We start from the raw sequence: 144,179 nt of genomic DNA, 5'->3' as shown, positions 1-144,179 counted from the left end.
GAAAAGACAAAACATCAGGCTCATTCGTTCATCGAAGATTATGTTGAAGCAGTTCAGATTCTTCTTCACATTTCAATTAAATATTCTATATATGTATTGAGCTTCCTATTTTAAAAGAGAGTTTAAACTTAAAAAAAAAGTGGTGCTTTCACAAAAAAAGGTCAATTATTACTCTTTACTACGCCTTGTATTTTCCGGTGTAGTAGTATAAGATTGATAAACTCAAGTTCTATTGTCAGTGCAACCTAAAACAAAAGACTCTTAATGATTAAAACATTATAAATTTAACTTAACTGTTTAACAACAATTTTCTTTCTAATAAAACATTTCAATTTAAAACCATTGTATATAAAATCTTATTAAAAAAAAACAAACTATGTGTGATGTGTCACTCAACACTTATTCTTCTCTTACCGATTTCTGATCTCCTCACTTATTACTCTCACTAAATAAGTGCTGCTTAACATCTAGAGAGGAGAAGAAAAATGGACGAGTTTCGAAAACTTTAAAAAGATAAACACAAATGAATAAAGAAAATAACTCTTAACTTTTTTAAAATATTAGTGAAATAATAACATCAAATCCTATGAAATAAAGGGTTTGAATCTGTTTAAGTTTGGGATAATGATTAAGAATAATTTTAAATGTCATCCTATATTGTATCTTCTTAAAATTAATATGATTCTTAAAATTATTATTAGATTAAAATTTAATAATAATAAATTATAAATCTAATGATAATTTTAAAAAGAACAAAAAAAAAAAAAAAAAAATTGGAACGACTTGAAATTGACTAATCCTTTCATAGAATTCTAGGGATAGTACTGTTTTTTCCTTACCACTGTCACCATTTTGTGGATTAAAATGGGCCAAGCTATGGCTCTACCTCCAACCTCTCTTTCAACTATCCTACAATAGATTCCTGCAACGTGTTCTGGCCGCCATTAAATTGGAATCATTAATTAGTGAATTGATTGATTGTATATCCTGTCAAATCAGAGAAAGAGAACGAGAGGAATCCAAATTGCAACAATCGTCCCCTATGCAGCCACATATATGGTGCACAATATGGATAAAGATTTTCTAACAATTCCATTCTCATCCACTCTTTTAATTATTAGATATTGCGTCCAAGCAAGTTGTCGAATTCTTTCATCGTCGTGCATTTAGTTAATTTTGTAGTGTTGCTATAGCAAGTCCAACTCCGGACCACAAGAAGATGGCGACACTTGTGAAGAATTTTTAGCTTGCTTGTGCAGGGGTACGTAGGCACTACCCTCACTAGAAAATGGCGATTATTTAGAATTAAATGAGATAGATATGTAATAATGTTCATTTAACTAAGATCACTAAATAGAAAAAAATATTTTGAGATATTTTAAAATACATTAAAACTTGTTTAACAATCTCTAATTAGAATTTTTCATGCATAATGGATTTGTTTCTTCTTAATTCAAAAACAACTAAAATTTTATTATTTTAAGAAAAAGGAGAAAATTAATAATCAATACAAGTACAACTTTTAGTTTGTCCCAAAAGAAGATAGTTATATGTGCTTAATCAATAAATCAATTTGAACTGTTTTTCTCAAAGAGCACATGAGTGATTCTATTCATTAATTTTGAGGTAATTTCATTTTCTTTTTATATTTTTAGATGCATTTGAATAGTTACACAAAATTTAGAAAGAGAAAAGAGAGATTGATTATAAGAGAGGAAGAGAGAGGCAAAGCCATAGGCAAAACTAGGTTTTGGGGGGTACAGTGTCAATTTAAGAGGTGAAGTGTAAACATAAAATACTTAAGGGATAAAGTGTACATCATGGAGTCAAGTGTTAATATTAATATTTTGGAGAAGTAAAGTGTTACTTTTTAAATATTGAGGTTAAAATTACAAATTCATAGATACTTCAAGGGATAAAAGGTATTTTCTCTTAATTTTAAATATTCATCTTCATCCCACTCTCATACCATTGAGCTAATGTTGCATTACCCATCAGTCCTTGACTTTTTTCTAAAAAAATAAAAATAAAAATTGATTCAATGGTTGATGAGCACTATCATATTATCTAGTGCTCATCAATTTTTTTTTTGCCTATTGACCCCTATGCTAATTTTTTTTTTTTTGGCCCCTTGGTCCCTACCCATTAGAATCTTAATGTCTCTCATAAACTTTAAAAAAAATTGTTAATATTTCTTAGGGTCAAATTCTTATTCACACATGTAGTTTAACTTCTTTATTTTTTGATCCTTAGGATTTACTTTTTATCACATGAGGTATTCTGGTTTGCTTAAAGACGAAGAGGGTCCCTCCGTCAAAATTTTGTCCAAAATGTGACGAAATACCATGTCAACATTAATCACGGTTTGACACGTGTCCATATAATTAATTAATTAAAAAATAATTTTAATTATCTACTACGTGCCACGTGCAATAGTTTGTATCATCCACTACTCTCTTTCAGACTTTGTCCCAAACTCCTTCGGCTAGAGACTTAACCACCACATATTGCACCGATCCTGTCATATTTCAGATTTTTTTTTTTTTTCACATGTTTCAAATTTTCCTGTCATCCATTACTTTATTGTCCTCAGGCCTCGGCCCAACTTAATGAGCTGTTAAGTGTTGTAGCATGGACCAAGTAATAATTCATTGTTCTAAGAAAAATAAATAATAATTGTAGAAAATGTTAATATAAAATATAAGAGAAGCGATAAAATGTAGAATTTTGGGGTTGTTCTACATTATTAAACACTTACTTTCACCATAAAATAAAAAAATAAAATAAATAAATAAATAAAAAAAAGTGCCCTTGGGGTGGTCCGGCCACCCTCCAGGGCCAAATCCGCACACAACCCCCCCCCCTCCCCCCCGGGGGAAAAAAAAAAAAAGATTTAGCCTTTGGGGTGGCGCCAAATCTTCTTTTTTTTTTTTTTTTTCTTTTTTTTTGATTTGGCCCTTGGGGCCCTTAATTTTTTATTATTTTTTAATATATATAATATTTTATTATTTTTTATTAAAGGGACAAATGTCCCATTTATAATCCGAGAATATTTTTAGAGAGATTTTAACTATTTTTTTTTTAACATGTCCACACAAGAAAAAATAAAAATAAAAAGACTTATAAAAAATAAAAAGAACCACTAAAGTCGTGTGGTTTCGACAATAACTTGTTAGAGCATTCCCAATGGAGGAGTCATATTTTTATGTAAAATGGCTTCTCAAAACTCACTTTTATCTAGTTTAGCTAAGCCATTTTTAAATGTCTCTACATCCGATTAGCTATATTTCTATCTATTCTATTAAAATATTTTTAAAAGTAAGAAAAGTTTTGAGAAAAAGAGAACATGTGAGAGGAAAAATGAGAAAAATTTTGGAAAGAAAAGAACATGCAGAGAAAAAGTAGGAAAAGATTTGGGAAAAAGAGAAAATAGGTGAGAAAGACAATGAAAAATAAAATAGCTCCCTTGAAAAGTACTGCTACATTTAGCTTATTTTTTAGCTCTTCCAATCAAATATCTATTTTACATTTTCTTTTAGCTAATCCAATGTATAGGGTTTTTTAAATATTTGAAGAGTCATTTTAGATAAAAGTAACCTTTGACTCTTCCATTGGGAATGCTCTTAGTTTTCACTTTCACAAATTAGACTTTCAGCGCAAATTTCGAAAAAAAAAAAAGAAAGTTGGGTCTCATTACTTTGTTAGCTAAACGATACGTTTTTGGAAAGAAAAAAAAAGTTGTGTCATTCATCTTCAATCTAAAAAAAAAAAAAAAATTGGCAAATGGTGGCAAGTTTGCCATGGTGAGTCGGTGAGGGTTAGGAGTGAAAAAGCGGTTACTATTAGTGATAATTAGCTAAAATTGATAACCGTAACCGCCTAGGCGGTTAGTAAAATTCATTAGGCAGTTAACCAATGAGTAGCGGTTAGTAACTTTAATTACCGCAAATAAACACACAAATAATAAAGAGAATTGTTAGAATATATAAAAAATATATTATATTTTCTATATATTTAATATTTTATTTATTTATGGGATGATTGTAATCAAATATTGGGATTGTAATCAAATTAAAGGGATTTGATTACTATACTTGTATTTATGCAATACCCTATAAATAGAGACATTTGTATTATAGACAAATTAAGTTAATGAGCACAATGTAATCCTTATAAGATATTCAACGTGGTGGACGTAGGTGTGTAACACCAAACTACCCGTAAATTCTTTATGTTCTTTCTCTATATTGTTTCCCCTATTATTTTCACTTCATCATTATTTTCACGAAAATAACTCTGAACTTATCTAAAATACTTGTGAAAACATCTTATCAAATCCTATGAAAAAAAGTTCTTGTACCTTTTTAAGTTTTGGATGATGTGATGCAACGAAAGTATAAAGTAATTAACCAAAAAGCAGTGTCTTTGATTCTGCAAGGAGAATCGTCTTCGTCTTCTACCCAAAGATAAGCTCTTCATCTCTGATTTGATAATAATTCAATTAAGTCTTATATCATAAGCTAGCCTATTTATGAAAGAGAAATACTTGTAGATAAAGTAAACATAATCTTAATAGTAATAGTAAACCTAATCCTAACAAAGAAATAAACATAATAAGAAAAAATAAAAATTCTATTTCAAACATGCATATGAATAATATTTAACATTGAAGATTTCATCTTGATGATGTAGGTCATTGAAAATTGTCTTAAAAAAATAAACAAAAGAAATAAATTGAAACTAACTATTCCACATTAATTTAAAAGATACTTTCAGAACTGACCTCACACCATAAGCTGGGAGATTGAGATTGGTTTGTGTTAGGTTTACAATTTAATTATGGGTGATAAAAAGGGATATTTTTTTATTTTTTATTTTTAATTATTATTGTCCTGAGCCTACATTAAAGAGTTTAGTTGGCATGCATATCCAAACAGGAAGGAAATGAGTTTGATCTGAAGCAGAACTCCAGAGAAAGGAAGCCAGCCTATACAATTAGAAAGTCACCTATAAAACCGATCTATCCAAAAACAGAATCAACTAGTTATAGTTGGGGAAGGGAAAAAAAGAAGAAAGAAATAACAAAGGTAAGAAACTTCGATTAATTTTGTGATTTAATTTCCGATTTCAAGAGTAAGGTGTTTTATTTTTTCAAATTTCAAATGGGTCGTATGTCACTTTACTTTTAAATTATGCGTTGTTATGTATATCTCATTTGACATGATGATGCAAGCAAAGTACCAGACAGCAGATTGAAATTGTTCAAATGGGCCTGGAGGCTTTTTGGGAAGTTTCATTAGGTTCACTTGTCACAAATTCTGCCATCCACGTGTTTACTGTTTAGAGCAAGAGGTATTTGGAATCCAGCTGAAAATTACTTGATTGTTCATAATCTTCTGTCCCCCCCAACCCCCCCACCACACCCCCCCCCCCCCCCCCCCATTTTCAATGGATTTAGACTCAAACTTCTACAGGGTGGCTTTATTTGCTGCAATTCAAAACAACCCATATGAAAAAAAAAAAATAAATAAAAAAATAAAAAAAAAAATAAAAAATTCTTATTAGCAAGAGTTGAAGTTAAACTTTACGAGACAAATTTGTGAATTCTTGTTTTCACAATCTTATGTACTCTGAAAATGTAAGCTTGTTGGAGATGTTCTTAGTCAATATCTCAACCAAACTTGAGAACTTGGTAGCCTCATAGGAAAAGTTATAAAGTGGCAAAAAACAAAAAAAAAACAAAAAACAAAAAAGTAATAGTAGTTTTACTTCTACCTGAACCGTGTTTGTAGCTTGTGCCTGTTCGGAAATGTCATTTTTATCCCACATCAATACTGGACATGTACATAACTTTATATTTAATTATCAGTGAAAAATCTCCCACAAAACAGGATAAATCTACCAATAAACACCTTAATCTAGAAAGGAATTGATTAATTAGGAGTGAAAAGACGGATGGTTATTAACCGCCTACTAATCGGTAACCACACTAATTGCTAACCGATGAAGAAAAACCGCTAACAATATATATAACTTTATTTTTTAATTTTTTTCTTAGGGTTATTAATTACGAATCGCCGATTAACTGCCTAGACGGTTAGCAAATTTTACTAACCGCCTTTTCACCCCTAGAATTGATGATAATATATACAAAGTAAACATGCACCACATTCGAAATGAAAATAAATGATATCAAATACCTTTTTATATTTGATTATAAACGGTTACCAAATCCCCGTCCTCCTTTCAACAAACTACTACTTTATATCATTTTACTCCCACAAACTTTAATGTTCCCTATATCTAGATCAGCCGTTGATTTGGATGGGAAAGTATGTGAACCGACTAAATTGCCCTTGCCAACCAATAGTTATTGTATTTGTTTAGATGCAAAATTGTTCTACTTTTTAAATTGAAAATCGACCTAACGGGTATTTGAGAATGGAATTGATGAGATTTTTTTTTCAATGTTATAAGACTATTTTTTTCAGCATGAAATGGGCAATTTAGTTATTTCATATATTTTTTTTCGGTGGATGACAACTGACATTGATACTTTAAAATAGGATCCGGATTTCATTGAGTTAAAATTCATTGGATTAAGTCATACAGCGATGATAGTATATTGTTAGGAGAAAGTTAAATTCTGCGAAGCAACCAAACGTCACGAAAGTAGGAGAAAAGTAAATAGTTTTGTTTGCATATCCAAAGATTAGGTAAAAGAGACTGATCTGAAACATGACTCCAAAGAAAAAGAAAGAATGATAAGGAATGCCCAAGCTAAGAAGCTTCAACCTGTAAACAATTTATCAACCATTAAAATTAAAACTTCAAAAGAGATTTGACATGCTCTGTTTACTTAAACAATGATTTAAAAGTTTCATACTCTCATTTCGAAAAGGTTTTTGGGCAAAGAAACTAATTCTATTAGATAACTAAATCCAAAAATTCTAGCCAGTAAAGTTTCACAACCCTTGAAACCACTCAACTTTAAACCAAAGAGACTAGGACCCAGAAGAAGAAGAAGAAGAAGAAGAAGAAGATAATCCAATAATCAATCTAGTGCATAAAAGAAATGTCATTTTGGGAATGAAAAGCAACCCGGTGGAGTGGAGCAAATTTTGATAAGAAGTAAACAAAATACAGCAAAGGGTTTAAGAAAAAGAACCTGGTTTTATCTTTGGAGAAACCCAGAAAGAGCTTTGGGGAAGATGCGGTAGTGGAATACAGAAACGAAGGGGAAGATTGAGGGTCCTCTTTCCCTGAGGAAACTGGGTGAGACAATGCAACACGCTGCGCAGTCTAGATATTCTCCGTTGTGGTATGATACAGTGCGCACCCTCGAATCTGTGTTTGGCAACTCGGTTAATCAAAACCTTATCTTGCAAAATTTAGTTATTCTGTTTTTTGGGGCAAATAAATGATGGATAATATTAACATTAATAAAAATAAATGTTAATATAATTGCTCCGTTTTGGTATCATTATCAAGCAACCAAAACAGTTTTCCACATTTTGTTTCAATAGGAACCCTTAGCTCCTCACATATATGTTAGAGCATTATTAGTAACTACATCAAATTTTATTAGCTAAAATAGTAAAAAGTACATTATTCTTTATATGTTAGAGCATTATTAGTAACTACATCAAATTTTATTAGCTAAAATAGTAAAAAGTACATTATTCTTTATTTTAACTATTAACCTTTTCTTTTTTTTTTCTTTTTTTTTTTTTTTTTTTTAAAGTGCTATAACTTTAAGGGCTCGTTTGGGAGTACGATTTCAATAAGTACGATTTCAATAAGTACGATTTTAAAAATTGCGTTTTTGAAATCGCTACTTTTTAAAATCGCATAGGCGTTTGGTAAAACATGTTAAAAAGTACTTTTTTCATCAATTGAGTGTTTGGATAACATTAGTATATAATTGCGATTTCATTGCCAAATAGGTAAATATTGCACCAAATATTGTTTTAAGAGAAATTGTGATTTTGGTTTAAATTCGCATTTTTTCAAATAAGCACCCCCTAGTTAACTTATAGAAATCGCAGATTTTTTCACGATTTTAAAATTTGCATTTTTAAAATCACAATCCCAAACACTCCAAAATTATGATTTGGTTTAAAAACGCAGATTATTTTTTAAAAAACGCACTCCCAAACGGACCCTAAATCCATCTTCCTTAATTTTCATAATGAATCGAATGAAAGACCGATGATGAACCATAAACCAAACCATATACTTCCTCAAAAGGAAATTATACTCATGATCTAAATTTTAACTAGTAAGTCCTTTTGTTTCTATAGGGTGGTTATGGAAGGCGATGCTTTCCAAGTGATGCAGGCTCTCAGGAAAGATGGGAGGAGCTGGAGTCGGTATGGTCATCTTATTGAGGAAGCTCGTGAGGTCTTAAATGACCTTCAAAGTTGGGAAGTTAACCATATTAGACGACATCTTAATGAAGTAGCCCATCGTCTTGCGAAATAAGCGCTTTCCCTTACCGTGGAGCAAGGTTCTATTGGAGAAATCCCACATTATATTTCAGATATTATCTCGGTGGAACGTTGTGCTTAATTTTGTTTTGCTATTTATCCCTTTCTAAATATGACAGACCCTGCGCTTACATTTTCAAAAGTGCAATCAAAATGGTGCATTTTAAAAAGATTATTGCTACACAATTAATTTTTTTTACATTAATTTTTTACATTAAGGTGATGTGGCTCTTGAGTATTTTAGACCGTTCAAATTTATGTAAAATTTGGGTAACCGAACAAAGAGGGTCGTAAAACTCATTTGTCCAAAACATTCTAAGACACAAGACTCACCTACCAGAAATAGATAAGCCATGCAACCCTGTCTCTTAAGCTGCCTAAATTTTGTAAATTTCTCTAATTTTGAAAAAACTTGAACTTAATCATCTTCATGGTTATGGTAATATAAAGATTAATTGTAAAATTAATTTTTTCACATTGATAGTGTAAGGTTTTAGAAAAATTATGTTACGACCTCCTAGCTTTGTGCTTTATCGCTTCTGATATTGAAACTTCAATTTTCAATTTGACGAATTTTAGACTTTCAGGTGTTTGTAAATAGAAACCTTTGTTAATTAAAGAAAAATAAAACAAAAAATAACAAAAGGGGCCATGAAGGCCACGACCATGGAGACCATGATCGAAGACCACAATCATCTTGGCCATGGAGGCCAAAGAGCTCCATGGTTGTGGAGGACCACGGCCAATCGTGGTCACGGAGGACTTAACCAACTAAGTCAATGGCTTAAGCCTTAAAGAGGATTCTCAAAAAAAATATGGTGCAATCATATTTTTTTTACATTAATTTTTTCAAATTTATTGGTCGCTTTTAAAATCACCATTAAATTTTGGATAAATTTTTATTAAATTTTAATCCAATTATAATTTTAAAAGCTACCTATGGATGTGAAGTAGTGGGTGTAAGGAAGTGAGAGTATGTAGCATTACTTTTACAACACACACTTTAAAAAGTCAATCCATGATTTTGACAAATGCTTAGTTACATTTTTAAAAATTGTATTTTTATTAACTGCATTTTATTTTATTATTATTATTTTCAAATTGTATGATTTGAAAACGCTACACTAAATAACACTTAATTTAGTAGAAAAGACAAACATGCTATTCAAGGAAGAAAAAATGATTATTTAGAATTAAATGAGATAGATAATGCAAAATACTTTGACATTTACTAATACTTATTTAATTAAGATTGCAAAATATAAGAATTATTTTTAGAGATTTTAAAATACATTAAAAAATTTTAACAATACTTTAATTTGCATGATTTGAAATTTTCAAGTGTATTATAATTCTATATCAACTTAATTATGGATTTGTTTTTTCTTAATAAATTCATAAGCAACTAAAGTTTAATTCGTGTAAGAAAAAGGAGAAAATTAATATTGAATATAAGTAAAAAAAAAATTTAGTTTTCCCCCAAAAGCAGATAGTTATATATGCTTAATAAATAAATAAATTTGAACTATATATGTTTCTCAGAGAGCATACAAATGAGTGATTTTATTCCATAATTTAGAGGTTAATTATTTCATATTCGTTTATAATTTTAGATGTAATTGAACAGTACTTATAGTAAATTTAGAAAAAGAAAAAGGAGGGTGATTATGAGAGAGGCAAAAAGTGATAGTTACCAGATGGATGGTCCTTAAACTTAAACTAAAACTAAAGAGATTTGGTTGGTGATAAATAGTAGAATTTTTATGGAGTCTTAAAATAGAATCAACGGCAACCACCATCTCCATGAAACGTTTTTTTCTTTCAAGTATGGAGAATACAAGCTAATTAAAGGATTTGGTACCGTTTATTAGTGATGGTGGTGTTGCCCTCTCTTGGGATGGGGGTTTGTTGTGACAAATTGAAATAGCGGGAGTTTTCAAAAATTGTTAGATGGCCCCACCTCAATAACCCAAAACACAGAAAAAAAAAAAAGCAATATGTAATTTTTTTTTTTTTTTTTTTTTTTTGCGATGCAAGATGAAATTATGTGTTACCTCATCAAGTGTACGTTTTACAGTTGAAGCCATCGCAATCTCCTTCGCGTTGAGGTGTTGTTTGTTGAAGGCCATCTTGTCGACTCAAGGGTGACCAATGAAATAGTTTGCTGATTGCAAAAAAGTGGAATTGGAATAGAAATAAAGAGGTGAATCCCCATCGGCATTCTTCTCATTCAAAAGGTTGCTGAAAGACCTATTTTCTATTATAATATCCATGATTTTCTCTTGGCACCACTTTCCTTCGATAGCAAAATGGAGTACATTTCAACCTCTGTTATCAACCAGTTCGCAACAATCTAGACACCTTTCTACAATCACCTTCACTGCATCAACACAACCACGATGAGCTGCAATATGAAGAGGTGTCCTACCCTTTGTGTCTTTCATGTATGCTACTTCTCTATCTTTATCGAACAACAGCTTTACTATTTTGCTTGAATAATAGTGGACACGTGCAGCCAAGAGAAGCGGAGTCCAACTGTTATTGTCCATTTTTCTACTTATACCATCAATTTTTTCAAGAATTCTTTTGACCATGCCTAAAATAATTTAAATATGTTAAATTTAATGATTTTCTAAATGACACAATTAAGCAAGACTTGGCAGGAGATTGAAAAAGGTACTCAATGTAATTTATTAAAGTTTAGTTTCTACTTTCTTCATAAAATTCAAATTAACAATAATCTCTTGTATATATATATCTTTTTCATGAGTTGAACTGTAACAGGCAAATGCAGAACATGGATTACATCAAGGTTCTATTTAATCTCCTAGGCCTTAATTAGTTAATTTTATTGATAAATAGTATAAATTATGTTCTCTACAGCTACCTAAGGTGGTTGCAACTATATATGATTATTAAGTGGAGAGGTAATTTCTTCTTTTAACAAAAGTATATATAATATTATAATCTGTTTTTCTTTTTTCATGTTGATTCATCAATCAATTAGCTAGCAATCACCAAAGATTTATGATTTGAAGCTAATCATAAGGCTGTTCCGTCATTTTTTAGAATATGATCTCAAAATTATTTACATATCAAAATTGTAATAAAATTTAAAGAATTAAAGCTGCATTACTCATTAATTACTAAATTAACCATGCAAGTAGAACATTGAGAAAATAAATAGGTAGTACCTGAGTTAAACTGTATTACGGCAGCATGCAAAGCTGCCCTACCAAGGGGGCCCCCATGCATTGGTGATTTGCATTTGTCTAAAATTTCGAACAACACACTTTTAAACCCTCTCTCGGCAGCTATGTAAAGTGGAGTCTCACCAGCATCATTAGCAGAATATGAAAAATTTGGGTCTTTACTAATCAACAATTTTACCACCTCAAGGTGATTATTACGTAAGCCTCGTGCAAAGCTGTGTATTTCTCTTTGTTCGTCATCGTAAGCATTTCCTTTACTGGTTCAATCCCCTCTTCAATGTCTTGATCATGGAGAGTTTGGGCACAATATTTGATTAGAATTTTCACTATGTCACTATGCCCATGCCTTGCTGCAATGTGCAATGGAGTTTCATCTTTGGCATTGGCTTGTTGTAACAATGAGGGGCACATGTCAAGAATTTCTTTCACAAAGTTTGTTGTTGATTCTGATCCTGCATTGAGGGTTGTTGTTGATTCCAATCCTACATTGAGGGTTGTTGATTTTGCTCTTGCATTGAGCGTTGTTGTTGATTCTGATCCTGGATTGAGAGTTGATTTCGATCCTGCATTAAGAGTTGTGATGTAAATATGAAGGATTGTGTTTTTATTTGGAGTTCGTAGGAGGTCAAGAGGCTGATCGGTGATAGCTTTGAAGAAGTCGATATTTCCTTTTGCTGCAGCATTGTAGAAATCACAACGCATGCAAGTGATGGTCTCTGTTTGGTCGGGTTGATTAGTATTAACAAATGCTTGAGATTCAAACGAATTGGAGGGATCCATTCTTTTTACCGAGTCTTATAAATATCTCTCCACACAAGTGATAGTCCTTGGACTAATATAGTTTCTATGCCTCGCCGTATAGTACTCTTTGTTCTGCATTTCACAAATATCATGAAATAAGCAATAAGGTCATGTGAAACGCAACTAGTAATTATCCAAGGAATTTTAAAAAGGAGAAGTGCACTGAAACCATAAGTTTTGTTCATATTACTTAATAATGTCGAATTTTTTCATCTAATTCCTATTCCTTGCCTTTTGGTCCAAATGTCGCAGATGTAGCACACACTCCAAATAGTACCATTCGTTTGCTCTCATGACAACTTGTGATGACACAAAGTATATATGCATGCATATTAGGGAGTCTTTGACATACTTAATTGAATGAAAAATATAACGGAAAAGAACACCATAATATAGAAAGCCTAACACTGCCACCAATCTGAATCAGGCATCATACTCCCATTATTTGCAAAATTTTCACACATAAACCCCGACAACCAAATGAGAGAAAAAGCTCAAATATCCTAAATAATTGAGTAAAAACCGTGAGATATGGCGAAATTACTGAGTTGAATTCATTGTGAAAGTGGCGGCAATGATAGAGTTGTAAGTCGCGGCTTCTGTCGATAAAGTAACTTCAGGTCGATATATCCAAATTGAGCAACTATGTGAGAGAGAGAGAAGAGTGAATTGGGAAGATGAAGATGAAAGGTAATGAGTGTGGAGTGAGGCAACATTCCCATATATATATATATATATATATAGGCAAATGCTTTGAACTTTGAAGATTAAGGCTCCATAATTAGGCAAAGAAGAATAAAGAGAAGTATCTTAATATTGCTGGCATGCATCAACATTAATTAATATGAATATTACTTTGCTATTGATCATGATAGTCTTCCAACAATGTCCGTGCGTGCGGATCCAGTCCCCATAAATGGAAAATGATTTTTTCCATTGTAAATTCCTTCTAATCTTCTATTTAGACTGGGTTGAAAGCAGTTCGTCAAACCAAGTTTAGAGAAAAACTCTTTCTAATTTAAAATATAGTGGATAGCCTGTTAAATGACATTTTTGTGAGTTTTTTCAAATTTTAAGAGAAAAGTCAAAGTTGAAGAGATGAATAAGAATGCTCTAATTTGCTTATTGTTGAGACAAAATAATTCTAGGGATTCCCAATTGAGTAGAAAATAGCATAATAAAAAATAATATAATAGTTTTTAGGGTCATTTCAAAAATAACATTCTTCTAAAAATTCTGTGAGACTTATTTGGCCGGGCCCGGCCATGAGGATTACGCGTGTGTCATCTTTTTCTTTCTTTTTTTCATTTTTGCACCAATCGATGAATCACATCAAGGTGGCTTTTTGCTTGGTGAAACATGTATATAAGAGAAGTGAAAATTGATTGTGGTACAAGTAAGGAATCAAAGCAACTCGAAAAAGAAAGTGTAGTAAAGTAAAGTAGTGTACATTGTTGTTGTGGTCTCAAAAGAGTGAAGCCCATATGGAACTCACCAAATGAGCCCACCATCTTTCTTCTTTTTTTCATTTTTGCACCAACCACAAATTTATTAGCTTGGTAAAACGTAATCTGGCAACAGGAATGCGTAGCAGAAGTAATGAATCAAAGCAAATGCGAATAAGATGTTATACAGCGAAAGACATTGTTATGGTCCTACAGTACACGGAGCTTTAATTCTTAAAATCTGGAACATTGTAGTTCAGACAGGATCTAAATTCCTTGCACATCTTAGGTATTCCGGGGCTACGCACTTTTGTCTCCTTAAAATGAATAGTTTTTTTTTTTTTTTTTTTACATATCCACACAAGAGAGAGGGGAAATTCGAACTAGTAACATCCACTTTATTAGGCGTGGTCCCAGTTGAGTTACCTCTTGAAGACTTAAAATGATAGTTTTAGACTTTCTTTCTACCACTTAAAAAAAAAAAAAAAAACACAAAATTGCTTCCAAAACTAAGGGTAAGGCTAATTTAACTTTCAAAAATTAGCATTACCCCTAGTAGAATTTTTTCGCATATCCTAGTTGCCCACCCTCAACTAATCATTATGGGCATCAACATTATTACTTGGGCAAGCGAAGAAAATATTTAATCGTTTCAAATTTCAAACTTTTGGTTGCATAAATGAATTTTAGAAACTTAGGTTAAGAGACATACTCAATGAAGAAGACGATTGAAATGGGGCATTTAAATTCACAAAGAAAATGATTGAAAGTCTATATATGACATTTCATTAAATCACCATTTAAACGTATTGTTTCATTAAAACTTGGAAAAAAAGGTAAAACCTTTTAAAGGCAATCTTCAGCTATTCAGCGTGAGTCATAACCTTTTTTTTTTTTTTTTTTTAATGGTTAAAAAGTGAATTGTGAGACTTTTGGAGTTAAGAGTAAGGTGAGGTGATTTTTGTCTTTTTTGAATTTTTTATTTCCTTCTCATTTTTATGCCGTACACAGAAATGGAAGGGGCAATTTTTTGAAAGTTAAATGTGCTTGTGTGACTTATAAAAAAAAGTACTTGTGTGACTAAAAAAACTAAAAATTGTACTTGAGTCAAATTAAAGCTAATATTCAAAAAAAAAAAAAAAAAAAACGGATTATATAGCCCACATATACAAAAAAAGTTAAAAGACTTAAACTATGTTTCCATTCCACAATTCACAGAGGTTGAACAAGAATATAGCAGTGCCAGAGCAAATTTTGGATCAGTTTTGATATTTTTTTTGGAGTTGTACACTAAAAGAAGAGTAATGCTACAAGTTTATTTTATGTTAATCTTGTATTCGTCAAAGAATAATGTAGCTCTTAAAATTATCATTGAACTTGTGATTAATCATTATTAAATTTTGATTAAATTATGATTTTAAAAGCTACCTTATTTTTTGAGAAATACAAGGACATCTAAAAGACTACATATAAAACAAAGAAAAAGTCAAGCTTCTCTTTTTTAAAACAATTTCTCTTTCTTGAAAAGTTTTTAAGAATATAATCAAAATTTTACATTGATTTACTTTTAGAGAACAACAATAATTCTATTGAATTCCAATAAAGTTTTAAAGGAGCTCATGTTAAGAGGAATTTAGAAAACTTATTAGTAAATTCTTGCTTAAGAACAAAAATTTATAATTATCATCCTAATGTTGGAGACCAAATCTTAAAAACAAACATATCCAAGGGTGGAACTAGCATTTGAAGTTAAAAGGGTAAAACAAACCAAAAAAAAAATTAAAAATTTGGGTAAAAATATTATTTTAAAGGATGACCCCAAGCCGCCATGTAGTTTCGCACTTGAGCATATCTACTAAAGTTAAACATAATTTAAATCATTTTGCCTTTGAAATCATCTACAAAGAAACATGCTCATGCTGTGTTTCTTATTTATTTACACGTCGAATTCATCGGCTCTAGACAATGAAATAGGTCCAAGGGAATCACCTTCTATACCGGCAAGCATCACAAATTCTTTTGTGAAGTCCCCCCTTTTCTCTATCCATCTCACACCAAGCACCATGAAACACACCACGACGTCATTATTCTCTATCTTTGCAAGCTCATTACTCAAAAAGACTGGATTTTTTTCCCCGGCAACATACTGGTAATTTGGCATTTTCCGGGCTGAGATAAAAGCATACTTAATAGGTCCACATCTAAAGAAGACCCCATGCCTAAATATGCGGTGAACAACTCCCTGTAAAATCTCTCCCTTGAAAGGTAAGAAGGTACGGCAAATTAAAGACTACGGGGAAGAAAACATCCCCTGACTCATCCGCAACCTCTCCTTTGCCTATGCACTTTAAGCTGGTTACTGCAAGAAAGTAACCATGATCCTTGCTGGCCTTTTCATTCAGCAAGTCCTCCACCAGGCGTGTGATGATGGACCTCTGGGAAACAAGTCCATTTCTATCCAAGTTTTCCGCGAGGACAGCCACATCCCTGAGCAGTTCTACTTCACAGAACATAGCCGAGATCTAGTCCACAATGAACAAAAGAAATAGGATTATAAAGATTGTTTCGCACAATTAAACAACCAGATTCTTTTAGATAACGCATCATAAAGAAAGGTTTCCAGCGATCAAACCAGAAAATCAATAAACCAAACCATTAAAACAAAACATGCCAGGATAATCCAAGTCAGTTAAAGGGATAACTTGCTTTACACAAGAAATTGAAGAATCTCTCCATAAACATATTGGGGAAGTATTAGGGGGTGGGCAATAGCAACAGGCCAACACAGAGATGGCCATCTATCTCATTGTCAATTGATGGAAAGATGTAATGTGACCAAAGTTCCAAACAATTAAGTCCCAGTTGATTACGAAATTATGGTGTCTAGTCTACTCATTTCACTTCTTCTCAAGCTTTGTTTATTTAATATTTATGATTAGCAATTACGATACACCTGAGACAACCGAACATGATATTTGCAACTAAAAATATATATATATAAAGAAATTTAGCGTGGATTATGCTTCAACTCTCTGTGCAATAATGACCTCTCCCATCCTTCCCTCGTCCTCCCTTCCCCTATTTCTTTTTCTATAGAACTACAAGATGACTTGTATCATTATGTATGAAACTACAGTAATAATATGCATACAACATATAAATATGATCAGAATTTCCGATGTGGACCCACCATGTTGGCCTCAAAAGGTAACACTAAATGTCATGTAGTCGCAACAAAGAAGTTTTCACCAAGTGAGGCTCATGGGAACTATGAAAGTTAAAAATAAATAAATAAATCCTTCCTGCACAGGAGTTTTTCAATCATTATCCATACTATATTTTCATAAGTCAATCAATTTCTTACTTCTTTCACATGCGAATAAAAGCATTGGCAAAGTTTATACATGAAAAAAAGCATTCAGATGCAGATGTTAAGGGATGCCACAATCATCTGTAGTTATAAAGATGCTAGAGTTGAGACCATAAAATTTACTAGGCCAAGCAAACTAAGCAGAGTTGTAGAGATTGTACAGGTACATATATTTAGTATAGTTTTAGTACTATTGTGAGGAAACAAACTCAAGAATATCCCATTACAACCCAGTTAATGATAAAAATATTAGCAGATTCAGAATGGTATTTTTTTTTTTTTATAAGTAAGCAGATTCAGAATTGTTGTGTGTAAATCCCAAAATGGAAACTCGAGGGTGACACAACTAAGCAGGGCATAAACTTCCTGCATGGTATGCAGTAATATGGTAGATCTACATGAGTATGCAAGTTGGTTTGTGCAACCAGGATCAATGGACCCAACCTGGCCTAGCCAATTTATCTGTTTGTTTCCTTTATGGTTAGAAAATCAGTACCAACTTATCACCAGTTTAGATTACAGATTTACACATTATTGGAACTATCCAAACCAACTACCAACAGGTTCAATGAATTATAAAATAAGAAAAAAAAAAAAGAAAAAAAAGAAGCACAAACTATGAATCGTATTTATCATTGAGAAATTGATATTTAATTATGTCATCTCGACCCTAGTTGTCTTTTTGTTATCTAGATGCTTTTAAGGACTAACCTCAAACCTTAATCTGAGAGGTTCTTTTTGTTTCAGTTTTTATAGTGCAATTCCGTGTCAAGAAAATGAGAAATGATTTTTGCCATTTTTCTCCCACACTAATATTAGACATATACATAATTGGAACATTAAATCTAGCTGGCTAGATTGTTGCCATCATTAGACTTGCAGAAGGAAAAATTTCAAAATCTAGGACTAAGAAGTCAATGACTAAACTAGGTAGCATGGCATGAATTGCCTTGTCCTGATGTCGCCATTTCCTCTAGTTTCACATTTTTTTTTTTCATACTTCTTCAAACATATCTTTTCTTAATCCAGAGTAGGGGACTTCATGGAATCAACGGAACCAACCAACTTGCACCAATTGCAGAAGGAAAAATTTCAAAATCTAGGACTAAGAAGTCAATGACTAAACTAGGTAGCATGGCATGAATTGCCTTGTCCTGATATCGCCATTTCCTCTAGTTTCACATATTTTATTTTCGTACTTCTTCAAACATATCTTTTCCTAATCCAGAGTAGGGGACTTCACGGAATCAAGGGAACCAACCAACTTGCACCAATTGATGATAATACAAAGTAAACATGCATCACATTCGAAATGAAAATGAAAGATATCAAATACCATATATTTTATATTTGATTAGAAATGGTTATCAAAGCATTTCTAATGTGGATGTCAGGAGAAAGTTAAATTCTGCAAACCAAACATCACGAAAGTAAGAGAAAACTAAGTAGTTTTGTTTGCACATCCAAACATGAGGTAAAAGAGATTGATATGAAGGAGGACTCCAAAGAAAGGGAGGCAGTTTGTAGCATTTTAGAAAGCTACCTATCAACCCAATCAATTCGATGAAAGAAAAACTAGTTCTATTTGGGTAAGGGAAAAAAGAAAAAGAAAGAATGAAAAGCAATACCCAAGCTAAGAAACTTCACCCTGGAATCAAATTATTAACCATGAAAAGTAAAACTTCAACAGAGATTTGACATGCTCTGTTTACTTGAACATGGATTTAAAGTTTCAAACTCCCATTTCGAAATGGTTTTTTGACAAAGAAACTGATTCTATCAGACAACCAAATCTAAAAATTCTAGTCAGTAAAGCTTCCTTGAACAAAGGCACCACTTGGTTGGCACAGACAAAATGTTGAATTTTTTCATTTCTATGCTTCAACTGACATTTGCGCGTTTTGCGGTTCCTATCTGATTTCAACTTACGTAATTAAATACATATGGAACTGTATGTCCTATCAGTTACTGCGCCGCCACTTAGAATTAGCAATTAAAACTTGTCAACTCAAATCTGGAGAAGTAACAAAGTTTCAAAGTCAATTTCAAAATATAAAAATACCCAATACACAGAAAGCTTCACAATTCTTGGAACCACCCAACTTTAAACCAAAGATACAAGGACCCAGAAGAAGAAGATAACCCAATAATCAATCTAGTGCATAAAAGAAATGTCATTCTGGGAATGAAAAGCAACCCACTGGAGCAAATTTTGATTAGAAGTAAAGAAAAAAGAGGGAAGGGTTTAAGAAAAAGAACCTGGTTTTAATTTTGGAGAAACCCTGAAAGAGCTTGGGGGAGATGTGGGGGTGGAATAAAGAAACGAAGGGGAAGGTTGAGGAGGGTCCTCTTTCCGTGACGAAACTGGGTGAGACAACGCAACACCCTACGCAGCCTGGATATTCTCCGTTATGGAATGATACAGTGCGCGCCTCGAACCTGTGTTTGGCAACTCGGTTATCATAACCTTATCTTGCAAAATTCGTAATTCCGTTTTTTGGGGCAAATAAATGATAATATTAACATTAATAAAAATAAAACATAGGATAGGAACCCAACACCATAAAACATGTTAAAAAAATCGCAAAGACGTTTTGTAAAACATGTTAAAAAAATACTTTTTTTATTAAATATTTATTATGAGAAATGGTAATTTTGGTTTAAATTCGCGCATTTTCAAATAAGTACTCCTAGCTTGCTTTTTAAATCATAATGCTTAGTGCTTAAAAAAACAATTCTTTGCTCTAAAAAGTTGACGAAAAAAATTTAAAAATTAGGTTTTTTTTTTTATTTTTTCTTTAATTTAATTTATTTTTTTATTTTTAACAAAAGCTTTATTTATCAATGGCAAACCACCACTAAGAATGGCTTCTTCTTTTCTTTCTTTTCATTTTTTTCTTTTTGGTATCATTAAAAAGTTAATTGTGCTTACATTTAGAAGGATGATGCGACTCACAAAAAAAAAAAAAAAAAAAGGAAAAGAAAGGATGATGCGTGAGGTACATGTATCAACTTATTTTTATGTGAAAAATGATGATTGGTGTCAAATTTTGATCATATTTCTTTCATATTATTTTATAAATCAACCATTAGATTTGTAAATTTATGGACTCTATATAAGTCAATGGTGAACCCCACAAATCTAATGATTGATTTATTGAATTTGTGGACTTATGTAAACATCATAAAAGTCAATTGTAGATCTCACAAATCTAATAGTTAATTTATTGAATTTGTGAAAGAATATGAAAAAAAATCAACAAATTATTAATACTAATAATTTATTTTTCTGTGTGCGCACATGCAAATTCCAGCTGCATTTGGGTGCAAAAGGTTTGGTCATTGCTTTATGTATTGGATCATACTATGCATTTGAAAACTCAATATGAACACCTTTGGAAACAAAATCATTCTCTTTTTCGATTGAGTAATTCTCAGCCATACGACATTTACATTATTTATAGAAATAAATAAAGTTTAATATGGAAATAAGGGTAACAAGCAACCAATTGTCCGTTGAATGAAGAGACATGCTATGCGTCCCACCTATGGATAGTATAGATTTAATAGTACTGATTTTGAAAAGTGTGAAGATGAGATAAGGACCAAAGGATACAAGAAGATTTGGAAATATTTTCGAGATCCTATCATCACATATTGAATGCTAATTCTAGTATGTTGCAAAATACAACTCGTTACAATTTTTTTTTTTTTTTTTTGGAAACACAACTTGTAGTGTAAATTTAAAGGCAATTAGTAGGAAACTGTCTCAAAAGTACATGAATTTTAATTTTGAGATAAATAGGGCTCAAGTTTTTAATTTTTAATGGATCTAAAATTTGACCAAGTGACTAGTTTTCCTCTAAAAAAGAAAAGAAAAGAGAGGAATAGCTATTTCTTGAGCAACTGAAAAAGTTTTCCAAAAAATCTCATTATTATTATTATTATTTTTGCAAACCTAAAAAAAAAAAAACAAAAACAAAAAACAAAAAACCTGGCAAAGAGCTTATTTTTAATTTCTAATACATGGTAAACAAAACAAATCATTCAAGACACAGTTGAACTAATATATTCAAATAAGAACCATTTTAATTTTTAAGTTAAAATTGGAATTAGAAGAACCCGAAACTACAATAAAACATATTTCTTTTTAATAGAGAAGAACACCGTTCCTTACGTCTATTTGCAAAGACTCCGCTAACTAGCCAAATTACATAAAGAACATTAAACAAGAACTATTTTAATTTATAGGCTAAAACTGGAACTAGAAGAGCCTTAATTTACACTAAAACGTATTGCTTTTTAACATAGATGAACATCATCCCTCATGTCTATTTACAAAGGCTCCGCTAATTAACCCAAAGAAAGAACACCGACAATAAAGATATAAAATCATGTTGAAAGCAATTTTTCCAATTTTTTTTATTTAAAAATTATGATTAATACTTTATTATATATATTTTGGGTATTTTAGTAATTTTGGTACAATTCTAATGAGAGAAAACGTATTGTCACTAAATTAAAGAATAGAATTAGATATTCCATTCTATCTTTTCTCATTCCCAATAATTGCTATTATTTTTTCTAATATAATAGTCATTTCACGTACCAAACGAAGTGTTAATAAGGCATTTTATATTTTTTTTTGTCCAATTTTTAAGAGCATAAATGCCAATTGACATTTCTTCATGCAAGTCCAGTATGAATTTGATAGGTTTATCATGCCACATATGCAAAGTTATGCCTAAGAGATTAAAATAGTAATAACAAAGAAATGAACAGAAACTAAACAGACTTCCAGTACCGCCCTTGTCTTAGTCCCTTAAAAATTAAAATGATTATTTACATATAACTTATTTTAATCAATTTCTTCCAATTCAAAAAAGTCGGATAATCGTTCGAAGGATGAGGTAAAACGTCTTCCAAACACAGTAAATAAGATGGCGAAGAAGGTTAAGCCAACGATACAGTTGGCAATGGCAAGATCATGGGAAGGCATTAACACAGCATATGTGCCTGTGACAAATGCGAGTCCCATTGCTACCATTGCCCCCAAAATGAGGATGAAGGCCAAAACGACAAGTTTCATGCGACGCTTTTCATCATTAATACCCTCGTCGAAAAGAAATGGCATCAACAGGTGAATGAAGACAGCAGAACTCGACAATACCATGGATATGGTATCCGTAATAACAAACGCTTTGAAAGCAACACTTCTCCTTAAAAGTGCAGAGCCTGAGTGTGAGCCTTCTCCTCCAACGAATCCACCAGGCATGGTAATACATGCTGCAAAGGTTACTGTTGCAATCAGTGCAACCACTACCAAATGGACTTCAGTTGCTTTCTGCAACATTGATAACATTGATTTCCGATCTTCTTTTTTTATGTCCTTTAACTTCTGTTTCCACGAAGACACCCTCGTGGCTTGGTCTTCGTAAGTTATTACCCGTCGACGTGATGGACCCAATGCCTCCCGAATTTCAACCATCTGTGTAATATTTATACTGGTATTATTAGGAATTTTTATATAGCTTGTAATAAAAATAACACGTATAATATTTTTTTTATTTTATAAAGAGATTTAATATGAATTTTTTATTAGGGTGAATTTTCTTTTGATGGTTTATTTTGGATTTTTATATGCCTCATGATCAATAATTTTTTTTGTTTTTTTGTTTTTTTTGTCAAAATATGAAATTTGTTGCTGAATTATGTGTCAGAGTTTAATTTATTTCTCGAAACTATTAGTTATCGTAATTCAATTTTTGGAGTTTTAAAACATTAATCGATGATGTGGTAGATATATGTTATATATATAAAGATTCTCTTATAATGTTGATGCAGCACATGAAGCTATACAGTATTAAATCCCCTACTCTAAATATAGAAAATGATAATATATATGTAGAAACAAATTATTTAATCAATAAAAAAAAAACAGTAAAACAAGTAGAAACTATTATAGTCCCTAATGTACATTATCAATTGTTTTTATAGATTTTTGTTTTTTTAAGACCAACAAATTAACATACAGTCATAGCCTAACTGCTAATATTAATCAGGCATATGAAATGATTCTCCATTGTGAAGATTCAACCCTACACCCTAATACATGCATTGATCACTTTAAAATTTTCTTAAACTATTGAACCATCACCCTATATCCTTTATACTCTTAAAGGTGAGAATGCTTAAGCCATTTGACTTGTGTTGGTCCATGACATGCGCCTTATGACAAAGTCAATTATACTTCTCAATGACACAATATAATCATCCCTTTCTAATTAAAATTATGAAATTAGCCCTTAACAATTCCACCCTTTATCCGGTATATAAATGGCAGGCTGAACTGGACTGCCAATTTGGAGTTAGAAAGGGTTGGAAATGGGGCCCATGACTCAAGCAATGGCCCAATCGGACGTCCATCATCGTGAGTAGCCCATGGGCCGAGCTAATTTAACTTTCTTTTAGGGCTCATTGGTAAAGGCCATGTCACATGGAAGCTGGAAAACAAATGTTTTACTGATATAAATTTTACGGTGCATTTGATCCAATAATTTCACTCGTTTCTAAATAATATTGTTGTCTTGTAGATGTCAAGTTTTGCAGTGCGTTAAAAAAAACAAAAAATTACAAAGGTGAAAAAGGAATGTTTGGTAAAGTTTTAAGAAGCGTTTTGACTTAAAAACAAGTGTATTGGGTTTTGAAAAAAAAAAGTAAAAATTGAGAATTAAATTGGTGGGTGTTATATTTGAGAAGAAAAAAAAGTTGAGAATTGGTTTGGTAAAGGTTTCAAAAGTGTTTTGTAAAAATTAAAAATTGAGAAATATTTTTTAAGGATAAAAGGTAAAATAATAATTAAAAAAAAAAAAGTGTTGTACCATGATAATAGTGTCATCACAATGGTGATAATTTGGCAGCCACTACGGAGCCGCAATAACTGTGTGGCCATTGCGGGGTTGCCAAAATCGTTGGTAGCCACTGCATGGCCACCAAACAATGGTCGTCGCCATCATGTAGTCACAACACCACCTCAATTTTTAAAATATTATTTTAACTACTTATTTTTTATAGGTATAATCAGCAGCCACTATGCCTTAAACAAAAAAAAAAAAAATTGTACATAGACAATTTGAACCCTTAAAAAATACAGTATTAAGTTTTTATTTTTTTTGAGAAAATTGTGTTTTTTTGTTGGGAAGAGTGTTTTAAAAAGTTTGCTAATGGTAGGGACCACATCTGAAAATCCATTTGTTATACCGTATTTGAGAAGAGTTTTTTGCATTTAAAAAGTAAAAAGTTCACCAAACACGCCCTCACATTTTCTCACCTTACACAAAAGGATACATTTTTGAATACACATGATTTAAAAAATCAAATCACAATTTTAAATTTAGATCTATGATTTTAATAAAAGCTTAACTGTATTTTTATTAACTGTATTTTGAAATTATTATTTTTTTAAATGGCAATTTTTGAAACCACTAAACTCAATTGGCACTTAATTTAGTAAAAAAAGACAAACACCCCATTCAAGGAAGAAAAATGATTATTTAGAGTATGTTTGGCAAACAACATTGCACCGTATTTGTTTGGTGAGGAAAAAAATAAGTATAATAATTAGTATAAAAAAGTAAACAAGTAGTATTGAAAAATAAAAAAATTTTGTTTTGTAGTAATTTTTTTATTTGAATAGTAGTAAAAAGTAAATGATATAATATAAATGTAAATGATGTGATATAAAAGTAAGAATATTTTTATGTTGATTTTTTTGAAGAATGAAATGAATTGTATTTGGGAATGTTAGTGTTGTTTAACAAACAAGGCCTTAAGAGTTAAATTAGATAGATTTGTAAAAATAGTTCGACATTTACTAATGTTTATTTAAATAAGATCGCTAAATAAAAAAATTATGTTTAGAGATTTTAAAACACATTAAATTTGTTTAACAATACTTTGATTTGAAATTTTCATGTATAATAATTCTATATTGACTTAATTATGGATTTGTTTTTTCTTAATTAATTCATAAGAAACTAAAACATTAATTTCTGATGTGGTAGATATATTATATATAGATAATAGAATCTCTTATAATGTTGATGCAGCACATGAGGCTACTGTTATTATAGAAAATGAGAATATGTAGAAACATGTTATTTAATACATTAAAAAAAAAAATAGTAAAACAAGTAGACACTATTATAGGCTATAGCCCCTAATGTACATTTTCATTTTTTGTCATAAATTTTAATTTTCTTAAGACTAATATAATAAGACATGTGTCCATATCAATTAAAAAAAATGTAAGAAGCACATGTTGTTAAAAAACATGTGCGGCTAAAGTACACATGTCACTTTATTATATTGATTTATATGAAATAGCTATAAACCAGTATGTAGCAAATTTTTGTTGGTAATATGTACTTATCACATGCTAAATGACACATATCACTTTATTATATTAGTTTGTAGCTAACTTTTGTTCTGAATTGAATTGCCAATTTGAAGTTGAAAAGGGTTTGAAATGGGGCCCACGACTCAAAGTCTTTTAAGCAATGACTCAATCGGAAGTCCATCATCGTGATTAGCCCATGGGCCGAGCTAACCCAACTTTATTTGAGGTAAAGCCCAGGTCACATGGAAGCTGGACAACAAATTTTTTACTGATATAAGTTTTACAGTGCATTTGATCCGGTAATTTCATAAATTAAACACTCGTTTCTAAATAAAATTGTAGAAAATGTCATGTTTTGCAGTGCGTTTAAGAAACAACGAAAAATTAAAAAGGTGAAAAATGAGGGAATACTTGGTAAAGTTTTATTAAGAAGTGTTTTGACTTGAAAACAAATAATAAATTAGGTGGGTGTTAAATCTGAGAACAGTTGAGAATTAGTTTGATAAAGTTTTGAAAAGTGTTTTGTAAAAATTAAAAATTGAGAATTATTTTTAAAAAATAAAAGTAACTTTTTTTTTTTTTTAGTTTTTCCCCAAAAGCAGATATATGCTTAATAAATAAATAAATTTGAAGTATGTTTCTGAGAGAGCATATAAATGAGTGATTTTAATCCATAATTTAGAGGTTATTTCATATTCATTTATAATTTTAGATGTAATTAAACAAAAACTAAAGAGATTTGCTTGGTTATAAATGGAAGAATTTTTATGGAGTCTTAAAAAGGAACCAACCACCATCTCCATGAAACCTTTTTTTCAAGTATGTTTTTTAGTGTGTATAGCTTACACTAAATAATATAAATGGAGAATACATTAATTAGGTAAAGGATTTGGTACCGTTTGTTAGTGAATAGTGATGGTGGTGTTGCCCTCTCTTGGGATGGGGGTGGGTACGTTGTGACAAATAATTGAAATAGTGGGGGTGGGGTTTTCAAAAATTGTTAGTGGGCCCCACCTCAATAACGAAAAACACAGGAAAATAAAGCAATATGTAAGATGAAAGATGAAATTATGTGTTACCTCTGTAAATGAACGTTTTACGGTTAAATAGATATTCCGCGCGTTGAGGTGCTGTTTGTTGAAGGCTATCTTGTCGAGTCGAGGGTGACTAACGAACTTCTTTAACGCTAATAATGATTCCGAAGAAGTAGTGGCACAAAAATGAAGAGGTGTATCCCCATCGGCATTCTTCTCATTCAAAAGGTTGTTGAAAGACGAATTTTTTATTATAATATCCACGACATACTCTTGGCGCGAGTTGCTGATCTCTCCTTTGATAGCAAAATGGAGTACATTCCAACCTCTGTTATCAACCAGTTCGCAACAATCTGGACACCTTTCTACAATCACCTTCATTGCCAAATAATTACCTTGTTGAGCTGCAATATGAAGAGGTGTCCTACCCTTTGTGTCTTTTATGTATGCTACTTCTCTATCTTTATCCAACAACAGCTCTACCATTTTGCTTGAATACAAGGGGACATGTGCAGCCAAGTGAAGCGGAGTCCAACCGTCATTGTCCCCTTCTCTACTTATACCTTCAATTTTTTCAAGAATTCTTCTGACCATATCTAAAATAATTTAAATATGTTAAATTTAATGATTTTCTAAATGACACAATTAAGCAAGACTTGTCAGGAGATTAATTGAAAAAGGTACTCAATGTAATTTATTAAAGTTTAGTTTCTACTTTCTTCATAAAATTCAAATTAACATTAATAATCTCTTGTATCAACTCCCTTCCATTATATCTTTCATGAGTTGAACTGTAACAGGCAAATGCAGAACATGGATTACATCAAGTTTCTATTTAATCTCCTAGGCCTTAATTTGTTAATTTTAATTCATAAATAGTATAAATTAATTATGTTCTCTACAGCTAGCTAACGTGGCTTTCGTTGCAACGTACTATATATGATTATTAATTATTATTAAGTGCAGAGGTAATTTCTTCTTTTAACAAAAAGTATATATAACCTGTTTTTCTTTTTTCATGTTGATTCATTAATCAATTAGCAATCACCAAAGATTTATGATTTGAAGCTAATAAGGCTGTTCCGTCATTGTTTAGAATGACTTTTTGTTAGATAGGTTTATATACTCAAATTACCAACATCTTAACTTATAATTAAAACGACGATATTTTAGATTGAACCTCTAACAGTGAAATTAATAAGGGAAACGACGATATCTCTCTCGGCATCTATGTAAAGTACAATAATCATATTGTTTATTAAAAAAATTGTTATGAAAATAATTCAATTTAGAAACTTAATTATATGATTGTTGAATTTCTATACCAGACATCAAGCGTCCTTATATATATTTCCTGAATTTATTATTTTTGGTCCACCACATAATTTTTATCAAAATTATAACAAACTTTAAGGAATTAAAGCTGCATTACTCATTACTAAATTAACAATGCAAATACAACATTGAGAAAATAAATAGGTAGTACCTGTGTCATACACAGACCGTCTGTAATGCGACATTACGGCAGCATGCAAAGCCGTCCTACCAAGGGGACCCCCATGCATTGGTGATTTGCATTTGTCTAAAATTTTGAACAACACATCGTTAAACCCTCTCTCGGCAGCTATGTAAAGTGGAGTCTCACCAGCATCATTAGCAGAATATGAAAAATCTGGGTCTTTACTAATCAACAATTTTACCACCTCAAGGTGATTATTACGTACAGCCTCATGCAAAGCCGTGTCTTTCTCTTTGTTCGTCATCCTCAGCAGTTCCTTTACTGGTTCAATCCCCTCTTCAAGGTCTTGATCATCGAGAGTTTGGGCACAATATTTGATTAGAACTTCCACTATGCCATCATGCCCGTACCTTGCCGCAATGTGCAATGGAGTTTCACATTTGGCATTCGCTTGCCATAACAGTGAGGGACACATTTTAAGAATTTCTTCCACAAAGTTGGTTGTTGATTCCGCTCCTGCATTGAGGGTTGTTGTTGATTCTGATCCTGCCGCACTGTGCAATGGAGTTTCACTTTTGGCATTGGCTTGCCGTAATAATGAGGGACAGATTTTGAGAATTTTTTTCACAAAGTTAGTTGTTGATCCTAATCGTCCAAAAAGGGTTGTTGATTCCGTTCCTGCATTAAGGGTTTTTGTTGATTCCGATCCTGCATTGGGGGTTGTTGAATTGGATCCAGAATTGAGGGCTGTGATGTAAATATGGAGGATTGTATTTTTATTTGGGGTTAGTAGAGACTCATGATTGATGATATCTTTGAAGAACTCGATTCTGCCTTCTGCTGCAGCATTGTAGGAACCATGATCCATGCAAGTGATGGTCTCTGTTTGCTCTGGCTGATTAGTATTAACAGATGCTTGAGATTCAAAGGAATTGGAGGGATCCATTCTTTGAATAGAGTACTATAAATATCTCTCCAGCAAGTGATGGTCCTCTACTAATAGCTTCTTTGCCTCCCCGTATACTCTCTGCTCTGCACTTCACAAATAGCATGAAGTAAGCACAAGGTCATGTGGAAAGCAAATAGTAATTCAAGGAATTTTAAAAAGGAGAAAGTGCACGGAAATTAACATGTCATCCCCTTGTAGACCTTGCATAAATCGATCATATGAAAAATAAAAATAAAAAAAATTCTTTGGGCGTCTATAGATAGGCTATAGAAACCAGAAGTTTTGTTCATATGACTTAATAACGTCTAATTTGTTCATCCAATTCAATTCCCCTTCGTCCAAATGTTGCAGGTGTAGCACATACTCCAAAAAGTATTGTTCATTTACTCTAAGGGTGAAAATGTGGTTATAATTAATGGTTTTTAGCTAAAACGGTTAATCACAACCGTATAGGCGGTTAGTAAAATCGGATAATCGCTTCTGCTAAGCGGTTAGCAGTGCGGTACCGTTAGCCGCTTTTTAAAATGAAAAAGAGAAAGAAAAAAAAAATAGAAAAAGTCAAAATGACGTGTTTCATATATATATGGGGTTAACAGTTTTTTATAACCCCCTTTAAAAGCGGTTAGACAGTTAATCGTTAGGGCGGTTGGCCTACCCGCTATTTCAGCCGTACTCTAATGACAATTCATGATGGCATAAAATATGCGTATTAGTAGGGGTGAGCGGTTGCAGTTAACAATTATTACCTTTAATCGCTTTTCTGTCTTAGGTGCATTTATAAATAACCACTGCATAAGCGCTTTTTTAAAAAAATGGGTATTTTCAGCCTATTTTGGTGTTTCGAGCCTTAGTTGAGCCTTATTTTAAGACCTATTTTAGATGATTTTTGGCATTTTCTAAATAATTAGACGGCTTCAAAATAATCAAGCTTAAGAATATTATTATTATTATTATTTTGAATAAAGATCAATATCATTAAACTTAAAACTGAAACATTACATCAAACGCACTAAAATGAAGTCGTTTTGTATATGATTTTTATTTATAATATATATAACATAAATAAGGGTACAAATAGCAATAATTAACAGTCCTGTCCTACGTGATTAATGATTTTTTACACCTAACACCGCCACCAATCTGAATCAAGCATCAAACTTGAAAAACGCTATGCCGACTCCAAAAACTTGCTTATCACAATTTATGCGGAATTAATACTATGAAACAATAAACAATTCAATCACCCAAAATATATAAAGCAATAAAGAGACAGACACAGATATATTTTGGTTACGAAGAGGAAACCTTTTAGAAACCGATCTAAAAGTAAAACCTCTCCGGGGCAGCTAAACCTAGGAAATCACTATCAAAAGATTATCCAGAGATTACAGACACTAGGAACACTTACAACCCTTTGCAAGACCCTGGCTTTGTAAGATCGACAAGCCTATAACTCGTCTCTTTACTTACAATCTTCTTCAACGTGATTCTCCTTTATCGGACCCTTCCAATTTTCAACCGTAGATTTATCAAATGAATAACTAAAATTCTAAGAGATTTAATTTAACGCTCACCACATATGATCTCTCTTAGCACAGCCTCCGATGAACTCTCTGGGGTAAAAAATTCGTGCCTCTTTTCTATAATGATGTATATATACCCCCGACAAAACCCTAGACTTAACCCACTTAAAATCATGTTTTTGGGCCTAAAACTTACGGGGTGTCCGGACAGGGCCTTGTGGAGCAAAAATAAGGTTTCTGGAAATGCGGTCCAGATCCGGGGAAGGCCTGTCCGGACGGGACATGCAATGGGTGAAACAGCATTCTGGAAATGCCGTCCAGTCTTAATCAACAGCTCCGATCGTTGGACGTTTGTGGTCCGATTGAGCTGAAATTTTGCAGGAACGTTCATAATACATGAATCTACATTATGAACGGTGGAGATTGGATCCTGCGTATTCTATATTACTGTTTGAGCTCGTAAACAGTAATCTTTACATTTTGAAACTGAATTAAGCCAACAAAACTTACATTACGAATTCTTATGCGAAATTTCATAGCTAAACGGCAACAACCAAATGAGAGAAAAAGCTCAAACATCTTAAGTAATTGAGTAAAAAAGGTGAGATATGGTGAAATTACCGTGGTGGCGATGACAATCGTAAGTGGTGGCTTCCAGCATGAAAGTGACTTCAGGTCGTTATGTCCACATTGAGCAACTATGTGAGACAGAGAAGAGTGATATGGGGAGACGAAGATGATTAAAGAAAAACAAAGAAATGATCACCGGAGAAAGAAAAAAACAAAAAAAGGCAGGTGAGATGGTTATGACTTATGAGTAGTGTGGAGTAAGGCAACGTTGTTCCCAAATATATAGGCAAAGTCTATAACAAGTTGAGGATAAAATTGAATTTCGCACTAGTTTCAGAGAGTTTTACCCCTGTAAATAATTTGAGCATGAGGTATGAACAAATTGAAGGAAAAGGGTAAGAGTAAAAGAAAGGAAAAGGTATAAAACCACATATTGCTTTTTCTTTCCACGTGTTTCATGTACATTTTCCTGTCATTCACTACTTTATTGGTGTGCTCTGTAAATAATTTGAGCAGGTATGAACAAACTCAAAGAATAGGGAAGACTGGAAAAGTAAAAGGAAGGAAAAGATGTAAGACAGGAGACAAAAGACAGTGGTGTACGAAAAGATGTCATCCACTACTTTCTTTCGGACTTTGTCCCAAACTCCTTCGGCTGGAAACCTAACCACCACATATTGCACCGATCCTATCATGTTTCAGAATTTTTTTTTTTTCTTTCCAATTCCAGTTGTTTCACATTTTCCTGTCATCCACTACTTTATTGTCCTCAGGCCTCAGCCCAGTGGCGGAGCCACGTTAGGGCGGGCAGTGGCCACGGCCCCTGCAAAAAAAAAAAAAATTGTTCTTTTATTCTCCCCAGGTTCCAGCACGGCCCCTACATTTTAAAAATTTCTTTCTTTTATTCTCCTCAAGTTCCAGCTCGGGCCCCTACATTTAAAAATTTTTCTTTCTTCTATTCTCCCCAAGTTCCAGCGAGGCCCCTACATTCTCCCTGTATAAGACTATTTTGCACTTATCTTTCTTCATCATAGTTATATAAGACAAAGGTTATTTTTGTCTTAAGGTATACACAATTATTATTTCGTACCTGACAATTCATCAGCTCCTCTCTCTCCTCATTTTTCTTTCTCCCTTTTCTTTTCTTCTCTTCTCAATGTTCTCATCTTTCCTTCGTTTCTCTTCTTCCTTTTCTTATCTCCTTTTCTTCCTCTCCTCATCCCCGATACAGAATGGCTCAAAATCTAATCTCCACAGTTCACAATGAAGAATCACGTATCATTAACATCCCTGCCAATTTTCTGCCCAATCGGACCACAAACGATCGTCAATCGGAGTTGTTGATCATGAGGTACCTCGTCCTTTATTATGATTTATTTACCTAAATGGAGCTTGGACTTTTACCGGAAACACTGAGGTATTCCAAGAATCTACTTAATTATTTTTATTCTGATTCCAGAAACTGAAAGTGTTATATTACTGCTGTGTTATGCCTCTTTGGCTCTTTAGGCTTTGATCAAATTAAGAGAATAAATTGAATAATACATGTTAGTGGTACCCATTATAAATGGACATCAATTTGATGTAGAACAATTAAACAATACGACGAAAATTGTAGCATAACTGATAACTGAAAGCTTGAAACTGAGTGTGAATTTCTGCAAAGTAAGCTGGAAACTAATTTTCGAATTTGAAGTGTTATATTGCATTATTGCTATTTGTGTTGTTGTGTTAATGCGTTATGATACTGTTTAGTCTTTTTAGGCTTTGATCAAATTAAGAGAATAATACATGTTAGTGGTACTACCCCTCAAAAAAAAATTTTAGGACAACACAATTTTTAGGATGCAAAAATTTTTTTTGGCCCCTACATTATGAAATGTCTGGCTTCGCCACTGCCTCAGCCCAACTTAATGAGCTGTTATTGTAGCATGGACCAAGTAAGAATTCATTGTGCTAAAGAAAAATAAATAATAATTGTAGAAAATGTTAAAATATAACATGTCCTAATTGTTGGGGTGTCCCTCTTTAGGTGGAGACCAACACCCACGTGAATAAGCACAAAGAGTTGAAATTTTTTGTATGCAATATATTCACGTGAGTCTAGGAGACTAAGAGACGAAAAAAAGAGAAAAAGGAGAAAAAAGAAAGAGTGCGGCGCAAGAAGAGAAAAAAAAAAAAGAAAAAGAAGAAAATTGTGACGCTTTTTTCACATTTGTTAAAGATTGAATGGTCGTTTGTGGTTTAATCTTAATACAATTTTGGAGTGTTGTTTTTGACGATAAGTGCTACGTATTGACCGGTGTCGATAGTTGAAATTCCTTTCCAGTCACTTAGTTGCTAATACTTAATTGTAGAGATCTTTCTCTATTACTGTAATATGAATTTATGTTTAACTTGACGTTGCTCTCTCTCTCTCTTGCTTTTAATTCTTTGTCTTTTGTCCTTGTCGCGACCAAGTCAAGAAAGGGTTGCTGCCATAGGAGGACCACTCAATAAGACCGACTTTGTCAAACTGTACAGTGTACAAGAAGGGGTTCTTATTATTGGACACAAATTTCTTCCAAGCTAGTGGGAGAAATTAAATTTCATGTCACCTACAAGAGTCTCTTTCCTTAGTTGTTCATATCTCTCCTCTCCCTCACACATGGTCTGAAAAATTGGGCACGTATCTTATTTGGTGGAAATGTTGCAAGTGGGTCTCAAGCTTAAGATTTGCTGAGGTACATCAGTTTGGGAAGCAAAAGCTTACACACCTGTAAAGATTTTGGTGGAAAAGTTGTGTTCAAGTGAAAAGGCTCTCCATAAACTATCGATTTCTAAAAAAGGTCTTGGTTTTTATTTTATTTTATTGATTTGATGTTTGTAAATGAAAATTTTGACTGGTTATATATAGTACAATCATAAAGAAGTTAACAAGGATTAATTGCAGCTGAATTTTCAAACATTACTGCATATAATTACAAATCCAGTCGTGATGAATTAATCACAAATGTGAAACGAAGACTCTTGATCTCGAGATATATGCGACAGGTCTTTATTGCCAAATTAATCACGAATTAGTTGGTCTTTGATTGGATAGCGTTATTAATTTCAACACCAATATTTCCATACACTCACTTCTGACGTAGTGCTCCTGGACTTCCCTAGCGTCCAACGAAGACTGAGTCATTAACAATATTGTTTTAAACTTAATATAATAATTCTTATATTTTGTCGGTGTGGTGTAATAGACCAAAAAAATAATACAAAACAATCATATATGAGAATACAAAATAAAGTATTGAAGTGTTTGATAACTCTTCTTTTTTAGAATGTAATTTTTTTTTTTTTTTTTTATTGAAAACTTATTTTGATATGACATAAATGTGAAATTCATTTGAGTTTGTAGTAAATGTTTTGTGGTTAAAATTTTTGTTAATTTTTTTTTTAAAAAAAAAAACTTTCTTGGTAGAAAAAAGAAAAAAACATGGAAGAGGTTAGCAAACGGCCTTAAAAATTTCCATGACTCATCCAACCTCAATAACATTATTATGTCATGTGAAAATTTGATAAACATCAACATATATAGATGGTCATGCCTTTTCTCGACAGAAGACTACCATTGTCAGCGATGCAATCCTATTTTCCTCGAAGAAAGCAAAACACGGCCAGTAAAAAAAGGAAATAAAGTCTTAATTAAAATAAAATCTTTAGTAAATAAGATCTTAGCTTAGCGGTGATTCTCGTCATTAACGTGCCAGTTGTGCCTTTTCATCTTGGGGTATATATGCATGTTAACCTTGGTATGAACTCTCGGATTGGAATGGCTCAGGTTACCTTTTGGCGATCATCCATCGGATTTGGATTCTCGGGAATAATCTCTCGAAAAAATCTCTAAGGATGAAGTCTCAAGAATGATTTCTCGGAAACTCTTCCTAGAATAATCTCTCGGAAATTCCTCCTCGGACTAATTTCTTGGGAGTGTCTTACATCATTATGTCATGTAAAAATTTGGTACAATGTGATAGTTATGTGGAATTCTTATAAATACGATCGAGAAATGCAAAGCCAATATTCCTCGTAGGAAATTGATTTTTTTTTTTTTAATCAAAGCAGGAGAGGGGAAAAGGGGAAAAAAGTAAAAAAGTAGCAAATTGATTGGCACACATATATACCTCTCGACACATTAACTTTTGCAACAAACTTTGCCTAAAACTGGTAGACATCTATGTGATTCATGAGCCTAATTATAAATCACTCTTCGTATTAAATTAGGATTCTTTAAAATTCTTAGGATGTTAAGAATTCAACATTTATTCCCTCAACAATAGCTATCATATTCATTCATACATTAATATCGACAAGCTGATCATATGATAAAATTTAAATCTTTTAATTTGAAAATAATATTTGAAATTTGAAGAAATATACTTCTTGTGTTAGATTCTAATTAAACATGCATGGATAACACGTTGTTCTTCCAAGTTGATGAACTTTGGCTGTCAAGAAGTTGGAGCAATTATCACAATACGTCAGACCTCGTCTTGACAGTTTATCATATCCTAAAGGCTAAACAGACACAAAAATCCATAATAAAGTACACTAATTTCATTGTTTATAAAAAAATTGTGATAAAAATAAGTAGTTAAAAACTTATAAGAGGGTTGAATTGTTATACCACACATATCAAGCGTCCTTATTGTCATGAATTTTTTATTTTTGGTCCACCACATAATTTTTATCAAAATTATAACAAACTTTAAAGAATTAAAGCTGCATTACTCATTAATTACTAAATTAACCATGCAAGTAGAACATTGAGAAAATAAATAGATAGTACCTATATATATCACGTTGTATCGTAGCAGCATGCAAAGCCGTTCTACCAAGGGGGCCTCTATGCATTGGTGATTTGCATTTGTCTAAAATTTCGAACAACACACTTTGAAACCCTCTCTCGGCAGCTATGTAAAGTGGAGTCTCACCAGCATCATTAGCAGAATATGAAAAATCAGGGTCTTCTTTGATCAACAATTCTACCACTGTTGAGAATAAGGTTGTATATTGAATCACACAATATAATGTACAGAAGAAGTCTATATATAGGCGAATAATACAGACCTAGTAGAATAAGGAAAGGTAAACCTAACAACCCTAGAATACCAAAGAAAGTAAATAATAATAACATAATATTATCTAACAGCCCCCCACAAGCTCAAGGTGGAGTGCGAGAGACCAACTTGAGGTTGGACACAAGATCACGAAAACGTCCTGGAGGATGTGACTTTGTAAAGATGTCTGCGAGCTGATCACGGGACGTGACAGAATGAAGTTGTAGTGAGCCCTGAAGAAGATGATGATGAACAAAATGACAATCAATCTCAATATGTTTTGTCCGTTCATGAAAAACATCATTATGAGCAATCTGAATAGCACTTTTATTATCACAGTATACAGGAGTAGCAGAAGAAAGAGAGACACCCATATCTTGTAACAAGAGAAATCATCAACAAAAATAACAAAATAACGTGAGCCACTCATACTAGCAACGGGAGAAGGTCCCCAAACATCAGAATGAATTAAATTAAAAGAAGCAGTAGCATGAGAGTCACTATTATTAAATGGCAAAGCCGGTTGTTTACCAAGTTGACATGAACTACAATCAAAAGAATTATTGGAAACTGAACCTAACAAACCCTTTGAAGCTAAAAATTGAACGCGAGAGGCAGATGCATGACCAAGAAGCGAATGCCAAAGTGCAAGAGATGGTGATGATGAAGAGGCTGCAGCAGAGATGCCTGTGGCGGGGAGATGTAAGGATGATAGTTCGAACATACGCCCAATTCTACGCCCGGTCCCAATGGTCTGACTCGTACGAGGATCCTGTACATGCACACCAGAAAAGTAAAAAACAAGTCTATATCCAAGTTCACACAGTTGGCCAACAGAAAGAAGATTGAAGGATAATCCAGGCACATGAAAAACTTCAGGAACAGAAAGGGAAGGTGTATTGATAGTGCCTATATTTTTAACAGTCATAATGGAGCCATCAGCTGTGCGAATGAATGAAGAATGATGGGAAGGTACAGATGTGGTAGAGGAAGTAGGGTGAGGTGTCATGTGATTGCAACAAGCAGAGTCAAAGAGCCAAGAGGAAGAGGTACCTGGCAAAACTGAGAGGACAAAGGAAGATGCATTACCAGAACGAGATAGGACGACCTGGTTGACTATTGTCTCGAAGTCAGCTGCAGATAAGGTGACACTAGATCCTGATGCGTGGCCAGAGGGGGCAACTGAAAAGGGAGCAGCTGGAGATGAAGCAACTGGAGATGAACCACTTTCAGTATGAGCAACTGTTGCTGTGGGTGCATTAGATCTTCCCTTACGCCAACACTTGTCAATAGTGTGCCCTCGACGTCGACAATAGCGACAGTAATTATTATCGCGAGACTTAGGAGGGAGTCGAGAAGTACCTGACCTGTCATAATACTCTCGCTGGAATGACGAGGAGCCAGAGGATGGTGCAGCCAACACTGTATGACTAGGCTGAGAGCGCATAGTCTGCGATCTAGTCTCGGCACGGACAAGTTCGAAGATAGCAGTGTCCAAAGTGGGAAGAGGAGAACGATGTAATAGTTGCACACGAACAGGCTCAAAATCATCACGCAAAGCCATCAAAAATTGGTGAAGGCGATGTTGATCTCTACGGGTAACATACATCTGAGCATCAGTGGGATCCTTCCAAATAGGATCAGAAACATGAATTTGGTTCCACAAGAATTGCATGCGGGCAAGAAAATCATTGATACTCTGACCAGATTCCTGCCTGAGATGGAAAAGTTCAAACAAAAGCTGATACTCGTGAGCACCATCTACAGAAGAATAACGAGAAGCAAGCATATTCCAAGCACCCTTTGCTTCATCAAAGCTACCAAAGAGTGCAGAAATAGATGAGATAGTGGTATTACGGAACCATGTAAGAATCTGATGATGTTTGCTATCCCAATCAATAAGACGAGTGGTAAAAGCCTCATCTGCCTCAAAATCCTTTTTAACTGGCTTTTGGATCTCCCCAGTGACATAAAGCCAAAGCTTGCGGCCTTTAAGAAAGCTGCGCATAGATTAAGACCATAACATATAGTTTGTTCCATCCAATACAGTCCGAACATGATGAAAATCTCGTTTTGTGCCATCTGGAAGGCTCAAATGCAAAAACAGACTACAAATATGAAATCAGGACGAAAAAAATAGGTAAGAAAGCACCTGGTCAACTCTGGAAGTCAACAAAAAGTCAACGGTCAACGGCCAAAGTCAACGCTGACGTGGCACTAATGACGTGGCAAGTTCTGACATGATACTGATGACGTGGCTATGCTGACATGGCACGTAATGCTGACGTTGCACTGATGACGTGTCACAAGTGGTGACATGTCACTGGTGACGTGGCACGTAGGGCTGACGTGGCTATGCTGGCGTGGCAATTAGGGCTGACGTGGCTATGATGACGTGGCACGTGGGTGCGATGGCGCGTGTGGTACACGCGTGAACGGAAGAGGCGTGTACTGGCGCATGGATCTGACGCGCGAAACTTCTGGGGGCGCGTGGAAGGTCGTATGGAGGATCTGAGGCCTGTTCCGGAATCCTAGGGAGCAGATCTATCGATTGGTGGCCTGAGGGAAGCAATCGGACCACCGTGGTGGCTGGACGGTAGTGGCGGAATTGCCGAACCTTTGGGCAGAGCGTGTGGGCTCCGATATGGCTGTGTGCGGCGGCTCTGGGACGGTTGTCTTCCGGGCTTTCAAGCGGTATAGTGATACGCTGAAAACCTCGAGGAGAAGATAGAGAACCGTGAGGATCAGAGAGAAGGATTCGCCGGATAACACTGGCGGCGCCGGAGGAAAAATATTTAGACGCGAACAAATTTTGAGGTGATTCAGAACCTGTGCTTTGATACCATGTTGAGAATAAGGTTGTATATTGAATCACACAATATAATGTACAGAAGAGGCCTATATATAGGCGAATAATACAGACCTAGTAGAATAAGAAAAGGTAAACCTAGTAACCCTATAATACCAAAGAAAGTAAATAATAATAAATAATATTATCTAACAACCACCTTAAGATGATTATAACGTACAGCCTCATGCAAAGCCGTGTCTTTCTCTTTGTTCGTCATCCTAAGCTTTTCCTTTACGGGTTCAATCCCCTCTTCAAGGTCTTGACGGAGAGTTGGGCACAATATTTGATTAGAACTTTCACCATGCCATCATGCCCGTACCTTGCTGCAATGTGCAATGGAGTTTCACCTTTGGCATTGGCTTGCCACAACAATGAGGGAGACATATTAAGAATTTATTCCACAAAGTTTGTTGTTAATTTTGATTGTACAATGAGGGTGGGTGATTCCGATCCTGCATTGGGGGTTGTTGATTCCGCTTCTGTATTGAGGGTTGTTGTTGATTCTGATCCAGCATTGAGAGTTGATTCCGATCCTGAATTGAGAGCTGTGATGTGGAGGATTGTGTTTTTATTTGGAGTTCGCAGGAGGTCAAGAGACTGGTTGGTGATAGCTTTGAAGAAGTCGATATTTCCTTTTGCTGCAGCATTGTAGGAATCACAACTCATGCAAGTGATGGCCTCTGTTTGAGATTCAAACGAACTGGAGAGTTGGTTAGTTGATTCAGATCCTGAATTAAGGGTTTTGATGTAAATATGGAGAACTTTCTTTTTATTTGGGGTTAGTAGGAGGTCAAAAGACTGATCGGTGATATCTTTGAAGACCACGATTTTGCCTTCTGCTGCAGCATAGTAGGAATTACGATCCATGCAACTGATGGTCTCTGCTTGCTCGAGTTGATTAGCATTAACAAATGCTTGAGATTCAAAGGAATTGGAGGGATCCATTCTTTTTACCGAGTCTTATAAATATCTCTCCACACAAGCGATGGTCCTTGGACTAATAATACTTTCTATGCCTCAAAAAAAACTCTTTGTTCTGCATTTCACAAATATCATGAAATAAGCAACAAGGTCATGTTCATGTACGTGGAACGCAACTAGTAATCCAAGGAATCAATATATTTTAAAAAGGAGAAGTGCACGGAAACCATAAGTTTTGTTCATATTAATTAATTAATTAATAACGTCGATTTTGTTCATCTAATTCCTATTCCTCTTGGTCCAAATGTCGCAGGTGTAGCACATACTCCCAATATATAGTACCATTCGTTTGCTCTCATGACAACTCGTGATGACACAAAGTATAAATGCATATTAGGGAGTCTTTGACATACGTGAATGAAAAATATAAGTCTCAAAGAGGTAGCTCAATCGGCTGAGACCACACTTAATAAAGTGGAGGTCACTAGTTCGAATCCCCCTCCCTCCTCTTGTGCGGACATGTAAAAAAAAAAAAAAAAAAAAAAAGGAATGAAAAATATAACGGAAAAGAACATGATAATATAGAAAGCCTAACACTGCCACCAATCTGAATCAGGCATCATACTCCCATAATTATTTGCGAAATTTTCACACCTAAACCCCTAGGTGTGAAAATATATAATATATTGTGCATGATGCGTTTGGGATTGTGTCTATATATGTATCCCCTCCTTGTTTTAAGCCAAAAGGCAATAACAATTGAATTACATATGATCAAAATAATTCAACTACTTTATACTCTTCATTAAGTATTTCATGAGTTCATTTGCAACAAAATAGTATTTCAACAAACTTTAAAAAAGGAAAAGTGCTCATTGACTCATTGTCCTCCATCTGTCAGACAAAGCATAAATTGAATTTTTTCTTTTTATTGACCCGAAGACACCATAAGTTTTGTTCATCTTATTTAAAGTGGAGTAATCCTAAATGTTGTTTTCATGTTCATCTTACGTTCTTTTAAAATTAATGTGACATTTAAAATTATTATTGAACCAAAATCTAATAATAATATATCACAAATTTAATAATTTATTATTTGGGCCCATGTGGATTAATACGCATACGAGACTAGCATATTTTTTTCTTTCATTCATTTTTGCTTGGTGAAACATCTATATAAGAGAAGGGAAAAATGATTGTGGTAGTAGAAGTAAGAAATCAAAGCAACTCGAGAAAGAAAATGTAGTACAGTAAAGTACATTGTTGTGTTCTCAAAAGAGTGAAGTCCACATCTTTCTGCTCTTTTCATTTTTGCACCAACCAAAACCAACCACAAATTACTTTGCTTGTTAAAACGTAATCTGGCAACAGGAAAGCGTAGTACAAGTAACGAATCAAAGCAACTGAGAAAAACATGTTGTACAGCGAAAGACATCGTTATGGTCCTACAGTACAAGGGGCTTTAATTCTTAAAATCTGGGACATTGTATAGAGCAGACAGGATCTAAATTCCTTGCAGATCTTAGGTAATGCGGGGTCTACACACCACTTTTGTCCCCTTGAAATGAATAGTTTTAGACTTTCTTTCCACAACTCGATACGTACCGTTTTAGTTAGGGATTTTTTTTTTTTTTTTTCTTAATAAGGAACATTTGGAATTTTAAGATTTGTATCTTCTAAAATACTCTAAATATTACAGGAATTTCAATCTATTTTTTTGGATTAGAAGTGGACTCAACTCAAATATGGGTCTTAAATTTAAAAAATGCATGCAATTATGGATGTTTTGAGCATTTGAGTTTGTACCGAGCGTGAATTTTATAGAAAAATATAAAACTGTGATTTTTTTTCAAGTAATCAAATTCTAAATTTGCATTTGAATTTGTTAAAAAACAAAGCAAAACAAAACAAAACAAAATTGCTTCTAAATAATGTGGATGTGAGAGGCTGCTAAATTTGGCTCCAATTAAGGCTTTTTTCTTGAAGTTGGTACTAGATAGTTAATTCCTATAAATTACAACTTCAAACGAAAATATCATATTTGAAATCTTCTTGTAAATACCTCAACCTCCAGCATCTAGACTCAGCACCATTTGGATTGTGCTTTCTAACATTCCATTTGTCGCTTTTTTACTGTATTATTCTTACCACATCCGCCTCAAAATAATAATAATAATAATTAATTTCTTTTTTATTCTTTTAATTAATTAATTGGTTTTTTTTTTTTTTTTTTTTGGTTCAATTCAATTGACATGGCAATTCTTAAAACATGCGCTGTTAGTCTCTAATTAATAAGTCCAAGGTTTTGCCACATCATCAATTCACTAGGAGCTCCTTATAATGAAAAAGAGAAATGTTTGATACCACATCACCATTCACAAAGTAATCTAAGCTTTTTAAAATTGATTGTCAAGGGTATTTTGGGGACATTCTCCCCTAAAGATCCACGTGTGGCATACGTGGGTCATTTTCTGTTAGAGAAGACGAATTTGAGTAACAGATGGGCAACACTTACAATTTTTGAAACTTAGTGAAAATAGATTCTTAATTTTTAAACATCGGATGCAAAAGTGAAAAAGTAGTTAAGTTTTGCAAGGTAAAATAATGAAATCATTAAGAAATAAAAACGCTCAAACTTTGAATCGTACTTATCATTGAGAATTTGATATTTAATTATGTCGTCTCGATCTTAGTTGTCTTTTTGTTATCTAGATGCTTGTATGGATGGACCTCAAACTTTAATTTGAGAGGTTCTTTTTGTTTCAATTTTACAGTCCAATTCTGTGTCATGAAAAGGAGAATTGATTTTTGTCATTTTTATCCCGCATTAATATTAGACACATATATAATTGGACCATTAAATCTAGCTCGCTAGATTGTTGCCATCATTAGGCTTGCGGAAGGAAAATTTTCAAAATCTAGGACTAAGAAGCCAATGAGTAGACTAGCTAGGTAGCATGGCATGAATTGCCATTTCCTCCAGTTACACATATTTTAGTTTCATACTTCTTCAAACATATCTTTTCTTAATCCAGATATGTTTGAAGATAATACGGAACCAGCCAACTTTCACCAATTGATGATAATACAAAGTGAACATGCACCACATTCTAAATGAAAATTAAAGATATCAAATACCATATATTTTATATTTGATTAGAAATGGTTATCAAAGCATTCTAATGTGGATGTCGGGAGAAAGTTAAATTCTGTGAACCAAACGACACGAAAGTAGGAGACAACTGAATAATTTTGTTTGCATGCACATCCAAACTGTGGTAAAAGAGATTGATATGAAGCAGGACTCCAAAGAAAGGGAGGCAGTTTGTAGCATTAGAAAGTCACCTATCAACCCAATCTATTCGATGAAAGAAAAACTAGTTCTAGTTGGCCAAGGGAAAAAGAAAAAGAATACACAAGCTAAGAAACTTCACCCTGGAATCAAATTATCAACCGTGAAAAGTACAACTTCAACAGAGATTTGACATGCTCTGTTTACTTCCTAAATTTTGATATCCCTGGGCATAAATTTTTATTTATACCCATTTAAGGCAGGACCTTGGGCCGCTCTAATTACATTATAATAAATTTCAAACCCAATAATCAATCTAGTGCATAAAAGAAACGTCATTTTGGGAAAGAAAAGCAACCCAGTGGAGCAAATTTTGGTAGGAAATAAACAAAATAAAGGAAGGGTTTAAGAAAAAGAACCTGGTTTTAATGTTCGAGAAACCCGGCAAGAGCATGGGGAAGATGTGGTGGTGGAATAAACAAACGAAGGTATTCCTTGTCGGTCATATTGTAGCTTGAGAAGAAATCCATCTTCCATGATTTTCATGAAAATGAATCGAATGAAAGACAGATAATGAACCATAAACCAAACCATATACTTCCTCAAAAGGAAATTATATATGTGATTTGGGACTCATGATCTTAATTTTAACTAATAAGTCCTTTAGTTATATTTTTTGTCCAGTTTTTAACAGCAGAAACGAAAACTCAAATTTTGCCAGGTGTTTCATTATGTCAAGCATGCAAAGTTGTGCATAAAAGATTAAGAGTTGCAACACACTTGAATTAGTATACTGTTTTCCCGTAACACAGGTATAGGCTTTGTATTTTAATTGAATTGGTTACAAGAGATAAGCATTTACATATATGCATATACATTTGAATTTTAAATAGATGAACAGATACACTTGGACTCTTAACTTATCTGACGTCCCTGTTTTAGTCCCCTGAATTCTCATTTTATTTTAATGAAATTTCCAACTTCCAAGGACAAAGACCCGAAAAAATCTCGAAGAAGCTTAAGCCAACAATTTTTTTATTCACATATTGGAGTATAGAGAAGAAGGTTAAGCCAATGATACAGTTGGCGATGCCGAGACCCAAGGAAGGCTCTAACACAGCATATGTGCCCGTGACAAATGCCAGCCCCATTGCTATCATGGCCCACACAATGAACTTGAAGGCCAAAATGACAAGTTTGGTGCGACGCTCTTGAGTACCATCAATATTGTTGTTGAACATAAATGGCAGCAATAGGTGCAAGAAGACAGCAGAACTCGACAACACCATAGATAAAGTATCTGTAATAACGAATGCTTTGAAAGCAGCATTTTTCCTAAGAAGCACAGATCCTTGGTGTTTGCCTTTTTCACCCAAGAATCCCCCAGGCATGTTAATACATGCTGCAAAGGTCACAGTTGCAATGAGTGTAGCCACTACCAAATGGACTTCGGATGCTTTCTGCAACATTGATCTTCTTTCTTCGTCTTGCTTGTCCTTTTTCTCATCTTTGTGAGTTATTACTCGTTGAGGTAGTTGACCCAATGCTTTGAAAATTTTTGACATCTGTGTAATATTTATAAGGGTATTATTAGGAAGTTGTATATAGCTTATAATAAAAAGAACACGTACAATATTTTTTATTTCAAAAGGGGTTTAATATGGCTTTTTTATTAGGCTGAATTTTCTGTTAATGATTTATTATGAATTTTTATATACCTCATGTTCAATTATTTTATTTTATTTTGTCAAAATATGAATTTTTTTTGAGAAAAATTGGGTACTTTTCATTCATTGAGTGAAACAAAGAATACAAGAGCCATGACTCTATAAAGAAAGAGCATTAAGCTCTAAAAGAACAATATTGAAAATACAAGTCGGAGTCTCAATCCAAATATTATCCATGACGAACATTGACGCCTCCTTCGCCAACCCGTGGTCTGCTCCATTTGCATTTCGCTTGACATGGCAAATCTTCCATTGTCGGAGAGTTCTTAGCACTATCTTAGTATCCTCCACAATGTACCCATACCGGGTCCAATTTTGCTCTCTCTCCCCGATCGCCTTAACCACTGACAGTGAATCTCCTTCAAATATAACCTCATAGAAGCCTAGATCACGGCATAGTTCCGCTACATACAAAGCTGCCAGTGCTTCTCCTCTAGCTGGTTCATGGACAGCCAGTATGGTCTTGCTTTGGACCGCAAGAACACATCCTCCTTCATCTCTAATAATCACTCCTATTCCCATACATTTTCTTTCCGAGGAGATAGCGATGTCCCAATTGGCTTTATAGAAGCTAGACTGAGGTGCTTGCCATTTCATGCCCGTTCCTTCACTCCCTTCGTCTACATGGTTCGGCGTCTTAACATTTGCCTGTGTGAACCGCATCAGGCCCTCCCTAGCCAAGTTCCACCGCTGCCATATTCCCCTTAATGTTAGAACTACGAGATTTAGGTCCTCCCCATTTAACCGTACCGACATCTCCTCGAAAAAATCCATAAAATCACTATATCTCCTTCCACACTTTTGAAGCTTGCGGCTGCTGGTACCCCACACATCTTGCGCCGATGGACAGTCCCAAAGGATGTGATGAACCGTTTCCTTCTCACTGCAACAGAAAATGCATAGATCTTCATCAATAATACCTCTTCTTCTTATATTATCCTTAGTAGGTAAGATGTTCTTACAGGCTCTCCACAAAAAGACTTTGGATGAGTTTGGAACTTTTAAGCCCCGTATGGTCGTCCAAATCGCTTGCCCTCTACCTTGGTTGGAGCTCTCTCCTTGCTTCCTATCTTGACGCTCCTTCTCAAGGTGATAAGCATTTTTTATAGAAAATTCCCCAGAGCTTGTAGGATGCCTAATCATTTTGTTCATCTGCTGGTAGTTGCTAATAGGAATATAGCAAATTAAATCCGCCTCCTCAGGATCAAATATTGTCCGAATCAGAGTTTCCTTCCATTTGACCGGGTTTTCTTCTATGAGTTCAGCTACCTTTGCTTCCTCGGACAAAATTGTACAAGGGGATTGAATGGGAAATGTTGATGGTCTTGGGATCCATTTGACTCCCCAAATTGATACTGAACACCCATCACCAATCCTCCAAAAAATCCCTTCCTGGAAAAGCTCCCTGCCTGCTAAGATGCTACGCCAAGCATAGGAAGGCTTATTCCCCACCTTTGTGGACATAAAGGATCCCCGATGGAAATACTTTTCCGAAATAATCTTTGCAGCCAGACTCTGCGGATTCTGCATTATTTTCCAACTTTGTTTTGCCAAAAGGGCTTTATTAAAACAAACAATATCTCTGAACCCCAAATCTCCTTTAGCTTTAGCAAAGCTCATTTTTTCTCAACTCATCCAGTGAATTTTCTTTTCTTTCTTGTGTGCCCTCACCAAAATTGTTGCATCAACCTATTTAAATCCTTGCAAAGTTGTTTTGGTAGCAAAAAAAATGCTCATACTGTACGTAGGAATTGCCTGCACCACTGCTTTTAATAAAACCTCCTTCCCTGCTTGTGAAAGGAGATTAATCTTCCAGTCTGACATTTTCCTCTTCACCCTATCCTTCAAATACTGAAACTCCCTTACTCGAGATTTTCCCATGAGAGCAGGAAGTCCTAAGTAAGTATCATAGCGTTGTGAAGGTGGAACTCTTACCAAAGACAAGATGCAACCACGTACAGATTGAGGTGTATTTCTACTAAAAACATTGCAGTTTTATCCTTATTCAACCGTTGCCCTGAGGCTTTGTCATAGATATCGAACAATTTCGCAAATTGCCCCCAGTCCTACGTTGTAGGCTTACAGAAAATGAGACTATCATCAGCAAAAAATGAATGATTTATCTTCATACCTCGTGGTGAAGTTGGGACCCCCCCAAGTAAGCCTGTGCATTCTACACGCTAAAAGTGTGCACTCAAGACCTCCGCACAAAGAATGAACAAATATGGTGAGAGGGTCACCTGGCCCTGACGAATCCCTCTAGAAGGTTGAAAATTACCCATTGGAGCTCCATTGATCAAAATGGAATAGGTCACTGTCATAACACATTGCATCACCATGTTGACCCATTTATCAGAAAAACTCATCTTTCTCATCACCTTCTCCAAAAATATCCACTCCACCCAGTCGTACGCTTTACTCATATCAAGATTCAGAGCCATGTACCCCACACGACCAAACATCCTAGAATGCATAGTATATAGAGTTTCGTAGGCCACTAAAATATCATTCGAGATCAGCCTGCCTGGAATAAAAGCTGACTGATTACTCGAAAAAATATTAGGGAGAATTATTTTTAACCTGTTCACCAACACCTTTGAGAGAATTTTATACAAAACGTTGCACAACGAGATAGGTCTAAAATTTGAGACCAAGATGGAATTATATTTTTTTGAAACAAGTGCAATGTAAGTAGAGTTCACTGTTGGAATAATAACACCAGAAGAGAAAACATTCTTTAAAGCCACAAATACCTCCTTTCCCACGACAACCCAATTATCTTGAAAAAAACCGGCTAAAAATTCGTCCGCACTCGGTGATTTTAGAGGCGCCATTTGGCTAAGAGCCAAACTGACCTCCTCAATTGTTAAGTCCTTCTCCAAATCTACATTCATCTCAGCCGTGATTCTTCTAGGTAAAACATCAAGTGCTTCTTCCACCCCTGTCGGATTCGACGTGGCAAGAATTCCCAAGAAATAAGAGGTCAAAGTTGCTTCAATAGTCTCAGGTGTATCACAAGTTTTCCCCTCCACATCAATAATGCTAGTCAATTTATTTGCCCTTCTCCTCTTTGTGGCACAGGCATGAAAGAACTTTGAGTTCTTATCCCCAGGTTTGATCCAATCTACTTTAGCTCTTTGTTGCCACTTCATCTCTTCTTCTTCCATTATGTCATTTGCCTTAGATTAGAGAGCCTTTTTCTCATCAAGGTCCCACGATTCCTCGTCTCCTTGAAGTTCTAGGAGTTTTGAAGTAGTTTGAGTGAGAATCTCTTCTGATGGATTTCTATTCTCCTTTTTCCATTGAATAAGCGAATTTTTGCATTCCTCCAGTTTAATCCAGACCGACTTCCAACCTCCCCTGTTATTTTGCTTTACTCTCCAAACCTTCCTCATAACTTCATTATGGATCTTACTCTTATACCAAGCCTTCTCATACCAGAATACGTTTCGCTTTCTACGCTGCTGTAGGATATTTTTTTTGAAAACTTACAGCCATTGGCGCATGATCAAAAGCACACGTAGCCAAAATTTCCACTCTGTGAATTGGGTACATAGCCATCCATTCCTCACTTGCCATCGTTCAATCAAGTCGTTCCATCGTGAATTGGTCATCTTCTTTGCCATTATTCCAAGTGAATTTTGGCCCTACAAAGCCAAGATCGCACAGTCTACTTCCTTCGATAGCTTCACGGAAATCTTCCATTTGCCACCTCGGTTGCCTGCAAATGCCATATTTCTCCTCATCATGAGTTATTTCATTGTAGTCCCCCATGGTCAACCATGCATATGGCAAGTACGTACTCAAATGACGTAAAAGAGTCCACGATTCTTTTCTCTTTGACACTTTCGAATGCCCGTAAAAGCCTATAAATTTCCACTTTTGGCCCTCTCCCTCCCCACTCACCATGGAATTGATGTGGTGATAGCTATAATTCTAAATATCAACCACTACTTCCGAACTCCAAAAAAGTGCCAAATCTCTGCCTTTTCCAATACTATGTTACGACAAACACACTTCCAAAACCTATGCGGAGTCTAATTTTTTCAATACGGTGTGCTTGAAGCATGGTTTCCATTAAGAAAACCAACTGGGGTTTCTTTTCCTTTACCAAGAGGCAAAGGTTTCGAACTGTCCGGAGGTTCCCAAGCCCTCGACAATTCCAACTAAGAATGTTGTGCTGAATTATGTTTTAGAGTTTAATTTATTTCTCGAAACTATTAGTTATCATAATTTAATTTTTGGAGTTTTAAAACGTTAATTGTTGATGTGTAGATATATGTTAGGGTAAAAGTCCATATATCTTCTCAAAATACCACCTAATTGATAATGTTCCATCAAATTTTTAATTGTAATAATGTCCTCTCAAACTATTAAAACATTGTCAATGTCCCCCCAAGACTAGTAAAAAGAAAAAAAAAATGCCTCTATAGATTTCTCAATAAGACAAAAAATACCCATATAAATTTGGAAAAAAAAAATTAGTTTTTGTCAAATCGAAAATTTTAATTAAAAAAATATATATATTTTGTTTAAAAAAAGATTTTTAAAAAAAAAAAAAACGAAATAGCCCTTTCTTTCTTGATGAATGAAGTAGCCCGTTCAAGAGGAACAACAGCCACCTTCAACCATCACTGGGGCCGCCACCTTCAGCTATCAAATTAACTACTAAATACATGGAAGTTGATGGCCTCCGCATTACGAGATGTTGGGTGTAAGCCTATTTCAACCCCAAAAGCTAGCTCAAGAGGTGAGGGTTTCCCTCACACTTATAAAGTGACCACCAGCCCATTCCACAACCGATGTGGGATAACTCCAACAATCTCCCCCTCACACATCGGGCCTTGGGTCAGAGCAGCGACAACCCGTTTTTCCCGTGGACTGTTGGGCCGAGACTTGTTGGTAAACCTAGGCTTTAATACCAGTGTTGGGTGGTCTTGGGCCTATCTCAACTCCAAAAGCTAGCTCAAAAAATAAAGCTAGTTCAAGAGGTGAGGTTTTCCCTCACACTTATAAAGTGACCACTAGTCCCTTCCACAACCGATGTGAGATAACCCCAACACGAGATGTGTTTTAGAGAGGGGAAAAAAGCTTTCTAAGCTCCTTGCAAATGCATTAACTTGCTATTGTCGCATGTGAGATTTCGTGGGATGCAGGAATTCCTTTCTGTCAACAGTTTCCTCACACTTCTCTCTTCTATATCTAACCCAATTGTTTTCTCACGTGAAGGAGGGTTGCCTTTGAATGATGGCAGCCCATATCAAGGGTGAATCCGTCATGGAAGACAGCTACTTGGGCTTAAAATACTTTCAGGGGAGTAAGAGCAAAGAGAAAGAAGAATGTCATGAAATTCCCTGGATCTAGATCTGGATTTATGTGACTAGAAATTGTTTATGCCTTAAACAACGATATGCCCATTTAATGAGAGAGATGAATGGCATTCAGCAGTAGTGGTTGAAGGTGGCTGTTGTTCCTCTTGGTTGGGTTGCTTCATTCATCAAGAAAGAGGGGTTTATCTTTGAACAGGAGTGCTTTGATTGTATGTGAACACCCTCTATATTATTTGTGAGAAATGCTGAGTTGTCATTTTTTTTGTTGGGTGCCGCAAAATACCTACTTTACACCATGACGTGATAGTAGGGACTCTCTTTTTTAAAAGATGAGATTCTTATATTTTTAAATCTGAGCTCTCCATTACATCTAATGGTCTAAACAATGTAGAAGTTTGTGTTACTAAGGTAATTAATTTTAGTTTTCAACATGTCAAACTCATTTGCCTCACACAAACCATGTATTTATTTAGATCGTTAGATGTAATAATTGATGACTTATATTTAAAAATCTAAAAATCTCATATTTTAAAAAATTTGAAGGGATTCTCATCTTAGGATGGGGGTGGGTTGTGACAAAAATTGGGGTTTTCAAAAAGAGAAATGAATATTGGTGTCAATAATTTCTCTATATTTCTCTTATATTTTCCTATAAATTTAATAGATCAACCATTAGATTTGTAGGGTCCACATAAGTCTACAAATTTAATTGTTAAATTATGAGACCGGAAACTGAAAAACGAAAAAAATAAAGCAATATGTAATTTTCAAACGCAAGATGAAATAATGTGTTACCTCTAAATCTGAATGGTTTACAGTTGAAGCAATCTCCCGTGCGTTGTGGTTTTGTTTGTTGAAGGCCATCTTGTCGACTCGACGGTGCCTCAGAAAATTGCTTGTTGATATCAAAGAAGTGGAATTGGAATATAAATGAAGAGGTGTATCCCCATCCGCATTCTTCTCATTCAAAAGGTTGCTCAGAGACCAGTTTTTTATGATAATTTCCATGACTTTCTCTCGGCCCCCCTTGCTCCCTCCTTCGACAGCAAAATGGAGTACATTCCTACCTCTGTTATCAACCAGTTCACAACAATCTGGACACCTTTCTACAATCACTTTCATTGCATCAACACAACCACGTTGAGCTGCAATATGAAGAGGTGTCCTACCCTTTGTGTCTTTCATGTATGCTACTTCTCTATCATATTTCAACAACACCTTAGCGAAGTCATATATGTTGTAGTGTGCCGCCAAGTGAAGTGGAGTCCAATGGTTATTGTCGACTTTTTTACTTATGCCATCAATTTTTTCCAGAATTCTTGTGGTCATACCTAAAATAATTTAAATATGTTTAATTTAATGATTTTCTAAATGACACAAGCAAGACTTGTCAGGAGATTAAAAAATGTATTTTATGAAGATAATTGAATCTCGATGTAATTTATTAATGGGGAAACTTCACAAATAACCCATGAATTACCACGTGATTTGAGAAGATCTTTCTAAATTTCAAAAACTCTCAATTTCACCACTCGAACTTTTAATTTGATTCAATCTACTAACTTCCATCAATTTTCGATGTTAAACCCTAACGGAAACCTCAAAAAAGACCAAATTGGCCTTCAATTTTTGGTTTTTTATTTAAAAAAGAAAAAGAAAAATATGGGTCACAAGGTGACCCAATCGTGGGTCACCTGTGTTACCCGTGGGCAAGCAGACACAAGGCTAAGTCGCGGCCAGACCCAGCCATGGGTTAGGACACGGCCAAACCCGCTTAGTTCTGTTGACCCACGGTTGGGTCACAGCTAGATCCTCATTGGGTCGCGGCCGTGACCCATTGTGGGTCTGTCGGCCCATGACGGGTCTCTGGCCGAGACCCATCATGGTCATGGGTATAAAGGTCATTGTATTAATTTTAATGTCCAACAACTGATGGAAGGGGTACATTGCATCAAATTGAAAATTCAAAGGGTAAAGTTGAGAATTTTTAAAATTTGAGGGGTCTTCTCAAAGGGATAAACGCAAAATTGGTGCTTATAGTTGGCCTAAATTATAAATCATTCTATGTGGTATAAAAAGTAATTTATAAGTCCATGTAATTGACCTAAATTACAAACCACTCATTACGTTATAAAAAATAATTTATAGGTCCTCAAGGTAGGCCAAATTAACAATTTACTTCCTGAAATCAATTTATATGCTCTAAAGACAAATGATAGTTTAATAAAAAGAGTAGCCAAATTTTTTCATACTTAATTTTAAAGAAAACTTTGTCACAATTTATCAACTTAATTGTTGTTTTTATTTATTTTTCAATGGTTAAAAGATGTGATTGGCAAATTCTTGCAAAATGCTCCCAAATTGTGGCAAGGAAAATGAAAATGAGAGAGGGTTATACACAGTAAAATTTTGGGGATAATAGAGATAAGGTTAATTTACTAAAACAGTATGACTTGAAATGAGGGCTGATGTGTAATCTTAAATAGGGTTCTAAAATGATGTGAAAAACCCTAGTTGTCATTTTTTAAAGTCAGAAATTAATAATAAGATGTGTCACATTTTTATTGAGTATGATGTGACAAGGTAATGGATTCTGTTAAGTTACTTAACGAAAATTTGTTTCAGTGAGTAAAATGTTATTTTGGCCTACCATAAGGACTTATAAATTATTTTTTATACCACAAGAAATAATTTGTAATTTATGCCAACTACAGAGATCTATAAATTATTTTTTTATATCATAATGAGTGATTTGTAATTTAGGTCAACTACATGGACCGATTTTGAATTTATCTCCTTCTCAAAATACAAGGTAATTTAAGGGTCTTAAGTGAATTTATTTCTTATTAATGTTTAGTTTCTACTTTCTTCATAAAATTCAAATTAACAATAATCTCATATATAGTCACATTGTTATAAAGTACGCATGCAAATAAATTGTATCAACTCCCTTCCATTAAATCTTTTTCATGAGTTGAACTGCAACAAGCAAATGCAGACACATGGAACACGTTTCACTTAGGCCTTAATTTAATTGATAGAGAGTATTAATTATGTTCTCTACTAATTTAACGTGGCTTTGGTTGCAACTATGTATGTTTATTAAGGGGAGAGAGGAAATTTCTTCTTTTAACAAAAGGACGATATTATAGATTGAGCCGAAAAGAGTGAAATAATAAGGAAAAAGAAATCCTTATTTGGTTTTTACAATTACCATCTCTTAACGAGACACGAAAATCCATAATAAAGTACACTAATCTCATTGTTAAAAAAATAATTTAGTTAAAAACTTATAAGTTTGTTGAATTGTCATACCATACATATCAAGTGTCCTTATATATATATATATTTCATGAATTTATTATTTTTGGTCCACCACAAAATTTTTATCAAAATTATAATAAACTTTAAAGAATTAAAGCTACATTACTCATTTTTAAATTAACCATGCAACTAGAACAATGAGAAAATAAATAGGTAGTACCTATATCAGGATGTACCATGGCAGCATGCAAAGCCGTTCTACCAAGGGGACCCCCATGCATTAGTGATTTGCATTTGTCTAAAATTTCGAATAGCACGTCTTTGAACCCTCTCTCGGCAGCTATGTAAAGTGGAGTCTCACCAGCATCATTAGCAGAATATGAAAAATTTGGGTCTTTACTAATCAACAATTTTACCACCTTAAGGTGATTATAACGCACAGCTTCGTGCAAAGCCGTGTCTTTCTCTTTGTTGGTCATCCTGAGCATTTCCTTTACTGGTTCAATTGGATCTTCAAGGTCTTGACGGAGAGTTTGGGCACAATATTTGATTAGAACTTTCACAGTGTTACTATGCCCGTACCTTGCTGCAATGTGCAATGGAGTTTCACCTTTGGCACTGGCTTGCTGCAACAATGAAGGACACATGTCAAGAATTTCTTTCACAAAGTTGGTTCTTGATTCTGATTGTGCAATGAGGGTTGTTGATTCTGCTCCGGCGGCATTGAGCGTTGTTGTTGATTCTGATCCTGCATTGAGAGTTGATTTCGATTTTGAATTGAGAGTTGTGATGTAAATATGGAGGATTGTATTTTTATTTGGAGTTCGTAGGAGGTCAAGAGGCTGATCGGTGATAGCTTTGAAGAAGTCGATATTTCCTTTTGCTGCCGCATTGTAGGAATCACAACTCATGCAACTGATGGTCTCTATTTGGTCGGGTTGATTAGTATTAACAAATGCTTGAGATTCCAACGAATTGGAGGGATCCATTCTTTTTACCGAGTCTTATAAATATCTCTCCACACGAGTGATGGTCTTTGGACTAATAGTACTTTCTATGCCTCGCCGTATACTCTTTGTTCTGCATTTCACAAATATCATGGAATAAGTAACGAGGTCACGTGAAACGCAACTAGTAATCCAAGGAATTTAAAAAAGGAGAAGTGCACGAAAACCATAAGTTTTGTTCATATTACTTAATAACGTCGAATTTGTTCATCTAATTCCTATTCCTCTTGGTCCAAATGTCGCAGGCGTAGCACATACTCCAAATAGTACCATTCGTCTGCTCTCATGACAACTCGTGATGACACAAAGTATATATATATATATATATATTAGGAAGTCTTTGACATACTTGAATGAAAAATATAACGGAAACGAACACGATAATATAGAAAGCCTAACATTGCCTCCAATTTGAATCAGGCATCATACTCCCATAATTATTTGTGAAATTTTCACACCTAAACCCTTACAACCAAATGAGAGAAAAAGCTCAAACATCCTAAGTAATTGAGTAAAAACAGTGAGATATGACGAAATTACCGAGTTGAATCCACCGTGAAAATGGCAGAGATGACAGTGTTATAAGTCGCGGCTTTCGTCACGAATGTCACTTCAGGTCGATATGTCCAGATTGATCGAGCAACTATGTGAAAGGGAGAAGAGTAAAATGGGGAGATGAAGATGAAAGGTAATGAATGTAGAGTGAGGCAACGTTCCAAATATATATATATATATATAGGCAAATGCTTTGAACTTCGAAGATTAAGGCTCGATAATTAGGCAAAGAAGAATAAAGAGAAGCATCTTAATATTGCTGGCATCAACTTTAATTAATATGAATATTACTTTGCTATTGATCATGATAGTCTTCCAACAATGTCCGTGCGGATCCAATTCCCATGGATGGTTGCGTGGATTCGCTCTCCTTTGAGGCTTGTGCGGATCTAGCCTCCGCCGACGAATGTACAATTAAATCCAATAATTATGATTTCATGGTTGAGAGAAAGGAGAAGTATTATTAAAAAACTTATGAAAGTAGCCAAAGCTTCGATTTTTTATTTATTTGAGTAAATGTTCAAATCTTAGTTTTGATGGAGACAGTAAATTAGTAATGGCATTCATCTGAATTGAAGAATATGAAATTGTTTTTTTTGGGGGGGACATGTTGATAGACAACTACCAACAATATAATAATTATCCCAATTTTCGTTTCGAATGAAATTAAATTGAAGAAACAAAGCCTAAGAAAATATTGACATGCCCACGCTTTTTTACTTTCAAATTTTTTAGAGGTTTTCGTTTCATTATTTACAAAAGTAAAAAACATATATCTATCGGTTTTATTTGGACAATAATAAGTTTCGTTTGTGATCCCATAATATGTTAGCGCTTGAAAAGATTGAACAAATAGTCTTTTATTCAACCACTCTCCAATTAAGCGAAAGAAACTCACAAACCAAAGCCAAACTCGTGCATAATTTGCATCCCCTCACTGTTTTAACGTCAGTTCAATAACATTTGAATAACGCATATCACATATTAATCAAAATAATTCAACTCAACACTTTATACTCTTCATTATGCATTTCATGAGTTTATGTGCAACACAGAATAGTATTTCAGAAAACTTTAAAAAAGGAATAGTGCTCATTGTCCTCCCTTTGTCAGACATAGCATAAATTTGTAATAAATAATTAAATTCCTATAAATTACAACTTTAAACGAAAAATATCTTGGAAAATCTTCTTGTAAACACGTCCATGGTGGGCACCTCCAGCATTTAGACTCAGCACCATTTGAATTATGCTTTCTAACATTCTCCATTAATTTGTCGTGCTTTTTTACTTTATGATCCTTACCACATACGCCTTGGAAAAAAAAAAAAAAAAAAAAAAAATTTGCGCCTTTTCCCACTGGATTAAAAAATGGTTTTATATATATATTTTTTTAATAATCTTTTGGTTCAATTCAATTGACATGACAATTCTCAGTTCGTCTCTAATATGAGTCCCAAGGTTTTCCGGCATCATCAATTCACTAGAAGCCCTAATAAAAAGAATGAATGCTAACCTCAAGGAGTTGGCTCCGTTGGCGGAGAGCTGGGGATTTAGGGGTGTGTTCCCTCTTGATCTTAAGTTCGATTCATGCTGGGTACTATTTCTCTCTTGGGGTCACACTTTCTAGTGAATAGTCAAGAGTTACTCGATTTGTGTAGAAGATTTTTGAGGGTGCAGTGCATAGATTCGGGGATTAGTCAGTGGAGCCTGTCAGTACCTCTATACTTGGTAAGCCCTCATCTCGGTGGGGTAAGCCCAAGGCATCCTTGGGGCCATAGGTGAAAAAAAAAAAAAATTAATTCATATCCCATCATTAATTAATTAATATATATATATATATATACTTGCAGATGGACATACGGAGAGGGGCCAGAGGAGAGGAGCAAGACAGAGAGAGGCCGAAGTACCGGCAGAGGGAGAGAGTGGCGGCCTTCTAGCTTGTCAGGCTTTTTTTGGGTTCAAATTTGAGCTAGCTAGAGAGAGCGAGCTATGAGAGAGAGAGAGCGAGCTGAGAGAGAGAACGGTCGCCTGCGGCCGGAGCAAAAAATGGGAGGGAAGAAGGGAGGTCTATGCGCGGGAGGGAGAAGGAAGAAAAGGGCTAGCAGCAGGCACGTGTTCCCACGGGAAATTTCTAACGTGTCCACATGTGGCATGTCAGAAATTATTGACGTGCCACATGTGACACGTCAATAAATTATTGACGTGTCACATGTAGCACGTCAGAAAAGGACGTGCCACAATAACGTTGAATTTTTAATTAAATATTAAATATTTAATTACTAAAAACAAATAAATGGGTTCTATTTTACTCACTTGGATTTTAAAAATATATATTTTAGTTACTTAAGACTAGAAGAACACTTAGCATTTTCGTATTTTTTTAATACATAATATTAATGGTTGATCCAATAACATATATTAATGCTACAGAAATTAGCTATAAGAATAAGATGAAAAGAAAAGCAAAAAATATGAAACCGATTGATCAAACTATATAATTATAACATATTGGGAAGAAACTGATAGTCACATTTTCTCGATATACATGTGGGTGAATTTGCAAAAAGATAGACATTAATATATAGATGTGCAATTAGAGGATGCATATATATGTGTTGTAGTTATATATTCCATGACCCAAGCTAGCTATATGAAAGGTCTAAATTAATAAGTCAGATTTTTGTTCATTAAGTGTTGTCGATCTGTATTTTTCTCAACTGTCTAGAGTTCATTTTGAAACGGTCTAAATTAATAAGTAGGATTTTTGTTTAATAAGTGTTGTCCATCTGTAGTTTTCTCAACGATCTAGATTTGATTTCGCTATCGATCTTTTTTTTCATAAGAAACTTGGTATTAACTACGCACCTTATTACGATATAGACTTATAAGTCTAAATCCTTGAAAAATTAATTAAAGCACGTGTTGTAATCCAAATAAATAAACAAAAATCATATTCATTGGTTGATATATGTATATATAGTAATAAAATTGGTTAAATACTAAAAACCCCCTCAGAGTTTGGGCACTTTATTTTTTCTCCCCTAGGTTTTGATTTCTATTACAAGAGGTATCTGTGGTTTTGATAAAGACCAAATTGGTCCTTCCATCCATCAATCGTTAGTTGACTTAACAGAAGTCCACGTCACTGACACGTAGACCAATTAAAATTCGACACCTAGCATAAGTGGCCACGTCATCAATGATGACGTGGCCACCTAATTAAATTTTTTATTTTCAAAAAAATATATCTTTTTTCAAAAAAAAAATAAAAATTGGGGGTGGTCGTAGGCCACCCCCATTTGGCCGGATGGGGGTGGCCGAGCCACCCCTCGTGCCAACTGGGGGTGGCCGAAACCACCCCCAGTGGGTACTGGGGGTGGCTCGACCACTCCCATGGAGCCAAGGGGGTGGTTTCGACCACCCCCTTGGCGAAACCACCCCGTTGGGCAACAAGGGGTGGCTCAGCTACCCCCAGTGGGCACTGGGGGTGGCTCGGCCATCCCCATTCTTCCAAATAGGGGTGGCCAGGCCAACCCCATGGTCAAAGGGGGTAGTTGAGCCACCCCCAATTTTTTTTTTTTTTTTTTTTTTAAAAAAAAAATATATTGTTTTTTAATTTTTTTAAGTAAAAATTTTAATTAGTGGCCACTTATGTCAGGTGTCAAATTTTAATTGGTCCACGTGTTAGTGGCGTGGACTTCTGTTAAATCAACTAATGGTCAATAGATGGAATGACCAATTTGGTCTTTATGAAAACCACAGGTACCTCCTATGATACAAATCAAAACCTAGGGGAGAAAAAATAAAGTGTCCAAACCCTATAGGGGTTTTTAGTATTTAACCCTAATAAAAATTATCAATGTCAATCAACTTTTCTTATTGTGAAAGCATTGCCTAATTAATTACGCACCTTATTATAATTATAATTATAATAAGGTGTGTTATTAATAATTATAAGCATATAACTTACTAAGAAATAATATATATATATATATATATAGAGAGAGAGAGAGAGAGAGAGAGGGTATACCAATTATTCTTAATTACCTAATATTTTTTTTTTGGAAACACATAATAAATATTAATTAATCATATTATAATTAAATTACAATTTACTGAATTATTGACGTGGCATTCTAACACATCAATAAGTATTGACGTGGCATTTCGACACGTCAATAACTATTGACTTGTCATTTTGACACCTCAATAATTATTGACATGTTATTTCAACACGACAGGAATTCTTGACGTGGAAGATATATATAATGAATTTAAATTTAGCAACGTGGTAATAATTGGCACGATGCTATTTATTGATGTGTGGAGTTTAGCACGGCAATAATTTTTGACGTGTTAGATTCAACATGTCAACAAAGTCGTTATTGATGTGGCACAAATTAACACGTAAGGAAATATTAACGTGGCAAAAAATTGGTTACTGTAGATATGTCAAAAAAAATTTTTTTTTGGAGTGATTAGATTCCAAAACTTTCTAATTATAGCTGCGACTAATATGTTTAGGGTAATAATGTAGATATAGTTAGTGTTTTCTTATGTCATGAAAAATGTTACCCGCCTACGAAGATCATGTAATATTGGAACATTGCATATGTAATACCTCAATTAATTTTCTAAAAATAAATAATAAATAAATAAATAAAATTAGGTGGGCTTTAAACCAGAATGAGAGCTGGGTTTACGTTCACCTTATTTAACAGCATCTCATTTGCTTATTAACTCCCAATTTTTCTTGATGCAAGTATTCAATGTCATGCACATTGCCACATACTCCAAAATGACATGATAATACCAGACGATCTATTTGGATGATCCAAAGCATGTATATTTTATTAAGTGTTTGTCATACTTGAGAAAAAAAAAAAAAAAGATTTAGTGTCAATATGACATGACAACCATGTCATGGATGTTGGGTTAATAATCGTTCGCTTTTTCTGCCCTACTTAGTTGAATAAACGGTTTGAAAAACGCTTTTTCATGCACATTTTTTTTTTTTTATAAAAAAAAAAAAAGAAAAAAATAGAAATATTTAAAAACGTGCGATCTGAAAAACTAAGTTTTAAAGACACAATTAAGTGTTTGGTAAAATTTCAGTTTCGCAATTAAGATCATGTATTTTTTATTTATTTTTTGACATGTCCGCACAAGAGGGGGAGGGGAATTCAAATTAGTGATCTCCACTTCATTAGGCGTGGTCCCAACCGATTGAGTTATCTCTTGGGAACATCATATGTTTTTAAAAATGCACCAATTTTCATACTATTTGAAAACACAATTTTTTTACGTTTGCAAATCGCAACTTCTTAAAAAATGTACTCTTAAACGATGCAAAAGTTGAAGACTAAAAAACTTTCTTTGGTTTAGAGTAGAATCCCAAGTGTTTTCTTCTAAATTCATGTTTGTTGAACATACATTGTAATATTGTCTCTAGTGTCTCTTATATATATATATATGGAACTTTATGTATCGGAATTATAGTTAGACTGCGTAGAAAGTTAAAGTAGAATTAATGTTAAAGCTATATATATATATATATATATATATATATATATATATATATGTGTGTGTGTGTGTGTGTGTGTGTGTGTGTGTGTGAAGGAAGAGATAAGAAAACATTGAAAATCATTATTCTTTTTTGATATAATAAAAATTTGGTTGAGCATTGCTCCATTTTTCCTGTGCTTCTCTTGTTGTGGATTATTATAATGTCCCTTGCTCTCTCCTAAATCCAACCCTCATCACAAAATTATAATGCAAAAGAATGTGACAATATAGGAAGAGACTCCTTATAGAAGGGATTTTTCGAATCAATCTATGTGAATTGGTATTTGTATTCACTGGAGGGCTTTTGGTATTTATGATTTCAACATCAGTCGAATATATATTTGATAACAAGATTCCTCTCCTACTCCCTGTATGTGTGTGAATAGAGATGTTTGATATATTGGTATAGCCAGCACAAAATCTGAAAGAATATATTTCGACTTTCGTTTTTGTTTATTCTCTCACAAAATAAGACTAAAGTGAGCCCACATTGTGAGAGAGGAGGATGCCAAATTTTTTTTAATTTTTGACATGTCCATACAAAGAGGAAGGGGATTTGAATTAGTAACCTCCACTTCATAAGGTGTAATTTCTAACTAATTAAGTTATTTCTTGAGAACAAAGGAAAATGCCAATTAAAAAAAAAGAATAGCATTCCGCTAAAATTCTTTGCATTTGGGGCCACGTCATGTGGAGTATATATATATATGCATAAAAGACTAGCATCTTTTTCTTTCTTTTACTTTTGCAACAAGGTGGCCTTTTGCTTGGTGAAACATCCATCAGAGAGAAGAAAAAATTGATTCGGTGAAATATCTGTCTAAGAGAAGAGAAAATTGATTTTCGTCGAAGTAATGAATCAAAGCAACTTGATTCATTAAACTTTTATTGTTGCAATAGATTCTCAAACTTTCTCAATTTAATATTTTCATTCACATTTATATATACTAAAATAGTTCCATTCATTATTACTCTCTCTTCATTTTTAAAACCAATCTAATTAATGTACCCAATTGTAACATGAAAGAAAGCATAAAATGGTTGGCGCCATTGCTTCTATTCCAGTTAGGATGCTTATCTACTACGACCTTAAGTATGTTAAATTGATATTTATCTTAAAAGCTTAAACTTTTAATTGAAATTGGGGATTGTCAGAATTGGTGACTTGTTTTCATCAACCTTACCGTGGGCCCGACAGCAGTATGGCATCCTATATTGTTGACTTGTGCTTTCTCTCTCACACGTGCATTTGGCTTCTCCATCTATTGAGCTTCTTCTAGAAGCTTTGAGAAAAAGGCTTTGTTTGTTGTTTTATTGGAAGCCATTCGGTCAAGGAGAGGGCAGCAGCAACTTAAGCAAGAAAAAGAGAGAAAGAAGAAAAGAAAAAAAAACTGCCGAGAGAGAGAGAAAGGCTTGTGCTGTTGGGAGAAGAAGATGCACCATTTTTCTTCATTTTGATCTCACTTTTGGAGTGCTGAAATGCTTAGAGAATTTTAGAGAATATTTTTCTCTTTTGTATCTAATTCTCTTTTGAGTGAGATTGGGGTGTATTGGGGCTTTTGGGTTTGAGTGGTTTTATTTGTACTACTCTTTGTACTCCACTCTTTTGTTAGTGAATTTCTCCTGGATCGTCTCCGCCAGTGGATGTAGGCTTGTTAAGCCGAACCACTTAAATCTTGGTGTCTTGTGTGGTTGTGTTATTTTTCTATTCTGCACTTTTCTACTTCTTTGGTGATCTTGGAATTTGCATTTGTCACAACAAACTGGTATCAGAGCTCGGGTATTTATTTTGCGGGATGGCTACTGCAAAATTTGAAGTAGAGAAGTTTGATGGTCAGAATAGTTTCAGTCTTTGGCGCATCAAGATGCGAGCTTTGTTACGACAACAAGGCTTGGCGAAGATTTTGGATGGCGAGGTGCCATCAACATCATCAACGGAGGAAACGAAGGAACTTGAAGAAAAAGCCCACAGTGCAATTTTGTTGTCTCTTTCAGATGGAGTTTTAAGAGAAGTTGCCGATGAAGAAACGGCCGCTGGACTTTGGAAGAAGCTGGAGAGCTTGTACATGAAGAAATCCCTCACTAACCGATTGTATTTGAAGCAACGGTTATATACCCTCAAGATGAAAGAACGTATGCCTCTTTGTAATCATCTTGATGATTTTAATAGAATTATTTTGGATCTGAAAAATATTGATATTAAAGTAGATGATGAGGATCAAGCCCTGATTTTGTTATGTTCACTACCGGATGCCTTTGATAATTTTGTTAATTCAATGTTGTATGGTAGAGATACTATATCCTTAGTTGATGTTAAATCTGCTTTAAATTCTATGGAGTTGAGGACAAGATTGAATAATAAAGGTAGTGATAATCAGGCAGAGGGTTTATTTGTTAAGGGTCGTTCAGAAAATTCTTCTAATTTTAGAGGTCGATCCAGTGAGAGGGATTCGGGTAAAAGTAAATCAAGAGGCCGATCACAGTCTAGGTCAAAGAAGAAAGTAAAGTGTTACTATTGTAAAAAGTATGGGCATTATAAATCCGAGTGTCCGAAGTTGAAAAATAAAGAGGAAGGTGACAGGCAAAGTTCCTCTTCTGTGGCTGGTGTTGTCGAAGGAAATTCTAAAGGTTCAGACCTTGTCCTTGCAGTTACCATTTCTAATGATCGTTCTAACGACAAGTGGGTCCTTGATACTACTTGTACATTCCATATGTCCCCTAAAAGGGATTGGTTTACTACCTATGATTCAGTCAATGGTGGTTCAGTCTTGATGGGAAATAATGTCGCCTGCAAGATTGTTGGTATTGGTACAATCAGAATTAGGATGCATGATGGGATTGTGAGGACTTTGACGAATGTTCGACATATACCAGATTTGAAGAAAAATCTTATTTCATTGGGCACTTTGGACTCCCTTGGATACAAGTATTCCGGTGAAGGTGGAGTTATTCGGGTTAGCAAAGGCTCATTGGTTATAATGAAAGGTAACAAGGTTGATGGCCTTTACTTTCTTCAGGGTAGTACGGTAACAGGTTCAGCTGCTGTGTCTTCTTCAGATGATCCAGATTTAGACACTACCCGGTTATGGCATATGCGGTTGGGTCATATGAGTGAGAGGGGTATGACAATCCTGAGCAAGCGGGGTTTGCTTTGTGACCAGAAAACAGGATCTCTTGACTTTTGTGAGCATTGTGTGTTCGGGAAACAGTGCAGAGTCAAGTTCAGTACAGGCATCCACAGAACTAATGGTACATTGGATTATATCCATTCAGATCTATGGGGTCCCTCTCAGGTTCCATCAAAGGGTGGTGCTCGATATTTTGTTACATTTATTGATGATTATTCGAGAAAAGTTTGGGTGTATTTTTTGAAGAAGAAAAGTGATGTGTTTGTCACTTTCAAGCAATGGAAGACATTAATTGAGAATCAGACTGGGAAGAAAATCAAGCGACTCAGAACAGACAATGGCATGGAATTTTGTGGTGGTGAATTTAATAAATTCTGCAAGGATGAAGGCATCGCTAGACATCGCACAGTTAGTCATACTCCACAGCAAAATGGGGTTGCTGAGCGGATGAACAAGACTCTCTTGGAGAGAGCGCGTTGCTTACTTTCAAATGCCGGGTTGTCTAGAGATTTTTGGGCTGAGGCGGTCAATACTGCTTGCTATTTGGTCAACCGTTCTCTATCAACAGCCATTGATTGTAAAACTCCTTATGAGGTATGGTCTGGTACTCCTGCTGATTATTCATTTTTAAAAACTTTTGGTTGTCCTGCTTATTGTCATGTGAATGATGGTAAGCTTGAGCCTAGGTCAAAGAAATGTATATTTCTAGGCTATGCGGATGGGGTGAAGGGATATAGATTGTGGTGTTCTGATCCTAAATCACCTAAGTTTATAGTCAGTAGAGATGTTGTATTTGATGAATCTGCCATGCTTCACCCTAGAAAGGAGTCTATTGTTTCTGCAGGAAAGGAGCAGGGTTCTAGCAAGGAGGTGGAGCTTCAGGTGGAGGCTTCACAGAGGGTGCGAGATAACACTCAAGATCAGCCTGTTACAGATGTTCATGATTCCAGTTCTGATGATGATGATCCACAAGAAGAGCAAGAGACCAGTATTGCGGCTGGTAGACAGAGGAGGCAGATTAGGCCACCTCAGAGATATGGCTATGCAGATTTGGTAGCATATGCACTTACTGTGGCAGAGGACACTGCAGTCCAAGAGCCTTCCACTTACTCAGAAGCTGTCACAAGTAGTGAGTCTGCTCAATGGGTTGTTGCCATGAATGAGGAGATTGAGTCTCTTCATAAGAACCAAACATGGGAATTGGTGAAATTGCCTAAAGGCGCTAAAACTGTTGGTTGCAAATGGATCTTCAAGAAAAAGGAAGGAATCCCAGGTGTTGAAGATGCAAGGTTCAAGACACGTCTGGTAGCAAAGGGCTATAGTCAAAGAGAAGGTATGGACTTCAATGAAGTTTTCTATCCTGTTGTGAGACATAGTTCTATTCGTGTTTTGCTTGCCATGGTTGCTTTAAATGATTTGGAACTTGAGCAACTTGATGTGAAAACTGCATTTCTGCATGGTGAGCTTGAGGAAACCATTTACATGCATCAGCCAGAAGGGTTCATTGCTGAAGGTAAAGAAGATCATGTTTGTCAGTTGAGGAGGTCGTTGTATGGTTTAAAACAATCTCCAAGACAATGGTACAAGCGCTTTGACAGCTTTATGATCGGACATGGTTACACAAGAAGTAGCTATGATAGTTGTGTGTATTACAGGCAATTGTCTGATGGTTCTTTTGCTTATTTGTTACTCTATGTGGATGACATGCTTATTGCTGCTAAAAGCATGTTGGAGATTAAGAGATTGAAATCTATGTTGAGTGATGAGTTTGAAATGAAGGATTTGGGTGCTGCGAAGAAAATCCTTGGTATGGAGATTCATAGGGATAGAAAAGCGGGAAAGTTGTACTTGTCACAGAAAAAGTACATTGAGAAAGTACTTGAACGCTTTGGTATGCATAATTCTAAATCAGTGAGTACTCCACTTGCAGCTCATTTCAGACTCTCAGCAGCGTCAGCACCACAGAGTGAGGAGGAGGAGCAGTTCATGTCACATGTTCCTTACTCCAGTGCAGTTGGAAGCATCATGTATGCTATGGCGTACACTCGTCCAGATATTTCACAGGCAGTCAGTGTTGTTAGTCGCTACATGGCGAATCCGGGCAAGGTTCACTGGCAGGCAGTGAAATGGATACTCCGTTATTTACGGGGCACTACAGATGTTGGTTTAGTCTATGATAGAGGCAGTGGTATCAGTTCCAGTGTTACTGGTTATGTTGATTCAGATTATGCTGGTGATTTGGATAAAAGAAGATCTCTGACAGGTTTTGTTTTCACTCTCTCGGGGTGTGCCATTAGTTGGAAAGCGATTTTACAGTCGACGGTTGCTTTATCCACTACGGAGGCAGAGTATATGGCAGCAGCAGAGGCAGTGAAAGAAGCTATTTGGCTCAGAGGTTTGGTTAGTGATCTGGGTTTGCAACAGGATGAGACTGTTGTATTTTGTGATAGCCAGAGCGCAATACATTTGACCAAAAATCAAATGTATCATGAGAGGACCAAACACATTGATGTCAGATATCATTTTCTTCGGGAGGTCGTGACACAAGGTGATATCATAGTGAAGAAAATTGCTTCGGCGGAAAATCCAGCAGACATGTTGACTAAGCCACTTCCGATCCTCAAGTTCAAGCATTGCTTGGGCTTGATTGGTGTTTGTCGTTTGTAATTACCCTTAGGGGTGTTGGAGGAGATGTCTTGAGGAGATTTGAGTTGAAGACTTGATGAAATTCAAGTCAAGGTGGAGATTTGTCAGAATTGGTGACTTGTTTTCATCAACCTTACCGTGGGCCCCACAGCAGTATGGCATCCTATATTGTTGACTTGTGCTTTCTCTCTCACACGTGCATTTGGCTTCTCCATCTATTGAGCTTCTTCTAGAAGCTTTGAGAAAAAGGCTTTGTTTGTTGTTTTATTGGAAGCCATTCGGTCAAGGAGAGGGCAGCAGCAACTTAAGCAAGAAAAAGAGAGAAAGAAGAAAAGAAAAAAAAATTGCCGAGAGAGAGAGAAAGGCTTGTGCTGTTGGGAGAAGAAGATGCACCATTTTTCTTCATTTTGATCTCACTTTTGGAGTGCTGAAATGCTTAGAGAATTTTAGAGAATATTTTTCTCTTTTGTATCTAATTCTCTTTTGAGTGAGATTGGGGTGTATTGGGGCTTTTGGGTTTGAGTGGTTTTATTTGTACTACTCTTTGTACTCCACTCTTTTGTTAGTGAATTTCTCCTGGATCGTCTCCGCCAGTGGATGTAGGCTTGTTAAGCCGAACCACTTAAATCTTGGTGTCTTGTGTGGTTGTGTTATTTTTCTATTCTGCACTTTTCTACTTCTTTGGTGATCTTGGAATTTGCATTTGTCACAACAGGGATGAATCGACAAAGTGCGAACTCAAAACATTTGCTTTAATATTGTTGTTACAGTTTCCGGTACGGTGGACTCAAGGGGAATCCAAGCCACTCCTTTCTTCTTTCCACTTCCTTTCAGACCTATAAAAACGAATGTACACTTTAAGAGGATGCGCCGGGTGGTGGCCGGCGGTTCCTCCTCCGATGCTTAAGTCAGTGTTTGTGCAAACTCAGTATAGAGCTTAGAGTTGTATATTTTGCGTACCTCTAGGGAGAGGTCTTTTATAGTTGATCATGCAGATGTGGCTATGATGACCTGGCGGAGGATCCAGGATTTGGGCGTAACAGCCGGCAGAGTTATCGTTCATGTCTCCTGTCATTATGATTTGTAAGAGGCCGTTACCTACATTGATAGGATTCGGAGGATGGCGCGTAACTGTCAAGAGTCTTTTAAAAGCAGATCATAACCGTTCTAATGATCTTGCCATGTGTGAGCTGTCCATATAGCTAAGTCGTATTCCGACTGTGATGGATGCATCCGGATGTTAAATGTAGGAGATTCGTTGTAATAGAGTAGTCGGTCTTTGGTTGACTGAGAGCGTAAGAAACGACGCCGCCTCTGTTGTCTTATGCTGGGTCACATTCATAGAGCCCATTCGGATGTATCAGGCTTTCTTGGGATGTTGGGCCTTTGACCCATGGGTTCAAGTGATGGGTTTATGTGTAACAGTTACCCCCTGAATTCCTTCTGCCTTCGGGAGGAGAGATTCAAACTTTCAATATTTTTATAGTGTTCCTTTCTCAAGGGTAGACCGTTTGAGTGTTGTACTTTGCTTGGCTCCTCTTAGCCGTTGTTCTTGGCATCTTAACCATTTATGGAGCTTGACATTTATGCGCCCCGGATATTCAGCAATCAGTTGCAATTTTTCGTTTCTTCAAATTTTTTTGTCTTTATCCTTGTAAATGCATCGTTGTTTGTCCACGCGTCCTTCCAGATGTGGTTCACATCTGAACACAAGAATCGATAAAACAGGTGTCGATCCGTCAGTGGCACCTTTGGTGGCGTTTCCTGAAAGGAAAGACGGCTTAAGTCTCTTCAGCTCAGGCATGACTACAGGCTCATGATGTCTCCGTATTAAATGCCCTACGCCTTGCCCTAGGTTTCCCATTCTATAAAAATTTTACCGTCGACCTCAATTGCTTAAATCTTCCAACTCTACACTCATCCTATCGGAGTTTAGTGCATTTTGATTTTTCTTGTGAACATGTCTTCTCAAAGGCTTCCAAGAAATTCTAGCGAGATTGCCGATGAACAGTCGCCGGAGATTCCTCTGATCCGCCGCTCGGGCAGTTCTTCTGCTAGGGTGCGTCCGATTGGCGAGGCGTCTTCTTCATCCTTGCTTCTAGACTTTCCACGTTGGCAAAGATCCTATTTTTCGGTGGAGGACGAGAGGGTGCTCCGCCATAATTACAACATTGCTTCATTGGTTTTTCTACATTTTTCAGATGGCTCCACGGGGATGGTTGGCGGTCCTGGCGACATATGTGTTCATGAGCGTATGTTTATGGCAGAGGTTCGCCTACCCTTTTCTCCCATAGTGAGGGAGATGTTATCTTTCTTAGGGGTAGCCCCTATACAACTGATGCTAAACGGTTGGCGTTATTTTCTGGCTACGCTTTTGTTGTGGCCTTTCATATTTTCGAGGACGACCTTGTCGATCCCAGAATTTCTAAACATATATGGACCCCATTTCTACCTTACTTCCGAGACGGTAACTTTCATGGTTCGTGTGAAGAACCAATTTATCGAGCTCGAGAGTACATACTCCAACAATAAGCATTGGGCGGAGCAGTTCTTTTATATATTTGGAGCTTGGGAGGCGTCGATGTCCGAGGCTCTGCCCTTGCAGCATTCCATTCCCCGAGAGTGGGGTATCTCCCGAAAGAGTTGTAAATGCTCTCGGTTTTTCCTCTCTCATTCTTTGGCAAGCTTAAAATGTTCTTATCTCCTTTTTCTTGGTAGGGAAGGAGTGCCCTATATTGAACCCGGAGTAGCAAGGCCAAGTTGATTACATCCTGAAGTATTCTCAGCTTCCCGAGAATGCGGACCGGATACTTTTTGGTAACATTGTTACTGATTCCACTCTACGTGAACGTCTGGGGTACCAGATTCCGAATGACAAGGTTGTCTTGGATCGTCAAGAGAATCCTAAGAGACCAAATGCATCTAGTGACAAAATGGTTCCGAAGTCGCCTGCTCGACCTTCAAGAAAAAAGAGTCGAGCACAAAAGAATGTCTCCTCGCTGCTGCAGTTCCTGCTCTGAGAGATTTGGACTCGGCTCCTAAGTCTTCACGCCCCCAAGTTCAGGGTCCGGTTTCGTCAGTCCCAGTTACCGAGATAGGCTCGTCGGCGCCCAAGAGAAAAGCTGGCAAGGCTCAGGCGCCCCTAGAGCCGCTTTCGAAGAAAGAGCATGTGGACAAATCGAGGGAACTTTTGGACGTGTTGTCTTCTGTTTGATCTGATTCTGTTACGATAGCCTTTGGTCCTCCTCGCAACTCGGATGAGACTTTGGAGCCCATTTCTTCCTTAGCGGAGGCTGCCCCTCTCCACGTAGTTCCTTTGGAAGCACGGCCTCGGGAGCCGGGAGATCCAGTGGCCACTCTAAATGAGGCCCATGCTCCGTCTTCTCCTGAGGGTAGGCCTATGGACCCCCGACTGAACCATCCAACCAGGCTCCCATGTATCGAGGGCAACCGCTTAGGGGGCATTCTGGAAAGAGTTTGCCAATAATTAGGTCTATCACCTCGGGTTTGGGCGGGAACCCTCTGTCTGCTGTCACTAGGTTGCTTCTAGCAGATTATATTCAAAGAGAGGATCGGCTTACTCCGGAGAGGTTTGTGGACAAGCTGATTCATTGTCATTACTCGGTGAGTTATTTGTACTTTATTTTTCGGAAGTCTTCGTTGTTTTTGACATGATTTTCTTTTGTGTAGTGCCCTACTCTCAGTGCGGGCTGGTACAAAGAATTCCAAGAAGGCCAGCGAGAGTATGTTGATGAGAGACCCACTCTTCAGCACTTAGTCTGGAAGTTGAGCAACCGGCTAGAGGCCTCCGGTTCTCAGAATCCTAACTCTGAAGTGGAGAATCTTTGTCGTCTGTTGGCCGAAAGGGAGAATGAGCTTTTTGAGAGCAAGTTGAGGCTCAGTGAATCAAAGTCGGCCAATGTTCAACTTTAGAAATGCCTAGATGTTACCAACCAGAAGAGCTAGGAGTTGGCGGAATGTGCCAAAGAGGCGGAGTTCACAGCTACTCAGTTGACTGTGGAAAATGAAAAAATCGCGGAGGAGCTTCATCAGATTCAGGTTTCTGAAGAGGGTTTCCAGAAACTTTCTGAGATGCTTGAAGCTCAGTTATCCCAGTCAAAAGACATTTGCTAGAAGTTTGTAGGTGATTTAGAAACTTCCCAGGCCAGGTGTAATCAATTTCGCCAAGAGTATTGCTACTGGAAAGCTAAAGCGGTCCATTATCTTGCAGAGCTATTGTTTGTTCACTGGCTTCGGGATTTACTTTGGGCTCACAGATTTCATTGGGGTTTTGAGAATCATCGATACCTAACCGTCCGTAGGGATCAGTTTGATATTGACCCTGCCACAGTGAAGTCAAATTTCTTGGAGGTGCCTGTTGCTGCTGTTGACGAGATGGTTGATGCAGGTAGAGAATTGATTCCTGATGCTCTGGAAATCAACGTGCACAGGTTCCGGCCGAAAGTGACCTTACCCCCCTGCCTTTCGGTCCCGACATCATCATAGATGATGATAATGATGCTGATGATGTGGGAGCAGCTCCCCAGACTTAAATCTCTTTTTATTTTTTGCTTGTATAAGGATTTTCACTCTATGTATATTTGCCTTTGAACTTTCATATTTTTGGATACCTTTCAATGCCTTTTGATATTTTCGGATGCTTTTGAATGTCTTTATTTCTATACTCTGTGGTCGGGTGTTCTACCCCCATGATTAAAATGTAATTTTAAACCTCAGTCATTAAATTCTCCATGAGCCTTTTTGGTATCTGTTATTTCAAATTTCGGAGATCATCATTATCTCTCACGGCCTTCCATGGCGGGACACATGGTGCGTTGTGGTTCGAACTTCAAGCTGCGTCATTTAGGTTTCCTAGGCGGCTCTGTGTCTTCTCGCATTTAAAGGTGACTTTTCATTTTCCAAAGGCTTTTGTACTATGAATATCCTTTTGGGTGTAAGGTATTTCCACTTAACTAACTTCTATTTTTCTCTTGCTTTGATTTATTTCTTTATGGCTTCTACTTCTTCATCTGGGAGTTTGGCGAAGATGGAGTCGTCGGCTGCTTCTGCCGCTTGTTCTCTCCTCTTGGGGATGTCGCTTTTTGATAAGTGCCAAATATTCCATATTTAGACCCCTTTATCTACATTAGTTAATCATTTAGTTGTGTCGTTATTTAATGTTTTGTGTTAGTTTTGTGTTTTTAGTATTTTGTAGGTCATTGAAGAAAAATTACAGCTTTAAAGGGAAAAATGCAAAGTGTGGAAGAAAGCATATTTTGAGAAGACCTAGATGATGTGGTTAAGTTTCACTAAATATAAAAAAATAAAAATAAAAATAAAAGGTTAAATCGGATTAAAGATCAGATTAAATTAAAGTTCAGATTGGATTAAAGTTCAGATTGGATAAAATTTCGGATTGGATTCAAATTTAAATTCTGCATATGTCTCAGTATTTTGACCATAACTTTCCGTTCAAATAGCATATTGAAGTGATTCAAGTGGCATTGGAAAGCTAACTCAAAATACTACAGTTCATTATGAAATAGGTCTTTCCTAATTCGGATGGTTACTATGCCAAAATCGCCCTGAAATAAAAGGACACAAATTTGAACGAATCCTATTCCGATTTCAAACTTCTATTTTGACTGAGAGACAAACCTCTGAATTATCTAGGTTTAATTGGGCTTCTAGGACTTCCCTAAGCCCATAAATAGATTTCTTTGCATTCAAGAAAAGATAGAGAATTCCAGAGAGCAAAATTCTATAATTTTTCTCTTTTTAGTTTAGGTTTTCTTTAGATTTAGGTTTTATTTTTATGTGGAGCTAAATTTCCAACTAAGGTTAGGGATGAAGCCTCACCGATGAAGAACATCAATACTTTCATGTAAGTCTTTATTTATCTGATTTTATTGGGTTTAATATTTCAATTATTTTTCTTGTTTTCAATGTGTGGAGTGATTCCTGGATATATTTTGTGATTCAAGGATACACTTGATAATTTAAGATAATTTCACATAATTGATTGCTTGATTTTATTTGCCTAAATAATTGGATATCGTTTGTGATTTGTTCTACGGATACATTTGGTGTTTCAATTAAGATTGGATATCTTTTGTGATTTACGGATACATCTGATGATTTAATTGATATTGGATTCCTCTTGTGATTTGTGCAATGAATGGATACATGAGATAGTTTTGATTAATTGTTTGAAGCATAGTAAAACATATCTAAGATTTTAACTGTGAGACTTCAGATTAATACTGATAAACATGGAAGTATGTTGTTATGATTCGGTGAGTGTGAATTCTCAAACCTTAGTATTTTATCTCTTAGTTTATTTTAATTAGTTTATGTTTGTCTTTTAATTTTTAAAACCAAAATTCAAAACCCTTTTGGAACTAGGTTAGGATTTAATTAGTTTAGATTTAAATTGCTTTTTCAAAAATACAATTCTCTGTGGGTTCGACATCGTACTTGCAATCCATTATATTGCAAACAATTTGTGCACTTGCGAGTATATTAAAATTTACACAACACTTTCTCATCCTATTCACCAACTGAGCGGCTTCATTCTTATGTTCTTCGTGGTTCTGAGGCAGAAGTTGCCGAACTACGTTTGTTGTTGGAGGCACGAGAATAGTTCTTGGCGGCGCGCTCCAATCAGCTGGCGAAGTTGGTGGTTGATATGAAGGTGAAGGACTATGAAATAGCTTGGAAAGGTCAGCAGTTGGAGTCGCGAGACCCGTGAATCACGGATCTTGAGGCTTATCTTGCCAGTATTCATGAGAATAGACGGAAGAAAGCCTCCGATATTTACTCTGCCACTCGGTTGTTTTTTAAGGAGGAGGAGAAGTGTCGAAGACTTTGTAGAAAATACCGATTATGGAAGGCTAAGGCTCTTGAGAAACATGGTCCACCAAGTGAAGGTCATCGAGAGTAGCCTTCGATATAAACGGCAATGGCCTATCAAGGGCCATAAATTTCTTGTTCATCATATTCCTGGGTGTTTGCCCAAATGTGAATCTTTGTACAGCGTCTTTCCAGACGTAGAGTACCAGATCGAGTCCGGATTTGATGATTTTGATGCAGTTGGGTTTGTATATGGTGATATCATCTGAATGTCCTTGCAATGTTTGTGGCTAAGTCGGTTGTAGCTAATGGCTTTGACTTTATCTTTTGTGATTGTTGTAATTGAATCTTATTGTAATGAAAAAATTTTCAATGAAACATTTACCTTAGATTCCTTCGTTTGTTTGTTTTGCTATGCTTGATGTAGAGTTTCCTCGGGTTGCCTCGTTGTGCCTAGGTCTTTGAGGAGTTTTGCTTACTCATTTTCTTCCGAGGACAAGGGATTTTTTTGTTAAAGGTTTACTCCCTTGTTTCCGAGATGAGGGATTTTTTTTGTTGAGGGCTTACTCCCTTGTTTCCGAGACGAGGGATTTTTTTTTGTTAAGGGCTTACTCCCTTGTTTCCAAGATGAGGGATTTTTTTTGTTAAGGGTTTACTCCCTTGTTTCCGAGACGAGGAATCTTTTTGTTAAGGGTTTACTCCCTTGTTTCCGAGATGAGGGATTTATTTTGTTAAGGGTTTTCTCCCTTGTTTCTAAGACAAGAGATTTTTTTGTTAAGGGTTTACTCCCTTGTTTCCGAGACAAGGGATTTTTTTTGTTAATGGTTTACTCCATTATTTCCCACAGACGGCGCCAAATTGTTGTTACAGTTTCCGGTACGGTGGACTCAAGGGCAATCCAAGCCACTCATTTCTTCTTCACACTTCCTTTCAGACCTACAAAAACCAATATACATGTTAAGAAGATGCGCCGGGTGGTGGCCAGCGGTTCCTCTTCCGATGCTTAAGTTAATGTTTGTGCAAACTCAATATAGAGTTGTATATTTTGCGTACCTCTGGGGTGAGGTCTTTTATAGTTGATAATGCGGATGTGGCTATGATGACCAGGCAGAGGATCCGGGATTTGGGCGTAACGGCCGACAGAGTTATCATTCATGTCTCCTGTCATTATGATCAGTAAGAGGCCATTACCTACATTAATAGGATTCCGAGGATGGCACGTAACTGTCAAGAGTCTTTTAAAAGCAGATCATAATCGTTCCGATGATCTTGCCATGTATGAGCTGTCCATATAGCCGAGTCGTATTCTGACTGTCATGGATGCATCTAGATGTTAAGTGTAGGAGATTCGTTGTGGTAGAGTAGTCGGTCTTCGGTAGACCGAGAGCATAAGAAAGGACGCCGCCTCTATTGTCTTATGCTGGGTCACATTCATAGAGCCCATTCGGATGTATCGGGCTTTCTTGGGACGTTGGGCCTTTGACCCAAGTGCTCAAGTGATGGGTTTATGTGTAACAGATATCATATTAAATCATCATTTATCCCAAAAACTTAAGCTAATAGAAAAAGATAAACTTGATTATTTAACAATGTAGTCCATTACGGTCCCTTGAAGCCGATCATGATTGAATTAGTCAGTTTTGGAGGTAATATGTTTTGATTCCATAATTTAAATTAGATTTCAAAACACTTTTTTCTACAATAATTAGATTCCAAAATACTCTATAATCATAACCGTGACTAATATGTTTAGGGTAATAATGCAGATATGGTTAGTGTTTTCTTATGTCATGTGAAATGTTACCAGTCTACGAAGATCATGTAATATTGGGACATTGCATATGTAATACCTTAACTAATTTCTTAAAATAAATAAATAAATAAAATTAGGTGGGCTTTATACAAAAGTGAGGGCTAGGTTTTCAGAAAAGCCCAAATAAGGTGAGACGGGCCCAATTTGTTTTAATTAAATTCACCAAACTTAAAAATAAAAAATAAAAATAAAATAAAATAAAAATAAAAAACTTTGGTCCAAAAGAATTTTCAACGATTGGCCAAAATGGGTCTTTGAAACTTTGACTTCGACATGTTTGGATGAGTTTGATAATTCATTTTCACCTCAAGTCCTCTGTCCAAAATTTCCATCACAACATACGCTATGACAAGTTACACACCCAAACAAAACCACACCACACTTTTCAAAATAACGTAAAACAAATCCAGTTGAACAGCCAGCTTCTCAAACATGTCATTATCCAATAAGTGGAGTCCTGACAGCAGGTCACCAAGACACCAATATAAACTAAGTTAGAAAAACTGTCCAGCTTGTATGAAGGCCAAATCCAACTAAAAAACCAGCAATCTTATAATCTGTTCCTTTTCTTTTTAGAATTAATTATTCATTGCAGCAACATCAGTCAATTAGAATAATAATAATGAAATAACTATAGTTCCAACATAATCTCAACATCCACTTCACCACCTATATGGCCACATAAAACCCCCCACAATGTGCTTAATTAGGAACTTGTAAATTGCAGTATCTATCAACACTTCAACATAAAACTTATCACAACTCACATCCCAACAATTCAATTGTGTCAAAAGAGAAATACCATCAATTTAGACCTTAATTAAAGTTCTCAACAGTGGATTGTGCTAATATTGCTTTCGAATATTTACAAGGATGATGGGTGAGAGGTACATGTTCGCTGAACTGATCAACTCTATTTTGTGTGCACACGTGCAAATTCCAGCTGCAATCGTGTGCCGAAGGTCTGGTTTTGCTTTATGTGTTGGACTGTTGGGGGAGGAAATATCTCACTATTGGCCCTACCTACTTACACTTATTTACAATATGCCATCACCCACTCACCATGTCACACATGCCCACCATTTTTTGCACCTAGGAATAAAAGGAGGGACATTTTCCAAGGCTGGGTCTTCCTCCTCTCCTACGAGCCCTTCCCCAGGGGCTCCAAGAGACCTCTCCATCCATCCCATGTCTCTCTCTCTCTCTCTCTCGGAGACACATCTCTCTCTATCTCTCTCTCTCTAACCCTTCTCTCTCTTCATAAATCTCAGACACATTACTCACAATTTACACATTGATTTATATATGAATAAAGATGCTAACTTAAGCATCGGAGAGTCTTCAGTCCCAGCCGAAAACCCTCTGACCTTACCATTGTTTTGCAGGAACACCATTGCCGTACAGGAAATCCTCTTATGGCTCAACCATGAAGTTAACTCACTGGCTAGCAAATACTCGAACCGAAAAACGTACCAACATTATGTATGGACCATATTGATGCATTTGAAAATTCAATATAAACACCTTTGGAAACAAACAATATCCTTGTTGTTTAATTCATCTCTCTCTCCCAAAAACTTAAGTTAGAAAACGCAAGTAAATATCCTGAGTTTTGGTAGTTTTTGGCGAAGTATGTATGGCTTCTCTTGCTTGAACATGTAGGAAACTGCCTTACTATGACAAACTTAAAGTTTAAAAAATCTTCAAAAATAGTATAAGAACAATGTTTTCGACCAAAAGACAAATACTAGTTGAAAGAGCCAAAACAGAGTAACAAAGTAATGGAACAATAGGATACAACCAGTACAAGTAAAAAATACCAAAAATATACTAAGTTAGTACTTTAATGGCTGAAGTGAGGTAACTAAGAAAAATTTGATGCAAGTAGAGAAAATGATAGTTGATTTGCTCCTCTGCTTTCTCAACAAGTATTGGACGGACAATGAGTGTATTATTTTGCCACTTAAAAGCAACTTTTTCTCCAATACGCTAATTACGATAACAACACTAGATAATGAATTTAAGCCATGGTGATGGAGGAGAGAGATCGATTACCATACGTTAGGCCAATAATATTTACCAATACTCTAAAAAAGGGATTATAGTAATTAAAGAGAGGGGAATGCAAGATAATGGGCCTAACTACCTCATGTGGCGTCACCAGTTTAATTCTGTTTTGCGGAGCAATGAGCTTATGGGTTTCGTGGATGGTTCTAAACCATGCCCTTGCCAATTCCTTTTAGATGCTGAACAAAAGGAAACCTCTGCAATTAATCCTACTTTTGTCCTTTGGACAAGGAAGGATCAATATCTCTTGAGTTTGATTAATGCAACTCTCCCTGAGAAGATCCTTGCTACAATCCTTGGCATGACTACATCTCGCCAAGCGAGGACCTTTCTTGCGACCAAATTTGCTTCGCAATCTCGCTCTTGGGTTACTCATCGGAAGCGTTAGCTACAACATCTTCACCAAGGCTCAAAGTCTTGTTCGGACTATCTTCAATTTGCCAAACAATGGGCCGATGAACTTGCTGCTGTGGGCAAACCTGTGGACGATGATGATCTCGTCTCCTATGTGATTAGTGGGCTAAATGCTTCATTTAGTCCTTTTGTCACATCCATCACTATAGTTACTCGTGACAAACCTATCATGTTTGATGACTTTCAACAAGAATTGCTATCACATGAAATATTCTTGGACAATCAACACAGTACGGTGCCTCCAGGTAATACATCATTTGTTATGTATTCTAATAAAAAGCAAAAAATTTCTCCGAGGCAATCATCTACACGTGGATCTTTTTCACCTGCATTATATGAAGAAGTGGTGGTTCTTCATATAATGCTGGTCCTACTCGGCCTCCTTGCCAAATCTGTGGCAAGCAAAGTCAGTAGACGCTTGATTGCTTCCATCGGATGGATTACACGTACCAGGGGTGACATCCTCCACCACAACTAGCTGCTATGGTTGCTCAAAACAATTCTCTTATGGAGGATCAATGGTTTGCGGACAACGAGGCTAATGCTCATATTATGGCTGATTTGGAAAAATGGTCAATTCAGTAGCCATTTAATGGCCTTGATATGGTTGCAGTGGGTAATGGGTCTTCAGATTTAGAACACAAGTTCTACCTTTCTTCGCACCCCTCAATCCAAATTTCTTTTAACTCGTGCTCTTCATCGCCCAAATGTTGCTGCAAATCTGCTTTCCATTAATCGTTTTTGTCTTGACAACGATTGCTTCTTTATTTTATCCAGTTCTCATTTTCTTATTAAGGAAAATCTGACGGGCAAAACAATCCTTGAAGGTCCCAGTCTCAATGGTCTCTATCCAATAAATTTGCAAAGTTGCTCGCTCAACAAAGTTCGTTCATGTGTTGCCTTGCTCGGTGTGTCTGCGCCCTTTGATACATGGCACGCTCAGCTAGGTCACGCTGCTTCTCCTATCGTGTCTCGTGTTCTCCATTCCAATAAACTTCCAGTGTCAGGACCTCCAAATAAAAATGTTGTCTGTGAGTTCTGTCAGTATGGTAAAGCCAAGCAGCTGCCTTTTGCTCATTCATCTCGGGTTACGTCATCTCCTTTAGAGCTGGTGCACTCCGATGTTTGGTCGTCTCCATCTGTGTCTCTTGGTGGCTGTCACTATTATGTGGTGTTCTTGCTACTACAAATGTTCCTCTCTACCTATGGGATGAAGCCTTTAACTCAGCTACATATCTCATCAATAGACTTCCTTCCAAAATTACCAAAAACAAATCTCCCTACGAGCTTCTCTTCAAAGTCACTCCTGACTACAAATTCCTCAAAGTTTTTAGCTGTGAATGTTGGCCTTTCATTTGTCTATACAACGAACATAAACTTGACTATAGATCCAAATCATGTATCTTCCTTCGATACTGTAAAGATCATCATGGATACAAATGTCTTCACATTTCCTCTGGGAAAATATTTCTCACACGTCATGTTGTATTCAATGAAACATCCTTTCCCTTCAAACACAGCCAAACAAATCACCCACCTTCACCACCAAGTGTTGTGATTCAGTCTCCATTCACATCCCCTATTTCCCTCCATCCAACCCCTACCGCTACTGCCATTAGTTCCCCACCTACAGAAACTCCTCATAACCAAAGGTTTCCAATCAGCAATCCTTACACCTCACCTCAATTACCTATTGTCCCAGCTCCCACCATCACACCTGTTGCCACAAGTGATTCTCATACCTTATCCACGACCTCAGAAGATGAAAAAGTGCCAGCTCCTCTCACACGCACTCATGAGATGACAACTCGATCTCAAAATCAGATATTCAAGCCGAAGCCTCTCCCTACAAGGATGATCAAGTACCCACCAAGTGCATTCACCACCACCTTAAGTCCAGCTGCCATTGAACCAAGCTGCTACACTGCAGTAGCCAAGGATGCAAATTGGCGTCAAGCAATGAATGAGGAGTTTGATGCTCTCCTCAAAAATGGTACGTGGTCCTTGGTACCATTCTCTCCCTCAATGAATGTCATTGGCTCAAAGTGGGTATTTCGAATCAAACAAAGAGCTGATGGTAGCATTGAAAGATATAAGGCTCGGCTAGTAGCCAAGGGATTCCACCAACAACCAGGGGTCGACTTTGATGAAACTTATAGTCCCATAGTGAAACCTATCACTATACGCACTGTCCTTACTATTGTCTTCACTCAAAATTGGGCTATTCATCAAATCGATGTTAGCAATGCATTCCTACATGGTGTCATCAAGGAGAATGTCTATATGCTCCAACATCCAGGATTAGCACATCCCAACTTCCCTAATGCATCTTGCAAACTGCACAAAGCGTTATATGGCTTAAAACAGGCACCAAGGGCCTGGTTTGATCGATTGAGTTCACAACTTCATGAACTAAAGTTCAAAGGTTCAAAATCTGACTCCTCTCTCTTTATTTATAAATGCAATGGTGTTACTATCTTTGCTTTAATATATGTCGATGATATCATCATTACAAGCTCCCACCAAGCAGCCATTTTAAGACTTATTGTTGACCTGCAACTATCCTTTGCCATCAAAGACCTTGGACCATTGCACTTCTTCTTAGGCGTTGAAGCAATTTGGACAAAAGATGCTCTTCATCTCTCTCAATAATAGTACATACATGATCTACTTACAAAAACAAACATGATGTTTGCCAAGCCTATATCCTCTCCAATGTCAGCTTCTTCCCCTTTAAGCAAGTTTGATGGCCCCACAATCACTAATCCCTCATTATATCGCAGCACAGTGGGCTCTCTTCAGTATCTATCTCCCACACGACCAGATTTGTCATTTGACGTAAACAAGGTATCACAATTCATTGAGGAACCCCGAGACACCCATTGGACAGCAGTCAAGCGCATCCTGCGCTACTTAAAGTTCACAAGTGATCATACATTCTCAATATATCGCTCATCTTCACATTCTCTCACAGCATATTCAGACTCTGACTGGGCGGGATGCCCCGATGATCGTCGATTAACTTTTAGATATTGTACTTTTCTTGGTAGAAATCTACTCTTATGGAGTTCCAAAAAGCAGCCCACGGTGTCAAGATCTAGCATTGAATCTGAATATAAAGCCTTAGCAAATGCCTCATCCGAATTGGTATGGATTCAAGCTCTTCTCCGTGAACTTGGTCAGCATTTCCAGCATCCTCTAATCTTACACTGCGACAATATCGGAGCCACATATCTCTCCTCCAATCCCAAGTTTCATGCACGAACAAAACATATTGCCATCGACTATCATTTTGTTCGTGACTTAGTGGCTGCCACGAAACTTGACATTCATTTTATCTCAAGGAAAGATCAAATAGCTGACATCCTTACAAAACCTCTAGTTTCACAGAAGTTCTTGATGCTAAAATCCAACCTCAATGTTAGCATGCCCAAGTCGAGTTTGAGGGGGCGTATTGGAACAGATAAATCACAAACAACCGATTGTGATAAAGATAATGATAAAGGATCTTTGCTCAAATAGAAACTCTTGCAGGAACAAGAACTGAAGTGAATTACTTCTCAAAGACAATTTGTGTAGAATTAGGTTTCTATCAGTTATTGATCTTGTAAACAAAACAATCTCTTTATTATTATAAATAAGAAACACTGTCATACGATTGAACGTGCAAAAAACTCAAAACCAAAATCTTCTATAGGTATATCCTCAAGTCCAAAAATCTGATGTTCTTATTTCTTTTGTAAAATTCAAATCACTTGTTGAGAAACAGCTTTGTACTCGTATAAAACAATTCCAATCTGATAATGGAGAGGAGTTTATTTCTAAATCATTCTCAGATTTTCTTGATTTGCAAGGTATTATTCATCGTCGTTCTTGTCCCCACACTGCCCAACAAAAGGGGTTGGCAGAATGTAAACATCGTCATTTAATGGAAATGGGTCTCTTTCTCCTTGCTCAATCTCATTTACCAAATCAATTCTGGGTTGATGCATTTTTGTTATCTACATACATTATAAATTGTTTACCCACTCCGGTATTATCCAATGAATCTCTTTTCTCAAAATTATTCAAATATCAAACAGATTACAAGTTACTTCGGGTATTTGGATGTGCATGTTATCCACTCATTCGTCCATATGCTCCTCATAAACTTACTTTCAAAAGCAAACAATGCATTTTTGTAGGCGTTCAAATTCTGATGTAGACTACAATGCCAGGGAATATATGAGGAAGACCCAAACGGATAAATGTGTGAAGATACACCGGAAGATGGTGACACGATCCCAGACTCGCGCAGCAAAAGAAGTAGCCCCTAGAACTGCGATCGATCGCACCTTGATTGCGATCAAGCGCAGTTCCCCTGTTTTGGAGAATGAAGTTCCTAGAACTGCGACCAATACCCCCTGTTTCGGCGATCGAGTGCATGATTGAGCGTAGAAGTCCCTGAAACTGCAACCGAACTTGCGATTGATCGCAAGATTGAGCGCATAAGTCCCTGGTAGTGCGATCGATCGCACTCTACCTGCGATCGAGCGAACTCGGGGCCTTCTATGTTATTTTTCCGCTGTTATTTGTTTTAAACCGACTTAGTTTACTTGTTCTACTAGGATTAGGGTTGTGGGAGCCCTAATTCCGTTCTTTATTAATACTAGAGGTTTTGGGGCAATAAATACATAATTATAGCCTTTTAAAAAGACAGTTTCTGTTATTTTATCAATTTTCTTTCAATAAGAATTACTCAGAGGAGTTTTCTTCAAATTTTCCTTAAAACTCTAGATAGACTCTGTTGTTTTGAGAAGAGTTCTCAGATCCTTGATAGACTCAAGATCTAAGAATTATTTATCCTTCTTCTTGTATTGTTTTTACTCACTTCCACATAGTCAAGCTGCATCAGTTGGTATTAGAGTTTAGTCACTTTCCATGGCTCCAAACACAAGAGGTAGGAAGGGCAACCGCTTTGCAACCTTGCACGACTTGTATGAACATGATAATTCAGTTCATGAAGAACATGAGGTGACACCGAGAAGGCGCGAGGAAGGGCAGATTGCGGCTATGAGGGATCAAATTGAAGCCCTCACCACCCAACTGGCCGACGCACGCCTCCATGATTGGCGTCTACGTCGACCCCCACCACACATGCCGAAGGAGGAAGACGAAAACGACGACGAGTATGGATCTACAATCCCTTTTGTGGAGCGCCGAACGTAGGGCCGTTGACCCCCTGCGCAAGCTCATGCTAATCGGTGGGAGAGCGGGTTCAAACTTGAGATTCCAGAATTCCACGGGGGTCTTGAACCCGAAGAATTACTAGATTGGGTGGCAGCAGTTGAAGAGATTCAAGACTTCAAAGAGGTACCGGAAGATCGGTGAGTTTCTTTGGTCGCAACCAAATTTTGGGGACGGGCTGTGGCATGGTGGCAGCAATGGAAGCAAGCTAGGGCATGCAAGGGCAAGAGGAAGCTTGACAATTGGGAGCAATTGTTGGGAAAGATGTGACCCGCCTTTTTGCCCTACAATTACCTACGAACCATGTATCAATGGTTGCAAAATTGGAGCCAAGGTTTGGAATCCGTAGATGAATACATGAAGGAGTTCTTCAAATTATTGACACGAGTTGATTTGTCTGAGACGGAAGAACAATTAGTGTCCCGGTATATTGGGGGTTTGCGGCCACAAATTCAAGACACATTGAACCTATTTGACCCCGCCAAGGTGTCGGAGTCTCACCAAAGGGCGTTGTTAATTGAGAAGGCGTCGGCACGTGGGTCAATCAACTCATTTGGAAGTAGCGGCGGTGGAAGCTACAACTGGTCAAGGGTTTCGTTCACAACTCGGGAGACCCCTTCCTAAGTGACCGGCCCAAGTAAAAACCCCACATCCATGGGCCAGCCAAGCGGACCCAGGGCTGCAACCGGGTCCAAGTGTTTTCGTTGTGGAGAGGTGGGCCACCGGATGGAGGATTGTCGCAAGGGTGACAAGTATGGAAAGGCCCTACTCGTCGATTCAGGAGAAACCTTCGATGAGCAAGGCGATGGAGACGAGCAAGCAGCAAATTTTGACGACTTCAATGGGGCCGAAGAAGAATTTGCCACTAGGGATGACACTCCTTTATTGATGGTGCGAAGGATATTTTACACAACGTGGAAGGTGGAAGGAGACGACGGACAGCGCCATAATCTTTTCCACACAATTTGCACGGTTGGAGGCAAGGGGTGCAAACTTGTTATTGATGGGGGCAGCTGCGAGAACGTCATGGCTGAAGAAGTGGTTCTGAAGTTGGGGCTTGCAACGAAAAAACACCCTGCACCATATCGCTCGGAATGGCTTAAAAAAGAGGACGAGGTAATTGTGTCTAAACGTTGCCTTGTGAGTTTTTCGATTGGAAAGAGGTATAAGGATAAGGTGTGGTGTGACATGGTGGCAATGGATGCATGCCATATACTACTCGGGAGGCCATGGCAATATGATAGGAATGCGCATCATGACGGAAGGAAGAACACATACAGTTTCTTGGTTGACAATGTGAAGCTCACTCTCCTACCCAATCCGGGTGAAAATTCCAAACCGTCAACCGGAATGGGTCAAACATTGTTGGCTAGACATGAGTTCGTTAAGGAAACATTAGAAGAGGGTTGTGGGTACTTACTAGTGGGTAAGGAAGGAAAGAAGATAGAAGAGGTGCCAGAAGAAGCCAAGGGGTTAGTTGAGAATTTGCAAATGTATTCCCGGTTGAATTACCCGATGAGCTACCTCCTCTTCGTGACATACAACACCAAATTGATTTGGTGCCGGGATCGAGTCTACCCAACCGACCACACTATCGCATGAGCCCCAAAGAGCATGAAGAGTTGAGGCGACAAGTGGAGGGGTTATTAGCCAAAGGACACATTAGAGAGAGCTTGAGTCCTTGTGCAGTACTGGCTTTACTCACTCCTTAAAAGGATGGTTCATGGAGGATGTACGTGGATAGTAGGGCCATAAACAAGATCACAGTGAGGTATCGGTTCCCTATTTCCTGATTGGATGATTTGTTAGATCAATTGAGTGGGGTAATGATATTCACCAAGCTGGATCTAAGGAGTGGGTACCATCGAATTCGGGTGCGACCAAGTGATGAGTGGAAAACAGCATTCAAAATGCGGGAGGGACTCTTTGAATGGTTGGTAATGCCGTTCGGATTATCTAATGCATCTAGCACATTCATGAGGGTGATGAACCAAGCTTTTAGGCCTTTTATAGGGAGGTTTGTCATAGTGTACTTCGATGATATACTAATTTACAGCCCCAATAGAGAGACACACCTCCTACATGTGAGGGAAGTACTTCAACTGCTCCCAGTGGCGGATCCAGCTATTTAACATTGGGGGTGCCGCTAAAATTTTTTTGGCGTCCTAAATTTTTTTTTCACCCTAAAAATTTGGTAATTCACACAATATTTGCATCACAAAAAATATCTATAAAAGTTTATAAATATGTGCTGAAATTGATATATTATAAATGTAACATGTCGACACTACATCAAAAAGATAGAAATACAAAAAAGTGTCTAGAACTGCACTTTACGGTCTTTTAGAAGTACAAAATCATCAAGTATCGAATCTAAATCGAAACTCTCAGCAATTTCCCTTTCAATATAGAGAACTAAACTATTTGCAAGAAAATCATCCTCCATTTTGTTGCGAAGTCGTGTTTTAACAATTTTCATTGTTGAAAATGCTCGTTCGGTAGTTGCTGTAGACACTGGAAGAGTCAAAACAAGATGAATCAATCTATCAATAAGATCATATGTCTTTGATTTTTTCGCCTTTGCCAATCCTTGGCATAATTCTGCAATGGAAGACAAATTTTGTAATGTCGGATCAGTAAGCTTATCAACTTCAAAATACCTCAACTGATATCTCAAATTAATTTTCTCCTGCTCAGAAAAATCAAGAGGATAATACTTCTCTGCAAGGATACATATATCGTCAATTTTAAAGGATTCATAAGCATCTTTTGGATTCAAAGCAGAGCTAAGTGTCAAAAGTTCCATCGCCTTTTCACCAAACCTACTATCAAGCTCTTGCAATTGAAAGTCGATAGTAGTATTGAATATGTCAAAATGATAATGATGCTCCAATGTAATGTGATTCTTTTGACTACGACCTCGACCTTCAATATAAGGAGCACTCAAATCCGGAATGCCAATTTCAGCTTTCTTGGAGAAAGAGACAATGTTCTCAAGCAAATTATCCCAACCATCATCTCTCAACTTTTGGATAAGTTTTTTTGCAATAGAAACTGAATTAATAGCATTCAAAATGTCTTGAGATTTTTGCTGCAAAACTTGACAAAGAACATCAGTAATGCCCATAATTTCCTTCATTAGATGTAAAATAAATATGAACTCGAAGGATGTAAGCATTTTATAAGCAACCTTAGCATCTCCTCGTTGAGAGTAAGTACCTCCTTCTCTTTCAACATCTTCAAGCATTGTACAAGTAGCATCAAACATCCTTATTAGGCTACAAATAGAATTAAAATGCGAACCCCAACGAGAATCACCAGCTCGTTTCAAAGTGCCAATTTGATTAGCCCCCTTTCCAGTTTCAAGCTCACCAATAGCTTCCATATGTGCAATTTGTGTTGCATGAACAGCTTGTAGTTGATCATGACGTTTACATGAAGCACTGGCCACATTGATAACAAAGTTCAAATTTGTGAAGAACACATGAACAAGAGACACCTCTCTAGATGCAGCAACTAATGCTAATTGTAATCGATGAGCAAAACAATGAATATAGTATGCACAAGAACAATCTTTAAGAAATAATGCTTGCAATCCCTTCCATTCACCACGTATGTTACTAGCACCATCATATGCTTGTCCACTGATATTTTGAATATCAAGGCAATAACGAGAGAGAACATCAGATATTCCATTCTTTAGAGTCAATGCCGATGTATCTTTAACATGAACTATATCAAAGAAACGTTCTTGTATAAAACCATCTTTGTCAACAAATCTCAAAAAAATTGCCATTTGTTCTCTCTTAGACTCATCATGTGCCTCATCAACAATGATGCAAAATTTAGAGTCTCCAATATCTTCACGAATTTTCTCTCGCACTTTACTTGCAATGACTTGCAAAATCTCCTTTTGAATTGTATGTGAAGTATACTTCGCAGTTTTGGAGCATTTTCCAAAACAACACTTGCAACTTTATCATTATATGATGCCAAAAGTTTAATCAGCTCAAGAAAATTACCTCGATTTTTTGAATCAACAGTCTCATCATGACCTCTAGACGCATATCCTTGAAATGCAAGCCACCGAGTAGCATCAATAGAAGTTTTCACACGTAGTCGATTATTTTGAATTTGTTCCATACTTTGTGCATTCAATACTTTATCAATATGCCGTGATTGATTTCGTAAATCCTCATAAGATTTCATAGCATTATTATGAGGTGAACAAGGATCCTCCCCAATATGAGTCAAAAAGGCACAATTTTTTCCCTTATGAACTTTTCTCCAATTTCTAAATCCCTTGATAGTAAATACATCCCATCCAGGATGTCCATCTCTTTTCATAGTAAAAAGGTAACATGGTAGACAATATGCAGCATCCTTGGAACGAGAATACTCAAGCCAAGGAAATTGTGTGAACCAAGAGGCTTGAAAGCGACGAGGGTGATTTTCTGGTCCAGAAAGTGGATAATTTGCAAGAATAAATCGATTTGGACCATGTTTCAAATAAGCCCGTCTTATTTCATCACGTCGATTGACTGGATAGTCCCACATCGGAGGACGTAATCCTGGATCTCGCTCTATAGAAATAGAAGAAACATCAACTTCATTAACATTGAGTGTGGATGATTTAAAATAAATCTCTTGTGTTTCCGCAATTGGAGATTCAAAAGGATGTTCTTCATCTTCAACCCTTGGAGATTTAAGATGACGCTCATTGGGATTTGAAGTTTCGGCATTAGATTCCAACAATGTATTACTTTTCGAAATGTCAGCTTCTTTCCTTTTGAAGAATGAATCGATAGTTTTAAATTTTGACATGATTCATGAACCTAAAATTTTCAAGTTAAATCACGACCCCGTAAGAGACAATCAAAGTTTATAAACATTAAACAACAAAATAAGCAATCATACAGATATTAAAGTTTATTCAATCAGTCGAATTAATAGTGAAATTAAATTAATGTTTAATGAAAGTTTATATGGATATAAGCAACAAAATAAACATTAAAGTTTTAAACCCACAAATTAAACAGAGGATGAATAAAAAATGTAGCACAAAAGTTTAGGGTTTAGGAAATTATTAGTGTTGTGACTCACCTGAGAAGATAAAGAGAGTGTCTTTGATTTCGATTTCCTAAGAACCCGCCGAAGCCAAAAGGGCCAAATTAACTGAATTGTAGAAAACACCAAAGTATTTGAACTTTTCTCCCAAACCCTCTTCCTGTAAAAGGAGCAAAATATAAATTTAAAACTAGAACATAAAACTACAAAAGCAATTGAGAAGCCAGGGAGGAGGAGACAAGGAGTTACCTGTGAATCTGACAATCTTTGATAGAAGGAACAGAGAACGAAGAGACTAGAGAGAATCTGAGAGACTGAGAGAGAGCGTCTTAGAGATTTTTTTTTTTTTAGGGGGGTGCTCCGCCACTAGCCATAATCACTCCAAGAAAAACAAGGGAAATTTGACCAACTACACATAACACATCATTGAGATATTACATCAAACATGTGATGTATGTTAAGTTTGAGCAAGGCCAAAAAAGGAAACAAAGTCTTATATCCCTCACAATCAAAAGCTTAGACCATAATGACAATAAACAAGAGCAATTGAAGTCATGAATCAAGGTAAGTGGCTCAAGAATGTCACTTAGGCATTTTGTCAAACATGTGGTGTGCACAAATATTTAGTCATGTGCAAAAAACTCACGAATAATGGAAAATCATACCTAAATACATCACAAACAATGTGTATAACACAACCACAACCAGAATCAAGCATAACAATTAACAATTAACAAGAAATGAGACAAGAATAAATCATGGGAATCATGTTCGGTTGCAGAGAAACTTGAAGAAAGTGAAAGAAAATAAAAATGTTAAGCACCAAGTTTATCCATTTTGCTTTCATGGTTACCTGTAGGCTGTAGCTAAAAATTTGACTGAGATTTGCAGCCGGCTTGTTTGGCCGTCGATTCGCTCAATATTGAGGCCTAACGAAGCACCGAAGCTGTGAGAAACTGAGAGAGGGAAAGGTTTTTTTCTTGGTGGGACTGGTTTATTTGCCGTCAACAAATTGGGTTGAATGGGGATGGGGGTATACAGCCGTGCGGTGTGGGTCACTTGGTCTTGCGGGAGAACTGGAGAACAGCCGAACTGGAGAAGGGATGGGGCCTGGGGGTGCTGGGCAATGGGCAGCTGGGGCGCGGGAGATGCCAAAGTAAAATTGTAAAAAATTTTTTTTTTTTTTTTTTAAGGGTGCCGTGGCCCGTGGGTTAAAAAAAAGAAAAAATTTTACAAATCCTTGGTGTGTCATGCGCGTGCGGGAGACTTCTGAAGCCTGAAGGGTTGGTAAATTTTTTTTTTTTTTTTTTTTTTTTTTTAGGGTGCCGTGTGTAAAAAAAAAAAAATTAGAAATCCGGTGCGGCCTGCGGGAGAGTGGAGACTGCTGAGTGCTGCAGGGGTTGATAACTTGATAATATTTTTTTTTTTTTTTTTTTTGAGGGTGCCGTGGGTTATAAAAAAAAAATAAAAAAAAAAAAAAGAAATTTTTTTTTTTAAAATCCACGGCACCCCCAAGGAACCCAGTGGATCCGCCACTGAGTGCTCTGCTCCGGAAAGAGAAGTTCTACGCATCACAAGCCAAGTGCTCCTTCATGACAGATTTGGTGCTTTTCCTTGGCTATGTGGTGTCTAAAGACGGATTGGCGGTGGACGAAGCAAAAGTGGCGGCTGTTCGGGATTGACCCACTCCTACCACATTACATGAGGTACGAAGTTTTCATGGATTGGTGTCCTTTTATAGGTGTTTTATTCATAATTTTAGCACCATCATGGCACCTATACGGAGTGCATGAAGGCAGGAAAATTCTCTTGGAGTGAGGCGGCTACCGAAGCATTTGAGTTAATTAAAGTCAAGTTGACAATGGCTCCACTACTTGTCCTTCCGGATTTTGAATTGCCATTTGAGTTGCATTGTGACGCTTCCAAGGTCGGCATTGGAGCGTTCTAAGTCAAGGAGGAAGACCGGTGGCATTTTTTAGTGAAAAGTTGAGTGGTTCAAGGCTCAACTATAGCACCTATGATGTGGAGTTTTACGCATTAGTACAATCATTGAGGCATTGGAGTTCCTACCTCGCCTACAATGATTTCATTTTGTACTCGGATCATGAGGCGTTGAAGCACCTCAATAGTTAAGATAAGCTTTCCTCCCGGCATGCAAAGTGGGCTGCATATGTGCAACAATTCTCCTTCACCATCAAATACAAGTTGGGAGCTTTGAACAAAGTGGTCGACGCCCTTAGCCGAAAGTCGACACTCTTGACTACCATGACAAATGAGGTAATTGGTTTTGACCTTTTAAAGGATTCTTTGACAACTGGCCCTCTTTTTGGCCCAATTGTTGATGATGTGTTGTTGGGGAATCTGAGTGATTTTGCTCTACATAAGGGTTCTTCTTCAAGGGTACAACTATGCATCCCCGAGGGTAGCCTCCGGTTGCGGATTATTCAAGAGCGCCATAGTGAAGGGCACATGGGGCGGGACAAAACGTTCTAGCTGGTGGCAGAGAAGTTTTATTGGTCAAGCATGAGAAAGGAGGTGGAGAAGTTGGTGCACTACTGTAGGGTGTGCCAAGTATCAAAAGGTGCGGCTACAAATGCCGGTTTATATATGCCACTACCTGTTCCGGAGGGTCCATGGACTAACGTAAGCATGGACTTTGTGTTGGGTTTACCACGGACCCAGAAAGTATACCGCCTCCATGGCCTTTCATTGTCCTTAGTTTTCGACCGCGACACGCGATTCCTTAGCCACTTTTGGCAGTGCTTGTGGCAGTTATCTCACATGAGACTTGATTTCAGTAGTGCTTACCATCCACAAATGGACGGGCAAATGGAGGTTGTTAATCGGTCATGGGACCAGTAGTTGTACCAAGCTAAGTTTGCCTACAACCGATCCGTCAACCGAAGCACCGGCCATAGTTTGTTCACAATTATCTATGGGAGTAATCCACGAGCACCACTGGATTTATCACCTCTCCTTGATTTAAAGAAAATACACACCAAGGCGGAGGACCTTATTGCACATATACAAGAGGGCCACAAGTTAACCATCAAGAACCTCGAAGTCTCTACGTCCAAGTACAAGGCAGATGTGGACAAGAAGCGGCGTGCTGTGGAATTTGAAAAAGGTGATTTTGTATGGGCGGTGCTCACCAAAGATAGATTTCCTATTGGCGAGTACAATAAATTAGCAGCTCGCAAGATTGGTCCTGTGGAGATTGTGAAGATCAACCCCAATGCTTATAAGTTGAAGTTGCCCAGTCATATCAAGACATCCGATGTCTTCAATGTCAAGCATCTTGTGCCCTTATGGAAGATTCGTCGGAGGAAGATGCGAATTCGAGGCGAATTTTGATCAACCTGGGGAGGATGATGTAGACTACAATGCCTGGGAATATATGAGGAAGACCCGAATGGATAAATGTGTGAAGATGCCCCGGAAGATGGTGACATGATCCCAGACTCGCGAAATAAAAAAGTAGCCCCTCGAACTGCGATCGAGCGCAATTCCCCTGTTTTGGAGAATGAAGTTCCTGGAACTACGACCAATACCCCCTGTTTTGGCGATCGAGCGCATGATTGAGCACCGAAGTCCCAGGAACTACGACCGAACCTGCGATCGATCGCAAGATTGAGCGCATAAGTCCCTAGTAGTGCGATCGATCGCACGCTACCTTCGATCGAGCGCACTCAGGGCCTTCTATGTTATTTTTCTGCTGTTATTTGTTTTAAACCAACTTAGTTTACTTGTTTTACTAGGATTAGGGTTGTGGGAGCCCTAATTCCGTTCTTTATTTGTAATAGAGGTTTTGGGGCTATAAATACATCATCATAGCCTTTTGAAAAGATAGTTTATGTTATTTGATCCGTTTTCTTTCAATAAGAATTACTTAGAAGAGTTTTCTTCATATTTTCCTTAAAACTCTAGATAAACTATGTTGTTTTGAGAAGAATTCTCAGATCCTTGATAGACTCAAGATCTAAGAATTATTTATCCTTCTTCTTGTATTGTTTTTACTCGCCTCCACATAGTCAGGCTGAATCAAATTCTCCCTTGGATATTACCCAGCCAGCACCTAATATTATCCATAGCAGCCCCATATCTCACGTGACAGCTCCACCTAGCTGTAGTACAACTCCTACAGCAGCCCCATATGCCCCTCCAACTCATAAAACAATTCCTATGGCAGCCCCACAGCTTTCTCTTGTTCCTAGCCATGTGCCAACTATTAGAAGAGGTGACTTGCATTTCTTCTTCAACCTTACCGTGGGCCCCAAACCATTATGGTTACTTTTACACCCACACTTTTTGACTTAAGTTTCTCTCCCACTGTTAAGTGCCAAAATATTCATATTTTTAGCCCTTAACTTACATGTTTTAATCCTTTAGTTTTAGTTAATTCATGCCATTTTACTTCCTTTTTGTATTTTCTTTGTTTTATAGATTTTTGGAAGAAAAGAAAGCGTTTCCGGAAAGTTCGAAGCTTAAAGGGCAAATTGGGAAGACCTAGAAAATATGGTTAAGCTTAGCCAATCATGGTTAAGTTTAATCAAATAAAGGAAATGAGTAAATCGGAATTTCTCAAATAATAGTCAAAATCGGATTGGAGGCTTAATTGGATTCTGCATACCTCACGGTATTTTGACCATAACTTTCAGCTCAAATATCCGATTGAGGTGATTCAAGCGGCATTGGAAAGCTAACTCAAAATGATACAAATCATTGTGAAATATAATTTTCCCAATTCGCAATGACAAAATCGCCATGGGATCGCAATTCTGGGTGAATCTTATTCCGATTTGGACTTGGGTTTTCTCTATCCTAATTGGACTTGGACTTAAATCTCCAAAATTCCTAGGATTACTAGGGCTTCTAGGACTCTCCTAAGCCCTATAAATAGACCTCTAAGCCTCACAATTCAAGAGGACAATTTAGGAGAATTAGAAGGAGACAACTTTGGGGATAGGAATTGGAGGCTACTTCTATGAGCGGTTTTCGGTTCTTTCTTTACCTTTTCTTTTTTTCTTTTTTAATTATGTGTAACTAACTCTTAAGGAGGGCTAGATTGAAGCCCTAATTATGCTTATTTAATATTTCAATATTGGCGCCTTTGTGATAATCATATTGTATTGCTTAACTTGATTAATTCCTATTTTCATGAATTCCTCATATGTATGTGACTGGCCATTATATGCATGTGGTATGGACTAGTTAGTTAAATCAATCTGGATGACCGAGTCCTAGGTTTAACATAAGTAATAAAAGAATCCACACCGCGATTCTTGGGTTAATCAACATGGGGAGCCGGGAGTAGACGCCCATGCCCTAAGCCTCATGTGTTTGTCGATTTTCACATATTTATGCTTTCTTAAAGAACAACTTAGTAGACACCCACGCTAAATCCTTTAAGAAAGAAAAGAATTAGAGTGGACACCCATGCCTAATTCGTTGCTTAGGGAAATCAATAGCTTAAGGAGTAGACATCCATGCCCTTAGGTTGGCAAACATTAAGTATTCACAATATGATTGAATCATTGGCATATTGTTATATTATCTAAGTATGATTAGTGGTGGATATCAAAGCCCTACCTTTACCTTTACTTTTATCTTTATATCTTTTTACTTCTTTTTCACAATATCAATTCAGTGACAAATTGATATTTTTAATTAATTATAAATAAAATCACAATCTCCATGGGTTCAACCTCGTACTTGCTGCACTATACTATTGTTTTGATCTTGTGCACTTGCGAGTTAAAACGTACTAAATATTATCTATTGATTTAGGTAGTATTTAGCACAACACCCACACATCCATTTTGTCTCTTCTTCATTAAGCTTCTTCTAGAAGCTTTGACAAAATGGCTTGGTTGTTAAAAAGTTGAAGCTATTCGGTCTTAAGTATGAGAAGCAGCAACTTTAGTTGAAATAAAGGAAAAAGAAGAAAAGCTGAAGTTGCCGAGAGAGAGAGAGAGAGAGAGAGTTGTGCTGCAGAGAGAAGAAGAGATACACCATTTTTCTTCAGTTTGATCTCACGTTTGGAGTGCTAAAAAGCTTAGAGAATTTTAGAGAATATTTTCTCTTTTGAGTGAGATTGGGGTATATTGGGGCTTTTGGGTTTTAGTGGTTTTGTTTGTACTACTCTTTGTACTCCACTCTTTCGTTAGTGAATTTCTCTTGGATCGTCTCTGCCAGTGGATGTAGGCTTGTTAAGTCGAACCACTTAAATCTTGGTGTCTTGTGTGGTTGTGTTATTTTCTATTCTGCATTTTTCTGCTTCTTTAGTGATCTTGGAATTTGCATTTGTCACAACACCAATTCCTATGGTAGCCCCACAAACATCTCCAACTCACGTGACATCACCTTCCCTTGTCGTCTCTCCCTTGCAGTCCCCCCCACCCCCACCACCTAATTTTGTCCCTTTTCCCATACCTTCTCCCACGCCTACATCACCCTTAGCCCTACCTAGTTATGAATCTATTTCTGTGGACTTAATTAATCCACTGTCAACTCGTTCAGACTCTTCCATGCAGGTGGTGCCCCTTTGCAAAAGCCTCATTATATGGTGACAAGGTCTCAAACCGGATCCCTTCACCCAAAGGACTTTGGTGAATATCACCTATTTTATTCCACCAAGCATCCTCTAAGGGCTCTCCATACTACACTCTCAGTGCCTACACTTTCATGTTTTGTTGAGGCCTTTAAATCCAAAGATTGGCGTGAAGCTATGAACCAAGAGTTTGATGCTCTCTTAGCCAACAAGACTTGGTCGTTATGCCTCTTACCACTTGGTCATCGTGCTGTGAGAAGTAAATGGGTATACAAGCTTAAATAGAAGTCGGATGGGACTATTGATCGCTACAAAGCGCGTTTGGTGGCTAAGGGATTTGATAAACGTTGTGGAGTTGATTACACTGAAACATTCAGCCTAGTTATTAAACCAGCCATGGTACATGTTGCTCTTGCTATTACTATCCATTTTAATTGGTCTGATCATCAACTCGATATTTCCAATGCTTTCCTCCGTGGAAATTTACAAGAAGAAGTTTACATGATGCAACCTCAAAGATTTGCACATCCTGATTTTCCTGATTCTGTTTGCAAGTTAAACAAGGCAATCTGCGGTTTAAAACAAGCACCTCGTACATGGTTCACTAGGCTATATGATTCTCTTATTGAATTTGGTTTTGTTCAATCGTTGGTTGATAGTTCATTCTGTATCATCAAGGTGCTACACACTTGTTCATATTGGTTTATGTTGATGACATTCTAGTCACAGGCACTCATGGGTCTATTATTACATCTCTTCTTGCCAAGCTTTAGGCTGATTTTGCACTTGAGCTGGGTGAGTTGAATTATTTTTTAGGAATTCAAGTGCACTGTGATGCCTCAGGAATTCATATGTGGCAGTCCAAGTACATATTGGACTTGTTGCATAAAGCAAAAATGTTGGGAGCCAAGGACTATCGTTCCCCGTTTATGTTAGGTTCAAAATTGTCCACCTTGGATACACTTGTTCATATTGGTTTATGTTGATGACATTCTAGTCACAGGCACTCATGGGTCTATTATTACATCTCTCCTTGCCAAGCTTCGGGCTTATTTTGCACTTAAGGAGCTGGGTGAGTTGAATTATTTTTTAGGAATTCAAGTGCATTGTGATGCCTCAGGAATTCATATGCGGTAGTCCAAGTACATATTGGACTTGCTGCATAAAGCAAAAATGTTGGGAGCCAAGGACTATTGTTCCCCGTGTGTGTCAGGTTCAAATTGTCAACCTTGGATGGTACTCCTCTAGTGAACTCTTCTGAATATAGGCAACTTGTTGGGTGCCTTCAATATTGCACTTTAACTCGCCTTGAGATTGCTTATTCTGTCAACCAATTATGTCAACATCTACACTCACCAACTACATCTCACTGGACTACGCTTAAACGTGTCTTTCGATATTTGAAGGGGTTCGTAGATAATGGTTTGTTTTATTCCTGAGGTTCACTATCGTTATAAGCTTATTGTGATTCTGACTGGGCGGGAAATCTGGATGATTGTAGGTCCACCATTGGATTTGGTGTTTTTCTTGGCCCTTGTCTTATATCTTGGTGTGCAAAGAAGCAATCTGTGGTTTCCAAATCTAGTACTGAAGCAGAAAATCGAGCTATGGCTATGGTTACTGCAAAACTTTATTGGCTACGTATGTTGCTCAAAGATCTCAATATTTCTATCAGCACAACTCCTCTTATTCGATGCAACAATCTTGGTGCTATGGCTCTTGCATCCAATCCTGTATATCATGCATGAACGAAGCACATTGAGGTGGACAACCACTTCATCAGAGAAAAAGTGCTAAATAAAGATATCAGTCTCAGTGTTATTTCCACATGTGATCAACCTACAGATATCTTTACAAAGGGCCTGCCGTCTAAATGATTTTTGTTCTTACATGACATGCTCATGGTTTGTCTCCCTCCCATTAGCTTGAGGGGGATGTTAACCACTCTACCAATTATCATGACACTATCTTTACGGCAGATTCAAACTCAAGCATATTGATGAGTGCCAAATATTGCATATTTGGACTCCTTAATTTACATTAGTTAATCCTTTAGCTGTGTCGTTATCTAATGTTTTGTTTTAGTTTTGTGTTTTTAGTGTTTTATAGGTTGTTGAAGAAAAATTGTTGCTTTAAAGATAAAAATACAAAGTTTGCAAGAAAGCACACTTTGAGAAGACCTAGATGATGTGGTTAAGTTTAACCAAATCCAAGAAAAAAATAAATCGGATTAAAGTTCAGATTTGATTAAATTTCAGATTGGATAAAATTTCGGATTGGATTCAAATTTAGATTCTACAAACGTCTCAGTATTTTGACCATAACTTTCCACTCAAGTATCGGATTGAGGTGATTCAAGCAGCATTGAAAATCTAACTCAAACTACTACAGTTTACTGTGAAATAGAATCTTCCTAATTCAAACGTTTACTATGCCAAAATCGCCTCGCAATAAAAGGATACAAATTTGGACGAATCCTATTCCGATTTCAGACTTGTATTTGGACTGGGAGACAGACCTCCAAATTATCTAGGTTTACTAGGGCTTCTAGGACTTTTCTAAGCCTATAAATAGACCTCTTTGCATTCAAGAAAATATATAGAATACCAGAGACTAGAACTCATGGTTTGTAATCAACAGTTTTTCTCTGTAGTTTAGTTTTTCTTTAGTTTAGGTTTTATTTTTATGTGGAGCTAATTCCCAACTAAGGTTGAGGATAAAGCCTCACCAATGAAGAACATCAATACTTTCATGTAAGTCTTTATTTATCTGATTTTATTGGGTTTAATATTCCAATTATTTTACTTCTTTTCAATGTGTGGAGTAATTCTTGGATATCTTTTGTGATTTAAGGATACACTTGATGATTTAAGATAATTAACATAATTGATTCCTTGATTTTATTTGCCTACATAATTAGATATCCTTTGTGATTTGTTCTACGGATACATTTGGTATTTCAATTAAGATTGGATATCTTTTGTGATTTACGGATACATCTGATGATTTAATTGATATTTGATTCCTTTTGTGATTTGTACAATGAATAGATACATGAGATGGTTTTGATTAATTGTTTGAAGCATAGTAAAACATATCTAAGATTTTAATTGTGAGAACTTCAAATTAATATTGATAAACATGAAAGTATGTTGTTATGATTTGGTGAGTGTGAATTCCCAAACCTTAATATTTTATCTCTTAGTTTATTTTAATTAGTTTAAGTTTCGTCTTTTAATTGTTTAAAACCAAAATTCAAAACCCTTTTGGAACTAGGTTAGGATTTAATCAGTTTAGATATAAATTACTCTTTCAAGAATACAATTCTCTATGAGATCGACCTCGCACTTGCAATCCATTAACTACAATCGATTCATGCACTTGCGAGTTAATATAAATTGACACAACACATATCTCCTATTCTATCAACAATTCAAAGATACAAGAGTACATCTCCATAGCAAACTCTACAAGATAGGATAGCATCAACTTTCTATTATCTTATTATCTTAGCTCTCTGGACATTTGAAATTGAATAGATTTAGATTTCAAATGTTATATAGATATAGTCAAACTCTTAAATGTAAAAGTCTATTTATATTAATACAATACATACGGTTTGATCAAGTTGATCAAACATCTCTTCTTTAAAACTTTCATAAAGATCAGTCACACTTCTCCTAATCAATAGACAAAACAATAAAAATCCCTTCACGAGAGGTATTTTTAGGAGTTGTCGATCACCCTACCACAAGAAGACTCCACAACACTAGTACAAGAAGAATATCATGGAAGAATCTAACAACCTCAAAAAAAAAAAAAAAAAAATAGTAATAGGCAAACCTGGAATACGTAGGAGATAAAAGATTTCTCAAAATCTCATTTTGGTGATACGACTAAAAATAAACCTGTAAGATATGATACTTTAAAATAATAAGAAAATATTTGCATTGCTAATCATTTGATTGGGGCATTAAATGTGCAGTTTATACTATAGAATTTGTAGCAAACACAATATATGAAATGTTGGTGCAATTTTTGGTCCACAGTGTTGCTAGGCTGCGATATTTCTCCATGATCAGGCTGTGAGTTGAATTCCTGTGCATCAATGGAATTTCTGTAAAATGAAAGCACGGTCAGAGGTCTCTAGTTGGGGCGCCGAAGACTCTCCAACACTCAAGTTAGCGTCTCATATATGGGTAAAAATATATAGTTACGATATGCCCTAAATACTCAATAATTTGTGTGTGTGAAGTAAGATATACATATATAAGGGAGAGTGAAAAAGGCTACGGAGAAATAAGAGTCTCCCTACAGAAAGGGGAGTGGGAGAGAGAGTCCAAGTTAAGGAGAAAGAGGGACCTTTCTCCTTTTATAAGCCAAGGTGGACACATGTCACCTTTTGAATGGCAATAGCAAAATGGTAAATAGGTATAAATAGGTGGGCATATTTTATCCCTAATAGTTACCCCCCGATCCCCAGGGCCGACCTAGATGATAGGTGGGCGTCGGGAATCTTTGGTGAATTTGTAAATATATTTACCTTTTTGCTTCTTACCAAGTGTGGAGTGTCGATCACAGGGCGTTTGAATGCGACCTTAGGCATCGCGGGGCCCATCATGTGTGTAGGGCTTACCCCTCGAGTTGGTGGCTTGGCCTTTGCCGACTTACTGTTGATGAACTTGCCGGATAGATATCCTTTGCCCAGCGAACTTGGGACAAGGCCTTCACGCCTTTTCGGGTGATCTAGGTGAGAATTCCAGCGCATCTGGTGCTCGCCTGTACAAGCTCAAGACAGACAAGAAAAATGCATAGAGTAGCTTCGCTACTTACTATCTCATATATAAGACCGTAGATGGGGTTAGGTCATAGGAAAATAATATTGTTACGATTAAATAAAGCAAATATGCATGCGTCAAGTAAATATCAAAAAGGGACATACCTGAACCAAACGCGATGAGACTTGTCACACGTCGTGTCCAGGGCAAAGGTTTGGGGGCTCTCATGACCTTTAATCCTGAAGAATCCCCTAGTGGCTATAAACTTGTCGTTATTTATTTCGCATTGCCGCCTGACAATTTACTTCATTCCTGTAGTTCTTGGGTCACTATCTTGGAATCCTTGTCGTTGGCAGAGCTTCCTTGTCTTAGTGGTAGACACCCCATGGAAGGTCGGAGAGTTGGCAGACCATGTGACCGCGTTAGGCCATAACATGTCGGTGGAGTTCTTCGACGACCATTACATGTTGGAGAATCAAAAACTGAAGACCAGTAGCCTTGAAGGACACATTGTATCTACGTTTGATTTCGTGTATCTGCCAAAAGACTTCTGACGCGTTCAGACACTTTGCTGTTGATGTTGGAAATAAAAAAAAAAGATAGATGCACAAGCAATAGTCTTCTCTCTACAACTATTAGGATGAGAGAGGTAAAACAAAGATATATTCTGGATAAAACTGATGTAATAATTCATTAATGTAAAACATTTAAATAGACTACAATTAAACCACTTACTCCTAAAAACAAGGATCCACTTTAACTACTACTAGAATAACATGGAGCACTAAGTAACTAAACTCCTAGACTTAAGGACTCAACGTGCATACAATTAAGATAATGCTGAAACAAATAACAAGCTATTAAATAGGAACCACTAACCCACTACTCAACAAACAAGCTAAGTAATAGGAACACATTTTGCATTATCTCTAACACTCCCCTTTAATGCATAATGTTTACAACTCCTAACAATTCTCTAAAATAAAAGAATTTATCTGAAGGAACGGGCTTTGTGAATATATCCGCAAGTTGCTCATTTGTAGCACGGTATACAATCTTGATGCTTCCTTTGCTAACCAATTCTCTGATAAAATGATGCCTTGTCTCTATATGTCTTGTACGGTTGTGATACATCGGGTTCTTTGTCATTGCAATGGTGGACTGGTTGTCACAATGAATAATTGTAGCTTCCTGTTGATGTTGCTTCATGTCTTCTAATATTCTCCTTAGCCAAACAGCTTGACAAGCTGTCGAGGTTACAGCAATATACTCAGCTTCAGAAGATGACAATGCAGTAGATGGTTGCTTTTTTGAACTCCATGCAATTGCTCCTGAACCAAGATTGAAGACGTAACCCGTCGTACTTCTACGGTCATCCAATGAACCTGCCCAATCACTATCGGAAAAACCACACAATTTCAAATTGTTAGCATTAGTATACAAAAGACCATAGGAGCATGTCCCCTTTACATATCTCAGCACCCTTTTGGCAGCACCATAATGAAGCTTGCTTGGACTTTGCAGGAATCTTGACAAAAAACTTGTAGCATACATTATATCCGGCCTGCTATTTGTTAAATACAACAAACTTCCTACCAAACTTCGATAATCACCAACATCAACCTTTTCTTCTCCATCATTCAAACTGAATTTCTGATTGGTATTCATAGGGGTCTTCATTGGGTTGCAATCATGCATTCCAAGCTTCACAAGAAGATCACTTGCATACTTCTTTTGAGACATATAAATTCCTTCATCACATTGCTTCACTTCCAACCCAAGAAAATAACTCATCAAGCCAAGATCTGTCATTTCAAACTCACTTATCATAATTCTTTTGAATTCCTCCAACAAAATAGCACAGTTACCGGTGTAAATAAGATCATCTACATAAAGACACACAATAAGCACCTCACTAGCCCTTCTTGTTTTGACATACAAGGTTGGCTCACTTTCACTCCTTTGGTACCCATGTTGCTCAAAATGACCATTAATTCTATCATACCAAGCCCTTGGTGCTTGCTTGAGGCCATAAAGCGCCTTTGTTAACCGGTACACTTTCATCTCCTTACCTTCCACCTCATAACCTTGTGGTTGCTGCACAAACACTTCTTCATCCAAAACACCATTTAAAAATGCTGATTTGACATCAAATTGATAAACACTCCATTTTTGGTTAGCAGCTACAGCTATAACAGTTCGAATGGTATCAAATCTAGCTACCGGAGCAAAAGTTTTTTCAAAATCAATACCTTCATGCTGCATGTAACCTTTTGCAACTAGTCGAGCCTTGTACTTCTGAATTGTGCCATCTGATTTGTATTTAATCTTGTAGATCCACTTTAACCCAACAACTTCTCTTCCATTTGGCAAATCCACAAGCTCCCATGTCTTGTTTTTCTCTAAAGCTTTAATTTCTTCATCCATAGCAACACACCATTCTTTGTTTTGAACAGCTTCTAGAAAGCTCCTTGGCTCATTAACCTGTGTAAAATGACATCTTTCACCTTGCTCATATATCTCTCTCAAGTCCTTCACTTTTCTCGGTGGTGATTCAGGGGAAGAGAAAGATGAAGAACCTGACGAGCTAGATGGGCTGTTTCTAGGTGTGAAAGGACTTGAAGGATTAGATGGGCAGCTTTCCCCTTCATGCTCCACTATCTCATCCACCAAGTTATCATCCTCTTGGATTGTCAAAGGAAAATGTTGTTGCTTATTCCAATTCCAAGCATTTTTCTCATCAAACAAAACATCACGACTAACAATTAGTTTTTTTGTGAGAGGATCATAACACCGATATCCTTTAGTCTCCATACTATAACCCATAAATATGCACTTCACACTATTATCTTCAAGTTTATGCCTCTTTTGAGAAGGAACATGAACATAGGCAATGCAACCAAAAATCTTAAAATGAGTTACCTTGGGTCTCCAACCATGCCATGCTTCAAAAGGAGTTTGATGTTGCAATGCCGATGTAGGACTTCGATTAAGTAGATAGGCAGCTGTATGAACAGCTTCTGCCCAAAAACTGTTTGGAATTCCTTTGGCTTTAAGCATGCTTTTAGCCATTTCCACAATGCTTCTATTTTTCCTCTCTGCAACCCCATTTTGTTGAGGGGTGTAACTAGCTGTCAATTGCCTGAAAATGCCAAAATCTTCACAAAAACTGCCAAACTCCTTGGAGAGAAACTCACCACCACGATCAGTTCGCAAAATCTTCAAAGAGTTACCACTCTGTTTCTCAACTTGATTCTTGAACTTCTTGAAAATTGAAAAAACTTCAGATTTTTCTTTAGCAAAATACACCCAAGTCATCCTGCTATAATCATCCACAAAGACAATAAAATACTTTCTGTTGTTAAGTGAGGGAGTTCGCATAGGCCCACAAACGTCTGCATGCACCAATTCAATTTGTTTTGAGGCCCTTCTTGCTTCCCCCTTAGGAAAAACATTGCGATGATGCTTTCCAAATACACAACTTTCACACAAAGCATCAACATGTTGAATTGAAGGCAAACCATCCACCAAATTATTTTCACCCAAAAACTTCAAGCTTCTAAAATTTAGATGTCCATATCTATGATGCCACAACCAATTATCATCTAAAAATTAAGCCTTAAGTGCTTGTTTTTCCCCAGCAATATTAAGAGGAAAAATTTTGTTCTTAGCCATAGGGACATGGACTAACAAATGCTGCTTGGTTTTGTCTTTATACACATAGCATGATAAATCTTCAAAAACAAGACAATAACCTTCTTCTAAAAATTGCCCCACACTTAACAAATTTGTATCCAAATCAGGAACATATAAAACATTGTATATGCTGTCCATTCCACATGAGTTCAGCTTTATATTACCTTTGCCATGTGCTTCAACCATGGTTCCATCACCCATCTTCACTTTGCTTGTAACAGATTTGTCCAAGCTAGCGAAGTCTTCTAAATTGGCTGTCATGTGATTACTGCACCCACTATCCATATACCAAACATTTGGTGTACCTTCTTTAGCAGAATAACAAGCAAGAAACAAACTTTCTGTTTCATCTTTCTCTTTTTCCTCAGCAAAGTTTGCTTGTTTTTCTTTGAGCCTACAATACCTCTCTATGTGGCCATAATTCTTACAATAATAACATTGAGGCTTACGGTAAGAATTTTCACCTTCATCGCCAGTTTTTCTTCCATTGTGATAGTGGTAGTTGTTACTTGAACGTCCACCACCTCGTCCACCTCTTCTTCCACGAAAGAAATGGCCTCCACGCCCTCTTGTGGTTGAACCCTTGCCTGCAAATTCACTATTGCCACCACTTGTTTTGCCTTTAGAAAACTGTAATTTTGTATGAAATGCATTTTCTATGGAATTTTCTTCATATCTTTTCATCCTGTCTTCATGAGATTGCAATGAACCAAATAATTCATCAACCGTTAGCACACTTAAATCCTTAGATTCTTCTATAGCAGCCACCACATGATCATACTTCTTAGGCATACTTCTCAAGATTTTGTCAACAACTTTCTGATCAGATAAATTTTCACCAAATTTTCTGATTTGATTCACAACGTCTAGCATATTAGAGAAATAATCATGCATAGACTCACCTTCTTTCATCATCGAACTTTCAAAATTTCTGCGAAGAGTTTGAAGTTTGATGGTCAATACCTTGGCATTACCTTGATACCCATTCTGTAATGCATCCCAAGCATCCTTGGACTTTGTCGCAGCAGCAATTCGGGGAAAGATGGATTCAACCACAGCTTGTTGAATGAAAAACAACGCCTTGGCATCTTTCTTCCGAAGCTCTTTGAGTGTGTCTACGGAAATACCAGTTTCTGAATAACCTTTCTCTACTAAATCCCATAGGTCTTGAGAAATAAAGAGAGTCTTCATCTTTGTACTCCAAATGTCATACCCAGCTCCTTGAAAGAGTGGGAGTGATGGCTGTGAAGGGTTAACACTGTTGCTTGCCATGAATCTAGCTCTGATACCAGATGTTGGAAATAAAAAAAAAAGATAGATGCACAAGCAATAGTCTTCTCTCTACAACTATTAGGATGAGAGAGGTAAAACAAAGATATATTCTGGATAAAACTGATGTAATAATTCATTAATGTAAAACATTTAAATAGACTACAATTAAACCACTTACTCCTAAAAACAAGGATCCACTTTAACTACTACTAGAATAACATGGAGCACTAAGTAACTAAACTCCTAGACTTAAGGACTCAACGTGCATACAATTAAGATAATGCTGAAACAAATAACAAGCTATTAAATAGGAACCACTAACCCACTACTCAACAAACAAGCTAAGTAATAGGAACACATTTTGCATTATCTCTAACAGTTGTCGAGGGTGAATGGAGACTCCTAGTGTCAAAACATGAGGCGAGGAGGCCTTTTCTTTCTTACCGTCTCAAAAGGCAAAGTTGTATCCTTTGGGCTGGAGTGTCAGTACTCTTGCGCCGAAAATGCGAGGTGGCGTGTGGTTGTCGCCAACGAGGCGAGGCGAGATCGATATTGTCGTTGTTGAGACGAGGCCGAGGTTATGTGGACTTACTATCGCTTGGAGGTTGGCAACACTGGTGGAGCCACACATTTCATATTATAGGTGCCACTGATTTTTTTTTTTTTTTTTTTTTTTTTTAATCGGGGAACCTCTACAACGTAGGTCAGGGATGAAACCATGAAGTTTTATGGGAGGGGGACAAAGCAAAAAAAATTCTGAAATTTTTTTTTTTTTTTTTCGTTATTAGAATTGAGCTTAGAATTGTGTCAAATTCTTCAATTAAATGTTTAAATTCTAGCAACCAATATTTTCAATATTTAATAACCAAAATATCTAAATTAGAAGACCACTTAAAGTAAGAATTGTGTTGACAGGGAAGAAGAGAAGAAAGTGAAAGTAGAAGGGAGAGTATGAGAGAGAAAGAAAGAGAGAGGCTATGGGCTATCAAAAAAAAAAAAAAAGAGAGAGGGGCTGGGCTATGGGGGTGCCGTGTCCAAAGGAGAAAATAATTTTTATTTTTTATTTTTTATTTTTTATTTTTATTTTTGGGGTGCCGCTAGTCCCATTGGAGGAAAAAAAAGGCACCCCCAAAGATTGTTGTGGCTCCACCACTGGTTGGCAAGGCCACATATAAAATTGTCTGTAGCGGCTGCAGGAACAACCCAGCATAAACAGTTGCGGAAGGTTTCGCAGAGTTGGCGATCACAGTGAGACTGGCCGTTGAACTCTGAAGATATATAGGGTCCGCGATGTCTTGTGAGGTCGAAACCTGCTGCCAGAGGCCACTTTCTGATGACAGCTGCCGGTGTGCTTGGTATATGAGTCTTTTGTACAAGTGGCTGGCGAATGGTCATGGGTGGCATTGAATCCAAGAGCTAGAGCAGCCTCAACCTGCACCCCCGAGGGAAAGATAAATGTACGTGGGAGCGTCTTACATGAGCGACAGGAGACCGATAATTGAGCAAAACATTGTTCCTTTCCCTAAGCAGGGAGTTTCCGATACTTGCGTACAGATCGAATCAAAAGGCAAGCCTTTCACCGATGACATGCTCACTACAGATGTTCCAAACTACGAGGTCTCCACTATAATGGTTCTATCAGCCCCGCCAAGCGAGGTGAGTTCTTCAATTGGAAGTGATTCAGTTGAAAACCAAGACGGTCCAAGAATTCCAAAATCCCAGACTCTACCTGAAGGGGATGGAACTGATGGTATTCTAGCTTTGTCGTGAGTGCAGCCTAGGGTCGGCGTTGTTGGCTGGTGGAGATCGGATCTCGTGGGGACCCTGCAAGGAGCTCGCAAAGGCCGGAGGCATGAGCTGTTGAACATGTGATAGGTCGGTGACCACTGGTTTGCAAGAGTCGGTGACCACTGGTTTGCAGGAGTCGTGGGGTCATGGCAGGACTACCGAACTATTGGTCCTAGTTTTGCCGGTTCGCTGATGTAGCCATGAACTCATTGGCGGGCTAGCACGTTCGTTGGTGAGGCTGCGGACTCGTTGGCCAACGCGCTAGGCGAGTTTGCAGGCTGAACGACGGGCATGCCGACTGGGGTGTCGCGCGGCAAGGCGACTCAATGGCATTCTACGACGGACGTTGATGGTTCATAGGAAGGGCTGCTAGCGCCAGCATGCTTCGCATTTCTAATGAAGATGTATCTCTTACGCCGAGAATGCGAGGTGGCGCTTGCTTCCACTGCCATTGGCCAGGCTGCTGGGTTAGGGATTGCCCTTCCAAGGCCCCCCTTGTCAATAATAAATCTCAACCTTTCGCTGCCACTAATGCTACTACTAGATCCACTTCCAAACTCAATGTCATTGTGGCTATGGAAATCGCCTTGCACAGTCTTTCCAAATGGATAAGAACTTCAGCAACAAGTTCTACACTTGCCCAAACAGATTAGTCAATTTTTTTCTTTTCTTGTACGCTAATACTCCAACTTCTCTAACCATCCGAATGGTTTTCTCATTGCTTCGAAGTATGCTTTTCACCCATCTTTTCTGGTGAATTTGTGATGAAATTTTCTGCTGAAGTGGGGTCGTTGCTTGTGAGACTCACTTGTTCTGGAGAGCTTGCAATCATTGTCCTAGGAGTTTTTTTGGACAATGGGCTTGCCCTCTTCATTGCTCTGGAAAAGAAAACAAGAAGGGAGATTGCTCTTTCCTTTTTTGTTATATGCACTTAAGATTGCACTTTGCCAAGCAAATGGCAAAAAATGAGTGCGACTTGTAATCTTTGTAAAATAAAATGGAGATAAATGAAAGAAAGCCATATGGGGGAGTGCAAGCTTATCTAATATTTTTTGATTGCGAAAATGCGACTTAGGAGAACGCTTCAAGGAGGTGCCCGGAAGAAGACCGGTTGTGTAGAGAGGGCTATACAAAGAAACCCGGGCACATGGATGATCTGGTTTCCTTAGCTTCATGTGAGATGCCACAGGTTCTAGTAAGATGAAGGGTATATGGCTACCCCCAAAAATTTTTGGCGATTGCCAGAAGCAACTCGGAGGCCTAGCGGTCGTCAAAGCGACGGCGTCGGCCCTTTATCCCTATTGTCCTACACAAAAATAGGAAAAGAGGAGACCTTCTCTCTGGTCTTTTTTTTGTTAGACGCACTTTGATTCTGAGTATGGGAGATATCACATTGCAGTGACGTGTTTCATGAATGCATCTAATGAGTGACCTTATATTCATAAATATCTTAAAACACCTCATACCGGCCACCCTACATATGCCTCGTATCTTTCGGTGTCCTCAATCTCTTGCTAACCTTTTATCTATTAAACAATTTTGTAAGGATAATAATTGTTTTTTTATTCTTACTGACTCTCATTTCTTTATTAAGGACAACTTAACGTGTCTCACCCTCCTGGACGGTAAGAGTGAAGGTGGTCTCTACCCCATTCACACCAATTTGGCTTATCTCAACAAAGCTCGGATTCATACGGCATTGTTTGGTGTTAAGGCTCCTGTTAGTGTGTTGCATTCCAGACTTGGGCATCCGTCATCTTCTATTGTTAATCAAGTTCTTCATAGTCATAGTTTACCTGTCATTGGTCATTTGCAAAATAAGGAGCTTTGCGAGCCTTGCCAACTTGGCAAAAGCAAGCAACTCCCATTTCCTTCATCTACTAGAATCTTTACTACACCACTTCAGTTGATTCACACTGATGTTTGGTGCTCTTCTATCATGTCGTTAAGTGGTTTTCGCTATTATGTAATTTTCATTGATGACTATTTGGTAAGTGCTAAAATATATATTTTAGCCACTTAATTTACATTTGTTAATCTCTTAGTCTTGTTATTTTGTGAAGTTTTGTTTCCTTTTTGTGTTTTTTGTCTTTTTATAGGTTTTTGAAGAAAATGAAACATTTCTGGAAAAGCTACAAGCTTAAAGGGCAATTTGGGAAAAGGCAGGAAGCTTTGGCCTTAAAGCACACTTTGAGAAGATCTCGAAGATGTGGTTAACCCTAACCAAACATAATAGAGGACTTTTATGATGTGGTTAAGTTTAATTAAATCAAGGAAATGATTAATTCGGAATTTCTCTAATTTGAGTCAAAATCGGATTAGATTCAAATTTGGATTCTGCATACATCTCAGTATTTTGACCATAACTTTCGGTTCAAGTATCAGATTGAGGTGAAACCAGCGGCATTGGAAACCTAACTCAAAATGACACAAATAATTATAAAATAGGATTTTCCTAATTTGGATGGATAATATGCCAAAATCGTCCCATCATATAAGAACACAAATCTAGACAAATTCTATTCCGATTTGTACTTGAATTTATCCTAATTGAACTAGGAGATAAACCTCCGTATTTTCTAGGATTACTAGGGCTTCTAGGTCTCTCCTAAGCTCTATAAATAGACCCTCTATTCTTCAGAATCAAGTGTGGAGAAGCAGACACAAGCTCTAGAAAAGAACTGAAGGCTAGATGAAGAAGAGTTTGGGTTTTTCTTCTCTTCCACCTTTATTTTTGTTATGTAGTTAGTCTTTTGATTAGGGCTAGTTTGAAGCCCTAATCATGTTTGTTTAGGATTATAGTATTGGCGCCTTTGCTACAATTATCTTTTGGGTATTTAATTTGATTAATTCATGTTTACTTGAATTCTTCATATGTGTGTGCCTGATTACCATATACATGTGTTTAGATTTATGTTATTTAAGTCAATTTGGATGACCGAGTCCTGGACTTAATAAAGTGACAAAAGAACCCCATCACAGGTTCTTGGGTTAATCAATATAGGGAACTAGGAGTAGATACCATGCCCTAGGCCTTGTGTGTTTGTTGATTTCCATAAATTTATGCTCTCTAGAAGAACAACTTAGTAGATACCATGCTAAATTCTTTGGGAGAGAAAAGAATTAGAGTATATACCATGCCTAATTCGTTGCTTAGGAAAATCAATAGCTTAAGGAGTAGATACCATGCCTTTAGGTTGGCAAACATTGGATATCTCGATATAATTAAAATATTAGCATATTGTTAATCTTATTTGAGTATGGTTAGCAATGGATTTCAAAACCCTAATCCTTTTTAGATTAATTAATCTTTTAGTTTATTTTATTATTTTAATTCAATATGTAACAATTGTTTTAAATCCGTGAATTAAATAGGAAATTACATTCTAAGCATAATTTACCAATTATCGTGGGAATGATCTCGTATTTGCTTGTTATACTATCGTTTTGATCTTATGCACCTGCGAGTAAAATGTACCGAATATTGTCTATTAATTTAGGTGGTATTTGGCACAACATTATTCTAGATTTTCTTGGTTGTATCCCCTACATAATAAATCAGATGTTCTTGTTTCATTTGTAAAATTTAAAGCTTTGGTTGAAAATCAATTTTCATGTCACATTAAACAATTACAATCCGATGGCGGTGGTGAATTTCTTTCAAAGCAATTTACTTCTTTTCTCGAGTCGCATGGTATTGTTCACCGAGTTAGTTGTCCTTACACGGCCCAACAAAATGGCCTAGTTGAGCGCCAACATCGCCACGTTGTGAAAATGGGTCTTGCCATGCTTGCCCAATCCGGTCTTCCCCAATCCTTTTGGGTTGAGTCATTTTTCACCGCCACTTTTCTAATTAGTAGGCTCCCTACTCCTTTACTAAAACATTGTTCTCCTTTTGCTTTACTCTTTAAGAAAGATCCAGAATACAGGTCTCTTAGGACCTTTGGGTGCTTGTGTTTTCCTCTCTTATGGCCATATGTCTCTGATAAGTTGATGTATCGTAGTAAACGATGTATTTTTCTAGGCTATGGTTCTAACTATAAGGGGTATCGTTGTTTGGATCCACTCACTAACAAGATTTTTATAACTTGACATGTTGTGTTTGATGAACAGCAATTTCCAACCAAGGTGGAGGCCACCCCAGCTCCTGTTGCTCCAACTTCTCCTCCGACCGTGCCTTTGCTCATTCAGCCATTCCTCCTGTTAATCTTGCCCTCAATGCTCCAAAATTGGGTAACATCTCCCAAACTCAATCTTCTCTTTTAGAAACTCCTATAGAGAACTTTGCCTTGCTAGGTTCACCCCTGCCCATACCCCTCCCCCCCCAAGTAGTGTGCCCACATCGCAAGTGTCTAGGTCCCCTCTCCCATACTTCCCCCACCTACACACAAAATGGTCACACGGTCTCGCACTGGTCACCTTTATCCTAAACAATTCCGTGACTACAACACATTTTACTCAACACATCACCCCTTTAAGGCCTTGTCAAGTGTGTGTATACCTACTGAACCGAGTTACTACTCCCAGGCAATGACGTCACTTAAGTGGAGGGCTACCATGGATCTTGAATTTCATGCTCACATAACCATTGGCACGTGGTCTCTATGTCCTCGCCCCATGCACCATAATATTGTTCGCAACAAGTGGGTGTACAAAATAAAACATAAGCAAGATGGCTCCATTGAATGGTTTAAAGCTCGCTTGGTCGCTAAGGGTATCAATCAGAAATGTGGTATTGACTTTACGGAAACATTTAGTCCTATGATTAAACCATCAACAAAACGTGTGGTTCTGGCTCTTACAGTTCATTTTGATCGGTGCATTCGATAGCTGGATGTCTCGAATGCATTCTTACATGGTGATGCAGATCGCAGAGCCCCTAGAACTGCGATCGAGTGCCCGCATGCCTGCAATCGAGCGCACACGGGGACACTTATGCGCATCAAGTCTCTAGTTGTGCGATCAATCGCCCTTATGCCTGCGATCGATCGCACACGGAGTCATTATGTTATGTTTCCGCGTTTTAATTAGTTTAAGCCGTCTTTATATCATTGTTTTACTAGAATTACGGTTTTAGGAGTCTTTATTTCGTTATTTTATTAGGTTTAGGGTTTTTGGGGTATTTATGTCATATTTTATTAGGTTTAAGGTTTTGGGCTATAAATTTATGCTTATAGCCTCCAAGAAAATCAGTTGTTGTTTATTATTGATTTTAATTAATGAGAATACTCAGAGTTGAGTTTATTCCTCTTTTCCTTCAAAACCTAGAGAGTATCTAGTTTTTACAAGAAGAATTTTTAGTGTAAGAATTCAATATATATTAAATGCTAATTAACAATAAAACTAGCAGCGGAAATAATTTAATATATATATACCTCCGGCCATTGCTTTGCTTAAGCAGCTTGAAGAACAACTCCACAGCAACCAAACCAAAAAAAAAAAAAAAAAGACTAAAATTATTGAGAGGTTCTTCTGACTTATGCCTACCAGTGAGTGCCAATTGATGGAATACACAAGCCTTATTATAGGTAGGTCAGGAACCCTCAATTAGAGCTGTTACCTTAATTATTCCTCCCATCAAGGAATAAAAAATCAAATAAATAATCAATACAGCTAATTGATTCCACGAAATAAAATCAGTAATGAAATCAAATACTTGTTCCACAAAAATTAAATCAACACTTTTAATTCAGAATATTTGATTGAAATCAAATACTTGTTCCACAAGAATTAAATCAACAATTTAATTCAGAATATTTGATTTCACACAATAAGCTTTAATTGGAATAAATTACTGAACACAATAATTATATATATTTTATAATTACAATAATACATGTGACATAAGGGACATACTTTAAATGGAATTTCTTACATTCTCCCGCTTGGCCTTTATGACACATAAATTCCTTATGGTGTTCAGTTCTATGATATGGCCAATACTTTATTTATTCCAACCATTCATGGAATCCTTCCACTCACTCAAGGAATACTACACAGGAAACATGGCGGTAAAGCTTTTATATGATAAGCCGTTCCTTCCATGTATCACGATGTATAATACCTCCCTAAATGAGTACTTTATGGATAATGTACTTTATGAATGAACTCCCTACAAGTCATTCGGGTCCAAACTTAATTTTTATCCCAATGGATAAGGTAATAAATGTGCACAAAATTTTATTAAAATAATATGATGTCTATAGACTGATTAGAAAGAACTGAGTACAAAATGAATCAATGAGCCCCATATGCTCCACATGACTTTTAAACTGCTTTACCGGTAACCCTTTAGTCATGGGATCCACAATCATTAGTTCAGTACTGATATGCTCAATGAATACTTCATTCCTTTTGATGTTCTCTCTCACACGAAGGTACTTGATGTCGATATGCTTACTTCTGCTTCCACTTTTATTATTCTTAGAGAAGAAAATGGCAGCACGGTTATCGCAGAAGATCTTGATTGGTCTCGCTATAGAATCGACAATCTTGAGACCACTAACAAAATTTCTCAACCATAATGCATGTGTAGTGGCTTCATAGCATGCAATAAATTCTGCCTCCATTGTAGATGTAGCAATTATAGTCTGCTTGTTGCTTCCCCAAGATATAGCCCCTCTAGCAAGAAGAAAGATATATCCTGAAGTAGACTTCCTGCTATCCACACATCCAGCAAAATTTGAATCTGAATATCCAACCACCTCCAAATGGTCAGTGTGTTTGTATGTCAGACTGTAGTCCTTGGTTCCTTGCAAATACCGCATGACTTTCTTTGCAACTTTCCAATGTTCCAATCTTGGGTTGCTTTGATATCGACCCAGCATTCCAACTGCCATTTAAATGTCAAGTCTAGTACAGACATGTGCATAATAGGCTGCCAACTGCAGATGCATATGGGATACTTTTCATTTGCTCTTGTTCCAATGCATTTTGGGGACACTGATTTTTACTGAATTTATCCCCTTTAATGATAGGTGCTACAAAAGTTGAACAGTTCTTCGGTCCGAATCTCTCTAAGACCTTTTCAATATAAGCATTCTGAGACAATTTTAATATTCTTTGATTTCTATCTCTGTGAATCTCTATGCCAATGACATAGGAGGCTTCACCCAAATCTTTCATTTCAAAGTTTTGAGAGAGGAACTGTTTGCTTTCTTGTAGCAAACCTAAATCATTACTTGCAAGCAAAATATCATCTACATATAGGACTAAGAAAATAATTTTACTCCCACAGACCTTAAAGTATATGCATTGATCAACAAAGTTCTCAACAAAACCATATGAGGTAATAACAGTGTGAAATTTGATATACCATTGGCGGGAGGATTGTTTTAGCCCATAAATAGATTTTCTTAATCTGCAAGCCTTTTGAATGTTATCATCAAATCCTTCAGGTTGTTTCATGTATACCTCTTCTTCAAGATCCCCATTTAGAAAGGCTGTTTTCACATCCATTTGATGTAGCTCTAAATCAAAATGAGCTACTAATGCCATGATTATCCTAAACGAATCCTTATTTGATACTGGAGAGAAGGTTTCATGGTAATCATTGCCTTCCTTCTGAGTAAATCCCTTGGCCACAAGTCTAGCCTTATTCCGTTCAACATTACCAGAAGCATCCATTTTGGTTTTGTAAACCCATTTGTAGCCTACGGCTACAGCTCCTTTTGGTAAGTCAACGAGATGCCAAACTTGATTTTTAGCCATGGATTCCATCTCTTCCTTCTTGGCATTGAACCAAAATGTGGCGTTATCTCCACTCATGGCTTGTGAAAACGATTTTGGATCATCTTTAAGCCTAATGTCAAAATCAGACTCTTTGAGGTATACAACATAATCACTAGGGATTGCTGGTCTACATATTCTAGAGGATCTTCTTAATCCTACTTCCTCCCCATTTGGAGGAGGTTGAGTATGCTCATTCAGAACCTGTTCCTCAGGAGTTGGCTATTCTGAAATTGATTGTGGTTCAAGGCAATCATTTTGATTTTCCCTAAGCACAATCAAACGTCCTTCATGTGAAGGAGTTTCAGTCAACTCTCGTGCTTCCTCTAATTCAACCATTTGAGGATGAGCACTCCCACAAGGTTCGGTATCCTCTATAAATTTTGCATTTATAAACTCAACAATTCTAGGACTATGCGAAGGACAATAAAACTTAAATCCCTTGGAGTTAACTGCATAGCCCATAAAAAATCAGCTAGTTGTCCTTGGGTCTAATTTCTTTAGATTTAGATTGTAAATCCTCACTTCAGCAGGACAACCCCATATGTGTAAATGATTTAAACTTGGTTTCCACCCATTCCATAATTCAAAAGGTTTCTTGGGGACAGCCTTGGATTGAACCCTGTTTAAAACATACGCAACAGTTTTTAAGGCTTCACTCCATAAAAATAAAGGGAGATGGGAATTACTAAGCATGCTCCTAACCATGTCCATAAGTGTACGATTCCTTTTTTCTGCTACACCATTTTGTTGTGGTGTGCCAAGCATCGTGTATTGAGCCATAATACATTCCTCTTCAAGGAATTTCGCAAATGGACCTATCATTTGTCCCTTTTTCTGTGTACCTACCATAGTACTCTCCGTCTCTGTCAGATCTTACGATTGATTTTCTTTTCCTTTTGTTTCTCTACTTTTACCTTATAGGTCTGGAAAGCATTTAATGCTTCAGCCTTATCATTTAGAAGATAGAGATACATATACCTTGTATCGTCATCAATGAAAGATATGAAATATCTTTGACCATTTAGGCAAGGAGTAGGAAAAGGCCCACAGATATCAGTGTGTATGATCTCAAGAATCTCAAAACTCCTTTTGGCACCTTTAGTGGTCTTGGTGGTTTGCTTTCCCTTTATGCAATCCACACAAGTACCAAGGTTTGTAAAGTCAAGAGTTTTTAAAACTCCATCATTCACTAACCTTTTGATTCTCTCTATGGAGATATGTCCTAATCTCCTATTCTATAACAAAGCGGAGTTTTGATCCATTTGACTCATCTTTATGCCAACATCATTATGCAATGATAAATAGTTATTTTCAAAGCTGGGATCTAGCTCAATTTTGAATAAATCATCAATTTTTATTCCACCACCAATCAATTGTTCACCTTTAAAAATACTGAAAGTTGAATTGATAAACCAAAATCCAAAACCAACAACATCCAATCTGGAAACAGAAATTAAATTTCTAGAAAATTCTAGAATAAAAAATACATTTTCAAGATCTAAAACATATCCAGATTTCAAAATTATTCTAAAAGTCCCAACAGCTTCTACTTGTGAAAACAGTTTATTTCCTGAATAGACACGTTGTTCATTGCTTACTGGCTTCCTTGTTGTGAGAAAACCCTGCATTGAGTTGACAATATGGATTGTAGAACCCGAATCAATCCACCATGTATTATTAGGAGCCTTAACAAAAAAATATTCATGACACACTAGAGATATAAGATTACCTTTTCTTTCGAGCCACTTTATATACTTTTGGCAATCTTTCTTCATATGCCCTTCTTTCTTGCAAAAGTAACAAGTATCCTTCTTGCCAATTTTCTTGATTGGCACCTTGTTTTCCCTTTTGAAGTTTTGGGCATGCTTGCCTTTCTTGGTCTTTCCCTTAGCATGAATAGCCATGTGAACACCTTTTGGCTTCTCATGTTTTAGCCTCTCTTCCTCTTGAACACACATGGTCAGAAGTTCATTTACTGACCATTTATCCTTATGTGTGTTATAGGATATTTTAAAAGGAACATACTCAAAGGGGAGAGAGTTCAATATGAAATGCACCAAGAATGACTCAGATATGCCAATCTCTAGGGACTTAAGTTGAGCTGCCATGTCCCTCATTTCCATTATGTGCTCACGCACACTTCTGGAATTATCAAAGGACTTGCTTGATAGCTTCTTCATTAGGGTGCTGGCTAAGGCCTTGTCAGAGCTCACAAATTGTTCCTCAACTGCCTTAATAAATGCCTTAGCCTTAGTGCATTCAGGGATGGAACTCCTAATGCCCTTAGAGACATGAGATTTCATGAACATTAGACTTAAGTGATTTGATCGCTCCCACCGTTCATGTTTAGCAATCTCTTGTGGTGTACTTTACTCCGTGAGGGCGGGTGGTTCGTCCACACGGACCGCCAAGTCAAGCTCCAAACACCCCAATGTGAAAAATAAATTTTCTTTCCATTCAGTAAAATTGTTACCATTAAGCATTGGAACATGAAAAGTTCTATCCATTAAAGCAGTAGGAATAGCTGCAATAACCAAAGAAAATACTTTAATGCTATGAAATAACTTTATTTAAATTAACCAATGTTAACTTAATAGTAAATTTCAACCTACCTATGGGCAAAGGTTGCATAACGCATGAAATTTACTCTTTATTAATAAGACTAATAAATTTAGCATTAATAAATAAAATTTTCCGTACCTGTGGGCCTAAAAGAAATTTTATTTTTCAATGTTAAATTTACTATCTTATTCTAATTGAGTCATAAAAATAAAAACGTCCCTGTAGGGATTGGCAAATTAAATTTATGAATTAATTACAACATGATGTTAATTTTCCTTATGAAGTTCACATATATGATCTTGATGCAATTATCATCATAAAATCAGGATGCTGTGGCTCTCCCAAAATTATTATGATAATCACGACTTCCTTAACATCAATAACTGTATAGATGCCAAAATAAAGTTCCCAAAAATAAAAGACAAAACCAACATGTTAGTGGGTAAACAATATTTTTCCAGAGTACAACTGGATAGTGTCCCAGGTAAGTGAGGGGGCGCATAACAGCACACTTAAGTCCCAAGACTTGCCTTGCCAGAACTTTCTGATTGCAATTTTGGATAGTACCATAAACATTCACCAACACATGAGGCTTAGTTAACTATTCTCAGGTCCAAGCATCAAACAATTTATATTTAAACAATTAAAAGAACAAATATATCCTTAAGTTCATGCATTAAAGAAACAATAATTTAATACTGAACAATTTAAATCACAAGATAAATATAAATGTAACATTAAAGCATAATAAACTGAATAGCCTAATGGTCTTGAAGTGACCTTAGGCCCTTTATCCCTTAAGAACCCAAGTTCTAAACCTCCTGAGCCCAAATCATCTTCCTTCCTTTTAGTTTTTTTGTTCTTTTGTTTTTTTTTTTTTAAATCCGAATGGGCTATTGTATTGGGTCTTTCTTTATCGGGTTGGGCCACTTTATTGGGTTACGAGTCAGCCCACTTAATTACCCAGGCCTCTTTTTTTTTTTTTTTTGGACTGGGTCAGTGGCCCGCATACTGACCCGGTTTCCTTATGGGTTAAAAAACCCTACCCGAAAACCTTAAGTCCCAACCCAGAAAAATCCCAAACCCTAGCCACCGCCCTTCCTCTTCCCCATATGCCCCCGTCGTCGCCCTTTCCTCATGTGTCGACACCGGCGCCACTTCCTTAATGCGCCGGCCACTATCACCGGCAAGGGGCCGCTGCACACTTTATGCGGCCAAAGCCGCTACAGGTGGGGTGGGGGGGAGACCGGCGCTGCAGGTAGGGGAAAGACCAGCGCTGCAGGTGGGGAAAAAATCGGCACTGCAGGTGTTCCTTCTAGCCCACAGGTAGCCCGTGTAGGGCTACCGCTGCTGTCCCTCACAGGCGGACGTGATGGGCCACCGTACAGCAGCCATAGACGACGCCGACCGGTAGAGTGTCGTAGCTCCGTCTAACCCACAACTCCAGGATCCTTTCGTTGTCACCCACTTGACCAAAATCGATGTTCTTTCCAGTGCACAGGCAGCCCGTATAGGAATATCGTTTGCCGATTAGAACAGGCGGCCTTGGCCGCATGCCGCTACTTCCTTATGTGGCAAAAAGCCGCTTGTTGGCGGCTGGGCACTAGGTCACAATGGGTTACTCATGGGCATGGGTCTTCGGCTGGTCTTCGGCTGGTTAAGAACAAATGGTTCTTGTACAGAGACAAAAGGTCAATATGGTCAAAGCCTCTCCAAAGACACCCAAAAATTGTTAGTTTTAATCCAAAGTAGAACAATACGTGCAATACCAAGTCAGAAATAAAACACTCAAGAGTGTTAAAGTTGCATGCCTTGTTCCAATCAGATTATCAACAATAGAAATATATAAAACTAAACAATATTCACAAATCGAGCATAATAAACAACACAACTTAATGCTGAGCAAATATCTCTGATACCACATGTAAGAATTCAATATATATTAAATGCTAATTAACAATAAAACTAGCAGCGGAAATAATTTAATATATATATATATACCTCCGGTCATTGTTTTGCTTAAGCAGCTTGAAGAACAACTCCACAGCAACCAAACCAATAAAAAAAAATTTAAAAAAAAAAAACTCTAAAATTATTGAGAGGTTATTCTGACCTATGCCTACCAGTGAGTGCTAATTGATAGAATACACAGGCCTTATTTATAGGTAGGTTAGAGACCCTCAATTAGAGTTGTTACCTTAATTATTCCTCCCATCAAGGAATAAAAAATCAAATAAATAATCAATACAGCTAATTGATTCTACAAAATAAAATCAGTAATGAAATCAAATACTTGTTCCACAAGAATTAAATCAGCAATTTAATTCAAAATATTTGACTTCACACAATAAGCTTTAATTGGAATAAATTACTGAACACCGTAATTATATATATTTTATAATTACAATAATATATGTGACATAAGGGACATACTTTAAATAGAATTTCTTACACTTAGATCATTGATAGACTCAAGATCTAGAATTAGTTATCCGCTGCTTTATTGTTGTTCTTCAATGCAGCCTACTAAGTCACGCTGCATCACATGAGTACCTAAATGAGGAGGTTTACATGGAACAACCACAGGGTTTTATTGGTGAGTCGCATCTTGATTACGTGTGTCGTTTGCATAAGTCACTTTACAAGCTTAAGCAAGCACCTTGGGCTTGGTTTCATCGTTTGTCACAGGCTTTGCTTGATATTAGTTTTTACTCATCTGTCGTGGATACCTCTTTATTTATTTATCACCACTCTAATGCTATCTTACATGTGTTAGTTTATGTGGATGATATTTTGATTACAAGAACCAATTCAGGGGTCATTTTCACTACTATAAAACAGCTGCAGTCGGTCTTTGCTATGAAAGACCTTGGTGATTTGGGATTTTTTCTAGGCATGCAGGCCCACCGTGATTCAACTAGCCTTCACATTCGACAATCAAAATATATTCTTGACTTATTGTCCACGTCTTCCATGGTTGGCGCCAAGCCATATTCAGCACCTACGGTTTCAGGATCCAAACTTTCGGCTAGGGCTGTTCAACCTCTCTCTGAATCTGAGACATCTACTTATCGTCAAGTTGTCGATGCACTACAATACTGCACTATTACCAGACCCGACATATCTTACTCTGTCAACCAACTATGACAGTTCATGCACTCTCCCACCTCCGTTCATTGGGTTGCTATGATCAAGAGGGTGCTACGATATCTCAAGGGTAGTATTGGTCATGGGTTATCTTTCCGCAAAGGCTTCCTTAACTAAGAGAGCCTTTTGTGATTCTGATTGGGCTGGTGATCCTGATACACGTAGGTCTACCGCAAGTTTTGGTATTTTTCTTGGTCCATGGCATGTTTGGTGGTGTGCTAAGAAACAATCTGTAGTTACCCATTCAAGCATGGAAGCTGAGTATCGTGCTATGGCCATTGCCACAGCTGAAATCTATTGGTTACGTATGTCACTCAAGGATCTCCTAATTCCTCTCCTCGTTCCTCCCACCCTATGGTATGATAATATTGGAGCCCTTGCCCTTGCTTCAATTCCGGTTTACCATGCTCGTACTAAACATATAGAGTTGGATTATCACTTCACTCGTGACAAGGTAATTAACAAAGACATCATCATCAAATTTATTTCTACACATGATCAGCTGGCAGATGTTTTTACCAAGAGCCTCACTTCCAAATGTTTTTGCATCCAACGTACCAAGCTCAATGTGACTGCACCTCCCATTAACTTGCGGGAAGCTGTTAGAAATAATGTCCCCAGTTCAAATTCAAATACTCAAGATCAAGAGTTTGAATTATTCACTCAATAGAAGAATTCAAATTCAAATATATGGTAATGTTATCTCTATACTATTAAGGGAAATGTTAGGTGTTCTTCTAATGTTCTCCTGGTATCCTCCTAACTGTGATGTGATTTTTAAAATCACTAATAGATTAAAAGTCAATAATGATGATCGCAAATTCAACGATAATTTTAAAAGCCATATCACATTTGAAAGAACACCAGGAGAATACTAGATGAACACCTAGCATATCCCTATTATTATCATCATCTTATGTTTGAATTTAAACTCAACAAAATAATTCAAATTCAAATATATGATAATGTTATTTCTATTGTTGTTATCATCTTATCTTACGTTTGAAGTGTAACTACATAAATTGTATCTATCTTATTTCAATTTTGAATTGTAAGCTTAGATTAGATTCATCAAAATAGGTTTACTGTAATTGTACAGCATTCAATATAATTGAACATACCTTCCTGTTTTGGTATTCAAGCGAAAACATTATTACAAACTTCCAGATACCAGCACATCGATCTCGTAGTATTTTGTTGGAGGCCAATTTGTAAATACAAAGTCAATTAGATCTTCGGTTTTAAAGAATGTTGGGATTTTGACAAGGTGATGATATCAACAAAAACATTTAATCTTTTTCAAATAAAGTTTCTATTTTCTACAGAAAATAACAATCTTAAATATTCATCTCCATATATCAGTTGCTAATATTTCATTATAATATGTACCGTTGTATTACAGGGCTGAATCCTCTTTCAATTTAAATGGGGAGCAGGTATGCATCTCCACCCAAGTGATAATTACCTTCGTCTTTGTTGTAGTAGGGTTGGCAATATTCATACGTTGGTACGTTCACGGTGAACACAAAGACACTGACATGCACACCTACAAATGCCATCGACAATCACATCAATGTTTTTCTTTCTGAAACAGGGGAAGGAGTCGATTCCCTTTATCTGCTGGAGTGAAATCCAGTGTTCTACCCTCACCTTTGGGTTAATAACCACAACAATAGGCTCATTCCTGAAGTGCCACTCTTCCTTGATGAACTTAATCCCTGGTAGTATGTGTAAAAATTGCTGCACAAGGTACATTGGCACCTCGGAGCTTCGGTTTCTAAACATCCTTTCCATGTCGATTCTCGTCTGCCCCACAATTAATGGAACCCAAACAATCTTACCACGATTGCCTATCTCTCTATGAAGCTGCTTGAGAGTCCTAAGATCATTATCCGACATATCTGGGCCCGAAATGAGCAACCACACATATTTATGCTTCAGCACAACATCAAAATTAACCTGCGTGTGCCATATAATTATGGTGTTAGCACCAAATAGGAAAAACAGGGTATGCTGTGTAGTTATCATTGTTTGTTTGTTGATATGAGACACCAATCGAGCTCTTTTTGGAAGAAATTTCATTTTAAAAAATGTTAAAGTATTAATTAAATGATTAAATTTACCGTTTTCTATCAATAAGATGAAACAGAGCAAACCTCATTAAACTTATTAGAAACATCAATGAGCGGCTGCAAATTACTCTTGCCATAACACAGCGCCTTAAAAACCTCCACTATTTTGGGATGGATTTGAAATAGATTCCTGAGCGTCTGATAAGCCTCCGTCTCAGTCTCCTCTGCATTTAAACACAATCTTTCATCATCAGCAAGTCATTTTTCATGGCATTGCCAGGCAAAGGAAGCATATTGGGTTCTATGTAGAATACACAGGCAGGTATAGTTCGTTACTCGTGAGTAACTAACTAACTAACCTATTTGTTGTTTGCAAATATTTAGTTGCTTCTTAAGATTGTTGAGGATGCTGTCAAGATTGTGAGCCAAGCTGGATAGATCCACTGATTGGTCCCTGAAATCAGGGCAACCAATGAAATTGGGGTAATGACAAGAACAAATCGAGAATGGTGCAAAAATTTTATTCATTCAAAAGCCAGATTCTTGCCCAAAATAAGCAACTCACTCATCATTAGTGACGCGAGTCATCTGAGCAGAGCAGCCAACAACAGTTCTAACGACCCAATAGACATCCACAGGGACATGGTCCAAGGTTTTTGACAATGCTGGCACATTCTCTGTGCCATAGTTAGGAAGCTTCTGCAACTCAAAAATGCACCTTATCACTTCCAATGTGGCCTTGTTCAGATTGACAAGTTCAGCAAGTGCTTGCTTGTGTTTCTGCAGCCCTGGGGGCTCTGCCAAGACAAGTAGTCCCTTCAGGAATGCCAATGAGTTGGCGAGCTGATTAGATGAGTGAATCCTCATGAGGATCCAGAATTCACCAAAGTCCAAAGCAAAAGCTGCGAGGGTCATCACTGCCCTTGCCCCCCATGAGTAGTGTGATAGCATGTGAAGTATTGACAGCGTTGTCTCGTGTGCATTTATCACACCCAGAGCCTTGTAATCCATCTAAAATTACATATTTATCAGCTCGATCTTAAGTACAAGACATATTAAAGAAAAGTTTGTACTTTATTTGTGATGTAGGCCTCTATAGATTTTTATGACAGCACTAAAAGTCAGTAAGATATGATGTCAAATAGATGAATTATAAAGTAAAGGGTCTGATTACAGATCCTTTTGAACGGGTCTCAAATCCCATCCTGATTAGTCCAAAGGCCATTAACGAATGTGAACAAATTTTTGCACAACCAAGGCATGAAAATTCATCAAAACGTTTGAATAAATCGATCTAACCAATTCTCCTTTCATTATCAAAAGTTAATGTAATTGAACATATTAAAATGACATTCATAGTGGCGTTACACCAGAATAGGGGAAAACAATGAAAAAAAAAAAAAAAAAAAAAAAGAAGAAGAGGAAAAGAGAAAGGTAAAATATCATGTGTATCTGGTGGGTTCCATCTATGTAGCTCTCCTACAATGATAGAAGGTACTTTAATCAAAGCAATAACAAAAGAAAATTCAATACTAACCATGCAGGAAATCTGCTTAAGTGTACAGAGGGGTGAACTAAAAGAGCCACTAGTGTTCATGTCCTCAATTTTTCCCATAGGTGCTTGGGTACCCTGCAGTAAAGGCACTAATTATCAAATAGAAAAATTGTTAAAGAATTTTCAAAAATTATTATATACATATATATAATTTCTTAAAGAAAAAGATATTGTAATGGGCACTGTAGGAGCCTTTTGTTTTCCATTTTATCTTTACTTTTTCTAAAAACTTTCGAAAAACAAAGAATAAACTAAAAGAAGCTACCACCAGCTCTGACTTACTGATAAAATTACTAGAAATCACAGAGAGAGATGTAAATATATCAAACACATTACATATGAATATAAATCCAAAAGACTAGGGAGTATATATAATTAAGCGTACCAGCAAAAAAGTATCAAGAATAGGGGCGGTGTGCTTAAGGATGTTTTCCACTAGAACGAAAAGAGGCTCGGCATCTAACAATCCATCACCAGTGACAGGGATCGTATCAATTTGATTTCTGATCTCCTCGTCGTCGTACCTGGTCGCCGCTTCCATGCTGCTCGCCGTTTTGCGTTTGAAGCACAAACCAAGAACTGGTCAGAAACTTGAATGTGTTTGTTTGTTAATGTTGCAGAAGATCAAAGTGTTAAGAGTTAGATTGCTGTCGGACGTGCTTTATGTGGCGGACTTGCGTGGCGTAATTGTAACCACGGAAACTGGGATGAGGAAGACAGGCGAGAACTTGCACGCATCAATGCTTTGTCCTTATTCAGCCAGTTTGAAAGGTCAGTAGCTTCCACTGGGGTCCATCTCTAAATCCAGTTTTTAACCTTTTAATGGAGTAGTTCTTGGAGTTAACTGCAATTATTAAAGATTAACCACTAAAATCAAGAAAAATGTTACAAGCACAAAGCAAATGGATCAATGGGTAAAAATTCTTGGCAGAGTTCTCAGGAACGATGCATCAATAAAAGCATCACACTTTTCGGCATCCAAAGTCTCCATTGAAGAAGGTTCATGTATATTCATATGGGATTGGTGTTGGGATTGGTCCTGTATTGAATGTAAATATATCTAGAATGGGTGTCAAGAAGACACAGATAAATGGGTGCGTGATGGAAAGGAAAATTCAAGGGCACATGCTTTGGAGCACAAAATGACATTTACTGTTGCTTTCATGGCCGTCCCATTCTTTATAAGCTTTTGGTCTTTTGCTCACACATGGTGCATGTATTTGCTTTTGTTGCCCTTATTTGATACTCTTTTACCGAAACAGAGAAAACGACGAAGATTAGGTAGTTGGTTGTATGTTAGGAGTGTTTGTGCTAGTGGCCTTTTTCTTGATTTTAGTAGAAAGAATTTTCCCATCACCTGAGTAATTTTTACCAGACTTAACTCAATAAAAATTAAACAGTTAAGGTTAAAAAATTTAACCCATTTAATTAATTAGGTCAAGTTAAGATTAACCTATATAATTTTATACACCTGCATCAACACAACTCAAACTTAACATGTGATCTAATAGCCGACAATTTTTTACTGAATTTGTGAACTTAATACGAATTCAATACAAAATTACAGAGTTAAGATAAAGAACTTAACCCTATAAAATTAAAATTGACCTATATAACTTATACTCATACCTTGATAACATCCAAACTCGACCCACGAAATTGCTTACGTTTGTGGTGTGGGTTGTGAAAGGGGCAACATGGATGTGTTTTTTCCTTCCCTTTGAAATGGCGTCAACTGTTGAGGTGTTTTTCAATGCAAGTTTTTCGACAATCGATGTCGCTTAAGTTAAAATATATTATAGATAGATCTGGACCGTCAATTGTTTTTTTTACACCAAATGTCTTGTACTTTTCGCAGCAGCATAGAAGCTCGATCCGAAGTGGGCGAAGCCCATACAAAACGTAGTAGTGTTGTAACCCATCGGGTTCCACAACTTAACATTGGGCCAGGCATTCTGTAAGGCTAGCCCGATGCTACCTTTGTTTTGTAGCCATATATATAGTAGGCGAATGAACTATGAATCCATTAGATAAAAAATTAAAAAAAAATTAAATAAAATAGCAGTAATGGAGGACTCAATGATTCTATTGTCCTCAAATATGTCAACATTACTAATTTTGTGGTTTATTAGGGAGTGAATCATGCATATATCTGCTTACAAGTTATACATTTTTTGTAAAATTATTATGAATTATAAGGTTCATCATCCATTTCACTTCATAAGATTATATATATATAGTCATCTTGTTAGTACATTAGAGGTTATGATGCTTAAATACCATTTGAATTAAATGCGAAAAGCTAGGATTATTGCAATTTGGGTTTAATTCTTACACCGAGGCCAAAGCTTCAAGTCCATGAAAAATGCAAAAACAAATTTTGGGGGTCAGGGGTGGAGGGTGATGGTAGAATATTGTAAATAACAACAATGCCCATCAACATGAAAACCAAAAGGATACCACTTAGTAATGCAACATTAATACAGACCGAGTACACACAAACACCTCCACTTTCATTATAACCAAAAGAGAGGAAAACCACAACCCAAGAAACCACACATCTCCCATTTTCTAGTGGCATCAGAAAACATCATAGGAATAATACATAGATATTAAATAGGGTCACATCACAACTCATCTTAATGGTAGCATCCGGTGATCACCAAGTTCCACATTATTTAATTAGTAATACTAGTTCGAAGAAAAGCAGCCACTTCAAATTAGTGCACTCCATTGGCAGCACCATCAATGTGGCAGCACTTGAAACTGATATACGTCTCCATGATGCGGGGGCAGTCGGGGCACTTCATGTTCTCTGGAATTTTTCCACTGGTGTTTGGAATGTCAATGCGGCAGCAGATGTGGGCAGTGTGAAGAACCTTGTTGTGATACTCCTTGAAGATGAACTCAAACCCCTTTTCTTTCACAAACTCCTTCCATTTCTCAAAATCCTCCACCACCTTCAAGATGGTCGTCCCGTGGCCGCTGAGCACCACATTCGACCCTTTGCTCAGCACCGCCCACCCGCTCTCATTCTTGTAGGAAAGCAGCTTCTGGATTTCTAGTGTCACCGCGTCGGCATCAGTCTTCCGGTGAGTCTTGGAGATGAAAATGCTCTCAATGCCTGTCCAGAACCGCCCGAGGACGCCGAGGTTGTCCTCTCCCTTGCTGCCCTTCCCGACACATGCCAACTCTATGGAAATCCTTGCTTCCTTCAATGTTGCATCATTGGCAAGGATGGTCGCTTTCTTGGTAAATTGTTGGATCCAGTCGTTATCCTTGCCTCCGTAGAAAAAGATATACTTTTGATCTTTAATCTGATTCAACAACGTTACAATAATGATTAATGATTAAATTTAATTCTTTGCATGTACGAACGAATAGATTGCAAAGTAAATTTACCCAGTTATCAATGTTAGGGTGAACGTTGGTGGCAATGGAGCCAATCCACTCCCTATTATTGGACAGAGTTTCTTCCACTCTGGTGGTGAAAGGGAAGGCCTTTATTCCCCAAACTCTGATCATGTGGATTGCATTCTCATGCTCTACCTTTCCTTGTGGGTTCAACACCACCACCGAGGGCTTGCCCTTGAAGTGCCACTTCTCCTTGACGAATCTGATGCCTGCTATTGGTGAAGAGTACTGCACCACATACCACGGCATCTTTGACCGCAGGAAGTCAAACTTCTTGTGCAGCTCATCAGTCCATTGGTCCACAATCGGGATCCATACAATCTTGTACTGATCATCCTTCCTTATTGACTCATGAACTGGCCTTAGGATTGAAATGTCTTCTTCTGTTATGTCTAGCCCCGAAATGTACAACAACACATTCTTCTTCTTCAGCACATCAATGTTAACCTGTTTTTCCCATACAATTAGTGAAGAAACTTGTGTTAGCAACGATTTCAAAAGTTAAAAGTTAGACAAATCTTCACGTGTCAATATATATATATATATATATATATATATATATATATATATATACATCGTTTTTAGTCAAAATCAAGCTTAAATAATATGTGGAAGTAGTTCTATAGCTTGTAGATTTTTTGAACTTGAGGACACATAAGTCGCTTTGTAACTTTCCAAAAAGTGATTCTCAATTATGCATGCATTTCCTTTTTCATTGCAGAAAATATTCCTCCTTTCACTGCTTCAAGGGGCCAAAGGCCAGATCCCTCGATGGTTAAAAAACCGTAGGGTTTGGGCGAACAAACCGTCGGGTCAGATATAATGGCCGAACAAACCGTAGGGTTTAGGCCAGAGGGATCCGAACCAAAACCAATAATATGGCAAAACCAAACCAAATCAATTTCAGACAACCCGTACGGCAGAATCCGTGTGAACCCCACTCAATTATTTCACGTGTTGCCCGAGACAGTCTTACGTGTGACGAGACTTATTAACCAAAAGCAATTAATGGAAATGGTGGGTACACGTCGAAGTACTGTATCAAAACTGTTCCCATTATTACAACAAGTGCAGATTTAGCTCCCCCCCAAAAAAAAAAAAAAAAAAAAACTGAAGATGTATATATGTATTTAAGTAATTGATGGATTGAAAAATATACCATATTCATTTAAAAAATGTCAAATCCATCTTAGTAGGACCAGTAAAATGTGGGATCCCGCTTATTTTTCAAGAACAGCATATATATATATATATATGTTATAATTTAATTAACGAAGAAGATTAAATTTTTTTAATTTTTCTTTATTTTTTTTATTAAATTTTTTTAATGTTTCCCTACAATGCATTATTACAAAGTCGTGTATCATTATCAGCCAACATTTATTATTTTCTTTCTTGCTATGTGCCGTTGGGTTGTCACATCTTAGCCCGGTGTAGACCTGGGCCTAGCTCCCATAATTTCTAGAACTTTTTCAGAAACTTTAATAAAAGTTTTCCAATGATTTTCACAATTTTTCCTTGAAAGTTTTTCCTAAAGTGGTCTATTAATATTAGGATATTCTATAAACCATAACATCTAAAAAAGTATACCCAATAATAAAATATACCGGTTTTTTGGTAGAACCATCAATCAGGGGCTGCACGTTGTCCTTGTTGTAAATCAGTCCCTTAAATACCTCCATGATCTCCGTAGGGGTTCGAAAAAGTTTTGAGAGCTTCCAATAAGCTTCTACCTCCTCTGCATTAAACCAACCATTAAAAATAAATAAAAATAAAAAAAATAAACCAACCATTAATATCTCTAACCATGATTAGAGTGGTCCATGAAAAAATTATCTAATTAATTAGAAAATTAAGTTGCATCCTTGCAAATGAACAGAGCCAAGAAAGCTGACCTATTTGTTGCCTGCAAAGTGTAATCTGCCTCCTGAGTTTGGTGAGGATGACGTTGATCTTCTGAGAGAACTGGGAAAGTTCCTGCTTCTTGTCTCTGTAAATCGGACCAAGCCAGACCAGTGGCCAACCACGGTCAATTTTAACTCTAGTGAGATGGTAAATGAATTCTTTCATTATTTTTATACCTCATTAACAATAAAAATAATGAAAGAATTCATCCCTCGCCCCCCCCCCCCCCCAAAAAAAAATAACACAGAAAAACTTACTCATCGCTTGTGAGGCAACAAAGCTGAGTGGTGCTGGCAACAACAGTGACAATAGCCCAGAAAACATCAACTGGGATATGGTCCATGCCTGTTGACAATGCAGGAACATCCTTTGTGTCATAATTGGACAGCTTCTCCAGCTCAAAGATGCATTCAATCACCTCCAGTGTGGATCTGATGACAGTGTTGAGCTCAATGAGTGACTGCCTGTGTTTCTGCAGGGTTGGGCGCTTCAGGAGCACAGACACCCGCCTCAGGGTTCCCACAGATTTGGCGAGCTGGTCTGTCGACTGGCTCTGAGCAAGTAGCCAGAAATCGCCATAGTCCAAAGCAAAAGCAGCAAGAGTCAGCACTGCTTTTGTATCCCATGAATAGTTTGATAACTTGTTAAGGATCGAGAGTGTTGTTTTGTATGCAGTTTCCTCTCCCGGAGCCTTGCATTGCATCTGAAATCACATGTTTTTTTAATATGATTAAAATGTCAGTGCCATTAATTAAATAGAAACCAAAAGTTGCCTTTTGGGGAAAGTTAAAAAAAAAAAAAAAAATCATGCTTATTATTATTAATTACCTCACAGGATATGTTCTTCAGGGTGCACAAGGGTGGACTAAAAGTTGGTTTGGGGGTCTTCTCCTCCAAGTGTTCCACGGATCCTTGGGTTCCCTGCAGTGATTAACGAGTAATTAATCAAATTCTGCTTTCATTTTAGCGACCAAAAATATAATTATCATGAATAGAAGAAGAAATGTGGTAGCTAGCATACCAGCACAACATTGTCAGCGACCTGGGTGGCACGCTTAAGGATGTTCTCGACGACAATGAAAAGAGATTCAACGTCAAACTTTTCATCATCGTGGACATGGGTGGCATAAATTTGATTCATGATCTCGTGGTCGGTGAAGGCGAACAAGCTCAGGTCACCCTTCTTGGGTTGCTGTGAAGAAGCCAATACCACATTGTTGGCCATGTTGTGTTACACAAACCAAAACAAAAAAACAGATGGGTTTTGAAGCTCTCTGGGTTAAAGGCTGTAGAGGGGGAAGAGGCAAAGATGGTTAATGTTGCTGTAACCTGCTGGCCTCCTCCGCTTTATATAGCCATGAGAGCAGTAAATGGTGGATTGGTAATTTGGTACAAAGAACGAGAAGCCAAGACTCAGTAAAGTATTATTTCTTGTCCATATTATTAATCATCTTTGTATGTATGCGTAGAAAGCAATGTACATTATACGCGTGGTTTGTACCAATAAAAACAACCCAACAAAAAACAAAAGTTATATATATTTTATTAGTGTGGTCCACCTCATCTCACAAGATATCTTCATGGATAAGGTTGGATATCTAGTTTAAGCACGTGTTATAAAACTAACCCTTTCCCATATTTCATTTTATTTCTCTTTTGGGCGTGTAAATGAAGGCCATGGCACGATGACCATTGGTTTTTATTCAATGGCTTAGTTCTTAATGGGGGATTTTTGTTTTCTTCTCTTTTTTTTGTCAGTTGACCGGTAGGCACTAGAAAGCTGTTGACAAATATTGTCACGTAGCAGGATGTGAACAGAACAGTTGAACAATGGAGGAGAAAAAGCCATTGAAGATAAGAAAGCAGAGGTCAAGCTTGAACCGTGTAAGATATGGCATCTTGGAAGAATGGAGTAGTGAAGACGAAAGCCATTAATACTAGGAAGTTGTATTATTATTTTTTTTTCTTTTTTGCTGGAAAAGGAGTAGTTAGAAATAATATTTATTAGTGATGGTTGGAATGATTTAAATGTTATTATTTCAAGATTTGTAATCTTTAAAATATTTATTAGTATTTTATTAATTTATTCTATAATGAAATCCCAACTATTTAATTTAAAAATACAAGTTCTATTTTTTAGTTGAAAAGTATAATGAAATCCTAACTATTTAATTTAAAAATCCTAACTATTTCATTAATACGGTTCATTTAATAAAATTTTTTAAATTATTAAAAATTGACAATGTACTTCAATCATCTATTGATTTTCAATTTCAAAAAAATAATTACAGGATATATATTAACAATTTTTAAATATTGAAAAAAAAAATGTGGTGCAGCTTCAAGGTAAAATATATATTTTATTATTAAAAAAACATATATTCATAGCGTGTTAAAGGGGTATATATCACTTTTTTAAAAGTTGAATTATTTAGAAAAAAAAAAAAAAAAAACAAAAACAAAAACAAAAACAAAACAAAAAATTATCAAACAATGTGAATAAAGTATGTAAAGAAGATGGCACATGCCATTGCCACATGGTGAGGGAATGGAAAGAAACTTTAAGAAAAGTTTTGAGTAAAGTAGATGTGGGTTTGGTTGGGTTAGTTGATCACATGTTTCACGTTTTCTAAAATATCACAGATTTGTGTACATGTGTCACGTTCTTATGCCATGATTGTGAAACCATTAAATTTCACCGTTAACTTTTTCTCTGGATAAGCAAATTCCACCATCATTATTGATCACATGTCAATTCATCTTTTGTCTACGATCTAAAATCCAAGAACGTTTGAAGATGGGTAGGATTATATATATAAAGTGGATATTATAATATAAACCCCAGCTGTGGACCTGTTAATGATTTCTTTTTTCTAACCGGTGTGGACTTAATGATTATATTAACAATAATCATTAGGATTATTTAAGCAAAACATGACAGCATTATCCATCTTTGGTCATGATTAGTGTGACATAATCCTTTCCAGTGTCGGATTATCATAAGATATGACGTGGGAAGCTGCTCCCAAATGTCACATAGCAGGATGTGAACGGTGAACGCCACCTTGCTATAAACTACAAACCATGGACGAGAAAAAGCCATTGAAGATAAGAAAGGAAAGGTCAGGCTTGAACCGTGTAAGATTAGTCTCGGAGGGAGAAGGAAGGAGTAATGAAATCTTAGGTTGAAGATGAAAGCCAATAATGCTGGCACTTAATTTGTGTTTGTTTTGTTTATTTATTGCTGGAAAAGGGGTAGGTAGAAATAGGGCTGAGATCCTCTTCAATTACTCAAATTTAAAGAATTTCATGTTACAAAATCATGACCTTTTATTTTAAATTCAATGATTTATAAAATGTCAGCTGATTTTGTATAACCGAGACATTAAATCTATATATATATATATATATATATATATATAGATATATATATAAAAGCCGAATCACTCTTAGAAGTGTCTTAATATTGTGACATGTGGCGTGAACCATTTTTTTAAAATAATAAACTAGTTTTTTAAAGCATAATTTTTTAACCGGTTTTTTAAGAGTGAACCAGTTTTTCAATAGTGAACCAGTCATTAAATTAGCTTAATTAAAAGCATTTAATTATATTTCAATAATTTTCCTTATACGTAATTTCATTAAATTCAAACATTTAATACACAATATTAAGTATTATTAATGTCCAAATCAAATAATGAAACAAATAATACAAATCAAATTATTATGTATTAATACTTTTAGTCACTTTAATATTTTTAATTCAAATTTTGAAAATGTTGGAGAAGACGATTTTTTTTTTCTACATATACTTTGTGCATGTAATAATAGATCATTTATAAAACACGAATTATTTTTTTCTAAATAATAAGCCATTGAAAAATAATTTGATTAATAATAAATTATCTACAAAATAATAAGGCCCACAAAATAAAGATCTCCCAATTATTTTGGATTTTTTTTTCTCTCTCCCCGATTTAAATCTTCTTTTTTCTCTCTCTCTCTTCCCAAGTCTCTCTCTCAACTCTTTAAATATAACAGCCTAAAAAATCAACCTGAAGTAATTCTTCTTCTTAATCTTCTATGTGTATGTTTTTTATTTGAGAAAAACTACAACTTTAAGAATTAACTTTTTTTTTTTCTTTCTTTTTTCAATAATAACCTAAAAACTCAATTCCGAAGTAATTCTTATTCTTAACCTTTCAAAAACGCAAATTTTTTTTTTAAAAAAAAAAAAAAATCAATTCTTAAATCGTACTTATTAAAACTGAAATCTCAAACGAACCCTTAATAAGCTAAAATAACACAACCATCTCCAAACAATTATAATTGAGTATTGACAGTATTTGTAGGTTGTTTATTTATTTATTTATTTATTTTCAGTTTGTTCTTTGATGAAAATTGCAACTTCTGAATTAAGATAGTAAATTGTTTGGATTTTTAGTGGGCTGATGGAAGATTATAGTGTGTTTATTTGATTTTTGAGCAAAAAATGAATAGAAACTCTTTCGAAACACTAAATAAATAATTAAACATTGAACCTAAGATGATTTATCTGATCGCATTAAATGTTGATTGCAATATTTTGTTTTATTAGGTACTTATAAAATAAAAAGACTTTGTTTATTTTTGCACTGTATTTGATTCCGTCTAGGGTTTCTATTTAATTGAAAATTTTGTTATTTGGATTTATCTTTGTATATCTATGTATAAATTTTTCACGACAGTAAATTGATTATTTTTATGTTTGTTTCTCTAGAAAGTTTCTTTATATTGAAATATAATAGGTATCACACCAATAAGATTTTATGTTTTAATTCATTTGAATATTTTATTGGATTTTTTTCTTCGGTTTTTATGATTTACTTGGATTTCTTAGCATTTTTTTAAAATGTTGAAGAGATTAATTTGATTGCATTAAATATTGAATGAAATATGCATTTTATTTTGTATTAAAAAGAAGAGAGAAGATTTTGTTTATTGAGTGAAGATTTTATTTTGATTGTATCTCAGACATTGTAACGACGGAGCATGCCGTTCCATCGGTTGATTTGTTAATGAAAAAGCAATGACTACTATTTCAAAAAAGAATGAATGATATATATATTCTTTGTAAGATTTTATTTATTTTACTCTGTCTTTTTTTGAAATGATTAGAAATTTATGGGTTTAATTTATATTGAAATATAATAAGTATCACATCAACAATATCAAAGTTTCCTACTAATTTTCTATTAATATTTTGATAATCAGAATTCAAGTTTTCTTCTTACTATTTTTTTTTTTTATTTATTTATTTTTTTTAAGTACATGTTTGGTACACTTTAAAAAAAAAAAAGTATATGTTCAGTAATGTAACGGTGTATAACATTTAATATGTATTTTCATTAAAAGAGGTGTGAAAAATTTTTGCACACACCTATTTTAACTTATAATGAAAAGTAAGATGGGTTGCATTTAAATTTTGAAATTAAATTATAATGAAAAATCGCGCGCATAGCATGGATTATGTGCTAGTTACTCTAGTTACGTCTAACTATAGTAGCCACACTTTCTTGCCTCTACCGGTCCTTTTTAATTTTTTTTTTTTTTAAAAAAAAAAGCTGTATTTCCTTTATCTACAATTACAAGCGTCCAAGTAATGTGGGAGTTTGCACTTATAACTATATTTATAAACCACTCACTATATATAGGTTACTCATCATCTTTCCCAATATGAGATTGAGATGTTACAAACTCTCCATCTTAAATTCCTGACAACCTCGTTAGGGCTACGTCATGCAATGATCTAGTACTACATGACCTGGCATTACTAGGTGGTTCAGATATCATTTGTAACGACTTAGGAAAAAGTGGTTGTCACATCTAAGCTATTAACTTAAAAGAATTAGTCAATTTGAAGCTTCTCCAAAATTCAATATAAAGTCTAGTTTCACCTAGTAACTAAAAAATGTGAAACTTAACACTCATAATTATATTTATAAATCACTCACTTTATATAAACTACCTTTCATCTTTCTCAATATGAGATTGAAGTATTACAAATGCGCTCTAAATGATTAATGTTGTCAAGTCAAACAAGGAGAAATTGGAGCAGATATAAGCAACTAGTGGAAGACACCTTAGTGGTGCTTAAAATGTTGCATCTTTGGCATATAGTTCATGTTAAACAGGAGGTAAATTCTATTACGTACTCATGATTTAGCCAAAATAGCAGTTAAAAAAAGTCATAAATCAGGTTTTGATGGAAGGCATTTTTTATTTTTTATTTTTTTGTATTTTAAATATTATTTTGTTAGAACAAATTGCTCTAATTTTATTAGATGAATAATATAAAGATTTCGTTAAAAAAAAAAAAAAAAAAATCCCTTTGCTGAGAAAGATTAAAGAAAAACCCACTCTCTCAAAAGATAAGAAAAAGCATATGGAGTAAACACATGTTACACGTTCCCCCCCTTTTTTTTTTTCATTGTCTGGTAGATTTGTGCGCATGTGGCACGTTCTTATGCCTTGTGTAATCATTAAATTGAGGTTCAGAATTGTAGCTAAAGTTGGTAGTAAAATAATGAGGATATGGTCCATGGCTACCCCTTCACTTTTGCAGTGGACTTAATTATTATAACAACAATAATCAGCTTTATTCAAGTATAGCACACTTACTTTAGCAGAAACGTGACTTTCGTCATAATTAATTCATATGACATAGTTCCTTCCAGTGTCAGATTAAGATAAGGGATGACGTGGGAAAAATGAGGATTTTCACTTTTTCATCATCCCTAATCGCTCTTTCTACGTTTTCTAAGTTTTGTTTGGATAATTAGATGTAGAATGTCGACGTACAACTATTCAACTACCCCATTATTGTACTATCACGTGAAACATAGAGGATGTACATGATAAGTTGGTAGAAAGTTAATCGTAAATGACATCTACAGCCTACAGCTGTTCCCTGAAGTGACAACAATGGCAAGCTGCACGCGAGCCTGTCCCCACAAATCAATCTTTATACCAAATATTTTGTTTTTTTTTTTTTTTTTTTCTTTTCTTGCTGGAAAGCATTTGGCAGGGTCCATTTATAGTATCAAAAGTAATCTTTAAAGATAAGAAATACGTGGACCAGGATTGTTTGACGTATATTATCAAATATCAATTGTGATTATATATTCTTTGTTTAAGTGATCGGATTGAAAACAATTCATTCAAGCCCACTGTCCACCGTACAAGGGTTGTTTTTCTCTGCAGTGCGTACGGTAAAGTTTATTGTATAATGCATTGTACACTACGTTAGTGATAAGCGTGGGATTCTTTTTGCCTTTTTGCAGTTAACCTCTCATTTTCTTCATCCTATCTATTTTCATTCCTCCGAACCAATGCCAACGTAAAATATATATATATATATATATATAAGTATTATGATATAACATAAAGTTACAAATAAATTTATATTTTTACTTATTTGTTTCAAAAATTAAAAAAAGAAAAAAGAAAAAGCGTTAACAAAGGCATCTTTCTTTGTCTGTGAGGAAATGGACAAACAAGTCATGGTTCATTTGTCGTTTCTTTATGGCACGTGGACCTGAACCTACTTCTGATGCTGTTTTCAAAGCCGATAAGGCAATGACACACGTCGTTTCAACAATGGCACACATCTTCTTTAATTTTTCCGGGCACGGTACACGATGCCTTTTTGTTCGGAGTGGTGTGTACCCGGAATATGCTCCTGCCGCGTAATTGGATATGCTTGAGCGATTTTTATTTTATTATTATTATTTTTTTCTGTCGTATTATAATTACTCTCTGGTGGAGTGAGCAAAAAGCAAGGCTAAATGCTTTGGCCCGTGAATGATTGTTCTTACAAATTTTAACTCACGTGCTGTACTGTGCATGATCATTTCATTTACGGAAAATTCTAAATAAAATCCAAATTAAAAGGTTTGCTGCACCCTAAGTGGAAGGCAATGTTTGTGCACATAATTCAAGAGATGGCATAAAAACATGAGAGATAATTCATTGGAGCTAATGAGAGAGAGAGAGAGGGAGACGTTTTGGAAAGTAAAAAGGGGAGAGAAATTATTGAGAAATCCAAGCCCTGAGCGATTTATAGTCAATTGTTGGTGAATGGTAATTGTTGGTGAAGGGTGGGTGCCACATGCATGGTACATATTTTGTCCACCTTCACTTCGTTTCATAAGTGCATGTCTTGTCTCTTGAGTATTTCAATAGCCATTTCACATTGGTGTTGGACAATTATGAGCTTCATAAACAGCTTCATGACTGAAAAGGGCCTAACGTGGAAGATTCTTAGCTTCAAATAAAGAAAAATCTCACAATTTTATAAGGCTTGAGAGATTAGAGAATTAGCACAAGCTTTTCTTAGAATTTTTTTAGAAAATTAAATTATTTTTTATTTCTCCATTCAAATAAACTTCCCAATAATTTTTCTTATCACTTTTTTATATATTTAAATATTCTTTCAAATAAATACTAGAGGAAAAAGAGCGGAAAAAAAAAAGAGAAATCATTTTTTCTTTTTAAATAATGTTAAGAAAAGTAAAAGTGTTATACTAAATTTATGGAACACTAACAAAATCTGTTCCATGCATATTTTTTTAGGAGTTTTCCCTGCATTTAGGGAAGATAATAAGATTTAGAAAAGTTGTTATAAGTGACTAATTAATTATAGTGAAATTTTAAATTGACTAGTTATTTTGAGGTGATAGCGTAAAGCTTCCCAAGAATCAATTACAAAGTCTAGTTTCACTTATTAAGTAAGCGATACTAAACTTAACATTCATGAGTATCTTTATAAATCACTCACCTTATATAGTCTAACTCAAGAGTGTTACATAAAATGTCATAAAAACTGTAACATGTGGATTTAAAGATGGTACGATGAATTAGTTTTAATATATATATATATAGTCTTAACTATGTTTAAGATCAAGCAAAGAATGATCGATGCAACTATGATACATAACACCTTGTCATTAATTGGAAGAGAAAAGGAAACGTAATGTTTAAGTGAATGTGCTTCCACACATAAACACCAGTGACGTTTCTCAACTTATTCTCACTTTGCTTTTTTATGTTCTTTCTTAGTTTTTCTAGTTTTTGTTTGGGTTATTCAGAGGATGGATCTAACAAAGTTCCATTAATTATAAAGACACCCTTTATTGTAACGTCAACATTGAAGTCCAACAAAGATCTTACTCGCTCTAATACGTAGTTAGACACACACTTGTACCATTTGTAACTCTAATTAAATATATTAATACAATAACATTTAAAAGGAGAAGTAGCCATTCATGCATGCATGCTAATGGAGATGCAGTCCGTTTATGGCACCATCAACGTGGCAGCACTTGAAGCTGACAAATGTCTCCATGACGCGGGGACACTCAGGGCACTTCATATTCTCTGGGATCTTTCCAGCAACCAGCGGAATATCTACCCGGCAGCATTGGCGTTCGGTGTGAAGAAGCTTGTCATGGTGGTGTTTGAAAGAAACCTCGAAGCCCTTCACTCGCACTTGCTCCTTCCATTTGTCAAACTCCTCCAACACCTTCAAAATTGAGGCCCCATGACCACTGGCCACCACAATAGACCCTTTACACAGCACAACCCATCCACTCCCGTTCTTGTAGGAAAGCAGCTTGTTGATTTCATGCGTCACAGCGTCCTCTTCTGTCTTCTTGTAGGCCTTGGAAAAGAAAAAGCTGTCTAGGCGGTTCCAGAAATGCCCTAGAATGCTGTGATCATCCTCCCCTTTGCTGCCCTTTCCAACGCAGAGCAACTCTATGGAAATCCTTGCTTCCTTTATCACCGGATCAATGGCAAGGGCTTTTGCTCTTTTGGTAAATTGTTGGACCCACTCGTTGTCCTTGCCACCATAGAAGAAAATGAACTTCTCCCCTTTGATCTGATTGAACAAGATGTAATAATTATCAAATGTTGTTTCATTAATGCACATCTTTAATTTTGCTAAAAACAAATGCGGGCAAGAATTGTGTGTATGTTTGTGCCAGGGCAGGCATGTGCAGGAAAAGATAACTTAAATTATTTAATTTATATTTGCTGGGAGTTCTTGCAGTTTTCTGAGTGTCAGCTGCCGCAAATTCAGGTGTTGTGCAAGTTTTTCTGTAGTTATTGAGTTTTTACTTGTTTGAGAGTCTTTTATGAAGAGGAGCAGTGGGTTATCATTTGCTGGAAATTTAGTTTGGTAGGAGGTTGTTGTCTCTGTTTCTGAGCTCTGTTTTTTTCTGTTGTGTAAAGGTTTACTGGAGTATATAGAAGGTTGTATAGTCTGGTTCCTTCCTGTATAGTTTTTGTGTTGAGGAGACTTATTGCTTTTCTTGGAGTTTTCTGGCTGAATAGTGAATAGTTAGAGTGCATTGTATTCATAGTCGATATATGTTCATCCAAAAACATATTTCAGTGAAATTGGAGGTGAATAATAAAGACAATGTTCAAATTTAAAACTTCTGCTGAGATATCATGTTAAATTATCATTTATTCAAAAAAAAAAAAAAAAATTAAACTACAGAAGTAGAGGAATTTAATAATTTAATTATATTATAACACACATCATCCATTTTGATGGTTTGCATGTATAACATGCGTTTGGATTAGTTATCAATGACTTACCCAGTTGTGTACATTCGGGTTAATGCCAGTCACTATGGATCCCATCCAATCCCTTCCATTTGATAGAGCTTCTTCAACTGTGCTAGTGAAGGGGAAGGCCTTCATTCCCCATACCTGAATCATATGGATTGCATTTGGGCATTCCACCTTCCCTTGTGGGTTCATCACCACAATAACAGGCTTGTTCTTGAAGTGCCAATCCTGCTTGATGAACCTTATGCCAGCTATTGGCGAAAAGTACTGCACTATGTACCATGGCATCTTGGATCGCTGTATCTCAAACTTCTTTCGCATGTCATCGTTCCACCTTTCCACAATTGGAATCCATACTATTTTATACTGATCCTCCTTCCTTAGTGCATCATGAATTGGCTTGAGAGTCGAAATCTCATCGTTGGAGATATCCAAGCCGGAAATGAACAATAAAACATTTTTCTTTTTCAGCACATCAATGCTAACCTACAATTTGTAAATACAGTAAAGAGAGTTAAAATGACTGTAAATACTTGGATAAATAGATTATTCCTGATGTGTCAATTGCACGTGATTCAACCAAAATAAAGAACCTTTTTACTGGCAGCAATAATGTATATAGGTCAAATTATGGTTCTAATCTACTAATAATTGTCGTTACTTGTTTGTAATGTAATGTTTATAAAGCCAGCATATATAATGAACAAGGTGCTCCATGATTGCACCCTCTCCCATAGCCCCTTTTCTTGGCACGTTCACCTAATCATCAATGCTTTACCTTTGTTCCCCCATGTCCTATTCTACAATAATTTCCTGACAGATTGAAGTTTTTTGGACCTCGGTTGTATGGTATCTTTTCCAGACAATAGAACTTTTATGTCTCTTATCAAGGTGCTCCATGATTTAGTGCTTCTAATCTACTGTGATATAGCTTTTCCATAAGCTTTTGCCCACGTGCCTCATAAACATTATATTTAAGGTTCGTTTTTTTTAGTGCAAACAAATCTTTGGGGCATGCTCACTAGCAAAAGTTTGAGCCTCACCCGACTCATGTTGGATGGGTGCTTTTCACGGCGTCCCGGAGATCTAATTGGGACGAAACCCCATGTACCGTTAAGTATATATATAAAAAAAAATACTGGTGCTGTGAAAATAGTCATAGTAATAAACTACAAAAGTAATCTGTATCAAGAGCATACCGTTCTGTGTGTAGAACCATCAATGAGTGGCTGTATATCATCCTTGGCATAAATCAACGCCTTGAAAACCTCCTTGACTTCAGTAGGGGTTTGTAAGAGTTTCTTGATCCTTCGGTGAAACTCCAATGCCTCTGCGTTAGACAAGGATCTTTGTTCAGCATTGTAGTCCAAATTTGTGTGTGTGTGTGTGTGTGTGTGTGTGTTTGTGTGTTCTTTTGAATGAAACCGCTAAGCCGCTAACCTATTTGGTGTTTACAAAGTTTTATCTGCATCTTTAGTATGTTAAGGACGACGTTGAGTTTGTTAGCAAAGGGGGATAGTTCCTGCATATGGTCCCTGAAACAGAGCAAAAAGACAATATCATAGATCAATAAAATTTTTTAATGTAAATTATACAATTGTTTACAGCAATTAACAAGTTCAAACTAGCATTGCTTTTGTGATAAAACAGACACACGCATAACTGGGTATGATAATTAAGGAAGTCCACTTCTAGGATGTGAGAAGAACATACTGGCATGAACAGCAACTTACACATTGCTAGTGAGGTCACACATCTTACTGGCGCAAGCTACAACAGTAATGATAGCCCAATAGACATCAACTGGGATACGGTCCATGGCAATTGACAAAGCTGGAACATCCTTTATGTCGTAGATAGATAGCTTCTCCAGCTCAAAGATGCACTCAATCACTTCCAATGTGACCTTGATCAGGTTGTTAAGCTCAACCAATGCTTTTTGGTTTTTCTGAAGGCATTGGCGCCTTGAGAGAACAGGTACTTGTTTTAGGTTCCCCAGTGATTTGGCTAGTTGGTCTGATGGGTAGAGTTGGGCGACAACCCAGAAGTCCCCATATTCCAAGGCAAAAGCAGCAAGTGTGAGCACTGCCTTTGCGTCCCACGAATAGCTTGAGAGTTTGTTAAGTATTGACATTGTTGTTTTGTGTGCAATTTCCTCACCCGGAGCCTTGCATTGCATCTGGCATTACATGTTGTTTTGGGGTAATTAATTACATAATCTCAGAATTTGAACTTGCTTTCAAATTAGGAGTGTTGTACATGCTACTAAATGCTCACCGTGAAAATCATAACAAATAAATGGTATTTTTTACTGTCATGTTAAAGAGTGAGCACTTGAGAGGAAGTATGTGTAGCATTTCTCTTCAAATTATACTATACAGGTTCAATAGTGGGTATAAATGGCAACCATATTGGGTATCCTAAATGATGTTGACTGTTATTACATTGTGGATGATATGCAAGGTGTTTCATAGGAAAAAGTGAAAACTAGTAAAATATATACCATAATTTTGTCATTACCTCGCTGGAAATTTTCTTCAGCATACACAATGGTGGTTCAAAGCTGGCTTTGGGAGTCTTGTCTTCGAGGTTCTCAAAGTGTACTTGGGCACCCTGCAGTAAGTCATAAGTAATTATCACTTAGAAAAACTTGAATATATATGTGGAAAAATAAAAAATGCTCCCATCTTTTTGTGATTTCGATCTTCTGCAACAAATGTGTCGACCTTTTCCCAGATCAATATTTTTACTAGAAATGGACTTGAAAATTATCCTTCTTTCCCTATGAAAACTAGTTTTCTGTCTTGACATTTATTCCTGTGGAAATTCCACAAGATTGTAAAGGGTATTTTTCACACCCCCCCCTCCCCCCCCCCCAAAAAAAAAAGAAAAGAAAATCTACAAGCAGTCTCGAGTGCTGTTGCCGGTAAAATCTCTAGGATTTCTAGGAGAAACTTTAGAAAAAATCCACCTTCCTCAAGCTGAAGAAGTTTTTTACTTTTTTAGTGGAGGAACGGCTACCACTACAGTGTATGTATGCCATCCTATGAAGTAAAATTCCGGCGAGGAAAAAGAAATTCAACCATAGAAGAGAAAAAAATCAACTTGTTGTTAAAGAAAACAAGTGTGGTGGGTATTACCAGGGCAACATTATCAACAATCAGGGTAGAACGCTTAAGGATGTTCTCCACAAGAATGAAAAGAGAGTCGACATCAAACTTTTCATCACCGTGAACATGGGTTGCATAGATTTGGTTCATGATGTCGTGGTCGGACATGGTTAACACGGTCAGCTCACGCTTAACAGTTTGTTGTGCAGAACTTGGCACCACCTTGCTGGCCATAATGTGTAAAACAGAGCAAGATTTACAGGGCTGGAAATTCTTTGGTTTGAGGCAGAAGAAGGAAGGATTGCTTGTGTTCTTGTTGCCGGAAACCTCAGATATATATAACCATCAAAATCCAGAACAAGGTGACAAGAGAATTTTGGGGAAATAATCTGGAAATAATCTTACCCGAGTGAAGTTATCCACTGGTCCCAGAAGTGGCAGGGATTTGAGAGACAAGATTTTTTATTTTTTATTTTTACTTTTAACAGGCGATGGTGTCACCGTAAATATAATTTTTTTTTCTTCTTATTCTCTTAACGAAAATAAAATTTGTTGGATTCAAAAAATCAATATACAAAAATTATAATTGTGTTTATCGGAACATAAAGAAAATAGAAAAAATTATCTTTTTAGTATTTAGTTTTCATGTTTTTATTTTACCTAATTTCAATTCGTATCACATATTAGGGGCGGAACTATCATGTAGTCTCCAAATTTTTCTTTTTTTAAAAAAAGTTCTTAAAATTTTACTCCCAAATTTTTTAATTTTACTCTTCCAAACTTTAAATATTAATTCCGCCCCTATCATAAATATGGTACTTAACGTATGAGTAAATATTAATTTAATACTTTCATCACTATTTTGTTGGCTAAATTAACAAACTAATTTCAATCTGATTGAAAGTGACCGAACCTAAAAGCCGTAAACGTTAGAGTAGTTGGGCCAGGTCAAATGGGGGATGATTGCAGTCTGTGGTGGTAAAGCCAGTTAGATCTCCGTGTAGCACGTGACGGTTGGAATGGCTGTTCTATCTTTTTTCTTGTCCCAGCGAAAATAAAAGCCTCTGGTCTTCTGCTACAGTTTGACAACGTTGGTCCCCCATGTTGCACGTTTTATATCGTGTCCATTAAAGTATACGAGTGGATGATACAAATATATATGAGAACAAAAGTGCATTTATTTTCTTGTATTTTATATATATTTTTTTATTTTAATATTTTTAAGAACGAAAGGCTAGAGGACATCACTAAAGTAGTAAATAACAGGAAAAACTGAAACACGTGGAAAGAATAAAGAAAAAAAAAAATCAAGGATCACTGCACGCAGTTGTGGTGTTTTGGTCTCCGGCTGAACTAAAGGAGTTTGAGACCAAGAGAATTTAAAATGCGAAATAATAAATCAGAAATATAAACAAGAGCGATAAGAATAACGTGGTTCAGCAATATACCTACATCCATACACTAAAATTTTATAAGCTACATTTGACTTTTATTAAATGATTTGATTGTATATAAAAGCTTCATTATATAGAAGCTAAAGAGAGATGAGTTCTTTGTATCTTAGTAATGTGGACAAGAAGATGAGGCTTTTATACAAGCCAATAGTTAAAGCTTCCTCTCACTTGGGTAATGTGGGACAACCCACATATTATCTCTAACATTCTCTCTCAAACTTAAGGTGAAAACTTGTGAAATCTTGAATTTGCTTCTTGATCGGTGATGGCGCCAGAATTTGAAACATCGACAACATTTGGCCGGAATGGGCCAACTATGGGCCTTACATGAAAGCCAACTGTGGGCTGAAATGGGCATGGGCTTAAACAATGCCACAAATGCCAAAGTACAAATAATGGGCCAAATATAAAAGTCAACAATGGCTGAAATTGGCCTGGGTTTAAAAAAATACCACAAA

At 36.4% G+C, this 144,179-nt stretch overlaps 8 protein-coding genes and 3 pseudogenes across 10 annotated transcripts in view; 1 reads left to right on the top strand and 10 right to left on the bottom strand.

The window, feature by feature from the left end:
• Positions 1-12,481, bottom strand: part of LOC132178265 (uncharacterized) — a 15,319-nt pseudogene extending 2,838 nt beyond the window's left edge.
• LOC132178260 (protein ACCELERATED CELL DEATH 6-like) overlaps positions 1-31,485 on the bottom strand; it is a 42,222-nt gene extending 10,737 nt beyond the window's left edge. The window contains exon 1 of the mRNA XM_088515203.1: positions 31,302-31,485. The gene's annotated coding sequence lies outside the window, so the exon portion shown is untranslated. The remainder of the gene's footprint in view (positions 1-31,301) is intronic.
• On the bottom strand, positions 15,799-19,725 carry LOC132178948 (DNA-directed RNA polymerase V subunit 7 pseudogene; annotated as a pseudogene). Its single transcript, XR_015911846.1, has 2 exons — positions 19,577-19,725; positions 15,799-16,469 (listed from the first exon to the last, which is right to left on the bottom strand). The product of XR_015911846.1 is annotated as a DNA-directed RNA polymerase V subunit 7 pseudogene (transcript).
• LOC132176928 (uncharacterized) lies at positions 22,073-29,225 on the bottom strand. Its single transcript, XM_088515204.1, has 3 exons — positions 28,236-29,225; positions 26,791-27,345; positions 22,073-22,807 (listed from the first exon to the last, which is right to left on the bottom strand). The coding sequence occupies exons 1-3, from the start codon at positions 29,152-29,154 to the stop codon at positions 22,176-22,178; spliced, it is 2,106 nt and encodes a 701-aa protein (XP_088371330.1). The 5' UTR covers positions 29,155-29,225; the 3' UTR covers positions 22,073-22,175.
• Positions 31,486-44,366: 12,881 nt separating the features above from the next.
• LOC148586486 (protein ACCELERATED CELL DEATH 6-like) lies at positions 44,367-54,717 on the bottom strand. Its single transcript, XM_088515663.1, has 5 exons — positions 53,949-54,717; positions 51,281-51,795; positions 48,947-48,964; positions 46,377-46,412; positions 44,367-44,972 (listed from the first exon to the last, which is right to left on the bottom strand). The coding sequence occupies exons 1-5, from the start codon at positions 54,715-54,717 to the stop codon at positions 44,367-44,369; spliced, it is 1,944 nt and encodes a 647-aa protein (XP_088371789.1).
• An 18,825-nt stretch (positions 54,718-73,542) lies between these two features.
• Positions 73,543-80,429, top strand: LOC148586485 (uncharacterized). The gene is made up of 3 exons (XM_088515662.1): positions 73,543-73,727; positions 78,555-79,103; positions 79,298-80,429. Exons 1-3 carry the CDS (start codon positions 73,543-73,545, stop codon positions 80,427-80,429), a joined length of 1,866 nt encoding a protein of 621 aa, XP_088371788.1.
• Positions 80,430-85,260: 4,831 nt separating this feature from the next.
• Positions 85,261-88,140, bottom strand: LOC132174101 (uncharacterized; annotated as a pseudogene).
• Positions 88,141-112,354: 24,214 nt separating this feature from the next.
• Positions 112,355-118,002, bottom strand: LOC148586484 (uncharacterized). The gene is made up of 7 exons (XM_088515661.1): positions 117,834-118,002; positions 116,359-116,409; positions 115,373-116,241; positions 114,864-115,009; positions 114,408-114,504; positions 113,384-114,104; positions 112,355-112,986 (listed from the first exon to the last, which is right to left on the bottom strand). The coding sequence occupies exons 1-7, from the start codon at positions 118,000-118,002 to the stop codon at positions 112,355-112,357; spliced, it is 2,685 nt and encodes an 894-aa protein (XP_088371787.1).
• Positions 118,003-120,870: 2,868 nt separating this feature from the next.
• On the bottom strand, positions 120,871-123,868 carry LOC132177560 (protein SIEVE ELEMENT OCCLUSION B). 2 transcript variants are annotated; one of them, XM_059589932.2, is made up of 6 exons: positions 123,607-123,867; positions 123,204-123,296; positions 122,232-122,677; positions 122,026-122,120; positions 121,751-121,890; positions 120,871-121,553 (listed from the first exon to the last, which is right to left on the bottom strand). In XM_059589932.2, the coding sequence occupies exons 1-6, from the start codon at positions 123,760-123,762 to the stop codon at positions 121,092-121,094; spliced, it is 1,392 nt and encodes a 463-aa protein (XP_059445915.2). In that variant the 5' UTR covers positions 123,763-123,867; the 3' UTR covers positions 120,871-121,091. The 2 variants fall into 2 exon arrangements, with proteins under 2 accessions (XP_059445915.2, XP_088371986.1); XM_088515860.1 differs by lacking the exon at positions 123,204-123,296 and having other exon boundaries at positions 123,607-123,868.
• A 1,845-nt stretch (positions 123,869-125,713) lies between these two features.
• Positions 125,714-129,891, bottom strand: LOC132177559 (protein SIEVE ELEMENT OCCLUSION B). Its single transcript, XM_059589931.2, has 7 exons — positions 129,562-129,891; positions 129,369-129,461; positions 128,798-129,243; positions 128,531-128,625; positions 128,243-128,373; positions 126,624-127,082; positions 125,714-126,538 (listed from the first exon to the last, which is right to left on the bottom strand). Exons 1-7 carry the CDS (start codon positions 129,763-129,765, stop codon positions 125,942-125,944), a joined length of 2,025 nt encoding a protein of 674 aa, XP_059445914.2. The 5' UTR covers positions 129,766-129,891; the 3' UTR covers positions 125,714-125,941.
• Positions 129,892-137,691: 7,800 nt separating this feature from the next.
• On the bottom strand, positions 137,692-142,664 carry LOC132177558 (protein SIEVE ELEMENT OCCLUSION B). Its single transcript, XM_059589930.2, has 7 exons — positions 142,298-142,664; positions 141,678-141,770; positions 140,891-141,336; positions 140,598-140,692; positions 140,357-140,487; positions 139,185-139,643; positions 137,692-138,459 (listed from the first exon to the last, which is right to left on the bottom strand). Exons 1-7 carry the CDS (start codon positions 142,499-142,501, stop codon positions 137,857-137,859), a joined length of 2,031 nt encoding a protein of 676 aa, XP_059445913.2. The 5' UTR covers positions 142,502-142,664; the 3' UTR covers positions 137,692-137,856.
• Positions 142,665-144,179: the final 1,515 nt, after the last annotated feature.

Source organism: Corylus avellana, chromosome 4 (genome assembly GCF_965113065.1).
Source record: "Corylus avellana chromosome 4, dhCorAvel1.hap1.2, whole genome shotgun sequence".
NCBI lineage: Eukaryota > Viridiplantae > Streptophyta > Magnoliopsida > Fagales > Betulaceae > Corylus > Corylus avellana.
The sequence above is the reverse complement of the archived record's forward strand: the minus strand, read 5'-3'. Positions and strand labels throughout refer to the sequence as shown.

Bases quoted from the DNA above. Each gene is read 5' to 3' on its own strand.
- LOC132176928 (XM_088515204.1), bottom strand. From the start codon at position 29,154: ATGGATCCCTCCAATTCCTTTGAATCTCAAGCATCTGTTAATACTAAT. The intron at 27,346-28,235 runs GTACTACCTATT...AAATTATTTTAG, and splicing joins ACGGTCTGTGTATGACACAG to ATATGGTCAGAAGAATTCTT. The intron at 22,808-26,790 runs CACATAATTTCA...TAAATATTACAC, and splicing joins ACGTTCATTTACAGAGGTAA to AGATGGTTGAAATTCGGGAG.
- LOC148586486 (XM_088515663.1), bottom strand. From the start codon at position 54,717: ATGGATCCCTCCAATTCGTTGGAATCTCAAGCATTTGTTAATACTAAT. The intron at 51,796-53,948 runs GTACTACCTATT...AAATTATTTTAG, and splicing joins CATGGTACATCCTGATATAG to GTATGACCACAAGAATTCTG. The intron at 44,973-46,376 runs GTCAAATGGAAG...AATATTACACAG, and splicing joins AACTCATAGAAGAAAACCCG to ATGTCAAAAATTTTCAAAGC.
- LOC148586485 (XM_088515662.1), top strand. From the start codon at position 73,543: ATGGTCCACCAAGTGAAGGTCATCGAGAGTAGCCTTCGATATAAACGG. The intron at 73,728-78,554 runs GTTTGTATATGG...TATTTTATCCAG, and splicing joins GATGATTTTGATGCAGTTGG to TTCTCATTTTCTTATTAAGG. The intron at 79,104-79,297 runs GTTTTTAGCTGT...CTTCAAACACAG, and splicing joins CTGACTACAAATTCCTCAAA to CCAAACAAATCACCCACCTT.
- LOC148586484 (XM_088515661.1), bottom strand. From the start codon at position 118,002: ATGCGGCCAAGGCCGCCTGTTCTAATCGGCAAACGATATTCCTATACG. The intron at 116,410-117,833 runs GTACGGTGGCCC...TGGTTATTGCAG, and splicing joins CGGCGTCGTCTATGGCTGCT to CTATTCCTACTGCTTTAATG. The intron at 114,105-114,407 runs GTGAGGATTTAC...ATTTCAGAATAG, and splicing joins TATGGGGTTGTCCTGCTGAA to CCAACTCCTGAGGAACAGGT.
- LOC132177560 (XM_059589932.2), bottom strand. From the start codon at position 123,762: ATGGAAGCGGCGACCAGGTACGACGACGAGGAGATCAGAAATCAAATT. The intron at 123,297-123,606 runs GTACGCTTAATT...CCTTTACTGCAG, and splicing joins TTCTTGATACTTTTTTGCTG to GGTACCCAAGCACCTATGGG. The intron at 122,121-122,231 runs GTGAGTTGCTTA...CCCTGATTTCAG, and splicing joins ACTCGCGTCACTAATGATGA to GGACCAATCAGTGGATCTAT.
- LOC132177559 (XM_059589931.2), bottom strand. From the start codon at position 129,765: ATGGCCAACAATGTGGTATTGGCTTCTTCACAGCAACCCAAGAAGGGT. The intron at 128,374-128,530 runs GTCAGCTTTCTT...GGTTTAATGCAG, and splicing joins ACTTTGCAGGCAACAAATAG to AGGAGGTAGAAGCTTATTGG. The intron at 126,539-126,623 runs GTAAATTTACTT...TTGTTGAATCAG, and splicing joins ACCCTAACATTGATAACTGG to ATTAAAGATCAAAAGTATAT.
- LOC132177558 (XM_059589930.2), bottom strand. From the start codon at position 142,501: ATGGCCAGCAAGGTGGTGCCAAGTTCTGCACAACAAACTGTTAAGCGT. The intron at 141,337-141,677 runs GTAATGACAAAA...ATGTAATGCCAG, and splicing joins TGAAGAAAATTTCCAGCGAG to ATGCAATGCAAGGCTCCGGG. The intron at 139,644-140,356 runs GTATGCTCTTGA...TACAAATTGTAG, and splicing joins ATGGTTCTACACACAGAACG to GTTAGCATTGATGTGCTGAA.